We start from the raw sequence: 144,179 nt of genomic DNA on the forward strand, positions 1-144,179 counted from the left end.
CTAAACATTAGAAAAATCTATTGGGAAAAAGGCACAATTATAAACTCAAAGATATTAGCATATAATGGCTTTCTTCTAGTCAGGTGTTAATTCAGATTAAAATCAAGATGTGTTCCATTTCCTGGCTATTGTTAGCCAAATATACTTCCTTTTATCTGGGCCTTTAAAACCACTTTATAAATAACTGCATAATCCAGCTGAGAGGCCAGTCAGAGAAGATACAGAACAGTAAGCTACTCAAAGTTACTCAACAGAGAGAAGAATTGTCTCTTGATGAGAGATCAAGAGAGAGCAACCTGGCAATGTCTAAACTTGTAGCAAGCTGCTGATAGGTAGTACTCTAACAGGGAAATATTGATGAAGGAAAAAGGCAAGTTTCCCAGAAAAAGAAGAATAACATAAGCAAAGACTTACTGCAAATATGCAGATGTGTGTGTGTGTGTCTGGAAAGTTGGATATTATGGGAATGGTGTTGGAAATAAGGCTGAAAATATATTGTATAGGTCATAGGTCTCTGGATTCTAGCCTGAGAGATTTAAATTCTATTTTTCATGTAATTGGGTAGCCACTGAAATTCTTGAAGGGAATTAACAAACTTCAAGTTTAATATACCATTGATTTAAGGTACATGATTATCATGTATCAACTTGCCAATTGTAGAACACTAATTGTAAGATACATCACAATATCAGAGATTGTAAAATATGAAAAAAATGAAGTTTAGGACTGATTAAAATTGTTATCAACTGAAGAAGCCTGATGACTTTAGATATCTACTCTAAAGAAAAAAATTTGGGGCTTCCCTGGTGGTGCTGTGGTTGGGAGTCTGCCTGCTAATGCAGGGGACGCGGGTTCAAGCCCTGGTCTGGGAGGATCCCACATGCCGCGGAGCAACTGGGCCCGTGAGCCACAACTACTGAGCCTGCGCGTCTGGAGCCTGTGCTCCACAACAACAGAGGCCGCGATAGTGAGAGGCCCGCGCACTGCGATGAAGAGTGGCCCCCACTTGCCACAACTAGAGAAAGCCCTCGCACAGAAACGAAGACCCAACACAGCCAAAAATAAATTAAACAAATGTGGGGTTTAAAGAAAAAAACTTGGTAAAATCTGCCTTTCAGGTTTTAGATCCCTTTCTCTTCATAAATCAAAAGATTCTATGTCTTTGAGAAAATACAGTTATTGTAAATAAAAATATTTGTAGCAGTATTTACTGGCATTTGTAACTCAGGAGGTTAGAAGACGGGTTCAGTGAGGCCAAGGACTTCAGAATATGGGTTCAGTGAGGCCAAGGACTTCAGAATTATCTTAAGTAGGTCAGTTAGTCACCAAGAAAATCATTTTTGCTCAAGGCCACAGTATATACTCCTCACTAGAAATCCATTCTGCAAACGCACACTACCTATCACAAAAGCACCAGACCAAGCAGAGTTACAAAATTATAGAATTGAAGAGTTGGGAAGGACCACAGAAGTTAAAAAGTTAAAATGCCCCCTGTGCATGTATCCCTTCTCACAGCCTGCCATTCAACTTCTACATTCTTTCCTGCTAAACTGCAACCCCCATGAGGACAGAGACTCTCTTTCTCACCATTATAGCCTCCTGAATGCTGTGGTCAGTAAATATTTTTGAGCAAGTGAATGGGTGTTCTTGTGGGGGAATTATGCCACCTATATCCAGTAGTGCCCATTTTGTAGAAGAGCTCAAATTGATAGATATTCCTTTAAACTGCACTAAATTCACCTCTGGCACCTTCTGATAAATTCTGCCGCATCTTGCATATGTAAGCTTTGCAAATATTTGCAGGCAGCAACTTCTCCAAGCCACACTTCACCATTCCAACATTTGCCACATGTCATTGTTTCCAAGACTTTACTGTCCTCTGTGTGAGCAACATTTGGTCATTTCTTTTTCTAAAACTTGTGACACTCAGAATGAAATATAATTCCTTCCAATTTTTTTTTTTTTTTTTTTTTTGCGATACGCGGGCCTCTCACTGTTGTGGCCTCTCCCGTTGCGGAGCACAGGCTCCGGACATGCAGGCTCAGTGGCCATGGCTCACAGGCCCAGCCGCTCCGCGGCATGTGGGATCTTCCCGGACCGGGGCATGAACCCGTGTCCCCTGCATCGGCAAGCGGACTCTCAACCACTGCGCCACCAGGGAAGCCCCAATTCCTTCCAATTTTTGCCTAGCCAGCCCAGAATTCTCTGTGACTAAAACTATGCAAGTTTTTCAATCTTTGGGAAAATAATATCAGATGACAAGATGAGGCTGATGAGGTATCTTGCAGAGAACCCAAGTAGATAAAACAATGAACTCCTCCCAGAAAGCTTAATTCATCTATTAAGGACACTTCTAGGGAATTCCCTGACTGTCCAGTGGTTAGGACTCCGAGCTTGCATTGCAGGGGGCACGGGTTCCATCCCTGGTCGGGAACTAAGATCCCGCATGCTGCGACATGGCCAAAAAAAGGACACCTCTATGAGGAGCTATGATGCTAAGAGATAGTGATTTATTATATTCCACAAGCGATTGAACCCTTAGTGAAAGATTTCTGGGAGTGTTCTTTTCTGAATAGACATTAAGTAAGCATTCATTAAACCTGGGAGGTTCAGTCTTCCAATTTGCGTAGTGAATTGGAACCACAGTAGCCTTAATGTGAATGGAGATATGGGTAACTCAGTACCATGAAATGGGAAATGCATTTTAATTACCCCAGGGATATTTTTTTTTTTTGCAAACGAATTGCTTCTATTTTTATGACAATATTGGATCATGAACCCATTCACCTTAATGTTGAGTAATGAGGCCTATAAAGCAGGTCATAAAAATGCTTTGTTTGCAATGCTGTTTTTAGAAACTCCAATCTTATGGAAAAATCACTCTCATTATTAAAAGCTTGTGTAGTTCTTCAAGAATCCTAGAAATGAAGGATTCCCATGAACTTAAGAAGACCCTTCTCACCTTAATTAAGGAATCAAAGGATTTGAAGACAATAGTAAGAATTATTTCTAAATTTTCTTCAAATCTATATAAAACATACACTTCTTTGCTGCTAGCATAAAGTAGAATTTAATCTAGAAATGGCTGAAAATATTCTGAAAAGAGACATTGTAGGTACAATTAGGTAACAGTCTGAGACAATAGACCAATAATAGTTTCAAGGAAAAATATTCTCTGTTGACTGATATTTCTGCTATTATATATATATATATAATGAAAATCTCACCTTAGAAAATCAAAAGGTAACTTTTAAGAATAGTGAATGCAAATTAAGAGAAGACTAATAACATATTTTTACTCATTAGATTAGCACAAAATTTAAAGGCAATAACATTCATAGCTAATGAGGATGTCATCCTCACACTTTGCATGAGTTGCTACAAATTGGAGAAAATAGTCTGGAAATGTGTATTAAAATTTAAAGTATGCACAATTCTGAACTAGCAATACTACTTTTGGGGACTCTGTCCTACTATAATTAAAAATACACGTATTGGGAATTCCCTGGCTGTCCAATGGTTAGGACTAGGCGCTTTCACTGCAGTGATCCGGGTTCAATATCTGGTCGCCTGGTTGGGAAACTAAGATCCCTCAAGCCAAGGGCCAAAAAACAAACAAACAAACAAAAAACAACAAGAACAAAACACACTTGTATCTAAGATAAATGGATAAAGGTGTATGTTGCACTGTTGCAACATTGTCTGTCAGTAAAAAGAAGAAAAAATAAAAAAAATTTAAAAAGCTAGAAATAACCTGAATGTCTATAATTACAGTTAATCAATAAAAATATTATTTGACTATAAAAATTATGAATTAGATGTTGATGTTAATATTGGAGGGATGCCTTTGATTTAATAATAAAAAGTTACAGAGTAATATAAAGAATATAGTCTCTTTTCTGTGAAAATTAAAAAAAAACATATTTGTGTGTTTGTAAAAGCATGGAGATTTTAATATTGATTGCTCAGGGTAGTGGCAGTACTAAGAGATGATTTAAAAGGGGGCTTTAGATCTCCATAATCTACATTAGTTCCCTCAAAAGCCATTCTACATAAAAAGAAGTAAAAAGAGTGTGCTTGCTATTTGCACACAGCTCCAAGAAAATCACCTATTCCTTTCCCACCCTAAGCAAATCACCACACGTAAAAAATGTCACGTGGAAATTCTGAAGTCTTCTTAACTTCAGCAAAGTAAATTGGAAAGGAGCTGGCTTTTTCATATATATCTTTAAAATTTTTTTTCAAGCTGTCATGTAATATATTTTTTAACATCTTTATTGGAGTATAATTGCTTTACAATGTTGTATTAGTTTCTGCTGTATAACAAAGTGAATTAGCTATATGTATACATATATCCCCATATCTCCTCCCTCTTGCATCTCCCTCTCACTGTCATGTAATATTTTTGAAACTTAAAACAATACTCTAAAAAAAGTTATGGTGGGGCTTCCCTGGTGGCGCAGTGGTTGAGAGTCCACCTGCCAATGCAGGGGACATGGGTTCGTGCCCTGGTCTGGGAAGATCCCACATGCCGCGGAGCGGCTGGGCCCGTGAGCCATGGCCGCTGAGCCTACGCGTCTGGAGCTTGTGCTCCTCAACGGGAGAGGCCACTACAGTGAGAGGCCCATGTACCACAAAAAAAAAACAAACCAAAACAAACAAACAAAAAAAAACTATTTAGGAATAGTTGGAACTATTTAGGAATTTATACCACTGTGTGTTGGGTGGGAGGAGGGTGTCGGGGGTGTTCAGGAAGAAAATTAGTTGTAATTACTAAAAGTAATAGAAGTTTTAGTTGTCTTTTCATTGGTTTGTTCAATTCATGTTCCTTCATTTTTTTCCCAGCAATTTTCCTTCTCTCCGAACTGTACCCAAAGTCTAGACATTGTTAGCTGTTAGGACTAGAAAGGGTCAGAGTGCTTCCTCAGATTATTCTGTAGTCAATTCTTTCTCACCCTGTCTTTGAAGTGATAGCATTTGCTTCCAAGTTCACATACTATATTTTTTCAAACAAAGTTCCTGCTGCTAATATAGTGGCAAACTAGATTTAGGATTAGTCTTCCAGAATTCATGAGCTTGCACAAGCTATTGGTCTTTCATTCCCATGACCATTTCTCCTTGTAACCAAAAGTGCCCACTATGGAACTAAGTTTTCTCGTGCTTGTTATCTAAGAAAAGTTAGATAATTTAAACTTCAACTCTCACACATGCAGAAAAATTAGGAGGTTTATACATACATAGTAGTTTGTGCATACCTCCATCATATCTATTATGTCATGTGTATGCGTGTGACTATATCCCCATAAATCTAAACTTCAATAAGGCAGGCACCATGTTTTTTATCTCATTATTTTCCAGTGTCTAGCAGAGTGCTTGACATAATAAGTACTAATAAATGTTTATTGGATAAATAAAAGTATAAACAAATGAATATTTAATGAACGCCTATTTAGTCCAAGAATACAGTTATTTACCTTTTGTGTAAAATATTAGTAGTAGTATTGTTCTGAGGCTGCATAACAGCCTCAGAAGCTAAATGTGAGAATCATATAAAGTAACTAAAGTGAAAATAATTTGTGTACAGCAAAGTACTATGGAAGTGAGAACTCCATTGAGAAGATTATTGAAATAGGCCACAGATCCACTACTAGGTAGACTTACAGTCTCAGAAACATAGAATTGAGGGTTCTCATTCTCAATTACACATGTTAAAAAATAGAGCTTGGTGAATTCACTTTAAATCTATATTGGCTGTATTTGAATTTTCTCTTGTTCCTTAATTTTGCTTTTGTACCATTCTAATCAGACACTTAAGATACATCTTCAGTGGACCTTGAGGTTTCAAAATATTCAAAACCAAATATTTTAGAAGTATTTAAGTAAATAAATTATCTAAATATATTATTTATTGTATTAAAATACATAAAGTTTTCAGTTAGTTTTTTTCCCCCCAACTCTGATGGTAACTTCCAGTTTCTGAAAAATTTTTTAACAGGACTTGCTTGGCATAGCAAAAAGAAAAGATATGTGTGTTCCAGCCACTGAGCAGGGCCTTGGCTGAGTCATTAACTCACCTAGGTGTGAACTTGGACCAGATCCTTGGTTTCTCTTTTTTTAGTTTGCTCATTCTTTCTAAACCCAAAGGAGATAAACCATAATATCCCTAAAGATTACTTCCTTCTCCTAACATTTTATGATTTTATAGTTTAATTCTGTCACTTTCCAATTACAATTCTGCTTCAGGTTGAAAAAAAAAAAACATAATCCTGCTTTCTCATGTTGGCAAGTCTTGTTTATATAAACCATCTTAAGAAACATTCATGTGATGGTCCTCACAAGCACAAAATAGAGTAGTTATTGATATCAATATATTCCTTGTATACATTAATTAAATTAATCTAATATTTGCCAAACTTTCACCTGACTTTGTTCAAACAAATACTAATACATCTTGGAGAAATCATGCACATACACACACACAATATAAGTATCATTTATGTGGTTCTACCCATCATTAGCTTTCCTCCTCCATCTGAAAATCAAAACCTCTTCATGTACGTTGTTTTACTATAGTATTCAGGAGTAAGATACCTTTTGGACATAAGAATGTGGAGGGAAATTAGTCTGTTTTCAGCATCCAGTCTCTGAGCTAAGGATTTCCCACCACCCGCTGCTTTCTACACTTCAAAACTACTGCTCCAACTAGATTTCCTGGGAGGAGAGGAGAAAACTGGAAGGGAGGGGAAGAAGGTTGGTGCGAGCAAGAGGCGGGGTTGAGGAATGGGAGGCAAGAGGAGGCGTGGCCCGGCTCGACTGTCAAGATAAATACTGAGAACTGGGTGCCGGTTGTGGAGAGAGAACTCCGGAGGAACGCCAGAGCTTAACAGCACCGAGGACAGCGCCTGGCAGCGCCTGCGCTCTGCCCTTCTTCCTCCAGCAGCCCAGGATTTCTTCTTTACACACACACACACACACACACACACACACACACACACACACACTGAGGTTCTCACCCCACTTTCGCCCTGACATACTCACGCATATTCCACGCAGACACACACTCCGCTATACAATGGCAGAATCCCACCTGCAATCATCCGTGATCACAGCCTCACAGTTTTTCGAGATCTGGCTTCATTTCGACGCTGACGGTGATTATCTTCTCTCTTTTGAAGAACCTTGTGCATGCCTTTTCCCTCCCTTTCCCCTTCCTTGAGGCTCCTGATCTGATTATCCCTCATTTCTTTTCTTCACTTCTTCCCGCACCTCCCTAATCTTATCTCTCCATTTGGCGGCCAACCATTAACTTTAAAGTTTATGTATTGTTTCTATGTTATCCCAAAACCGTAAACTTTTATTCTCCAAGAATGGTACTCATAAAAAGGGGGCTGGGGGGATTTAGGGACCCTGCCCCCCAAAGTTTCTACGGCTACATTCAGCATCCCAACCAACCTCCTTTGCCCTTAGTGGGTCTAAATGTTGACACGCCGGGAGGGGAGCACTGCTGCGCCTGTATCCTTTGCGGGTTAATGAATATCGAGGCAAGAGAGAACCTCTCCAGTGGCCAAATAGCTGTTGTGGAAATTGAATGGGGAAGAAACTCAGAATGAGATGTCTGACACCTGGGTGCCTCTTTGTCTTTACAGGAAGTGGTTACCTGGAAGGAAAAGAGCTTCAGAACTTGATTCAGGAGCTCCAGCAAGCGCGGAAGAAGGCTGGATTGGTAGGTTGAAGTTTGCAAAGGAGTAAAAGGACCTTCGCCCTTAAATAAATAGATATTCTAGCATTCTCATAAACAGCCAGCGAAATCAAACGGTTTCCAGGAATGTAAACATTTATTTACTGAGAAGGGGAGAAAGGGCGCCTTTCCAAATTGTGGAGGGAGAGGGAGAGGGGGAAGGGGAAGGGGGAGAGGGGGAGAGAAAGGAGAGAGAGAGAGAGAGAGAGAGAGAGAGAAATTCCTTAAAGGGAAAAAACCTTACAATATGAAATCAGAGCTTTTAGAATATAAATTCTATACTTGTACTTTCTTTAATAGTGCTTAAAAGGAAAGTGTGGGTGAGATCTTTTAGCAGATCACCACCTCTTTGATTGAGTTCAGTTAGGTAATCTTTAACTTCTCTTTAACAGCCTGTAAGGGGGTAGAAATACATTTCTTCCCCTTGGTGGTCAGGAAACAGATCTGCAGATTATGGATCTCTTATTCTATTGCCAATTATTATTCTTGTAATGTTGATGTGGTTGGAGTGATGAGAAAATGTCTTGTCTTGACCTTCCTCTCTGGGAGAAAGTTGTACAACTTTGCAACATAGCAATGAGCAAGGAATTTAGCAAAAAGGGGATTCATTTCTGTTGAGAAGGAGAAAACCAAAAGTTAGAGATGTAAAAAGTAATTTTAAGACCTTCACATATTTTAAACAAGCAAAGTGATACTCTAATGAGAAGCAATTAGTGGTGTTTTGAAAATAAGCTATATTTGTAATTTAAGCCATTAGTTAATTAAACAAATGACAATTTTTACTAATTATGAATGACTTCCTTTAGGTATAAATTAACCTGTTAAGAAGAGATATTGTCAGCATAAAAATAAAATATGCCCAGCTTTAAAACACAGATGAGATGATTACATAGAGGGAAATAGGTTAAGAATCTTACTAATCTATTGAGGTTTATGTAAGACTGCATTTCAGAAGGCAATGCTGGATTTGGGCTAGAGAGATGTTACCAATCTTTCGTCTTTTTGACTATCAGAGATTTTACATTATAGACTATACATATATATATATCTTTAGAGGAAAATATAGCTGTGTGTGAATCCTTTAGCAGATCACCACGTCTAGAATTGAGTTATATATATAATAGTACACATATATTATATATATCTGTACATACAATTTACTAATAATTCCCTTTTTGTTCTATCTAAATTGAAAATTGTGTGATACACATCTCTGTACAACATATTCAAAAGAATCCCAGAGAACACTAAAATATATTATGAAGCATTAAAAAACTATCAATTGCTAAAATCCAATGATTTAAATCAAATTGATTTAAAACCAGATAACACTCTGGGAATTGTTTTACCCAGATTTAATATTACATAAATTTGAAAGTATAATAGGATGAGATCAAATAAAATTGAAAATGTTTTATATACTTTCTCCATTCCCTTCCCCCACCTTATACATTACCATGTAAATAAATTCATGCAATACTATCATTATAGCTCTATGTATCTTTGACTAATAAAACATTTTCTTCCACATTTAAAAATATAAATATTTAAAAATCTGGTTGGAAAATATTACCTGACATAAAATTTTTCATTAAAACCTTGAAAGATGCTTCCAGCAGCTAAATGATTATATTTTAATTGTTCTGGAAGTAATTTTAATATTTATTTTCATTTAGAAATTCAGATATTTAGAAACTCTATACATGTTTTCAGATACTTCTTTTCCTCTTCCCATTTTAATATTTATACTTTTTGCAAACAGTGACTTCATGTTAGAGTTTTAAAGATTTTAGATCTTAATTATTTTTTTCTACTGCCAAGGTTCCAATTTTAGAATATTGGAAACTGTAATTATTAGATTATTATACCAAATTTGAGCACAGGTACAGGATTATATCAAGTTGCTTAATACCTTGATTATTGAATATTTTGTGAATTATGTAATATAGGCTTTGAATAGTTAAAATCTAAATCAAGATATGGATTGAGAGATTCATGTAGTAGACAAATATTTCACTACCGACCCCATTGTACTAAATCTACTTTTATATTTTTTCTTCTCTTTTTTTTAGAACTTAAAGGTTGACCTTATAAACCCAGTTTCTTTGCATTTCTAGCAATAGGATAACAGAGTTTACTGTATTAATGGAAACATTGTTTGGCTTATCATATTAATAATGTGAAATTTCAAAAATTTCAATAATATTAACTATAGGTGAATATAACATTAATGAAATATAACAACCCAGTCTACTTTCAGAGCTACCATTTTTCACTAAACATAGTTTTTAAGTTTGCATTTCTTTTTTATAAAGCTTTAATTTGTTATTATTATTATCATTATCATTATGTTTACACTGTTTAAAACATAAATTTGGACTAGAGGTATACACTGTTTTAAGTTTACTTTACACTTTTTTGTTACTTTAAGGTATGTGTAAAGAACATAACTGATAGTCACACTATTGCCACTTTCACTTTCTTACAATTGTTGCTGTAATAAAATAAATAAACTTTAATAAATACAAGTTGAAATTAATCCATATTGGAAGAGATTTTTAAGTCTATATTAAATTGCTTAATTACTATTTGTTACCTCAGTTCTACTAAAGATATTTACTTTTAACCAAAGCAGGATTTTGTAACACTAGTAATAATAATATTCAGCCTCAATATAGCCATCAAATTATATCCCTAGAGCAAATGTGTGTGATAGATAATATCACTATCTTGTTAGTTATGATAAAAACTGAGACCTTAATTTACTTTTCCAAGGACACAGAATAGGACACTCATAAAGGCTGACCTATTTTACATAGGCTTCAGTTAATGCAAGAGGGCTATTTTAAATGGGCTATGTTGAAGACCCAAGGGTATAAATCCAACTTCCTGAATACTAGTTCTATGTTCAGGTTACTAGTTTACAGTTCAGAGCTCTCTAATCTGGCAATATGTGAAGAGATTATGTAAGCAATAGAATACATTGAAAAAAATAAGTCAAATGAGATGAAAGCATTCACTTTGTCACTCTTAAACATGTCTTATGTACATAACTAAATGGGAGAGAGGACATCATCTTGGAAAAAAAAAATGGAAACAAGGAAACACTGGAAAACTGCTCCCTAAATTACCCTTGGAGTCAAAGATCTTAAGCTTATACAGTCAGTGACCAAAATAAGGTCATCTGTATTGTCTGTCTCTAATGAAATTGCAAATTGGTCAAGTTATTTTTTTTAATCTGACACATATTTTTCTGATTTTTAATTTGTAAGCAAAGAATGTTTCTAACTACTTCCATGCTGGAAACATTCTTTGCTTACAAATGAGTTGCTCTTGAACATTCACATTATTTGCTTGTCTGAAAACACATATTTTTAACTTCCATGGATAAAACATGTTATAATAAATAAAATGTTATAGGGCAATTAGTGCAGCAATATAAAATAAACTTTCCTGAAGCAAGCAATGTTAAAGTACTTTCACAGTGATCATTATATTTAAATTCACTAAATGTTATGAACTGAATGATTCTGACTACATTCTCAAAGGATAACATATTCTGAAAACTAATAATAGAAGATAAATCATAGTGATTGATTCAGACATAATAATGTCATTTGAAACCAGTAAAAACTGTATATCACTTGTATCTTAATTTTCATGAAAATAGTTAATCAGTATGCATAATTCTGAATGGTTCTAATTCCAGTTTTTCTTTACAACAAGTTATTACACCATCACAAGCATACTGTTTGTTTGGTTTTTTTAAAAAAAAAAAAAACTTCTTACCTGCTTTTTTATAATTTTAGGAGTTATCACCTGAGATGAAAACTTTTGTGGATCAGTATGGGCAAAAAGATGATGGAAAAATAGGAATTGTAGAGGTAAGGAACTTATGCATTGTTCTCATATAGTTTTAATAAATGAGATTTTTGGAGTTGTATTCAACTCAAACATGATATGGCAAGACCTGTTCCAAGAGGTTTATTTTACTTAAGTAACATATTATCTTTTGTTCAGAAATATAAAATCAAAAACTGCTCAGAAATTAAAGAAACCTAAGAATTTGCATAATCCAAAACTGAAATTTAATACGTTATGAAACTAAGACCTGGAGAAGTGAAATGATTTGCCTTTGACTATGTTAACTGTTTGCTGGCACTGGTGCAGTTAGAGGCTCAAGTCCCTAACTTCTGGATGAGTACCCATCCCATTACATTACCCAGATTCAGTTCAATAAAACACCAACCAAGTACATGGTTCGTTGGTATTTCTTATTGTTTAACAGTGTAGACTTTTCTGTTAGAATATAAAATAAAGTATTTGCAGTCCCTAAATGATATCATGGCAAAAAGCTGCATGCTGGTTTCTGAAATTCCATTTTAGATTAGCAGCTGGCCTTATAAAAACATAAGAACTTAGCTAAAGTCAGTGAATATTTTATGATGTGTTATAGGTACAGATTTCTTTTGAGTCTTTAAGAGTTAAAACTCTCGGTGTCAAATCTTATCTTTTGACAATGACTTTTCCCATTGAGGACAACTTTTTTTTTGTCTATGAATCAAGGAGGCAAAACTTTGACTATACATTAATTCTTCAGCATTCTCAGATTTGTGAAACAGCTGTTGCTTCCCTTACTTCTACTTTTATAAAATCTAGTGTCTCAGCTACTTTCTTTAACTCTGCAACCCATTAGAGAAGTTGAGTGAACAACTTTGTCCAGAAAAATTAATAAGGTCATATTTTAAAATATACCAAATACAGGCATAATTATGTTATTTATATAATGTTCTTAATGTATTAGATTGTGAAGTATTCTGGCTGTCAACAACATTTAGTCATAATTTACCTTTGATTCAGAGAACTAACCTGGTTTTCAAATAATTGATCTTATAGGACACCTGTGATGTCAATGTGAAATACACTTATTTTTAAACAGCTACCACAAATAGAGTTAAGGAAGAACATACTATTATTATCTTTGTAATTAAAATATTTCCCTGGAGTATACACTTTCCCCTTTGCCCATGTGTAACTCATTACTATATAAATAGATAAATTAATAGTAATGGGACTTATAGACTGACATAGAGGCCAACTAATCAAGATATGAATCATCAAGGATAAGAAAATAACTTTGAAATGAACATAAATGAGATGACATAAATCTAATTATTCAAAACAAGTGGAAATTCTAAAATCAGTGAAATTATAGATGTGGCTATTTCAGAGTTTGGCATACTTTATAATTCTAGCAGAGGAAAGACTGTCATCTTGTATTTAAAGTATTTCACCTTTAAGAACTCCAGTGGGCTCAGCTATTTATTTTAATTTCTTCAGTGATACTGGGTTGTAACAGTAGCACAAAAAGCATGTATCTGATTCACATGGATTCTACATTTTTAAAAGGATGAGAAGGATGAATCTGTTTTGAATCTATATTTTACTGTGTATGATATGGTATAATCATTTATGAAGCATTATTTGAGGTCTAATTTGGATGGGAGACTAGGAGTCACTAGCAGATACATTTTCCTAGAGGTTTGATACAAGAAATTTCCCCAGAAGTTTGAGAAAAGAAACTGTTATAGGAAAGAAAAGATTTCTGTATGAGGAAAGATAGAGAGAAATAGGTAACAGAAGTGGATGAAGAAGTTAATGAAGACTGAAATGAAGACTTGAGGAACTTGTTATAGCAATAACAGTAAGAAAGAGAATTTTCATTTATTTGTATACATTACACAATTTATAGAGTGTTTTCAAATATGTGATCTCACTTGATCCTCATTATAACAAAATAAAATAAATACAAATATAAAATGAGCATCTAATTTATAGTTGAGGAAACCTGTGACTTCAATAGAATTTCAGCCATTTTCCTTTAAATTACTCAGTCTTTTTTTAAAATTAATAATCCATACATTTTCTGCGTTAAAAGAAAATATTTGCAAGCTTCAGTTCATTGATTACTTATGGCAAGGCTTAAATTTAGTCTGGTTGAACAGGGATGTACAAAGTATAGAGAAGTTATTTGACCAAACCGCTTGAAACATAATTTGGGAAGAACTTTCAGATCAGTGGAAGCTGAAAGAGATTAAAGGGAGAGAAGTGAGACACATAAGAATTAATTAGAAAGTTTAAGTATTCCAGGACAGGGAACTTTTTGTCATATAGGACCTGTGGGAAAAACTAGCCAAAATTTCTCATTTTAAGGATAAAGAAACTGAAGCCCAGAAAGGTTGAATGATGTGTCCAAGATCCCACTGGCAGGGAGTGACAGAACATTTATACAGGCCTATGTCTGACTCTGATTCCAGAATTCTTTTCATTAATCTGAGTTATCAGCCAAGACACAGAAGGAAGTGGGGAGGGTGAGTACTTGGAGAAGTGAGAATGAGAGAATGGGAGAACAGGGAAGAGATTGCTGCTGTAGTTCATATGCATGTTGATTGTGTACTTAGCCTGGTTAAGCAGGAGGGACAAGAAAAAGGAGAGGTTCTGAAAAAATCATTGTAAAAAAGGAATTGAAAGCTACAGATTACATGTACAAAATGGAGAAAGGGAGAGTGGGGAATGCCTGAATTTGTAATGTGCTCTCTAGTGTCACCAGAAAGTTGTATTAAATAAACTTCATCCTTTCTGTTTTCCAACTTATATATCACTTGCTAAGAAATACTATATATAACAAGAAATACAAATACACAAATCTCAGCCAGCTATGAAGGAATGTAAAAACCGAGGTTTTCCAAAATATATAATAGTCTACTTACTCCCATCAACTCCCATCAAGTACACCATCACTTCAGTGTTCAAAGGAAAAAGGGGTTAGATTTGCTTGTTTTGCCCACTTAGCAGGTGTACACATGGGCTCATCAAAATCTAATCAAAGTAAACCAAATGGTATTTAAGTGGCAGTCTACTTTCCTGGTGGAAACAGGCCAAATTGACTTGGCTGTAATTGAAATGTGTCGTTCAAAAGATTAGAAAATATAGTGGTTAATTTGCAAACTTCTGGTCTAATGAAGTTGACTGATACTTTCCAACAATATGCTTTTTCTACCTAGATATGTAAAAATATGTAAAAAGAAGGGTAATGTACAGATATGCTTTCTTGTGAACTTTTCAATTTTATGTCTACAAAGAGATTTTAAAATTCACACAAATACAGTTCGGTAATAAAGAGATTGTTGATACAAACTCAAAATAGGAGCACTGAAATTCTGAGATAATTTAACAAATACCGTGACAGTCAAAATGTTCTAAATTTATTCAGACTAATAGCTCTATTGCAGAGAAGACTGATTAAAATAGTTAAAGAGAGAGACTGAATGATTTAACAGATAATAGAAATTTCTTCTCTGGTGCTCACATTAAGTATAGATATTTCCTTTAGCGGGATGTCAAATCTGCAAACTTTTCACCTGATCCCTTGGGAACTATGTGGGAAACTACCAACCTCTCCAGTCTATTGTGTCTCTTTGTCCAGGTCAGTGCATCCACTGGAAAAATAGATCTACAAGCTATTTTAATCCTAAAACTATAATAACCCTCCCAGGGAAGCAGACACTTCTCTAGACTTTCCTTCTTTTCAGCCATAGTGGGATTTGAGCACGTGAGTTTAACCATAGTAAATGTAATTTTTTTATAGCAGACTACTTTTCTACCTCAGAATTTGGGGAAATGACTGACAATAAAGTCTGATTTAAAAGTTCATTCTGGATAGATTTTTAAAAACAGTTTATTAAGAAAACTTTTTGACTGACGATTTTAATGGAGGGTGATGGTAAAAGGACAAGGTCTCAAAATCCAAAAAGTTAGACTGTCTGATTTCAAAATAAGCTATGTGATAGCAGGCCGTTTATCTTCTCTGAGTCTCTGTTTCCTTGGCTGTGAACAGGGGTGACATATGAGTATCAACATCAAATGTGATAATACATGTCAAACAAATAGATAAACTCTGGCACACTGTAAAAACTCAATAAATGTATTTGCTATTATTATTAAAAATAAAAATATTTCATTGGAAAATCTATACCATTTTTCTGAATGTCAATCTTTTTCCCATTTTTATAACTTGTCAAATTCAAATTATTAAATTCTACCAGTCTTTAATTTGTACAAAAAGATTATTTGCCTTTCAAATTTCCAGGTTTCCTGGACTCACTTCTCATTGGCTAGAAAAATATTTCTTTGGTTCCCAAACCAAAAAAGTGAATGTTTTACTAATATGTGCTGAAGGAAGCTAACATGCACCAAGATTGTCTTCAAAAGTTATGCCTCATGTGTGCTTTAAAAGATATAGCTCAGTCACTTATATTTCTAGTAAAGTTACTTCATGTGTACTCTCCCAGCACCTAGCATGTTGCTTTGAAACTGTCTGAAAAAAACTTTTTTTGAACTTATCTGCCTTCCTGTAAAGTTCTTACTATCGGTGACTACGAATCTCCAGCATCCAGCACAGTGCCTAGTAGGTTCTGAATCATAGCCACATGAGCCATAGCAAGGGATTTCAACCTACTCCAAAACACAGGCAAGGGCTCGATTTTATGCCTAGGAATAGAAGACAGATGGTAAAGATCCCTGTCATGGGACAGGTTGAGTTCCTTGGGGAGCATATCTGAGTTGAAGAAAAGCAATGAGGAAGTTTATTAGGAAGTGCTCTTGGGATTAATACCTGTGGAAGGTAAATGAAAAGAACAGGGCTGGGCAGAGGGAGACTTTGGGCTGTGATATAGTCTCAACTTCAGTTGACCGTACAATGAGCTCTGAACTGGGATGAGCCTTCAGAGATGTCCCAAGTTTTCATGAGAGGGCTAGGTTTTATATCCCCATATGCATCAGTCATAGAATTCAGCTTCCTTGGGGAACATAGCTCTCTTCAGCCCAGGTAATCTCCCAAAGAGACCTGGCAGTTGAGACCATAGCAACACTCCTAGCACCTAAAGAGAGCTCTGGATGTCATATCACAGTGACCACCCCAACCCCTATCCACAACTCAGTAATAAGTTATTTGAATTATCTCCAAAGGAGCTTTATTTCCATTTATTGGAAGCCTATGCTGACCCTAGTCAATTGCCTTCATTCGTTGGTTGAGTAAAATATTTACTGAAATTTTTGCAGGTGCCAGGCAAAGAAACAGTAATTAAGACACAGACCCTTTCCTCAATATGTATATAGAGTGATAGGGAAGACAGGCAAGTAGAAATTTTTGCTTCCCCACTCTCAGTGACAAGCAACAAGCGACAAGCTTCATAAATGAAGCTTTGAGAGATTCTCCTGTGGCAGCCACAGTTATCTGCCTGCCACTTATTCCCTTGCTTTTCTCCACTCTCTTCTCCAACCCATAATAAAGTTTTGAGAGTTTATAAAAAAGCAGGTAGGTAGCCCAAGAGCTAAGAAATCACCAATAATCTTGGAACAGGTAGTACTGGATACTACTATGGACAACAGTGACTTAGCAAAACAGAGACAAAAGCAGCCCTACTTAACAGCTTCTATAAAAGACCTCAGGTACTTTGTCAATATGGTCTTAGAGTCAACAGCTGGAAAGTTACTGCACCAGCTCTGAAACTTGAATATTAATTCATATGCATTGTGAAACACACCTTGAAAAAGATGATTTGGGGAATTCCCTAGCCATCCAGTAGTTAGGATTAGGCACTTTCACTGACAAGGACCCAGATTCAATCCCTGGTCTGGGAACTAAGATCCCACAAACCACATGGTGTGGCCAAAAAAAACCCCACCAAAAAGCAAAAACAAAACAGAAAACACACAAACGATGATTTCTTAATGTTCACTAATAGCCACATCCTATCCACACATATTCACTGCTTCTTTCTTAGTGACTAGTTGTCTTATTACAATGTTTTATGTGTTTAAAACTCATTTCTAATGTCTGTAAAATAGGACAGCACTGTATTCAGTTTAACATTAACAGTTCAATTAAATTAAAAGGTTGACTATTTTGCATGTAGATATAATATGTATTTTCTTATAATTAAACCAACTAGAACCAAAACGGCATGGGCAAAGAGATATGTATTTATACTACATGAAGAGCAATTTTACCATCTCTATATTTGACATTCTAGAGACCTCTGAACTTTATGAAAGTTATATGAAGTTTAATTTTTGAAACAAAGATGGTTAAAATTTCCCTAATTTTACATGTGGTCATTGCTTACTAGCTCATTCTTTTATTTTTTCTGTTTTTATATATTTGGTGGATTTTGGTAAATAGAATTTTTTAAGAAAAATTATTATTTTTGTTCAAAACAACACATAATAATTAGGAAAATCCAAGCAATGTAGAAAATTGCAATGAAGATGGAAAAAAATGCTCACTACAAATCATATTAAGTAGGTATTTTTAATGAAGTAAAATTATCAACCAATTCCAAACATTTATGTCAGGCACCTAACATTGAGCACCACACTGAGTATTCAGAGGATGCAGACAAAGAATAGACTTTGCCCTCCTGAAATGGATAGTCTATGGGGAGGTCCACCAAAAACTTACAAAGTGGTATCTGACAAGTTACATACCAATAAATAGAGAGTTGGCATTGGCTATTTCCTGTTTCCTAAATAAATGCTTGCATTAATGCACAACCAAACTAGTGACCTTTGTCTCAAAATAAATAAGAAAATGTTTTCTGAGTCATACTAAACATCCTAATAAGATGTCTGGCCCTGTCTCTTAGTTTCATCCCATTATTAGTGCCTATAAACTGAATGATTCTAAATTGAGATATTATTTCAAAGATCTAAAAACAAGATAAGTTAAAGGACATATTATACAGGCATAAAGAAGCTGAGATTACTTGCCTATAAGGTAGAATGATACATTTTATATTAAGTTTTATATTTTTTAATGGACCTAAAAGGACAACATTTTTTTGAAGTGTGAGAGTATTTCCTATAATTTGGTAGAACTTTCGGCATTTATGCTGAACTTAAGGTTAATCTAGACTGCAGATTCTTGGTCTAAAATCCAGAGATGAGGGTTCATGCCCGTGCTTCAGGGGATTCATCAGCTTCTGGAAATTAGATGAAATATAGTGTTGTAGGTTCATTCTTTAACGGTGAAAATGTAGTGATTCTAACAGATTCTCAAAGTCATTTTGAACCCAATACGTTTAAGAGACACTGGTTTCTATTTCAACTCCTTATTTTAGTGACGAGGGTGCTAAGTTCCAGAAATGGCCGAGGGAGTTGCTGGGGACCACAGCTAATTAGCAGCTGAGCCAGGAATAGAACCCATACCTTCAGTGAGGCCATCAATCCAGCTCCCTTCCTCCCTGCACACAATAGATAGATTATATTCATCTTAAAATGGGATCTGGAGTCCTTCTTTCTGAAAAAAAAAAAAATGAGCATTGAAGTTACGAAATGAGATCTAAGGAGAAATGTAATAGGGTCACTAAATGGAGATCATCGAATAGAATTCAAGACCTGGACTCAAGCAGCAGACGTTCTTTTAGCAGAAACCAAAAATTTGAGAACTGATATTCACTATTACTGGTCAATTTCCACTGTTCTTTGTGAATTGTCTTTTCCATCTCTCTTTCCACTGTCTTACAATTGTCTTGAATTTCCTTTCCTTTGCATCTCTTAATAAGCTTTCTCCTCAGACTTGGGAATGCATTTTTTCCTTCTATCCTTTCCACTGCATTCATATTTCTCATAGTTTCTTTTATTCTACATGAAATGTATGTCTCCATGTGTGCCATTCTGTGTTCCCTGAGAGGAACAAGACCAGATCTGTGGCACAGAAAAGATGAAGGGGTCAAGCCACCAGGATGAGCCTGCTTCTATGTCTAGCAGATGAGAATTGGTCAAATAATCCCTATCTGAGCTTCCTATGCATGCTTGCTGTGGTCATCTCCCAGACCAGAGAACCAGTCACTCAAGGACACCCAAGCACTGGAAAACACAATGGCACTTTGTAGGGGCAAAGTATCAGAAAGGGAAAATCGATTATAATGTTTTTCCTTTCCTAGTTTTCTAGGTAATAAAACTATGTTAAGAAAACCTAAGAGCAGGAAATGTGAGAGACTTGCTTTCAAGCTCCTTACAACAACTTTTTAAATCTTTTCTAGTTGGCTCATGTATTACCCACAGAAGAGAACTTCCTGCTGCTCTTCCGATGCCAGCAGCTGAAGTCCTGTGAGGAATTCATGAAGGTATAAGAAAGCTCTGTCACTGAATGATGTTTTCAGAAAGCTACTTAAAATAGGAAAATGGCTGCCTTTTTTTTTTAATATATTTGGTTTTCCTTATCCAAAATAATTTACAGACATGGAGAAAATATGATACTGATCACAGTGGCTTCATAGAAACTGAGGAGCTTAAGGTAAGCAAGTAAAAACATGTAAGTTTTTTCCTGTCAAATATAATTATGAACTTTGTAGCTTTTTAAAAAGCCTCCCACAAAAGAAACTAATGTTGAGCAATGGCGCATTTTCACCCACTCTTCCAATTGTTAATAAAGAACCAGATCAAAAAAGAGACTTCAAGTACTTCTTGAAATTCTGTTCAGCAATGTAAAATTAGCATTCTCTGTGGTACATACAAATTGTTATATGAGGTAGCTGATAGATAGATAATGATATACTAAGCCAAATAAGTTGGTTATTTTCATTAAAATTTGGCATTTTATTTTATAAATGAAACAGCTATATAAATAGATTTCTCTTTCAAGATAAACAATTATTGGACACCTACTGTATGCCAGGTGCTTTACACACATTTAATCTTCACGTGAGTTCTTTGAGATTAGTATTACCCCAGTGAGGAAAAAGTTAAGAGAAGTTAAGTGATGTACTGAAGGCTACACAGAAATAAGACATAGAACTGTGATCTTTAAACTCGTCCGTTTCCAAGACCCCTAGCTTACTGCCTCTCAGTAACAGCAATAAAAACAAAGTCCTAATATAATCAAACTTCCGAAAAACTGCAACTTTGAAACTGAATTTATCAATTCATATCTCACAGATGTATATAAGAGCTGGTGGGGGAGGAAGAAGATATGAAGGAAAAGGCAAAGAGGTCTGAAATCAAGTCTTACCTCTGGACAAATCTCTATATCATTCTGCCTGATTTATTTCATCTTTTATGTGGGGGTAATAATACCTTCCTTTCAGATTTATTGTGAAGATCAAGTAAGATGTTGCACATGGAAGATTTTGTGAAATACAGGCACAGTATAAATTATATTATTCATGAACTCAATAATTTACTAGCCTTCAGAAATATAGAAGCATCTTTCTCTCATTTCTTTAAATTGACCTCAATACTTCTCAGTCTGGAAGACCATTTTCTCTATCTTCATGGTATAGAGTGACTAAAAGGGAAGCAAATTAATAATTACTGAGCACCTACTATGTGGCAGGCATAGTACTAGATGCCTAAAATATATTTTAACATTTAATGCTCACAGAAAAGTTACAAGGGAGGTATTATAATTCCCATTATACAAACAGAGAAACTGAAATTCAGAGAGATTAGATAATTTTTAAAGAGTACACAGCTGCCTGGGAAAAGAACCTGGTTTTGGACACAGAATATCTGATAATGATAATAATGTTTTCTTTTTTCCCCACAAGGCCAAACATTTTCAAGCTTCAGTCATCAAGAGCTACCTCTTCTGCTATTATGTAGGGAAACATGAATATCAAACACAGTTTCCTGGTCATAGTTTAACATGGTTTGAGTTACATATATTTGTACCACTGCAAAATTGCTAAAACATATTTAACTAAAAACACTTACAGGGACTTCCCTGGCCCTCCAGTGGTTAAGACTTCACGCTTCCACTGCAGGGGACATGGGTTCAATCCCTGATAGGGGAACTAAGATCCCACATGCCTCGTGGCACAGCCGAAAAACTAATATTTTTAAATTTCTTTAAAAATTTTTAAGAAAGGGAAATAATAGTAATAACATCTTAAAAAATAAAAACACTTAGAAATGTAAACATTTTTCATGTGAAATCACCAAAAACAATGTCTTTCACAAATTTGCAACTCAGCAACCCACAAGGTTACCCACAAGGTGACAGTTAAACTATTGTGTTTTTATTCTATTGGACCAAAAAAAAATCTTCCAAAAATCATTTCAAGTTCATAATGAAACTTTAGCTCATTTCCAATACTGGCCTTCTTTATTCTAAATTTTATTCTCAGAAGAGATTCTAAATAGAAGTACTCCTCTCTGGGGAATTTTGAAGATAAGTTGGCATTCTTTTTTAATGGATCTTTCAAGAAAGCTAATTTTAAGATCCGTAATAGAGTAAAACATTGCTTGCTCTCAGACACGACTTTGAATCTCAGCATCCTGAGGTTTCTCCCAGGCTATTTTTGTGACCACCATTTTAGTCTCTGATGAGGATTTTTAACCCAATTAGTCTCTGACAAAAGCCTCATATGGTTCAAAAGTAAAATTCACCCCCCAACAGATAACTTTGAATTTTCCATGCTTTACTTTGAATTTGAAGTGGAATGTTTGAAGTGAAATTAAATTTATCAAACCAAGAAAAAGGTCTCCTTCCTTGAAAATAATGAAGTTAAATCAGCCCAGCAGAGCTAGAAAATCTGGGAGGGAGATAACTGAAAAACTGAAGAAACCCAACCCTTCAATAATGTTTGGACATAATATCTGCTCAGTTTTCCATAATTGCATTAATTCATTTTCTGAACAAATAAAGAAGTTGCAAATGAACAGCACTAGACAAAATGAAAGACTTTTTATATTAAGTACTTACACTGTCATTTATATGGCAAGTTTTTGTAAAGCTTTAATTTATTTCTCTGGTAAAAAAAATTAAATTCACTCCTAAACTTCAACTGTCAAATTAATAATCATCTTTTTTCATCCTTCCCACATTAATCTCTACTTTGATGTGATTCATATATCCTTCAAAGATTAGGTAACATCTGCAGCCAACTGTTTTAGTTTGAACAGTCAGCTGAAACATTCTAACCAAGGTGATTTGTACCGCATCAAGCCTAAAAGCCCTCTGGTGAAATGTACTTCATATTGGCTATAAACTGATGTGGAAATACAGCTTGTGAGGGCAGAAAATGCACTTGAAATTAAGGGTAGGTCTCCACCTTCTTTACTGATTGTTCACATATCTTACAAAGGTTTAAGGGGGTCCCTTGTGTTTCTTGTTTCTTGGAGAAGAGTTACATGAGTATTTGTGAAGATAGCATTAGGTAGAAATGCATCCATTGGGCTGGCTGGTTTTACAAGTCTTTACTCTGATTCCTACATGGTGTACAATCCAGATACTTCTTTAATTGAAATCATAAAAGCATAGCATAGCATAGCAGACTGTGACAAATCAGTTTTCAGTCAAAGAGGACTGCTGGAACGCCAAGAGTACCTCCCTTCTAAGCTCCTCCCGTTACCCGGTTCTACCCTCAAAAAGAGACTTCCTTTGTATTCCTGGGGTGTTCCATTTCAAGGCAGGATGAAATGAAAGCAGATTGTTTGTTACTGATGAAATTTATCTGACTTTTTTGTCTTAACAGAACTTTCTAAAGGACCTGCTGGAAAAAGCAAACAAGACTGTTGATGATAAAAAACTAGCTGAGTATACAGACCTAATGGTAAGACTGATCTTGAAAAGACTACAGCCAAGAGCCTATGAAATATTACTGTGTTCTGGCTAATTCCCAAGTCTACACAGGATGAAATAAACAAGCCATGGTGTGGGCATCACATGCACATAGGTATCATTTCACTTCAAAAGTGAAATACCTAGGGATGCTTGTACCTTGTAAGGCTGAATGCTACAAGTGTATTGTAAGGCTGGCTTTAAGGCTCAGCATATGAGCATTTCCTTTCTTGTGGAGGTAGGTAATTTTCATCTATCAAAATATCACTTGTTTTTCTTACAAGCCAGTATAATTATATCACATATATATGTAAGTTACATTATAGATATATAAATTATATCACCAAAAACTCATTTATTATAGAGATTCTGAATCCATTTTTATCATGTCTTAGGAAATCATTGATTTTGTTAGAGTTTAAAGAAAACTTCTGGCTACCTTATTCATTGAGTGACTAAAAATGGATATTTCTTCCTTCTTTCTTTTGATTCTTGTTATTTTGGAATATTGTCTTGGTGCTTTGGGTGAGGAAGTCCAAATACACCCTGAGCTTGATGCTATGGTAAATAGTATAACCAAAAACTATTTTAGAATATTGATAATAGAGTGAAGAAAACTGCTTTACACATAAGCACTTAATGTTTGAAGAATGAATGAATAAATTTATAAAATTCCAGATAAAATAATACAATGTCCATGAAGTTAATTAACTTCCAAGTGGGTAAAATTTGTTCATTTTGATTCACAGCATTAGGACTATGAGGAAAAAGCCTTTGCCAAACTGATTAAGCCATGGCCCAATATTTTGGCAACATTATTTTAATTGTTTAATTCTTGAAATTCAGACAGTTTTAAATTATCCAGATCAGTACATATATTTATACACACTTTAAGTACTATAAATGTACAGTGAATTCTTACCTCATTGATATAAATAACTTGTAAAACATAAGTGCCTATTATAACAATTATGTTATTTTAGACCAATAAAGGAGTTCGAATTTTTTCCTGAGAAATAATTTTATAAAGAGTTTGATCATATTTGATGTAACTGAAGTTTACTTTCAGCCTGTCAGCCTACTTTTATGTGGGGGAAAAAAACCCATTAGAACTTTACTATTGCCCTATTCATTATACAGTGATATTTATTATAAAGTGGGACTAATCTTTAGTTTCAAAGCAATCAAAAAGTTTTCACTGTAAGGAAGTGTCCTCTTTAATTCCTCATTACATTGCCACTTACCACAGCACTAACATACACGTGTTACAATGGGCAGATCTACACTCTGAATAACTTTTGGGAAATGGACAATAACATACATTTATCAATTTTCTGTTTTGCGCCAGTCTTAAAGGATGTCTACTTAAAGACTCCTTTCCAAGTAGAAATTTGAAGCAGCCTTTTTAAAACCACTCAGATGGGAGTTTTCCCCCTGTTGAATTGGCCTGGCCTATCTGGTTAAATGTCATAAACAAGCTCAAATCCAGGAAGCAGATTAATCAAGAACTAATTAAAATTTAAATATATTTGTAGGGAAATATTTCCCTGTGGACACTAAACTGTGTGATCTGGTGTCCAGTATCTTGGCAGACACTGTGACAATTTAGAACTTTTATAGTCAATGGACTATAAAATGTTGCATTAGTAACAGATCCTGAAAAAATCTACCTCCTACAAAGGATTGTTAGAACATCTCAGACCACAGAATGCCCTTCTTTTTTTCCCTAAAGAGACCTCATCAAACCTATATCCCTGATGATCACACTCCTTTCTTTAAAAACAAAAATAATGCCACTTTCTCACATACTTTATATATTTTGTTTTATATGTAGTCCTTCTGTATAAAATATTAGAACAGTAGTTGCAACTTTCTAAAATGTGAATGCTTCCCAAATATGGGTATGAATGTGTTTATACCTGGCTGTGTCTTGGTATATGATGTGTATGTAAGTGCAATGGGGAAGTAAGGAGCTTTATTGAGTACCTAGTACCCAAGGCAAAATAAAACAATTCAAACTTACTCAAAAATTTGTTCTCTGAGGATTTATTCATATTATCTGCTTATTCTGATTGTACTCTTTGATGCTCTAAAAGAGAGAAACAAATTAAATATTAATTTTCATACTATTATTTGGAAAGTTTCAGGATGTGCTATGTACTGCCAAACACCATCTATCCCACATCTTGATACATATAAACACATATTTGCAAGAAAAATAAATGATTATGTTCCAGAAGCCTAGCCTAAGATCACTATTACTCTGACTATTCTATATTGTTCTGGTAAATTTTGGCAATTGGCACAGGTCATAGAATAGAAATTTTGCACTGAAAGTTTAATAGATGCTAGTTTCTAGAATTCTGTTGTCTATATAGGTAATTGATAACTCAAACTGCTTTATTTTGAATTTCCTTCTCCTTAATGCAATAAATAATTCTTCAATGGCTACAGTAATGCATTCTGTCTTTCAGCTGAAATTGTTTGATTCAAATAATGATGGGAAGCTGGAATTAACTGAGATGGCCAGGTGAGTTTAGGAACTATGCAAATATTATTATAAAAAGCTGATCCTTGTCAAAAATCTAATGTATTAATATAATGTTTTTCTCTCAAAAGGTTACTGCCAGTGCAGGAGAATTTTCTTCTTAAATTTCAGGTATTTCTCTTTTTCTCTACCATAAATAATATTTTTCTCAAAAGGTTAGAATGTGGGATATTTGCCAAGGGAAACATGATGGAATATAATAGTTGCATTTTAATCTTTGCTCTCTTCTCTATCATTTAGGGAGTCAAAATGTGTGGGAAAGAATTCAATAAAGCTTTTGAGTTATATGATCAGGTAAAAAATTTTTCTTATCTATAATTTAATTCTTTAGAAAAATTTGGAAAATGCTCAGGAAGGGTTAACCTCAAACTCAAGGTTATATTAAAAGAAACATGAGCTATTAAAATTACTCAGCCAATTTATTCTTGTCATGGGAAATGAGTTATGTTATATCCCGAATTAGACAAATTTGATTCAAATCCCATGCAACAATTTATCTCCTGTGAGGCTTTGAATAAGATACCAAACTCCTCTGATCCTCAGTTTCCTCATTTGTAACCAAGAGATAATAATACTCACTTTGCAGGGTAGAATGAGGATTAAGCCAATGAAAATATCCAGCAGAATCCTCCCATTAAGTGTATGGTAAGATCATGTGTGTGAGGAAAGGTTGTGTATGATGTCACTAGTTAACATGTTTTGTTTCTTCTAATTTCTCTACTCCTGGACCAAATCAGTCCTCTGCAGGCTCTAGTACAGCCTTTCCACTGCCTGATGTGACATCAAGCCAGTAATATAGGTTCCCCAAGCCTATGTCCTCACTCATATGAAAATATTTGAAATTTGAAATATTTAATGAAAATTTTTAATGAAAATATTTAATGAAAAATTTAATGAAAATATTAATTACTTCAACAGAAGGTGGTGATATTGTTAACATAAAGTGAAATATTAAATGTGAAATCACTTTGAAAATTTCAAAGCATTTTACAAATATAAGATGCTGAATGAGAGGGAATTCATATCTATTTTGGAACTTGGGAACAGTTAAAAATTTGAGTGCCTGACCTAAGAGGTTAGAATATCTGCCAAGTTTGCAGTAGGAAGATTTTCTGAGGATTTCAATTATTTCCAATTTACTACATTCTCCATTATTATGGATGAGTTTGCTTATATACTGTTTTATTACTCCTCCCTTAGGATGGCAATGGATACATAGATGAAAATGAACTGGATGCTTTACTGAAGGACCTATGTGAGAAAAATAAACAGGTAATCTAGTTACCTTGCCACACTTCTTAAGCAGACTTGATGGATCCATCTAGAAGCAACCTCACATCCATTTTGGAGAATCTACTTTAAAAATTTATAGAGGAGCAGAAGTAGATTTCAGTTCTTAACCTGATTTGGTACTAGCCTGAATCAGTGTTTAACTGTGATAAACAGATTTCAAAAACAACCTTGTGATTTATCCACATTTGTACAAGAATTTAATCCAGCTCTTTTCTTGATGGATTGATGTAACAAGCAGTTTCATCTCACATTTTATCACTTGACAGTGGTTAATTCACTTCCATGTTTAACTGGATTATAATACATTCTATGTTCTATATAGGATCTGGATATTAACAATATTCCAATGTACAAGAAAAGCATAATGGCTTTATCGGATGGAGGGAAGCTGTACCGAACGGATCTTGCTCTTATTCTCTCTGCTGGGGACAACTAGAGTTGATGCCCATGACCACTTACTAGCAGTACATTGTATCTAAAAAATAACTGTGCACTATAAGGGAGTAGGCTGTATTTTGTTTTGTATCTGTAAATTTAACTGCATATAGATAATTATCCAGGATGTGTGGCACACTCTTTTCAGTTTGTTTCTATACTCTTTGTAACGTACATTTTTTGTACATTTGAAAAGGAGAATGTCTATGCTTAGGCCAGTCAATACACCCAATTAAAATAAAATAATCTAACATATTCTTGCTTCCATAAATATAGTTGGATAAGGTTTCCCTAAAAACTCCACCAGGATTAATCTCTAAAATCCTAGTCTCTGATATGTAAATGCATTTGTCACTGAATAGAAGAATTATACATAACAAGCCAAGCATTCTTATTTCAGACAATTGTAAATCTGCCCCACAAAGTAGTTCTAAGCTGTGTTTCCAATTAGAAGAAATGTGCTTTTGCATCTAAAATACCAAAATATCAATCGTTAGTTAACTATGGCTCTATGTGGTTAACAGTCTCACTAGGCAAGATTTAGTCAATTAACCAACAACACACCTATTGCTTGAATCCACACCAATCTATTGGTTCAAGTTGATTTGATGACAAGGAAAGGCAGCACCAGACAATGCATAAATCTGTCTTCTTCTACATTTGTATTTCCGAGTCTACTGTCAGAGTATGACCTTAACCCATTTTCTAAACAGTTTTCATGTGTTGCAGACTATAATTATTCTAGTAAACTGCTGTTTTTATGTCACAGTCTATGTACTATCTGATTAAATTATATATATCAGGTATCCTGGTGTTTAGTTTGCATTCTTTCTGGATTTTCTTTTTATGTAGAACTGTTCATTTCCACCAAGGGTAACTGCTGCCTCTGAAATTTTTTTTTTTTTTCTAGCTACAACAACTCTATTTTTACTACATAATTGAATTTTAATTTAAAATTCATAGCACCCTGATTGTTGAATGTTATATCATCAATAATTTTGTGTATTCTGTGAATTTTATATTTCATGTTGAGATCAGCATTCAAAATAGTTCTATTTCTATCTGCGAATAGTTTCAAATGAGTTAAAAAGAACATCTCAGGAGAAATGCTAATGCAATCATTTATCTTATGTAGCAAGGGTGACTCTAAAACATTCTTTTGACCCACATCCAAGTCATAATTTCATATATTTGTAGCTAGAATACACTATACTGGTTATAGTTGACATGTTATGGTTGGCGATTTCTCATTTTTTGATGTGAAGCAGGGAACTATGAGAGATGTGTCTCTTTGAAATTTATAAAGTTACTGCCGAAGAGTTAATGGTTCTGGGTCACTTTGAATGTCCCCATTCTATAAATTCTGCACTGATTTTCTCAATTCATATAAATAACAAAAAAGTGAGGTCTCTCTTTCCCCAAAGAATGAACAGAAAAGAGATTGCCAAAAAATAAAATTTCTCATATGATGGCAGTAGTAGACTGGCTTTACTTCTAGTGTGTGAATGGAAGCACTGACCTTAGGCTGAATTTAACTACTAAGAATAAATAAAAAGGAAAATAACTCTAATAATCTTGTATATTTGTTTTCTTCCTCAAAAAGTCAGTGACTACGTAGCCCATGATCAATTCAGGGGAAGTGTAGGTTACTGAAATTAATACAGCCTAGGAAACCTAAATAAATGTAAACCTGCCTGACTCAGTGCATTATTGGATGCCTCATTGAATTAATATGTGTCTCTGGCATTAAGATTTACAAAGAAATCTCAAAAAATCCAAATATTTGTAGCTCTTTGCCCAACAGACATAATCAAATATTTCTGTATGAAAGATGTTCTCCAGAGGAATAGGAAGAATATATAGAATTTTCCTACATTTCATCTGTAGGAAAACAACTATCCATTATAAAGTATACTCCATAACTAGACCAGGTTTGGTACGCTTACAATAATAGCATGGAAAAAGAAAGAAAAGCAACAAGAAAAAGTCTGATAGGAGTATATCTGAGGGAACTTCCTAGAGTGCTTATAGTAGTAATGGCAACGAATCCAGCACCTGGCCTATCATGGTGGACTTTAACTCCCGAGCACTACCAGGAAAAGAAATTCTTATAACTCAGCTAAATCAGTCACAATTACATATGAGTGACAGGCCAGCCCCCTGGAGCAGAGAACAGAATGAAGAATGGAAGATGAATCTGAAAGGGCAAATGGAAGATAGCTTATATAATGCCTACCTCATATCACAAAATTCATTCCAAGTATATTATTAAACATAAATGGGAAGTATATGCAGACAAGAGAGTATCTCTAATACCTCATGCTTGGAAAAATTCCTTAACCAATTATGAAAAAACAGATTGAGAAATTGGACTCTATTAAAATTAAGAATTCTGTTCCCAAAAATATACTATTAAGAGAGTAAATTTGTTTGTAGTTTGAAAAACCAAACATCAGAGTGTGAGAAGATATTTATGTTGGCTCACAACCTTGAGAGTTCCCCAGGTGAAATCTGAAACTGGCCCCGGTACATGGAGGACAAGGAGAGACCTAAGAAAGAGTCAGACCACTCCAGATTGGTAGGTGGCAGGTTTAATAAGCAAGGAAACCTATGTACAAGGTTCGGCTTGGGTGTAAAATGAGTAGATCTCTACACCTGCCCACCAGAATTTAAAGTTTCTAGAGCCTTTAAACTGGGTTCAGTCATAGTTCAATCCAGATGGTCTCAACAGCACCTTACTCACTCAAGGCTACTTCCTTGAAATAGCTCTGGCTGTGGGAACGGTGGCTCAAATCTACATTCCAGAACGAGGGAGGGAGGAGCCTAGATTCAGCTCTTGGGTCGACCTGCAGTCACGTCCTCTCGATGACCTCCTCCAACAATTTGTAACACTGACAGAGGTACATATCCAAAATATATAAACATTATTCCTAAAAATAATGTTTATACATAACACAACAGAAAATATATAAGAAAGTTGAATGGGCATTTCACAAATAAAAGGATATCTAAATATCCAAAATAAAAACTAATCAACTTTATTAGTAATCAAGAGAAATACAAATTAAAATAAATGAAATACTACCATGCACTCATCAGAGAGGCTAAAGTTAGAGATTTTTGAATGCTAAAAGTATTGATGAGGATGTGGCACAATGGAAATTTTTACACACTGCTTGATGGGAGGTTGTGAAGACTTCGAAAAGCCATTTGGCAGTATCTACTAAATTTGAACATATGCACACTTCACAATCCCGCAATTTCACTTCTATGTTTTATCTTCACCAAAAAAAAAAAAAAAAAAAAAAAAATGCTCACAGCAGCATTGTATTTGACATAGTCCAAACTAGAAACAACCCAATGTCCAACAATAGCAGAACAAATAAATTGTGGTATATTCATACAGTGGAATGTTATGTAACAATGAGAATGCATAAGCAAGTAAGCCAGCAATAGAAGAATACATGTTGTGTAATTCTACTTATATAAACTTCAAAAGCAGCTTAGCTTAGAGGTTACAAGTCAAGATAGTGGTTAGTTTTAGGGAGAGAAATGGAGTCATGATGGGGGACATAAGCAAGGCTTCTGGATTCCTGGTGATATTTTGTTTCTCACCTGGTTAGCGGTTATAAAAGCATATTCACTTTGTGAAAATTCATGATTTGAGTACTTTTAGAAATCATAGGTCACTTTAAAGTTTTTAAAAATTAATGGTGTGCAAATAGGGATATAGGGAAGCCTCTCTGAAGAAGCCAGCCATATAAAGATAAGGAAAAGTACATTCATAGGACAAATAAGCAGCCAGTGCAAAGGCCCTAGGTTGAACAATCCTAAGGAACAGAAAGAAAGCTGCTGTGACAGAGCCTGTGTGAGGGGAGAGTGTATCAGGTAGAGAGGCAAGATCACCTATGCTAGTGTTACGGGGCTAGATTTTATACTAAGCGCCATTTTTCTGTCTCCAAATCCAAGGATTATTTTACTGTACAGTTGAGAAATGTAAGACCTTAGAAGAAAATTAAAGGGATTGAAGTTGAGAATGAATTTATGAAAGTCTAATAAATATTTTTATGTTCAATTACAACAAAATAAAATTGATCAAGAACCCTCCCTCCAAAAAATTAATGGGCTTTTTTCCTTTGAAGAAGGATTTTGCAATAGAACTATATCTCATAAAGACCCTATTATTGTCTCTTGGTTTAAATTATGATCCCAAGAAACTGGTCCAGTTGAGGAGACATGAGCTTGACTAATTATGTGACCCTGGCCAAGTCACAACTTCCTTGAGCCTCAGTTCCCTTAACTATAAAATGAAGGGGTTGAGAGTACTATCTTCTAAGACTTTTCCAGGTCTAAAATTCTATTATTCAAAGTCACTTAAATTCTCACTGCTTTAGTTTTCCTCAAGAACAAAGTAACAATAGCTGTTACTCCTTACCTGAAACATTTCCTGGGGATGTCTTCATACATTAATTCTAAGATAAGTGATATTGTTACCAATAATCCTCACTTTAATTTTCTGAGTATTAACTCTTCTGTTAACGCATTAGAAGCAGGACTCTTGGAGAAGTTACTAAGTAGTGTGAAAAAGTAATAATTCTTACGGTAAAACATTGATGCCCAAAGGTGTTGTGTCATAAAATATAGTGACTATCCATCAATAATGTTTGTTTCTCTTTCAGACTTCCTAAGAAATTTTTCTTAGGAAGAAATTTCAGTCAAATGATATTACCATGATCTCTCTTCTGGTCCTCCCTGCCATGCCTGCAAGCTTTGCTTCTTCATTCATCATTTGTAATAACATACAATAATGAAGCAAACTCTAAGAGATGATCAACGGAAGAAAAATTTGTATACAAACTCAGACAAGTCAAAATTTTTATGATACCCCATTAAGAGGTAAAAAGACAAACAGGACATTCATTAAGTATAGAAAAATATTATCACTAATGATTAAATAAATACATGTTTGAAGGAGCTATCAATTTTTACTTATGAAATTGGCAAATAGTTTGAAAGTGAAACTACCCCATGTTGGTAGGTATTTGTTGAAATTGGCACTAGCACACATAGCTCAGGGTTTTTTAAACCCATACAAATCTCAGGAATAGCAATTTGGAAATGTGTATCAAGAGTCTCTAAAAGCTTCACAACTTTGACTAATAATATTACTCCCAGGAATCTATCAGGAGAAAAAATTCCAAACTCTAAAAATGTTTTATGCATAAAGATATTCATCACAGTTTTATATACTATACCAAAATTTTTTTTAACTAATTCTAAGAATAAAAAATCAAAGTATGATACATATAAACAATGAAATATAAAAAAATCTTTTATTTATGAGAAACAGGATCTGACTTATCATATAATCTCAACTGTTAAAATGAAGTAGGTTAAAAAGAAGTAGGGAAGTTGAGAAAACATTGAGGAAAAAGCAATATTAATAAAGTTATAAAAATGTAAACACTGAATATAAATTTAACCAAAAATAGGGATATGGTTATATTTGTAGAATTAGTGGATGGGGAAGAATGTATATTCCAGAAAAAAACCCCAAAAATACAAACCAAAAAAATGGTTAAAAGAGCTGAAGATAGTTACATGGGAAGATAGCTTTGGAGCAGAGATTGCAGTAGTACTCTTCCCTATATAAATTATATAAACAAATTAGTTTCATAAAAAATAAAAATTAAATGAAAAAAGGCAAAAGGTTGAAAATAACTATACCAAAGTATTAATAGAAGTTTTCTTTAGGAAGTTAGTTTTTAAATTTTTTATTCTTTTGTATTCTCACATTTTCTATGATAATCATGTCTTAAAAATCAAAGAGTAGAAAAACAGGAGGGCCTTGTCTTTCATTTGTGTGCTTTACATTTACATGGTGTTTTTAATTGTTTCATCTCACTTAATCCTCATAACAACCCTGTGAAGCAGATATTATAATCCTGAATTTTATCATGAAGAAAATAAGAAGTGATGAAACTTACAAAAGGTAATTTATATAACTACTGGCACTTTTTATTCCTATACCACAGAGTATTGATAATTTAAAAATAAAGAAGAAAGATGTAGATAGAAGAGAGGAAAACTATGGTTAGTGTTAAAGGTAAAATGGAGACTGGGTATGGTACCCCAGTGAAAGGCAAAATTATTGGAAATGTCAAGGCCACTCATTCTAAACCATTTATGTACACAATTTAATGTAACTTATGCACAAAATTAACTGTCAATATAATAAGGATTTGCATATCAGGCTTACAGCATATAAATTCAAACAGGAAAACTAGATTCCTTTTCAGATCTATTCAGAGGAGATAAGATAGAAGCTGGTCCCCTCTCTTGGTAATTCAGGCAATTGGGAAAGTCAGTCTAGTGAGCATGTAATGAATGATTCCTATGAAAGCAAAATACTTTTTTTAATATAAACTCAAAATTATAGCTATATACACTTGAGACTGTGGTTTTCTTATTATTTGATTCTTAGGATGACAAATTAGTCAAACCAAATATGGAATGAAATGAAATTATACATAAAAATATTTTATGAGCTTTGTTCATCTTCTCTACATGAGAATATATACTTTATCTTTTTTAGCACTTCCTATTCCAGTACACTTTATTTTTTTATAACAATAATTTATTAAAAAAAAATTTTTTTCTATTCTTTTTCAAAGTCTTTTCCCATTTAGGTTATTACAGAATATTGAGCAGAGCTTCCTGTGCTATACAGAAGGTCCCTGCTGGCTATCTATCCTAAATATCACAATGTGTACATGTCAATCTGAAACTCCCAGTCTATCCCTCCCCACCTCCCCACCCCCTGGTGACCATAAATTCATAGAGAATATATACTTTAAAAGCTGAGATGGAATGCTGTCTCCTAGGTGTCACTTTCTCTAAACTCTGGAGACAGATTGAATTACTTCCCCCTCCACACTTTAACATTGCTGGAATATTTATCACAATGAATCATAAATAATTATTTACAGGTCTATCTATCCTGCTAGATAATGAGTTTTAAGAGGGCAAAGGCTATAGATTATTCATGTTTTATTCTCAGTACCAAATAAAATGTCTGGCTACAAAATAGGTCCTGGCAAGAACTTATCTGAATTAATACTGAGTTATCCAAAGAAGACAATTCATAAGTCCAATGAAAAGGAAATACACTGAAAAGACAGAGTCCATTAGATTTACTGTAAATCCTCTACTTTCTTTTAGGCACCATCACCAAAGACATAGTTTTAATATATAATTCAAATACTACTTTCACCATTAAGTTTCTCCTGATTTTTCCAGGTTACAAATATCTGTTCCTTTCTCTGCACTTCCAGTCTCGTTTCACCTCTATCAAAAGCCTTCACTCACTTTCCTCTTTTTATTTTTAAAAAATTCTTTAAAGGAACAACAGCCCATCTTATTTATCTTTTAATATACAAGATCTACCTACCATTGGCCTAGCACATAATACACGCTCAATGTTTGCTAAATAACAATTTATTAGACTTGAAAATATTCAAAAGATTATAGACAGTTTGTATAATTTCCATTATAACCAAGATGAAGGCCAGAGTAGTCTTAGGAGCCTTTCGTCTTCCTGATGAGTCCTTCTATTGTGTCCCACTGCTCCCTGGTGACCTACCACAAAAAGAAAAAGTCAATTTAATGAGGTTCTTGTGTGTTTTTAAAGCTTAGTATCCTCACTGCCAATATTATATTATACTCACAAAATGGCATTACCTTCCTCAGACTGTTGAATTCCCCTGAAATAAGTACTTCCTCACCACCATCAAATCGAATTACCTGAAAAATAATAATAAAAGCTGTGAAACTAACTTCTTTTAAAAAGTTTCTGAACCATTAGCCATTTCTCCCTCCTAACTGGATAGAATATCTCCTTGGCACTTTCAATCAAAGCCTAAATTTTAAGGACAAAACTGATGCTTAAACCTAAATTGATTTACTCTCTTTAAAATCCTCTCTCCATCATTTCTACAATTTCAAATTATACCCAATCTTAAAGTTCATCTTAGAGGCATGTCTACCAGAGTGATTTACATTTAATAAAATTAATTTATCAATGAATCAACTCCATAAGCTAAACAATATATATTAATATTTCTATATTATAAATAATATACTAAATACAGCTAATTAAATACTTTAAATCATATTTACATTCAACATCGTCAGGATTGGTTCTACAATCCACCTCCCCACGCCAAATCCACCTCCCAAAAAAGTTGAGAGACAACAATGCTTACAGCTCCATTAATCCAAGAAGCATAATCACTACAAAGGAAAGCAGCAAGATTTGCAAGTTCTTCCACAGTTCCTAGCCGACCACAGGGAATTCTGTCAATCACTTCTTTTTCAAAAGCTCCAGTTGGGTCAAGACGGCTAAAGGCACCCTTAGGAATTAAGAAAATAATTAGGTTGCTTTTTTTTTTTTTTTTTAATACAACCTCTTTCCTATTTAAGAAACAAATTTGCAGTAAATGGAATGTTACTATGGCAACCTGTTCATACCTTAGTACTTGTAAGCAACAGAGAGTTTTGCCAAATTCTTCCATATTCATTTTACCCAATATTGACCTTTAAAAAACCACTAGAAAGGACAGAAGGAAAAAGGAAAACCAGATTGGAGGGACTCCATGATTCTTCTCCAAGGTATTTCTAAATGGGCTTAGGAGAATAGCATGCTTCATTTCCAGAATGTTTCTGCAGTGATTCAGCCATGTGGAGGACAGGCTCTTAGTCCTCCAGCCAGGAGTAAGGGCTGTGCCACTGAGGTGGGAGAGCCACATTCAGGACACTGGTACACAAGACACCTCCTAGCTCCATGTAATATCAAACGGCAAAAAATCTCCCACAGATCTCCATCTCAACGCCAAGACCCAGCTCCACTCAATGATCGGCAAGCTACAGTGCTGGACATGCTATGCCAAACAACTAGCAAGACAGTAACAGAGCCCCATCCATTAGCACAGAGGCTGCCGAAAATCATAAGGCCACAGACACCCCAAAACACACCAACAGACGTGGACCTGCCCACCAGAAAGACAAGATGCAGCCTCATCCACCAGAACACAGGCACCACTCCCATCCACCAGGAAGCCTACACAACCCACTGAACCAAACATAGCCACTGAGGACAGACACCAAAAACAACTGAAACTAAGAAAATTATAAGACACTGATGAAAGAAATTAAAGATGATACACATAGATGGAGAGATATACCATGTTCTTCGACTGGAAGAATCAACAATGTGAAAATGGTTCTACTACCCAAAGCAATCTACAGATTCAATGCAATCCCTATCAAACTACCAATGGCATTTTTCACAGAACTAGAACAAAAAATTTCACAATTTTCATGGAAACACGAAAGACCCCGAATAGCCAAAGCAATCTTGAGAAATAAAAACGGAGCTGGAGGAATCAGGCTCCCTGATTTCAGACTATACTACAAAGCTACAGTAATCAAGACAGCATGGTACTGGCACAAAAACAGAATGGAACAGGATAGAAAGCCCAGAGATAAACACCATACACAAAAATAAACTCTAAATGGATGAAAGACCTAAATGTAAGGCCAGTCACCATCATATTTAGAGGAAAATATGGGCAGAACACTCTATGACATAAATCACAGCAAGATCCTTTTTGACCCACCTCCTAGAGAAATGGAAATAAAAACAAAGATAAACAAATGGGACCTAATGAAACTTAAAAGCTTTTGCACAGCAAGGAAACCATAAACAAGATGAAAAGACAACCCTCAGAATGGGAGAAAATATTTGCAAATGAAGCAACTGACAAATGATTAATCTCCAAAACATACAAGCGACTCATGTAGCTCAATATCAAAAAAACAAATAACCCAATCCAAAAAATGGGCAGAAGACCTAAATAGACATTTCTCCAAAGAAGATATGCAGATTGCCAACAAACACAAGAAAGAATGCTCAACATCATTAATCATTAGAGAAATACCAATCAAAACTACAATGAGATATCATCTCACACCAGTCAGAATGGCCATCATCAAAAAATCTACAAACAGGGCTCCCCTGGTGGTGCAGTGGTTGAGAATCTGCCTGCTAATGCAGGGGACACGGGTTCGAGCCCTGGTCTGGGAGGATCCAACATGCCGCGGAGTAACTAGGCCTGTGAGCCAGAACTACTGAGCCTGCGCATCTGGAGCCTGTGCTCCACAACAAGAGAGGCCGTTATATTGAGAGGCTCGCGCTCCGCGATGAAGAGTGGCCCCCTCTTGCCACAACTAAAGAAAGCCCTCGCACAGAAATGAAGACCCAACACAGCAAAAATAAATAAATTAATTAATAAAGTCCTACCCCCAACATCTTAAAAAAAAATGGGAAGCATCTTTAAACTCTCCTTAAAAAAAAAAAATCTACAAACAATAAATGCTGGAGAGGGTGTGGAGAAAAGGGAACCCTCTTGCACTGTTGGTGGGAATGTAAATTGATACAGCCACTATGGAGAACAGTATGAAGGTTCCTTAATAAACTAAAAATAGAACTACCATATGACCCAGCAATCCCACTACTGGGCATATACCCTGAGAAAACCATAATTCGAAAAGAGTCATGTAGCAAAATGTTCATTGCAGCTCTATTTACAATAGCCAGGGCATGAAAGCAACCTAAGTGTCCATCAACTGATGAATGGATAAAGAAGATGTGGCACATATATACAATGGAATACTACTCAGCCATAAAAAGGAACGAAACTGAGTTATTAGTAGTGAGGTGGATGGACCTAGAGTTTGACATACAGAGTGAAGTAAGTCAGAAAGAGAAAAACAAATACCTCATGCTAACACATATATATGGAATCAAAAAAAAAAATGGTCTGAAGAACCTAGGGGCAAGATGGGAATAAAGATGCAGACCTACTAGAGAATGGACTTGAGGATACAGGGAGGGGGACGGGTAAGCTGGGACAAAGTGACAGAGTGGCATAGACATATATACACTACCAAACGTAAAATAGATAGCTAGTGGGAAGCAGCCGCATAGCACAGGGAGATCAGCTCAGTGCTTTGTGACCACCTAGAGGGGTGGGATAGGGAGGGTGGGAGGGAAGGAGATGCAAGAGAGAAGAGATATGGGGACATATGTATAACTGATTCACTTTGTTATAAAGCAGAAACTGACACACCATTGTAAAGCAATTATACTCTAATAAAGATGTTAAAAAAAACACTAGAAAATATAACTTTTACCTTAGTTTCTTCATATGTAAAATGAGGATGCCTGTTTTAGCTATCTCACAAAATTGTTGTCTGAGAAATGAGAAAATGCATATGCAAGTACTCTGAAATATGTACAAATTTAGTGTGGTGGAGGTAGGGCTGCTACTGTCATTTGATTTAGTAAACACAGGAAAATGATTCAAATAGGAAATATTTAAGAGGAAATTCCTTTGCTTCTCCTTACTTCTCAAAATAATAGAAAAGGAAGAAAACAAGTATGTAGGAATATTAAATTCAAGTAGATTCCAGAGAGAGAAAAACATTAACTAAATTTGCCAAACAATTTCTGCCTTCTGTTAATGATAAAAAGGAGCAGACCCTAACACACCACTGTATTGCAATTATACTCCAATAAAAAAAAAAAGGAGCAGACCAAGATAAAGTATGCATGCGTGTTGATTAATAAAAATAATTGGCTTTTTCTCTACCAGTGCCTGTAAGTCTAGGTGACAACTCTCTTCAATAACACAGACATGAGACATAGCAAGCACACACAGGCTCCTTGAGAGCACTTCAGCTCTCCCTAGGCAGGTATAAAGCATCAAAGAAAAAGGGTAGACAAAGGTCCCAATTCTGGTTCTATCAGTGCTTGCTAGAGAGTTTCTATACTTCAATTTTCTTAAATCTCTTTAAAACTATATGCATGTTATTTGCATAAAACTTACACCTATACTGCTAGACTAAAAGTTGATGGCAAGCATCTGTCACAAATGTTTTTGTATCTTTCTTATTAGCACCTTTGCATACAGAAGGCACTCAGTAAGTACGTTAAATATATAATAAAATGCAGATGATCTTTCCTAGATACTGAGGTCCTAGAAAGAAGTTTCTATGACTATATATAAGATAGTGCTTAGCACAATGCTATTCTGAATCATGTGTTTTAATATGTGCCTTTGAATTATTTTTCCATTAATTTTATTATTTTTTATTACATAAGTGCCAAACAAATAAGATATTCAGTCAAGTTTCACTCACTCAGGTAGTTGTTCTTTCCATTTTCCACCCTTCAAACTGCTAAAAAAATTAATACAACCATCTCCATGTTAATATTTAATACCCCAGAACCATCTACAAGCCAAATACTCCTTTGCATTATTTTCAGTTTATACAACAGAAACAACTTAGCAAATTTCACCTGGGCCTTCAAAGAAACATCCCAGTTGGGATTATAAATTCTTGCTTTACACGGAAACAAAAAGAAGTATGAGAGTGAAGTCATTTGGGGTAACGTGAGAGAACAGAGAACCTGTGAACCTTTCACGCAACATCTGTAACAGCATTAGTGATAATTATGAGTTGCAATATCTGATTTCAGGTGAAATGCATGCCATCAGAAGGATTTTTAATCAGAGAGACATGGGAATTAGATGATGTGCATAACAGTGTTTGAAAGTGAAAAGGCACAGACATGTGTCAAAGAAAATGTTGCCTATAACAAGACCAAGCTTATATGATAAATTTCTAAAGCATCTCTTAAATTTAAAATATAGTTACATTTCCTTTTTTTTAAAAAAAAAACATTTTTATTGGGGTATAATTGCTTTACAATGGTGTGTTAGTTTCTGCTTTATAACAAAGTGAATCAGTTATACATATACATATGTTCCCATGTCTTCCCTCTTGCGTCTCCCTCCCTCCCACCCTCCCTATCCCACCCCTCCAGGCTGTCACAAAGCACAGAGACAATATCCCTGTGCCATGCGGCTGCTTCTCACTAGCTATCTACCTTACTACGTTTGTTAGTGTGTATATGTCCATGACTCTCTCTCGCCCTGTCACAGCTCACCCTTCCCCCTCCCCATAACCTCAAGTCCGTTCTCTAGTAGGTCTGCGTCTTTATTCCTGCCTTACCCCTAGGTTCTTCATGACATTTTTTTTTTCTTAAATTCCATATATATGTGTTAGCATACGGTATTTGTCTTTTTCTTTCTGACTTACTTCACTCTGTATGACAGACTCTAGGTCTATCCACCTCATTACATTTCCATTTTAAAAAAGGATGTCAAAGAACCTTTAAAATATAGTAAAAATTAAGAAATATAACACAATAACAGATTAAAGCAAATCAGACAAAATGCCAAAATTGATGGCATAAAAGATCCCAGAAAGATTACGACACTGAAATAGACCTTATCAAGGAGTTGTATAGCTGCTGTATTCTTGCCCACCTCCTTATTTCTTATGTTGGATAATGGCAAAACCCTCTTCCCTTCCACCAGGGCTCCAAACTAAGGTATCGCTGGAAAATCCTGCACACATGAGAATCTATCTATCTATCTTTCACTCCTTAATCCCTCAAAATGTGATCATAAGCAAACCAAAACTTACTTTGGTTTTTATAGGCCCCGGTTGAATCACGTTGAATCTCATTCCATATTTACCCCATTCAGCTGCAAGAGACCTAAAAATTAAACAACACAGATTCTAAAATATTATACTATATATTAAAAATACTATTAACCAAGACTGCATGCTTATTAAATGCCAGAGACTATAACTCCAATAGGTAGGTACTATTATTATTCCCCCTGTTACAGACAAGGAAACTGAGGCACAGAGAAGTTAAATCATTTGCTCTGGGTCATATGGCTAGTGAGTCAACCTGTAGCAGTCTAGCTCTGGAGTTTGTGCCCTTAGTCACACTCTGCTGTACTATCTACCATTTACACTTTAGTGTCCTTAAGCACTATGCTAGATGACCTACTATTCACATTTTGAACGAAGTCCAATATCAATACACATTTTTAAAAAGGGTATCATTATTTAGCACAAAGAAGGAAGAGATTCATGTCTCTCCCCCACATTTTCTGGAGTTCAGTCCTGCACTTATAAAGTTCAATGTAACTTTACTCATAGTACATTAGATTACAATGTTTGCAACATTACAAGTGCCTTAATTGAGTAAGAGACGGATTACATAGATTTAAAATATTAACCATATCATGTCTAACTAGGCTTTAATACAATTGTTGAACTGAGCTAAAAAGGAAATAAGAATCTAAAAGAATCTTGCTAAATGCCCTGAAGCAAAATAGAACACTAATAGCAAACATGAAACCTTGAAGAAGCAACCTGTTTTAAAAGCCTACTTGGGACTTCCCTGGTGGTGCAGTGGTTAAGAATCTGCCTGCCAATGCAGGGGACACGGGTTCGAGCTCTGCTCCGGGAAGATCCCACATGCCATGGAGCAACTAAGCCCATGTGCCACAACTACTGAGCCTGAGCTCTAGACCCCGAGAGCCACAACTACTGAGCCTGAGTGCCACAACTACTGAAGCCCGTGCACCTAGAGCCCGTGCTCCGCAACAAGAGAAGCCACTGCAATGAGAAGCCCGTGCACCACAACAAAGAGTAGCCCCCACTCGCTGCAACAAGAGAAAGCCCATGCGCAGCAATGAAGACCCAATGCAGCCAAAAATACATTTAAAAAAAAAAAGCTTACTTGATAGATATGTCTTTTTATTACCTAAACTTATTTTAGAAATTTAAATTCATATGTACATTTGTGTGCATATACTTAATCTACTTTAAAAAAATGATTTAACGTAACTTAAGAAATACATGTAATGCAAATGAAGAAGATAGAATTACTTGAAAAGAAAGAAAACAAACAAAACAAGGATAAGGAAATATAAAGAAGTCAAGAATGAAACTTATAACTAAATGTATTGTGATATTCCATATAATTATAATAGGCAGGTGAAAAACTTGTATCTACTCCTTCCATGATGCTATGCAAAAGGTAAGCCTAATCAGTTACACAATTCACACTGCCCATAACGAAAAAAGCAAGCTAATCTCTCAGGAAAAACACAATTGTTTCTGACAAAAAAATTTAATAAAACATTTCTTCCAAGAAAACGTATAAAAGGAAAATTGTGTAGTATAGTAATGTCCTTAAGACACTGTATCCTTGCAATAGATACAAAGGGATAAGTTTTGTATAATTATAAGATATCTATTAACATAAGCTTTATGTAATTATAAGATACTAAGATAAGCATTAACATTAACAATGCTTTATAAAGCATTGTGTTCCAAGTACAGTCTGTTAATCTGATTAATCCACTGGTACATTTTAGAGAAATGGGCTGCATCTCTTTCAGGCAAATCATACATTAAAAACTGCTTTTCTGAGTGATACCTTTAACAGAGTCCAAGACCATACCTACCCTGGGTATGTACTTGTAGTGCACCTACTAGATTGCTAGGGAAGTAGTAGCTGTGTGTCTTAACAGAATTACTGAGCTGAGCAGAGTTTACAGCATTCTGTGAAAAACTGGGCAAGCTATTAAGGAAACTGGCTTAAGAGGAAAAGCCATGCTATCTCTATTCATAGGTGCAACAGATAAATTTGTTCTAGTGCTAGCTCTTATAACCTAGTTTATATTCTCAAGATCTACTGTAACATGAGGAATCCACCTCACTGGCTCACTCTGCATGTTAAGATGCTAAGTACAATATACTCAATAATGTTAACCATTATTGTTTTTCAATCAACAGGTGTTTATTGTGAGCTTACTATATGCCAATATCCTCAAACAAAGAAAGGCAGCCCTGCTTTCAGGAGATAGTCCCTCTCTCAAGAGAGGTCGCTTTAGTTGTATAAAGAACTAGATACTACTATCCTGGAAACTGTGTAATATGTGCCAAGGCTACGTAAAGGAAGAAGTATCTATGCCTTCCTGAAGTACATGGAAGGCTTCCCTCAGGAGGTGATAATTGAGCTGACACTTGAAGAAGGATTAGGAGTTTTTTGTGGGAGTAAGGGGGAAAGAAGAGGATGGGAGATATTAGAAGGTAGGCTGGAAAAAAGAAGACAGCCCAGGCACATGGGCCAGTGTGAGTAAAGGACAAAGGCATAAACAACATGCAGTATTCAGGGACCTACAAGACCTTATCTGGTATGATTGTGTACTATAAAATATGAAAGAGGGCTGATGGGAACACGGGCTGGGGAGGAAGGTACACATTTATTGAGCATCTGCTATGTGCAATTCACTATGCAGTAATACAAAAAAAGCAGCACAGAATCATAGTCCTTAAAAGACATGAAATTGAAACCTCTAACAAGAGTCAAAGATCTCAACAAAACAAATATTGTACAAATGGTGCCAAAATAGTCAAGTTCAAATCCCTTATTTCCAATACCATTTGACCTTAAAAAAAAAACCCCAAAATGGTAATTATCTCTATTCAAACTAAACTGCTGAGTAAAGTATGACTTCTTTGTATCTCAAACAAATGTGTATCACTGGTTTAAATGTTAAAAAGAACCTTGAGACTACTCGAAAAAGAGAACAATTATGTAGTTCTACAAGCACTGAGCACCAGCTATGTACCCGATCTTGCTGAGCAATGAGTACACAAAGATGAATAAGATATGCTTTCTTCTCTCACAGACACACATTCTAGTGGGGAAGTCATATAGCTTTAATGATATGTTAAAAATAGTCTACAGTGCCCTTCTCTGTGCCCCTTCATTTTAGAATCTACAACACCGGATGGCATTTATTAATGTGTTAGTCTTCTCACCAGACTGGAATAAACAAAGTTTTAAGGGTGCAAAGAGTAGAGGATGGTTAATTCTCTTCTAGAGAAATGAAAGTAAATATCCCAGAGGAGGTGATACAAGCGCCCTGAAGGGAGGCAAAATATCACAGCAAATTCCAACAACAGCATAACCCAGGCATAGAGATATGAAAATGCGTGGTGTGTTTAAGAAAATATAGAGCGCAGGAATGATGGTAATTAAAAGCACAGGAATAACAGTAAAAGAATGCAAGTTCAGGTGAGAATGAGGACTGCTCTATTTCCATCACTATCATATCCCTGTATCCCATGTAAACAAAAGATACACAATAAATATTTATCAAATAAGTCAATGAATAAAGAAAGGCCAGGGACAAGTCTGTTTAGAATACCATATTGAGTTTTGGCTTTTATTCCAAAGAGTAATAGAAAAATGATATAAGGTTTTTAACTAGGCATTATAATAAGCAGATATACATTTGTAGAAAGATGAGTCTGGTGGGAATGTGAATAAAAAATAAAGAGAAAAGAAACTGGTAGCAGAGAAACATATTATGGGGTTATTACAGTAAGCAAGACAAGCAATGATAAGACCTTACATTACAACTAAGACAGTAGAAAAGGCCAATGGGGAACAGATTCAAAAAGCAATCATATGCTGCTGAGAAAAGGCCAAAAGAGCTGACAAGTGGTCACTGTCTATATTAGTTCTATTAATCGTGTATAGTAGGTACAATAAAAGGATGAAGGTATGTTTAAGAGAGGTCAGAGGGGGCACTAGTAAAGATACATGGATACACTAGTCTGAGTTCCTATAAGCCTTTTTCTCATACTTTATAATACACAGTCATACTGGATAAGTAATTAAAATTAAATAAAATTTAGTTTCTCAGTCACAGTAGCCAGAATGCAAGGGTTCAATGGCCACATATAGCTATTGGATACTGCAGATTTACAGAACAGTTCGATCATTGCAGAAAATTCTATTGGACAGTGCTGCTGTAGACAAATAGGACCTATTCATGAAATAGAATGTCTCCTGGTGAATCCAAATTAGTCTTTGTTTTATTTTTCTCTGGAAAGAGACTAGAAAGCAGGAATTTAGTTACACAAGCTACCAAAGCACATTATTTATCTTCAGTGACAGGATTAACACAGTAGTACTCACTTGTTCATGGCCTCCACTCCTGCTTTGGCAGAAGCACTTGGTACTACAAAACCTGACCCAGTCTCAGCATAGATGGTTGTAATAGCAAGAAACGATGCTCCTGACATTTTAAAATGATACAGTAATTAACAATACAGCTAAATCAATTCATATCAGGAAAACATTATTTATAATAATGGGATCTAATTCAAGAGGGTATAACAAAAACTGAAGAAATTTTCAAAACTTCACTAAGCCTAAATTAATGAAAGAGTAATCTAATAAAATTGCTACATCTTTGCTAGTAATCTTGCTGCCATTCAGGATGGTCCAGTCTGTGCTTAATTAAAATTCTATACCAGGTGAGTCAATACCAAGGCTCAAATCTCAAAGATATAGCCCTATTATACCCTGCATAATCAGCTGGACAGGATTTCCATTAACCCATTTATAAGAATAAATCGGAACCAAAACTAAATTAGCAGGGACTTCTGCCTCCAGCATCATGGATTTGTCCTCCTCCTGTAAACACAAAGAAACTGTATCAAATATATGATACCACTATTTTCAGATACTGTTTAGCAGGCAGGGAAAGATGGCAATTCCTGAGAGAAGAAAAACAAATGAAATGAGCCCTAAGATCAGATTTTGCCTAAAGGTACTGTACGTATACCATAGTATGTACTATATACTACATATATATGCATACTATATATTCTATATTACATACTCTATATTATACTATATACATATGTCATATAGACTGTGGCATAAGGAGTAGGAAAATAGCCAAATAAGGCATTATCACTGAGTTGAGGAGACAGATCAGATTTTAGAGAGACTGAGGAAGTTGCAATTTGTGAGGAGAGTTCCCCAAAGAGAAAAGTATGTAAAGATAGAGCCCCATAAATCTGCATAGTGTATCCTTGAGTCTCTGGCCAAATATCAAGCTGTACATGTTTAGGGTAAGATTCCATAAGGCCAGGCAAAGAACAACTGCCTGGGAACCATAAACTGAACAATTCCCAGAGTACACAGAGGGCTGGGAGATAAGTGAGTCTGAGCAGCTTTGTTGAATATCCAGCGCTTTCAGTGGAAAAGTTCAGAAGGGCTGTGCATTAATAGGAGGGTTAAATTAGCCCAAAAGTAAAGTCTACTCTAGACTCACCCAAATAAAGCTTAAAAATGAACACTGAACTGATCAAGCTGGTCCACAAGTTTTTAATTCAAAGGGAAATTAAAACGCATACACATATGTGGACACCACACACACACACACACACACACACACACACACCACCACCACCACCACCACCACCACCACCACCACCACCACCACCACCACCACCACCACCACCACCACCAACAACAACAACAACAACAACAACAACAACAACAACAACAACATAAAATTCATAGCATGCAACCAAAAATTACTACACATAAAAAGACACAGAAACAACCAGGAGAAAAATCAAATAATAGAGAGACTCTCATAAATGACACAGGAGATAGAATCAGCAGATGAAGACCTTTCAATGATATTGTACACTGGACAGCTACATGTAAAAGAATAAGATTAGAACGTTTCCTTACACCATATACAAAAATAAACTCAAAATGAATTAAAGATCTAAAAAGACCTAAAACCATAAAATTCCTAGGAGAGAATATAGGCAGAACACACTTTGACATAAACCACAGCAATATTTTTTTGGATGTGTCTCCTAAGACAAAAGAATAAAAGCAAAAATTAACAAATGGGAACTAATTAAACTTAAAAGCTTTTGTACAGTGAAGAAAACCATGGATGAAATGTAAAAACCTACTGAATGGGAGAAAATACTGGCAAATAAGATGGCCAATAAGGGGTTAATATCCAAAATATGTAAACAGCTCATACAACTCAATATCAAAAAAAAAAACAGCCCAATTAAAAAATGGGCAAAGACATATTTCCAAAGAAGATATACAGATGGCCAGCAGACACACGAAAAAATGCTCAACAATGATAACCATCAGAGACATGTAAATCAAAACCACAATGAGATATCACCTCACACATGTCAGAATGGCTATCACCAAAACGTTTACAAATAACAAATGTTGGTGAGGATGTGCAGAAAAGGGAACCCTAGTACACTGTTGATGGGATTGTAAATTGAGGCAGCCACTACGGAAAACAGTATGGAGAGTCCTCAAAAAACTAAAAATAGAACGACCATATGATCCAGCAATTCCATTGCTGGGTATGTGTCTGAAGAAAAAGAATATATTCAAAAAGATACATGCACCACAATGTTCATAGCAGCATTACTTACAATTGCCAAGATATGGAAGCAATCTAAGCGCCCATCAACAGATGAATGGATAAAGAAAATGTGGTATATATATATATATATACACACACATATATACACAATGGAATATTACTCAGCCATAAAAAAGAATGGAATGTTGACAGCTGCAACATGTGCATGGACCTAAAGAGTATTATGCTTAAGGAAATAAGTCAAAGAAAAACATATGCTGTGTTATCACTTATACGTGGAATCTAAAAAATAAAATAAATGAATGTATACAACAAAACAAACAGACTCACGGATATAGAGAACAAACTAGTGGTTACCACTGAGAAGAGGAAAGGGGAAAGGGGTGAGATAGGGGTATCGGACTAAGAGACACAAACTACTATGTATAAAATAAGCAACAAGGATATATTGTACAGCACAGGAAAATACAGCCAGTAATCAACATTGCCTGGGACATAGTGGGTTCTCAGTAAATTGACTGTATGAAAGTTTAAAATAATAATCTTTAGCTCCTGAAAAATCACTGATTTTCTACTTCCTACTTAGCCACAACACTGAAAATACTGTAAGTTAATATTAGCAAATGAATCAAACTATATAAATATATATATATATATATATATAGATATATATAGATATATATAGATATATATATATAGATATATATATACAGCCCAATTAAATATATATACTGTATATATATATACAGTAGATACTTTAAAAAATTTAAGACTACAAGTTTGAAGGACTACAAGGAAAATAATTTAAAGAATATTCAGATAAGTTTTTTTTCTCCTTGACATATTTTGTTTCTCTTTCCCTCCACACACTCCAGAGTAGAAACAAAACTTAGCACAACCCGGAAAACATTGGGAGTGGAAGAGGGGACAGGAGTACCATTTTAAGGACATGAGAAATAAGAATAGTTATGTTAGGCATTATGGTAACTTTTCCTAATATATCAAGCTCAATCTCTCAGATCTCTGAAAATTACTTTGTTTCCAAATTCACCCTGTGAAAGAAGAGGATGTAGAACTTTAGTGTACACCATTACAGTACACTGACAACAGATGCTAACTGCATCATCTTACAACAAAATTATAAAAACTACTTTTAAAAGTGACAATTACTTATGTAATGCCAATGTTCCAATAGAATGTGCTCTATCTTCCCATTCAGATTTAACAGCAATTTTTCATGAGGTGTGGGAAAGGAGGAGTTAAGTCATTATTATGTAATTGAGATACTGGAAATGAAAGTTATCATCCTCTTCTCTTTCTCTCTAGATTTTATTTAAGATGTGGGTAGCCCACTGCTTAGAATGAGATACTGCTGCTTTTAATTACCCCTGAGTGTAAAAAAGAGGCAAACATTTGAAATTGCACTGTTCCAATAGGATGAATGCTGCATAAACAATTAACAGCTGGATTTCAAAAAATGAACAGTGGTGCTAATAGCTCAAAGTAAAGAATTCCCAGACTCCCAGGGTCAGTCACAGATATATTTTTTTCTTTTCATAGGAAGGCTAATCATTTAAATTAGAATTACCTATGGAAGAGGCTTGTAAATGGCAAGTTTCTAACATCCCAGTGCTGACAACAAAAATAGAACCTATGTTAGTGAAGTTAAGAAAACAGAGAAAGGGAGCAATAAATAAAATAAATATTATGCTTGCCCATCCTTAACTATTTCAAAATGGAAAAAAATAGTAACAAAGAAACACTAAAAATCACACTATTAAAAAGGATAAAACGTGTAAGATTACGTGCCAGTTTCAAAAAGACTCAAAAGCTCTAAAATCTGGTTTAAATACAAATTTTGAAAATTAAAATAAAAAATTTTAGTTCCAATGTCCAGTAGAGATGGAATACTGCAGTTTAAAGACACCTGACTCAAACATTAATTCTACTATTTACTAGCTCTATAACTGTGTGACCTTGGGCAAATCACTTCCCTGTTCTGGGCCCCAGATTTATCACTGTAAAGTAGGAAAATAGAGAGTTTCCAGCAAATGTCATTACATTCTACAGATTACTCACTAATTGATCATTGCAATCGATTCTACCTATTACTCTTTTACCCTCATGCAAAAAGTCCCATTTGAAAATGATAATATCCAGCTCTTTAACCACCATTTGTAACTTCAATTGCTGTTAACTTTGACTTCCCAACCTACTCTGCCATTTTAATTAAAATTTGACTCCTGGACTTAAACCTACAAAAATATCTGTAACCACATCTCAAAGCCAACTTCTCTCAACAATCTGGAAGATTTCAACATTCAGGTGGACAAGATCATAAATCTTACAGTTCCATGACCTTCGGTGCTACCCCAATTTAGCCACAACCTGAACTTTGTCATCATTCCAAAATACTGAACGCAATGTGTTACTCTCTGTATTCTGTCCTTCCAGATCTTTCACATCCTCATATTACATGTGCTCTTTGAGACCTCATTATAAATTCTGGGTGCTTTATCTCCCATATTCTTTAGGCTCATAGTTCCCTCCTAGTCTAACTTTTCTATTTACAGCCTAGACTATTACATGAATCAGGCACTCAATTCCTAGCCACACATTCTCTCAAACATCCATCCTGCGGTTCTCAGTACCAGAACGGCCTTCTCCACTCTTATAAGGAGGGAGTTTTAAAACTGTTCCAAGCTGTAGGTAAATGCCATTGGAAAGATGCATCTACAATTTCACCAGGGCTCTCAACATCATTTATCAACTCTTTCAGTATCCAGAGTAAGCTCCTCCACCTATGTTTCTGATTCACATCTCCTGAGACTACAACACTCCTTCATTGGTTCTCTCTTCTTTCTTTCTCAACACTTCTCATTGGGCCCTCCCCTCAGTCATTAATCATGCTTCAGTCTCCACTCTGAATATATCTCTTGTTAAGATCCTTCAGTTTATCTTTACCCAATTCCAGAAGGTAAAGTCCACACCCCTTAGCCTCATCTTTGCCTCTCCAGGCATTATATACTACACGTAAGTAGGCCTGAACTCCTTGTACTATCTAAGCACACAGGTGAGCTATTGCTTGCAGGTTTAACTCTTCTACTGTTATTGCCAGCAATTAATCTTCCTGACAATCATAACATGAAGAGAAAACTCTTCACTTCTCTTTTTGATGAAGGCACAGAGGACACTAACTCTTAGCCACTTTTTTTTTTTTTCTTAGCCACTTTTTGATAAGAGACTCAACTGAATTTAAATCTAAAAGTCATCAACACTCTAAAAGTTATTCACAGGATGATCATATAACTTAAAAACAAATAGCATAACTCTTTTTAAAAGAATATTATCTACTAAGTGAAGACACCTCATTTGAACATTTAACATAAATACATCCTTCATGTAGGTTGAAACTTAAAAGTTTAATTACAATAACTGGTATCAGATCTCCGGTTTTTCTAGTCTATTTTAACTATGGGACATAGGAACATAGCCTCACATTCAGATACTTTATGGTCCCCTTGTAAAACAGGTGGTAAAAATACACTTATCTTGGAGGAATCTAACATTTTCTTTAATAGCTAATACTGAGCAGTAGTCTGAGCCAGGCACTATTCTTAACACTTTACAGGCACTAGCTCACTTAATCATCACAGCAATCCTAGGAGGAAGGTTCTATCTTTATCTTCCTATTTACAAGAGACTGAGGCACAGAGAGGTAGTTTTCCCAAGTTCACACTACTAATAAGTGGTATCATCAGGACTAGAACCAGGCAGTTTGATCCAGAGCCTGCACTCATAAAATTTCCTCTCGAAGAAATTTTCAGTTATATAGTTAAAAAGAAAAAATAAGATTCCTTTCCAAAATTTCCAAATCACCTTACCTTTACATTATCTTCACAAAACATCAAAGTAAGGTACACAGTTGCTATAAGAAAATTTAATAAATGAGGTAGAAATGTTGTATCAAATTAGTAACTCTGGCAAAAAGTGATTTTAAAAGGATATTAACACTGCCTTAATAAATGCCAACTCATTACTAAGAAAGTGTTTTTAAACATTCTTAAAATGCACCCACTGTTCTAAGGAAGGCCTAGTCGCAATACACAGAAATGTACCCATATGGTCCTTCTATACTTTAAAATCTAAACAGCATACAACTTGCACTCACACTGACAAATAAGAAAAGCCTCATCCTATGCCTGCTCTACTCTTCCTTCTTCTGAAACAAGGTGCATTTGCCTCCTTATCAGTTGATTTTGTCAAATGGCTCATCATCTTCTTTTCCCCAATAGTAAAGCTGAAGGACATAATTGAAAGTAGTGTTAAACATGCCCTCAATTCGCCTTTTTTTTGTGAGTCTCAAAAATGTTTCATTCCATAAACAAAGCATCACCTTTGTGCTTAGTGATGAGTTAGGAACTGGTGGGGAGAAGAATGGAGTAAGGGTGGAAAGAGTTTTCAGGTGGGGCAGAAGTATTGTATACTGATGGGTAATAGCATTTCCAATTTTGATGGATGAGAAAAGAAGACTTGCAACATGGAACAATAACAATATGCAGCATGTTTTTAAATGCTAAAGTGTGTATTAGAGCTTTTGAATAGGACATGATTCATTAACGTGCGGAACTAAAGCTGGGCATGACAATTCTATATGGCTTAAGGGAAAATGATTCTGTCAGAGTCTATGTAAAAGAGCAGTCAAACAAAGGGTGATTACAGAAGGATGTGAGATTGGACAGGCTGAAGTTCACTGAATGATGTAATGATGAAGGAAAAGTAACTGGCGAGTTCAATATCAATGGATTGAAAATAAGAATGCTTTAAAATTTATTTCTGTGTTTACAGTTCACACATTATGTATCTAGAACAGCAAGATGGTTAAAAACTTTGTGTTTTCTGATAATTTGTTTTAACTCAATTGCAAGAATGGCATAAAGTATTTTACTTAGTTCAAAGCCTTCAACTGATTCTTCATAACTATTGATTAAAAGGATCTTTTCTTTTTTAGTTTCTTCGGTTGGTGCATTATTTGCATTTACTCTTCTCTTCCTCTAGCACAAGGCTGCTGGTAAGATATTCTCAGGCTGCTGGTAAGATCATCTCAGGCATACTTCCAATGACACTGATCCTATCCATGATTTCCTTTACAGACACTTCTTAACTACTTTCTATTTCCCCTTCATTGTTCATGATTAATCTGACTAGACAATAACCATTCACTCCTTGCCTTTCCCTGACACAGTCCATATGATTCAAGCTTCCTTGGGCTGCTTCTGACTATTCCATACTCTTAGATTCCCTGAATATCTGAAAATTAATTCTACCTAATTCTTTAAATTATCTAAGCTACCATATGTTCATTCACATACATGAAGAAGCACATGAATATTTTTGAAGCAATTTATGTTTTTCACAAAACTTTTGTATCTAATACCTTGTTTGTTATCCAATCTTTTTTACAGATGAGAAAGCTGAGTAGTGGTCAAAATATCAAGACTCACCATCTAAGTATCAGGTATAAACTAGGTGACAATGACTTTAATTAAACTACTGCTCCTTTTTTCCTATTGGACCACTTCTTTGGTTTTTTGTTAAATGAACTTATTTATTTTATTTATTTATTTTTGGCTGTGTTGGGTCTTCGTTGCGGTGAGTGGGCTTCTCATTGTGGTGGCTTCTCTTGTTGCAGAGCACGGGCTCTAGGCATGTGGGCTTCAGTAGTTGTGTCATGCGGGCTCAGTAGTTGTGGCCCCATGGCTCTAGAGCACAGACTCAGTAATTGTGGCACACGGGCTTAGTTGCTCTGCGGCATGTGGGATCTTCCTGGACCAGGGATCGAACCCGTGTCTCCTGCACTGGCAGGAGGATTCTCAACCACTGCACCCCCAGGGAAGCCCTGGACTACTTCTGACAATAAAAAAAAAACTGTCAATCATCAGTTTTAACAGTGATAATTAACACTTCTTAGTTATTTAATAAACGAGATTTTCTCATCTGTAAAAGTGAGAATTAAAAACATCTAGCAATATATTAAAAAAGACTAACTCTGCGCCTCAGTTTCTACTCATAACTATAAACAGCACTTACCTTCCAGAGTCATTACAAGTATTAAATGAGTTCATAAATATTTAACACTTAGAACAAAAGCTGATATAGAATAAGCACTTGATAAATGTTAGGTGTTTTAAAAAAGTAAGAGGAAAGGAAGTAAGGAAGGAGGGGAGAGGGAGGGAAGGAGAGGGAGTAAGGGAGACAAAAAGGAAGAAAATTTAGTTAAAATTAGAGCATTTACTTATAAATAATACTGTTCAGTATTCTAACATCTATTGCATCTTATATCTGTATTTAATAATTATACAAGTTGCAGTAATCACTACAGATTTCTCATATGTGGTCTTACGTGGAAGAAATTCTAGCTTCCTGGTATAAAGTAATCTATGTGACTCAATGATCAAAGATAGTCCAAAATCAAGTAAAATATCTGGGTAGGCTGTCACATATTTTGTCAATTAATACACTCACACAGACAAAAAAAGTAAAATTTAAGAAAAATTGTTCTCTTTAAATAGAATCCAAACAAATATATTTTTTAAAAAAACAATAGTGGATATGTGGTCAATATTCTTACTCAAATGTTAAGTAATTTAAGATTCTGAAAAACAACCAAGTATGAAGAGCATCATACTATGTTGAACACTTATTTAATATGTCTTTCACAGTGGCACAAAAGGCATTGGTTGAATTTAGTTTAAATATAATATCAATTTCAAAAGACAGGGCTGTAAACAACATATCATCTATTGGCAAAGTAGAGCTGAAGACTGACAGAGTAGTAAGTAAGGCCTTAAGAAAACAAATCTGGGAGACCTTCAAGATGGTGGAGGAGTAAGAAGTGGAGATCCCCTTCCTCCCCACAAATACATCAGATATACATCAACATGTGGAACAACTCCTACAAAATACCTACTGAACACTGGCAGAAGACCTCAGACTTCCCAAAAGGCAAAAACTCCCCATGTACCTGTTTTTTTTTTTCTTTCTTTCTTTTTTTCTCCCATTTCTTCTGAGCCATGTGGCTGACACAGTGTTGGTGCTCTGAGCGGGTGTCAGGCCTGTGCCTCTGAGGTAGGAGAGCCAAGTTCAGGACACTGGTCCAACAGACACCTCCCGGCTCCATGTAATATCAAAAGGCAAAAGCTCTCCCAGAGATCTCCATCTGAACACTAAGACCCAGCTCCACTCAACAACCAGCAAGCTCCAGTGCTGGACTCCCTATGCCAGAAAACTAGCAAGACAGGAACACAACCCCACCCACTAGCAGAGAGGCTGCGTAAAATCCTAATAAGGTCACAGACACCCCAAAACACACCATCAGACATGGTCTTGCCCATCCAGCTTCATCCACCAGAACACAGGCACTAGTGTCCCCTCCACCAGGAAGCCTACATAATCCACTGAACCAACCTCACCCACTGGGGGCAGACACCAAAGACAATGGGAACTATGAACCTGCAGCCTGTGAAAAGGAGACCCCAAGCACAGTAAGTTAAACAAAATGAGAAGACACAGAAACACACAGCAGATGAAGGAGTAAGGTAAAAACCCACCAGACCTAACAAATGAAGAGGAAATAGGCAGTCTACCTGAAAACAAATTCAGAATAATGATAGTAAAGATGATCTAAAATCTTGGAAATAGAATGGAGAAAATACAAGAAATGTTTAACAAGGACCTAGAAGAACTAAAGAGCAAATAAACAAGGATGAACAACACAATAAATGAAAATAAAAATTCTCTAGAAGGAATCAATAGCAGCATAACTGAGGTAGACGAACGGATAAGTGACCTGGAAGATAAAATAGTGGAAATAACTCCTGAAGAGCAGAATAAAGAAAAAAGAATGAAAAGAATTGAGGACAGTCATAGAGATTTCTGGGAAAACAAAAAACGTATGAACATTTGAATTACAGGGGTCCCAGATGAAGAAGAGAAAAAGAAAGGGACTGAGAAAATATTTGAAGAGATTATAGATGAAAACTTCCCTAAAATAGGAAAGGAAATAAACAAGTCCAGGAAGCGCAGAGAGTCCCATACAGGATAAATCTAAGGAGAAACACACCAAGACACATATTAATCAAACTATCAAAAATTAAATAAAAAGAAAAAATATTAAAAGCAGCCAGGGAAAAACAACAAATAACATACAAGGGAATCCCCATAAGGTTAACAGCTGATCTTTCAGCAGAAACTCTGCAAGACAGAGGGACTAGCAGGACATATTTAAAGTGATGAAAGAGAAAAACCTACAACCAAGATTACTCTACCCAGCAAGGTTCTCATTTAGATTCGGAATGAGAAATTAAAACTTTTACAGATAAGCAAAAGCTAAGAGAATTCAGCACCACCAAACCAGCTTTGTAACAAATGTTAAAGGAACTTCTCTAGGCAGGAAACACAAGAGAAGGAAAAGACCTACAATAACAAACCCAAAACAATTCATCAAATGTTAATAGGAAAATACATATTGATAACTACCTTAAATATAAATGGATTACATGCTCCAACCAAAAGACATAGACTGGCTGAATGGATACAAAAACAAGACCTGTATATATGTTGTCTACAGGAGACCCACTTCAGACCTAGGGACACATACAGACTGAAAGTGAGGGGATGGAAAAAGATATTCCATGCAAATGGAAATCAAAAGAAAGCTGAGGAGCAATTCTCATATCAGACAAAACAGACATTAAAATAAAGACTACTAAAAGAGACAAAGAAGGACATTACATAATGATCAAGAGATCAATCCAAGAGAAGATATAACAATTGTAAATATTTATGCACCCAACATATGATGCATAATGCAAATGCTAACAACCATAAAAGGGGAAATCGACAAAAACAGAAACATAGCAGGGGACTTTAACACCCCACTTTCACAAATGGACAGATCATCCAAAATGAAAATAAGGAGACACAAGCTTTAAATGATACATTAAACAAGATGGACTTAATTGATACTTATAGGACTTAATTGATTTATTATAGGACATTCCATCCAAAAACAACAGAATACACATTCTTCTCAAGTGCTTATGGAACATTCTCCAGGATGGACAATATCTTGGGTCACAAATCAGGCCATGATAAATTAAAGAAAACTGAAATTGTATCACGTATCTTTTCCGACCACAACACAGTAAGTCTATATATCAATTAAGGGAAATAAACTGTAAAAAATACAAACACATGGAGGCAAAACAATACACTACTTAATAACCAAGACATCACTGAAGAAATCAAAAATTACCTAGAAACAAATGACAATGAAAACGTGACCCAAAACCTATGGGATGTAGCAAAAGCAGTTCTAAGAGGGAACTTTATAGCAGTACAATCCTACCTCAAGAAACAAGAGAAATCTAAAATAAACAACCTAACCTTGCACCTAAAGTAATTAGAGAAAGAAAAACAAAAAAACCCAAATTAGAAGGAAATAAATCATACAGATCAGATCAGAAATAAATGAAAAAGAAATGAAGGAAACAATAGCAAAGATCAATAAAACTAAAAGCTGGTTCTTTGAGAAGATAAACAAAATTGATAAACCATTAGCCAGACTCATCAAGGAAAAAAAGACTCAAATCAATAGAAATAGAAATGAAAAAGGAGAGGTAACAACTGACACCTCAGAAATACAAAGGATCGGGCTTCCCTGGTGGCGCAGTGGTTGAGAGTCCGCCTGCCAATGCAGGGGACATGGGTTCGTACCCCGGTCCGGGAAGATCCCACATGCCACGGAGCAGCTGGACCCGTGAGCCATGGCTGTTGAGCCTGCGCGTCCGTAGCCTGTGCTCCGCAACGGGAGAGGCCACAACAGTGAGAGGCCCACATACCGCAAAAAAAAAAAAAAAAAGAAATACAAAGGATCATGAGACATTAGTACAAGCAAGTATATGCCAATAAAATGGACAATCTGGAACAAATGAACAAATTCTTAGAAATGCACAACCTTCCGAGACTGAACCAGGAAAAAATAGAAAATATAAACAGACCAATCACAAGCACTGAAATTGAGACTGTGATTAAAAATCTTCCAACAAACAAAAGCCCAGGACCGGATGGCTTCCCAGGCAAATTCTATCAAACATTTAGAGAAGAGCTAACACCTATCCTTCTCAAACTCTTCCAAAATATAGCAGAGGGAGGAACACTCTCAAACTCATTCCATGAGGCCACCATCACCCTGATATCAAAACCAGACAAAAGATGTCACAAGGAAAGGAAACTACAGGCCAATATCACTGATGAACATAGATGCAAAAATCCTCAACAAAATACTAGCAAACAGAATCCAACAACACATTAAAAGGATCATACACCATGATCAAGTGGGGGTATATCCCAGGAATTTAAGGACTCTTCCATAAAGGTAAATCAATCAATGTGATACACCATATTAACAAATTGAAGGAGAAAAACCCTATGATCATCTCAATAGATGCAGAAAAAGGTTTCAACAGAATTCAACACCCATTTATGATAAAAACCCTCCATAAAGTAGGCACAGAGGGAACTTAACTCAACATAATAAAGGTCATATATGACAAACTCACAGCCAACATTATTCTCAGTGATGAAAAACTGAAACCATTTCCACTAAGATCAGGAACAAGACAAGGTTGTCCACTCTCACCACTATTATTACATAGTTTTGGAAGTATTAGCCACAGCAATCAGAGAAGGAAAAGAAATAAAGGGAATCGAAATTGGAAAAGAAGTAAAGCTGTCACTGTTTGCAGATGACATGATACTATACATACAGAATCCTAAAGATGCTACCAAAAATCTACTAGAGCTAATCAATGAATTTGGTAAAGTAGCAAGATACAAAATTAATGCACAGAAATCTCTGGCATTCCTATACACTAATAATGAAAAATCTGAAAGAGAAATTAAGGAAACATCCCCATTTACCACTGCAACAAAAAGAATAAAATGCCTAGGAATAAACCCACCTAAGGAGACAAAGGATCTATATGCAGAAAACTATAAGACATTGATGAAAGAAATTAAAGATGTTACAAATAGATGGAGAGATATACCATGTTCTTGGATTGGAAGAATCAACATTGTGAAAATGACTCTACTACCCAAAGCAATCTACAGATTCAATGCAATTCCTATCCAACTACCAATGGCATTTTTCACAGAACTAGAACAAAAAGTTTCACAATTTGCATGGAAACACAAAAGACCCCAAATAGCCAAAGCAATCTTGAGAAAGAAAAACAGAGCTGGAGGAATCAGGTTCCTGGACTTCAGACTATACTACAAAGCTACAGTAATCAAGACAGTATGTTACTGGCACAAAAACAGAAATATATATCAATGGAACACCACAGAAAGCCCAGAGATACACCCACACACATATGGTCACCTTATTTTTGATAAAGGAGGCAAGACTATACAATGGAAAAAAGAGAGCCTCTTCAATTAGTGGTGCTGGGAAAACTGGACAGCTACATGTAAAAGAATGAAATTAGAACACTCCCAAACACCATACACAAAAATAAACTCAAAATAGATTAACGACCTAAATGTAAGGCCAGACACCATCAAACTCTTAGAGGAAAACATAGGCAGAACACTCTATGACATAAATCACAGCAAGATCCTTTTTGATCCACCTCCTAGAGAAATTGCAATAAAAACAAACAAATGGGACCTAATGAAACTTAAAAGCTTTTGCACAGCAATGAAAACCATAAACAAGATGAAAAGACAACCCTCAGAATGGGAGAAAATATTTGCAAATGAAGCAACTGACAAAGGATTAATCTCCAAAATATACAAGCAGCTCATGCAGCTCAATTTCAAATAAACAAACAAACCAATCCAAAAATGGGTAGAAGACCTAAATAGACATTTCCTCAAAGAAGACATAAAAATTGCCAACAAACACATGAAAGGATGCTCAACATCACTAATCATTAGAGAAATGCAAATCAAAACTACAATGAGGTATCACCTCACACGAGTCAGCATGGCTATAATCAAAAAATCTATAAACCATACATGTTGGAGAGGGTGTGGAGAAAAGGGAACCCTCTTGCACTGTTGGTGGGAATGTAAATTGATACAGCCACTATGGAGAACAGTATGGACGTTCCTTATAAAACTAAAAATAGAACTACCATACAACCCAGCAATCCCACTACTGTGTATATACCATGAGAAAACCAAAATTCAAGAAGAGTCATGTACTGTAATGTTCATTGCAGCTCTATTTACTATAGCCAGGACATGGAAGCAACCTAACTGTCCATCGACAGATGAATAGATAAAGAAGATGTGGCACATATATACAATGGAATATTACTAAGCCATTAAAAGAAACCAAATTTAGTTATTTGTAGTGAGGTGGATGGACCTAGGGTCTGTCATACAGAGTGAAGTAAGTTAGAAAGAGAAAAAGAAATACCATATGCTAACACATATATATGGATCTAAAAAAAAAAAAAAAAGGTTTTGAATAAACTAAGGGCACAACAGGAATAATGATGCAGAGGTATACAATGGACTTGAGGACCCAGCGAGGGGGAAGGGTAAGCTGGGACGTAGTGAGAGAGTGGCACAGACATATATACACAACCAAATGTAAAATAGATAGCTAGTGGGAAGCAGCTGCATAGCATAGGGAGATCAGCTCGGTGCTTTGTGACCACCTAGAGGGTGGGATAGGGAGGGTGGGAGGGAGACACAAGAGGGAGGAGATATGGGGATACATGTATATGTATAGCTTATTCACTTTGTTATAAAGCAGAAACTAACACACCATTGTAAAGCAATTATACTCCAATAAAGATGTTAAAAAAAAAGTCACCAAAGAATATTCTATCCTGAAAAGTCATCATTAAGATATGAAGGAGAAATAAGGACTTTCTCAGACAAACAAAAGCTGATGGGGTTCATCAACACTAGACCTGCCTTACAAAAAATGTTGAAAGCATCACTTCTACTAGAAACAAAAAGGCAAAAGTACACAAAACGTTGAGTAAGATGTTAAATAGAAAAGACGTAATCAGAAAATTGCAACTCTTTATCAGAATAGGTTTTTTTCTTTCAGTTTTATTGAGATCAAGTTGACATACAGCAAGCACTATATAAGTTTAAGGTGTACAACATAACAATCTTACATACATCATGAAATGATTACCACAATAAGTGAACAATGATCACCTCATACAGATACAAAATAAAAGAAAGAAAGTTTTTTCCTTGTGATGAGAACACTTAGGATTTACTCTCTTAACTTTCATATATGGCATACATATAGCATGTTAATTATATTAATCATGTTGTACATAAACAAACTTACAGAACAGGTCTTTCAAACACTTTATTATTGCATAAAAGTTAAAAAGGGGACTTCCATGGTGGCGCAGTGGTTAAGAATCCGCCTGTCAATGCAGGGGACACAGGTTCAAACCCTGGTCCGGGAAGATCCCACATGCCGCAGAGCAACTAAGCCCGCGAGCCACAACTCCTGAAGTCTGCATGCCTAGAACTTGTGCTCCACAACAAGAGAAGCCACCACAATGAGAAGCCTGCACACCACAACCAAGAGTAGCCCCCACTCACCACAACTAGAGAAAGCCCACGTGCATCAACAAAGACCCAACGCAGCCAAAAATAAATAAATAAAATTTTAAAAAAGTTAAAAGGGAACAAAAGCAGAAAAATATAGCTACTTCAATTTGTTAACAAACTCACAACGTAAAAAGGGGTAAGTTGAGACAACAAAAACACAAAAGTGAAGAGGTAAGGGATGGAACCCATATAGGTAAATAAAGGTCTGATGCTATCGTCAGAAAAAGGACAATTTTCTCTATGAGACATTTTATACAAACCCCATGGAACCACAATACATAAATCTAGAGCAGAGACACAAAACATAAAAAAGAGGAAACTGAGTAAAATGTCTAGAAAACCACCAAACCAAAACAGCAGACAGAAACACAAAGAAAATGAAACAATGGAGATACAAAACAAGCAGAAAACAGGAGATAAAATGGCAGTCCTCATTTAACAATAATCACCCTAAATATAAATGGATTGAATTCACTAATCAAAAGACACAGAATTAGATGAATTAAAAAACAAGACCCAAATATATGCTACCTCCAGGAGACTCATCTCAGCTCTAAAGACAAATGTAGGCTAAAAGTGAAGCAACAGAAGATAATACTCCAAGCAAATAGTAGCCAAAAGGAAGTGGGTATAGGGGAGCGATCAAGATGGCTCCGCCATCTTGTTTGGGAACAAACAAACAAAAAAAGATAGCAGAGGAGTAGGATTTGAAGCTCTACTCCTCCCACAAAAACATCAAAAACACATGTACAAGTGGAACGATTCACACAGAACATCTACTCAACGCTAGTAGAAAGTGGCTATAGCTATACTTATATCAGACAAAATAGACATCAAATAGAAAAGGTAACAAGAGACAAAAATGGAGAGTATATAATGATTAAGAGGACAATTTAATCAAAAAGACATAGTGATTAATATATGTGCACCTAACATAGGAGTATCAAAATATATGAAACAATTATTAACAGACCTAAAGGAAGAAATTGACAGCAACACAATAATAGTAAGGGACTTTAACACTCCACTTACATTGACGGATAGATCATCCAGACAGAAAGTCAACAAGGAAATAGTGGCCTTAAATGTGAGATTATACCATATGAATTTGATAGATTTGTAAAGAACGTTCCATCTAAATGTAGCAGAAAACACATTCTTCTCAAGTGCACATGGAATTTTCTTAAGGATAGACCATATGTTGGGACACGAAACAAGTCTCAAAAAATTTAAGAAATCTGAAATCATATCAAGCATCTTTTTCAACCACAATGGTGTAAAACTAGAAATCAACTACAAGAAGAAAGCTGGAAAAATCATGAATATGTGCAGAATGAACAACATGCTACTGAACAACTATTGGTTCAACAAAGAAACCAAAGGAGAAATCAAAAATTACCTGAAGACAAATGAAAATGAAAACACAACATACCAAAATTTATGGGATGCAGCAAAAGCAATACTAAGATGGAAGTTTATGCTAATACAGGCCTACCACAGAAACAAGAAAAATCTCAAATAAATAAACTTATACCTAAAGGAATTAGAAAGAAAAGAACAAAGCCCAAAGTCTGTAAAATAAAGAATACAGTAAAGATTAGAGCAGAAATAAATGAAATAGAGACTAAAAAGACAAAAGAACATATCAATGAAACTAAAAGCTGTTTCTTCAAAAGGACAAACAAAATTGACAAAGCTTTAGCTAGACTCACAAGAAAAAGAGAGGGCTCTAATAAATAAAATCAGCAACAAAAGAGGAGAAATAACAAGAGACACACAGAAATACAAAGAATTATAAAAACATATTATGAACAGCTATATGCTACCAAATCAGACAGCTGAGAAGAAACCGATAAATTCATAGACTCATACAACCTTCCAAGACTGAATCATGAAGAAACAGAACATCTGAGTAGACTGATCACTAGTACAGAGATTGAAACAGTATTCAAAAACCTCCCAAAAAACAAAAGCAGAGGACCAGATGTCTTCACAGGTGAATTCTACCAAACATTTAATATCTATTAACACCTATTTTTCTAAAAAGCTTTCAAAAATTTGAAGAAGAGGGAACACTTCCTAACTCATTTCTATGAAGCCATCATCATCCTGACAACAACAAAAAAGAAAATTACAGGGGCATCCCTGGTGGTGCAGTGGTTAAGAACCCGCCTGCCAATGCAGGGGACACAGGTTCGAGCCCCGGTCTGGAAAGATCCCACATGCTACAGAACAGCTAAGCTCATGCACAACAACTACTGAGCCTGTGCTCTAGGGCCTGCGAGCCACAAGTACTGAAGCCCGTGTGGCTAGGGCCCATGCTCTTCAACGAGAAGCCACTGCAATGAGAAGCCCGTGCACCACAACGAAGAGTAGCCCCCACTCACCACAACTAGAGAAAGCCTGTGCACAGCAACGAAGACCCAACACAGCCAAAAATAAATAAATAAATAAATAAAATTAAAAGAAAAATAAGAAAATTACAGGTCAATATTCCTGATGAAAACAGATCCAAAAATCCTCAATAAAATATTAGCAAACCAAATACAACAATACATTAAAAGGATCATACACCATGATCAAGTGCAATTTATCCCAGGGATGCAAGGATGGTTCAAGATCACAAAGCAATGTAATATACCATATTAACAAAATGAAGGATAAAAAACATGATCATCTCAATCAGGTGCAGAAAAAGCTTTTGACAAAATTCAACATCCATTTATGATAAAAAAAAAAAAACTCTCCAGAAAGTGGACATAGAGGGAACATACCTCAGCATAATAAAGACCCAATATGACACACCCACAACTAACATCACACTCAATGGTGAAAAGCTGAAAGCATTTCCTCTAAGGTCAGGAAGAAGACAAGGATGCCCACTCTTGCCACTTTTATTCAGCATAATACTGGAAGTCCTAGCCACAGCAATCAGAGAAGAAAAAGAAAAGGAATCCAAATTGGAAAGGAAGAAGCAAAACACTCACTGCTTGCAGATGACAAGATAAATAGAAAATCCTAAGAACACACCAAAAAATAACTCATCAATGAATTTGGTAAAGTTGCAGGATACAAAATTAATATACAGAAATCTGTTGCATCTCTGTACACTAACAACAAACTATCAAAAAGAGAAACTAAGGAAACAATCCTGTTTACCAGCACATCAGAAAGAGTATATACCTAGGAATAAACCTATCTAAGGAAGTAAAAGACATGTACTCAGAAAACTGTGACACTAATGAAAGAAACTGAAGATGAGACAAACAGATGGAAAGATATACCACGTTCTTGGATTGGAATGAATAATATTGTTAAAATGACCATACCACTCAACATCAAAAAAACAAAGAACCTGATTTAAAAATGGACAGAAGACCTGAACAGACATTTTTCCAAAGTGGACATGCAGACAGCCAACAGGCATGTGAAAAGATGCTCAACATCACTAATCATCAGGAAAATTCAAATCAAAACCACAATAACATAGTACCTCACACCTGTCAGGATGGCCACCATGAAGAACACAAATAACACACGTTGACGAGGATGTGGAGAAAAGGGAACCCTTGTACACTGTTGGTGGGAATGTAAATTGGTGCAGTCACTGTGGAAAACAGTACAGAGGTTTCTCAAAAAAATAAAAACAGAACTACCATATGACCCAGCAACTTCACTCCTGGGTATACATCCAAAAAATACTAATTTGCAAAGATACATGCACTGCAATGTTCATTGTACTGGGCTGGCCAAAAAGTTCATTCTGGTTTTCCCCTAACATCTTACATTTATTTGTAAGTAGTATTATCTACAATTGTCAAGATGCAGAAGCAACCTAAATATCCATCAACAGATGAGTGGACCAAGATGTGATATAAACAGGGTGGAGTCAAGATGGCAGAGTAGGAGGACACAGTTCACATGTCCTCACAACTAGGGCACCTACCAGATGCTGGTGGGGGACCTCAATACCCAAAGGGACGGGAGGAACCCCCAAGCGACCGGGTAGGATGTGGTGGGGAACGAGGGGGGAGAAGTGGAGGCCGGACGGGACTGGCACGCCTGACGGGTGGCTGGGGAAGGGGAGGGATTCCCACTCCTGGAGAGGCCCACTCACCATGAGCAAACCAACGGGGACCGGGAGTCGGAGGAGACCCTCAGGGGTTCAGAGGCCAGCATTTCCCCCACCCACTCAGGCCCTGGGGAGCCTGCTGAGGTCCAGGGCCTGGTCCTCTGCCCTCCAGGGCCCCCTCCAGCATGGGTCATGGGAACATGGGAGGGAGGGGGGAGGAAGAGTAGAGGTGAGCCGGGAGGGACCCCCGGGGTTGGAGGATCCGGGGGGAACACAGCTAGCATTTCCCCTACCCACTCAAGCCCCTGGGAGCCAGCTGGGGTCCTGGGCCTCCAGCCACGTGGGTCCTGTGGGTGTGGAAGACGGGGGAGGAAGAGTAGACACGAACAGGGAGGGACTCTCGGGATAGGAGAATCGGAGGGAACACAGCTAGCATTTCCCTGCCCACTCCGGCCTCATTGAAACTGCTGGGGTGCTGGGCCTGGCACTCCACCCTCCGAGGCTGGAGGCACCCCAAGGGCCCCTCGAGCCCCGCTGAGCCTACCCCCCACCCCCAATCCCCAGGGCCTTTTCCAGCAGCATAGGTCCTGAACACAGGCTCTTCCCCAGCCTAAAGCCCACCCCCAGCCTAGACCCGCCCCAGTTAAGCTCCGCCCCCCACAGCCAAGGCCTTTTCTGGCTTTTTTTTTTTTTTTTTTTTTTGCTACTGGGGTTATGTTTTACCTTCTGGTTGCTGTTTCATTTATATTTTTAATTCTTCTAATATACCTGTTAGTTTTTTATTTTCTTTTTTACTCCTTGTCATTGTTCTGCTCCTTTTTTTTTTTTCTTGTCACACCACATCACTTGCAGAATCAGTTCATGGGCCAGGGGTCAGGACTGAGCTCCTGTGGAGGGAGTGCTGAGTCTGAACCTCTGGACTAACAAAGAACCTCAGACCCCAGTGAATATTAATTGGAGTGAGGTCTCCCAGAGGTCCTCATCTCGGCACCAAAACCTGGCTCTACCCAACTGCCCGCAACCTCCAGTGCTGGAAGCGTCAGGCCAAACAACCATTAAGACAGGAACACGCTCCCACCCAACAAAAAATTAAGACAACAAAAAAATATGCAACAGACGAAGGAGCAAGGTAAAAACCTACAAGACCAAATAAATGAAGAGGAAATATGTAACCTACCTAAAAAGTAATTCAGAGTAATGATAGTAAAGATGATCCATGATCTTGGAAATAGAAGGGAGGCACAGATAGAGAAAATACAAGAAATGTTTAACAAGGACCTGGAAGAAATAAGGAACAAACAAACAGTGATGTACAGCAAAATAAATAAAATGAAAACTACACTAGAAGGAATCAATAGCAGAATAACTGAGACAGAAGAATGAATAAGTGAGCTGGAAGATAAAATGGTGGAAATAACTGCCGAGAGGCAGAATAAAAAAAAAAAAAAGCATTTGAGAAGATTAAACACCCATTTATGATAAAACTCTCAATAAAGTTGGTATAGAAGGAACATACTGCAACATAATAAAGGCCATACATGACAAGCCCATATCTAACATCATACTCAATGGGGAAAAACTGAAAACTATCCCTCTAAAATCAGGAACAAGGAAAGAATATCCACTCTTGTCACTCTTATTCAACATAGTATTGGAAGCCCCAGCCAGAGCAATTAGGCAAGAAAAAGAAATCAAAGGCATTTAAATTGGAAAGGAAGAAAAAAAATTGTCACTATTTGTGAATGATAAGATTTCATATATAGAAAACCCTAAAGACTCCCCCAAATAGTATTAGAAATAGTAAAGAAATACAGTAAAGTTGAAAGGTACAAAATCAACATACAAAAAATTGGCTGTGTTTCTATACACCAACACTGAGCTAGCAGAAAGACAAATTTAAAAAACAATCCCATTTACAATCACAAAAAAAAGAATAAAATACCTAGGAATAAATTTAACCAAGGAGGTAAAAGACTCATACACTGAAAACTATAAGACATTGTTGAAAGAATGAAGACACAAATAAGTGAAAAGATATTCTGGGCTCGTGGGTTGGAAGAATTAACTTTGTTAAAATGACCTTATTACCTAAAGCAATCTATAGATTCAATGCAATCCTTATCAAACTCCCAGGGACTTTTTTCATGAAAATAGAACAAAAGAATTCTAAAATTTATATTGAACCACAAAATACAGCAAATAGCCAACACACTCCTGAGAAAAGAGAACAAAGCTGGAGGTATCACACTCCCTGATTTCAAACTAAATTACAAAGCTATAGTAATCAAAACAGCATGGTAATGAAAGAAAAAGAGATACACAGATCAAAGGAAAAGAAAGTAGAGCCCAGAAATAATACCATGTATATACAGACAATTAATATATGACAAAGAAGCAAAGAACATACAATGGAGAGAGGATAATCTCTCCAGTACTTGGTGTTGGGAAAACTGGACAGTCACTGACAGAAAATGAAACTAGACCACTATCTCACACCATACATAAAAATCAACTCAAAATAGATTAAAGATTGAATCTAAGACCTGAAACCACAAAATTCCTAGAAGAAAATAGGCAGTAAGCTCTTTAACATCAGTCTTAGCAATCTTTCTAGATATGTCTCCTCAGGCAAGGGAAACTAAAGCAAAAATAAACAAATGGGACTACATCAAACTAAAACGCTTCTGCACAGCAAAGGAAACAATCAACAAAATGAAAATACAAACTATTGAATGGAAGAAGATACGTGCAAATGATATATCCGATAAGAGGTTAACATCCAAAATATGTAAAGAGCTCATACAACTCAACAACAACAACAAAAAACATTTAAAAAATGGGCAGAGGAGCTGAATAAACATTTTTCCAAAGAAGACTTATAGATGGTCAACAGGCACGTGAAAAGATGCTCAACATTGCTAATCATCAGGGAAATGTAAATCAAAACCACAATGAGATAGCACCTCACACCTGTCAGAATGGCTATCATCAAAAAGACCATAAATAACAGATGTTGGTGAGGATACAGAATAAAGGGAACCCTAGTAAACTGTTAGTGGGAATATACACTGGTGTAGCCACTATGGAAAACAGTATAGAGGGTCCTGAAAAAATTAAGAATAGAACTACCATATTTTCCAGCTATCCCACTTCTGGGTATTTATCCAAAGAATACAGAAACACTAATTTGAAAAGATATATGAACCCCTGTGTTCATCATGGCATTATTTACAATAGCCAAGATATTAAAATAGCTAAGTGCCCATCAACAGTTGAATGGATAAAGATGTGATACACACACACACACACAAACACACACAGAAATACTACTCAGCCATAAAAAGATAAAATTTTCCCATTTGTGACAACACAGATGGACCTTGAGGGTATCATGCTAAGTGAAATAAGTCAGATGGAAAAAGACAAATACATATGATATCACTCATATGTGGACTATAAAAAACAAACACATGCACACACACACACAAACAAATGAAAAAACCAAACAAAAACAAACACATAAATACAGAGAACAGAGTAGTGGTTACCAGGGGAAGGGGCAGGGAGGAATGGGTAAAGGGGATCAACTGTATGGTGATAGATGGAAACAAAATTTTTAGTGGTAAACACACTGTAGTGTAAGTAGAAGTAGAAATACTGCACACTTGAAACATTTATATATGTTATAAACCAATGTTACTTCAATAAAAAATAAATCTAGAATTTTTAAAATAATAAAGAGAAATAACTCAATAAAAAATGGATTAAAAACATAGATAGTAAGGATTAAGTAGAAATCGGCAAGAGGGAACATTTGGAGGCAACAGAAATGTTCTATGTCTTGGTTTGGTAATGGTTACCTAAGTGTATAAATTTACAAAACAATCAAAATTCTGTATCAATTTATATATAGAAAATCTGTGGATTTTACTATACATAAATGTTTCTTCCCATTTAGCAAACTAAAAATAATACATACATTAGAGCTACATTATGCATTGATTTACTCTTTCTTTAATCTATCTGTATTTCAGCATACAATAATCCTGCATTTCATACCGATTCTATACTGATATATGAAAATACTTTGTAAATTACAAAGCACTATTGTGGTATAAAGTATTATTAATGCTACTTAAATAATAATGCTACTTTAAGTGGTTAAAATAACCTCTTAAGAGTTTCAAGAGGTATCTCTTGCTTCTAGTGATCTCTAGGGTTTGATGGAAAAATTCAATATTTATCCTATCCATGTCCTTCATGACTAGTCTCTTAAATAAAACTCTGTATTATTCTTTTAGTCTTTCCTCATTTCAAGTTCTCTCAATTCTTTAATAAATTTAGGTACTCTTTTCCACACTATTTACTAAAAATTTTAAATTTATATATGACATCTTAGTGATGAATGAACCTCAGCATGATAATTTCAAATCCTCCCCAGAAAGGATCAGCCATGTATTTACTGACCTTTGTGGCTATAAGAGCACATTGGGCTAAGGTCTTTAGGAGTTTCCTAAATCCTTTATTTGTTCAAAATTGTTAGTTTTGCATCAGTGCTGCCTAGAAACATACTTTAATAGTGTCCCTCTAATTTTAGCTTCTCTGCCCCTGCTAAGGCCACAGTTCTCCTGATCTTCAGTCATCTGCTAGTCCCTCTCTGAGTGCACCTCATCACCAATTCCTGTCCCCAGCAAGTGAGTATCTGGCTTCTAGTTGCTGGTGCCCTTATATTTTCTAGTCTGACTTCCCGGATACCTTACCTTGACCACCTTCCTAGATATCAGACCACCTAACATACTTCTGATCACAGATTATTACAGATTGCCTGCTCCCTGAACTGACTTCCGTATTTACCACTTTGACACACCTCAGAGGTCATTAGCACCTGAGTTCCTTGACTATCGCTCCAATACCAGAAAAGACCCTGTGCATTGTACTCTCCACAGCTCACTAATACAAGTCCTTAAAACCCTGTCAGGTTACAGCATCTATAACCGACAGGAATTTTGGAAGAATGAAAACTGGCTCCATCTTTTAAGAAGACTTAGCTAATGTATTTTTAATGAAGCCCATAGAATTTTAACCAATGTGATGAATAAAAATAGATCAAAGTCTACGTTAAAATGAATGACAATAATGAGAAAAGAAGGGAGAGTCAGACAGAAATCAAGAGTAACACAGATGGGCAGGGGATGAAATAAAAGAGAAAAGGCAGAGAAACACCAAGTGATGAGAGAGACCGAAGAAAGAAACAGAAGCAAAAGTGAAGAGTTGACAGAGAGAGAGAAAGAGAGAGACAGACATACATAGAGAAACAAATAGAGAAATGAGTAAGAGGTATGGAGAGAGGAAATCAGACAGAGGCAGAGTGAGAAGAGATAGAAGGATCCTAGAACAGAGAAGAGAGAGAAGTCAGCCCACACTTCTCTGTCTCCCTTCCCAATCATCCACCCCTTTAAAAAAAAATCAAAAAAAAATATGTAAATTCCAAATTTCAATCATATCCACTTTGTTGTAATGGGAATGAGTGACCTGGGGTTTCAATTTCAATGAGTGCATGGAGAAAAGATGGAAGTTATTAGCACATGTGTAGAAAAAACGCTAGTGCCTCTCTAGCATCCTTCTGTCTGTTCCTACATCCTTTCTCAAGCTGATTTGAGAATTATCCACACTGTAAAGAAGAAGAAACTGAACCTAAAGAGGCAAAGGCTTTGAACCAACAGAAGGAAACTGGTCGGCTCATGCCATTCCCCTCAAGCCCCAGAGGACATCCTTCAAGGAACACAAGGATTCTTCCTCCTTGTCCTCGTTCAGAATACTCTCCAACCTCTCTGAGAAAATGCCCCCATCCTTCAAGTCCCAACCACAACCTGCTCAGGGACAGTGTCTTAGTCACCTGTCATGTGGGCATGTAGCACAGGGCCTGGTACACAAAAGTCATCAGTAAGTTTCTGTTAAATGAATAAATGTACACTGGTTCTAGACATATATGTATATACCCACCTAAATACATTACAAATATATTCACTATTTATATTGTATGAACTTTTCTAAAGAAGTCTGTTCCTATAGTACTAAACAAAAATGTTTTAGTACATTCTAAATCTACTCTCCTTCCAGTTTTCTCATTGATGTCATCATCATCTAAACTATCCACTCCAGCTAAAAACTCTGTCACCTTATCAGTAAGGCCTATTGATCTTATCTTCTAAATATCTCCTAATTTATCCTCCATGCCATCTATCCTAACAAAAGGAAAATAAGACCCTCCTAAATGATCTCTCTAATCTTTTCTAGCCCTTACATTGTTCCCAGTAACCTTTCTAATCAAGTCACATTCTTTATGAGACACCTTCAAGAAAAAGCCATACGGAAATAATTCCCCATTTCCTCAAAATTAACATCAAATTCCCCATTTTGGTATTGGGAACTTTCCCAATTACATCCAACCCACCTCCCATAATCATCTCCCACTGATCTCCCTCCCCATCTGTAACCAGTCCCTAAACCCTTCTGCTTTTCCCACACCAAGCTTCTTCCCATGGACATTTACATTTCCTTTCCTTCCCCCTTCTCCATGTCTAGATCTTTGAAAATTCAGCTAAAATTGCATTCTGTTCCTCAATGATAATGAGGAACATGATAATCATCCCTAGGGAGAGTTATTTCTTTCTTTCTCTGGATTTCCAATGCACTTGAAACATAACATTTAATATAGCTTAGATCACAGCATATGGTAACTATTTAAGTGCATATGGTAACTATTTAAGTATCTTTCTTCCCCAATAGCTTATGAGTTGTACAAGAATAGACACTGTCATTGACGTTTTTACGTATCCCAGGGCTTAGCACAGAAACTGCACAAGTAGGAATCCAATAAACATGTAAAGAATAAATATACATACCTTTCTGTGCTTTGATTAGTTGCTTTCCAATTTCTAGTGTCACAAAGGCTGTGCCATTTAGAACTATGTCAGTTATGGTCTTCCAAGCATTAGGAGACAGTCTTTCAGTGGGAGAAATAAAATTCCCTGCTGCATTGTTTATCACAATCTAATAAATGATTAAGGCAAGTTACAGAAACTTAGATGAGGAAGAATATTTTCCCTAAAGGGCTTTTATTTTTGAAACTTATAAATCCAAATAATATAATAAAGCTAAAGTTCACAGTCTGCTATGAAAAAATACCATGAGATTTGGTTCAGTTTTACCATTTTTGAGCCTGTGAAAATTCCCTATTATTATTTACCAAATTTTAGAGTTCTAATCCCCATCTCAAAATTAGGGTACAGTCTATTATTAAAAATATAAATATAGATTAAGCATATCTACCATGTGACTATACTTTATTTCAAGAAATCTTAATTAAAATGCCTTTAATTTCTGGTATCATTTTGGCTTAATTTAGCTAATGAAATTCTTGGTTGATGACCTGCTTCTTCAGTATCAATAAAGATTCCAATATTATTATTCCACCAATAATGTAATACATTATCGGTTTGTCTGAAAACATCTTTAACATAGAAAAGTGCTCTCTTTGAGACTACTGGAAGAAATGGTTTCTTTCCAATATGTGAACCAAACAAAAGCAAAATACCCATGCATATCTCAGGTCTTACAAATCTGGAGGTTTTTTTGTAGGTTTCCTTGTTTGTATTATTCTCCTCCACTGACAGAGATAATCAAGTTATTTAAAAAAAGCAAAGAGCATGAATCATTTAAATTAGATATTGTGCTCTTGGATAACAGCTCTTATTTCATAATCTTATTAAATAAAGTAAAATCGTTTTTTCTATATGATTGTAAATGTATTTTTTAAGTACTCCTGAAAGGAAATGGTGTAGCAGTCCACCTAATCTATTCCGTGGTTTAAACAGAGCTAGCTTTCTGCTAGCAATGGAAAATAGCTGCTTCTTAACACAGCATTTGCTCACATCAATATTTTATTTCCTTAATACATCTTGGTAGGTGATATCAACATCAAAGGCCTCATACTTTCGCCTCATCACCATTACACTTACATCAGGATGTCCTACGACTTTGATCAGCTCTGACACAGTGCTTTGCACCATACCAGGATCCCTCACATCACACTGAATTGCATGAACCTGCAAAATAACAAAGAGAAAAAAAGAACCCTATATTTTTTCAGACTTCCTAATCCATGAGTATGAGTAAATTACTTAAGCATGCTATAATTCCTAAATCTGATTTAAGTAACTGTTTTTAATGTACCTTATTTCCAGTTTGAGAAGAAATTTGTTCTGCAGTTGCTTTCAGAACATCAATTTTTCTAGAAAAAAACACATGGTACTTTGCATGAGTTCTGAAATAACTTCATGTTATATTTTTCTTTTTAATTTCATAAATTAAAAAAGAGAATCTACAGCTTAATGACATGAATTTTTGAGACAATAGAAAAGCTATATCTACAAGCAAGGTAGTTTGAATGCATTTATTTTCTAGAAGTTAAATTTAAGCAATTTCATATATGTGACACTAATTTATTAAATTACTTCTAAGCCAGTTATTTTATATCTACTCATAGATTTTAAATTATTTCCTTAATTATATTCATTTCTATGTATTTCCTTGCCCAAGCCTGCTTGAGAAGGAAAATGCATTCCTGGAATGATGTAAGCTTACGCTAAACTATAAAAAAACTATGTTATGTATAAAATCGACATTAGTAGATTTTAGATCAAATTGATGGGTCTGGACAACTATATATAGTCAAAATCTTATGCTCTTGAGAGAAACACAAAAAAATACACAATGTAAATTATGTAGTGTTATAAAAAAATAATATTTTAACACTCTTAAACACATTACAACATGAAAAAAAATGTTCTGGCCAATTTGCATTAGAAACAACATCTGAGGGCTTCCCTGGTGGCGCAGTGGTTGAGAGTCCGCCTGCCGATGCCGGGGACACGGGTTCGTGCCCCGGTCCGGGAAGATCCCACATGCCGCAGAGCGGCTGGGCCCGTGAGCCATGGCCACTGAGCCTGCGTGTCCAGAGCCTGTGCTCCGCAACGGGAGAGGCCACAACAGTGAGAGGCCCGCGTACTGGAAAAAAAAAAAAAACAACAACAACATCTGAAAGAAATTCCTTTTGCCCCCTGTAAATTACATAGTGACTTGTCATTCAGGTTACTACTTAGCCTACCTAAGAATTGTACACTATTCAAAATTGGAAGAAGGGGTAGATTTTTTTGACCAGTCTCTAAACCTCTATACTTACATCGTTATAAGGTACTGGGACATGCCTAAATAAGAAATTCTTTCCACATGGTCTCACCCTCCCTACATTCATCACAACAGCTGTTTTGAAATATCTGCCCATCTTATAGAAAATGGAAGCATTATATCCATTATCCTGGTACAAGGTTAACTATCCACTGAATCAGTAATTATAATCAATCTCACTGAAAACAAAGCAGCCTCAATATAGTACTTTTTAACTTCATATAGAGAAAAAATTCTATCACTGAATTTGTGAAATATATATATCATCAGTTCCATAATCAATCATTATTTCTATCACAAATTATTTTTTTTAATTATTCTATTTATTTTTGGATGCTTTGGGTCTTCACTTCTGTGTGTGGACTTTCTCTAGTTGCAGCAAGCCGGGGCTACTTTTCGTTGCGGTGCACGGGCTTCTCATTGCTGTGGCTTCTCTTGTTGCAGAGCATGGGCTCTAGGTGCATGGGCTTCAGTAGTTGTGACACACAGGCTTCCGTAGCTGTGGCTCGTGGGCTCTAGCACACAGGCTCAGTAGTGTGGCGCTCGGGCTTCTTTGCTCTGCGGCATGTGGGACCTTCCCAGACCAGGGCTCGAACCCGTGTCCCCTGCATTGGCAGGTGGATTCTTAACCACTGTGCCACAAGGGAAGCCCTATCATCACAAATTATAACTGACTTTTTCCAAGGAGATTTAGTTAAGTAATCTAAAGGATATTTCATAGAAGATTACGACGCAAATCAAACAACTCTGGCAAATAGTGTTTTCAATATTGTGGCACGGAATTATTCACCAATAGACTCTTGCCAGGCAACTTGCTGAGACTGACTTACCGGCTGGCTATCACACACTGTGCACCTAGGCTGGACAGATGAGTTGTCATTCCTTTACCAAGGCCAGTACCTCCCCCAGTAATGAATGCTACTTTTCCTTGAAAACTATTTGGTGGTAGCATCACTTTTTGAAAGGGTGGAAAGAATTTAGACTGAAAACCTTCATTGTTTTGATATAATATTTTTGTTCCATACCTAAAAAACTAAAAGAAAAAAAATGAATTGAAATTTGCATACTTATATTCCCACAAAAGATATGAATTTTTTTAAACATACTCTTTAATATTAATCAAATTCTTAGATTAACACAAACTTACTGTAAACATATTGGTACTGTATTTAATCAATTTTTATCCTTTTTCTGTTGGAATGTTAAGTAACATAGTAGAGTGGTTAAAAGCATGGGTTTTGGAGCTAGACTACAGAGGGCAGAATTTTCTCCCTAGTCATGTAACCTTCAGCAAGTTATTTAACCTCTTTTTGCCTCAGTTTCTTCTATAATTGGAGATAATAACAGAACCTTCCTCATAGGACATTATAAGGATTTCATAAGCTAATATGAATAATAAACCTAGAAAATTGTGTAGCACACAGAAAGCACTCTATAAATGCTAGCATTATTAGTTTATGTATTTAGCTTAAATTTTACTTCAAAAAAACTTACATAAAGCATTTTTGTCTTTTAACAAGAATAATTTGGATAAAAATCACATTCCATCTTTGAATCACTGAAGAAAATTATAAAAAGTCCTTTATAAGATTTAGTAAACCAAATGCCTCTTCCCATGTTGTCTTCTGGATAATAAATTTAGAACAGATAAAAATATTTGTTATATTTAAAATGGGGGGATAAAATCAAACCACTTTCAACTGAAAACTATTTATACTGCCCTATCTTATATTTTACAGCTTACTCTCATATTACTTGTCAAAAGTAATTTGAAACTATTCTCTCACTTTTAATTATGAAAACAAACTTTTAAGTGTTAACCATAATAACAAACAATAAAGAGCTAATATTCATTAAGTGTTTACCATTTATCAGGACTAGAAACTAATCTTCACCACTCCATGAGATAGGCATTATTTTTACCCCATTGTTCAGGAGGGGCCCAGAAAAGTTAAGTACGTTGCCCAACTTGCAAAACCAAGATTATAACGACCTTGTATACTGCCTCCCTCTACTCACTGAGCTCCTACTGAGTTCAATGATCACACCAGTCGGGTATCTGATATTCCCCATCAGGTTATGGTTATAAGATTAAAACTCCAGAATCGATAATTTCCTGCTAGAGCATTCTTATAAGTTAAATGGGCTGCCATTAGTTATTCTGAGATATCTATAATTTACCCTAAGGAAATAGAAATGTTGTCACTGATTTAGGATAAGGCTATTCATCAACTAGAAATTTAACAAGAAAATGCTTATAATATGATGTTAAGTAAAAAAAGAAATATACAGGATGTTCTTAACTATAAATAAAAATATATACTTAGAAAAAAGACTAGAAGAAAATAACAACAGTTAGTAGTAGATTCAATATTAACCATGTGCCAGGTCTATGAAGGACTTTCAACAACCCTATAAGGTAAATTCTATTGTTACTCCCATTTTATAGATGAGAAAACTGAAGCACAGAAAGGTCAAGTAACTAACTTTTAAAGACAAATAATAATAAGTAGTAAAGATTCAAATCGAAGATGTGTCTGACTTCAGAGTCCATTCATTACCTTTCACAGTTACTATGTATGTCTAGGTGATGGGATAATGGAAGATTATTTGTTCTTTTTGTTAGTTTGATTGGTTCTTAGTAATTTCAAAATCTATTCAATAAATATGATTTGATTTTTTAACCAGGGAAAAAAGTTAGTGAAAGATAAAATTTGAAAACATGTATAAAATAATTGTGAAAGATAAATTTGCAAATCTGGTAATCCTCCATGCCAGTCATTATATTTCATTTACCTTCGTGTTGACAAAGCATTTTTTGGTACCCTTTAGCCAAAGCATGATAATCCAAGCAACTTACAATAATCTTTCTCTGCATAAATGGCAGTTTTACTTAAGGCTGCCACCAACTCCAGAACTATTACATTAAGATGATGAATCAGGAAATTTGCACAAGTAGGCTGGTGAGTTTATCGTTACCTAGTAATAAAGAAAAAATGTGTCCTAATTTCCCAAAAGCACTAAGATGAATTTTTATTTATTTAGTATTGATTTGTATAGGGAATTTTATCTGGTACTTTATGAAAGATAAATTAAGCAAGATATTTGCATATAAACTTTCTTTTCTTATTATTTTAAAACATTTTCTCAACCTCATAGAGGAAAGGTTATAAAGGTAAAAATAATCACATTTGAAATAAAAATTCCTAATAAGTGTCTACAATGTAACAGGTTACAACATAGCATAACAAACCCTTGTAAAGGGTTTGTTCTGATTTGGGAATTTGCTTGTATGAAAAAGTATTAGAGATAAACATGATATTATGATTATTGTGTTAACTCATTTTATTTATCTTTAGCATGTTTTTACTGAGCATTTGCTATGCTCCAGACACTGTTCTAGGCAATGGCAATACAGCAGTGAGCAAAACAGGTACAATATTCTACCCTAAGAGAGATTATCTTTGGGGGGGAGGGAAGATAAATTAAGTGAAATATAGAGTATATTAAAAGCTAGTATGTTGCTGTGGGAAAGATAAGGCATAGAATATGGGTAGAGTGTTGCTATTTTAAATAGAGTGGTCAGCAAAGGTCTCACCGAGGTGACATCTGAGCAAAGACCTAAAGGGAGTGAGGGGATGAGTTGCACGGTCCTTTCAGGCAGAGGGAAAACTAAAAGCAAAGGCCCTGAGAAGGAAGCATGCCTAGCACATTAGAAAGAATCAGAGGGCGAGTGTGGCTGAAGTAGAAGGAGGGAAGAGAAAGAGGGACAGGAGGTGAAGTCAATGAGGTAAAGGGGACTGGATCACACAGGCTGAGTCAACCACTTACAATTATACTCAAGTCAAGTGGGAAACTCTCCAAAGTTTTGAGCAGTGGATTGACATGAGCTGCCTTAAGTTTTTAGAGAATTGTTCTGGCTACTAAGTTGAGAATGGAATGTAGGAGGCAAGACTGGAAGCAGGGAGAGTAAGTATAATGTTTTTATGCCAGGCCAGGCAAGAGATGATGATTTAGACTGGATGCCATCATAGAAGGGGTAAGAAGTTAGCAAATAAAATTACTTGCAGATGGGAAGGTCCCAGAAAATGAGGATATAGTGAATTACTATTGTACCTAATATTGCCTAATCCAATTATTTCTTCTTGCCTCAAAGTCCAACCTCAGCAACACACTGACCTATTTCACTAAAAGCAGACAAAGAGGTCTCTCCCTTTGATCAAGGCCATTTGGCAGATAGAGCCTTTTCCACTTCTCTCACCTTCACCTCAATACCTCTGCTACTTTTTGCATTGCCTTTGTGTTTTGGAAAGAATAAGATTTAACTGTGAGCTAGAAGGAAATAGATATGAGTCAGACAAAAGGCATTAGTCTAAGTGAGAAATAATGAGGACAGCAGAAATCAAGACAACATTTACCACACATATTTAACATGTTGATTAGCCTGAACTCAGAAGCCAACCAACTGGAAATGGTGAGCAAGGGAAGAGATGAAGATGACAGAGTTTTCTAGTTTAAATAGCTACATGTGGAGTGATGCTGTTACTGAAATGACTGGGCTGACACGAAAAGATTCAAGGTGGAGAACTGAAGATAACCAGTTCTGTATTAGAAATGCTCCACCTGGGATGCCTGTGGACTATTCCGGTGGAGATATCTAATCTGCAGTTGGAAATAAAATTTTGAAGCACAGAGAATAAAATAAATCAGGGCTAAAGCTAAACAGCAACATCATTTCACAAACTGTGAAAGCCTACAGTTCTATCACTGTTTTAGATGCAATGCAATGTGAGAGTTTCCCCATGCTGGAAGGGATCAAAGTATAGCTGTCCCCTTACTCTTAACTTACTTATACTTACGCAGGCATTTCTAATCTTAAAGTAAGTTATCATCTTAGGAAGAGACTATAGGACAGCTAAGATTGATTATTTTCTACCTGGAATTTTCTTTAAGAAGTAAGGGTTGCCAAACACCAATGAAATGCCTTCTAATATGAGCTCTAGGAAACCCTGGCTAACTTTAGAATTCCCCTCCTTTTTTTGATGTGCTTTATAATGACCTGTGGGGAATAATCTGAGATCTAGATTTTTTTTAACATTACAAAGTTAGCGTTATAGTTTTGGAAGGGAGTTTGTTTTGAAATTTCTTCACATTAATATTTGAGCTCTGAGGCTACCATTCATCGATGTGATTCCCTCTAGTGACTCCTTCACATCCTCTTTCTCTTCACCTAATATATTCCATCCCTCTCCAAGTCCCATGTATTTTACCTCCCCAGTCAGTATCTTTACTCTCCGTCCACTGCCTGAGTTCAAAGGTCCCTATCTTCCATCATTCACAAATACTAAGGGCCTATGCTACATCATCCATTATGTGGTCTCTGTCCTCCAGTCTCCCTTTACTCCAACATATCTGCAATGCTGTGCTCCAGAGTACTGCAAACCTGCTCATGGTACTTCTACCCTTAAGATCCTTGTATAAGGATCTTATATGACTCCCTGTATAAAGTCCAGATTCCTTAGCTTCACCCAGCACAGCAAGTCATTACGACCTGGCTCTTGTCCATCTCTCCAGCCTCATCTCCCTCTGCTTTTCCACCTTGAAATTTATACTCAAAAAAACAAAATATGCAGGGTTCCCCAAACACAAATTGTTTCCACCTCTCTACCTTTATACAAATTGATCCCCACCAAAAAAAAAAAAAACAAAAACAAATTGATCCCCACCATCACTCAACATTCATCGTTCAAGGCTGAGGCTTCCCTAACACTCCCAACAGAATTATCATTCTCACCGCCATCTCTGTAACTTAATCAAATTATCTGTATACCAGCTTGGAAGTCCTAGAGGCGCTTTAACATGTTCAAGATATATCACTTACCCCTCTCTTCCCTCTGGCTCCTTCTCATAAATGCTCTCTCTCAGAGAGTAACATTTCCCTTAGCTCAGGGGTCAAAAATAGAAATCTGGGCTTCATCTCACATCACATACCCAAACCACTAAGTTCGGTTCATTTTAGTCCTAAATAGCTCCAACAACCGCCCTTAGTTCTGACCCTTACCACTTATACTTGCACTCTAGTATCCCCATCTCAAGCCTCACCTGATGATAATACTTTCCTGCTCACAATTCTGATGGTGCCATTCACTTCCTCAGCATGGCCCAATCTTCCTTCCTCACCCGCTACCACCAATCACCAAGACCTCTCAATATATCTCTTAAATATCACCAGACTTCAAGTCTCTCATGTACTGCCATTCCTTAGTTGAAGCCACCATGGCCTCTCATCTGGAGAGATTACCCAGGTTGCCTCCATTCTCACCCCTATTTCCAGGCCTTCAGAACAAAGCTCTCACTCCTTAATATGGCTCACAGGCTGCTCCCTAGCCTGTCTCTCACCACGTGCCTCTTTACTTGCTACCTATAATCTAGTCTGGGCCTTCACATAGGCCACTCTCCTGCCTAGAACTTTCTTACTCTTACTTCTCCCCCTGACTAACTTCTACTAATCCTTCAGGTCCCAGCTTATATGTAAAACCCAAAAATTATACTCCTTAAAGTGATTTTTTAAATTTATTTATTTTATTTATTTTATTTTTGGCTGCATTGGGTCTTCATTGCTGCACACAGGCTTTCTCTAGTTGCGGCAAGCGGGGTCTACTCTTTGGTGCAGTGCATGGGCTTCTCGTTGCGGTAGCTTCTCTTGATGCAGAGCACGGGCTCTAGGTGCGTGGGCTTCAGTAGTTGTGGCTCACGGGCTCTAGAGCACAGGCTCAGTAGTTGTGGCGCACGGGCTTAGCTGCTGGGCTTAGTTGCTCTGTGGCATGTGCAATTTTCCCAGACCAGGGCTCAAACCTGTGTTCCCTGCATTGGCAGGTGGATTCTTAACCACTGCGCCACCAGGGAAGCCCCTACACTCCTTAAAACTGTACACTTCTCCCACTGTGGATGGGAAATGTTTCTTCCCTAATCCTGATGTTTCATTTCCCTCCAGGAGGGGAGCTGAGTTAAACTCCAGGCTTCTTTTTGCCCCCTTAGTCACCCTGTCCCCCTGGAAATGGTTTATCTGACCAGCAAATTTTGAGAGAATAATTGGGCATGAGTAGTCCTTCTTAAACCTTCTCCCTCTTGGGAGCTAGCTGCCCTCAGAAAGCAAATGTTCCTCCTCAGATGATAAGTCTGTCTAATTCAGGAAATCCAGTTAGCACTGGCTCTAAAATCAAACTGTAACAAGTGGTACTTTGGCCTCCATCTTTACTCTGGCTTTTCAGATGGGAGAAGAGGGATGCTATTTATTTGTACCCCCTCTAAGATCAAGAACACTCATCATGGGCTTCCCTGGTGGCGCAGTGGTTGAGAATCCGCCTGCCAATGCGGGGGACACGGGTTCGTGCCCCGGTCCGGGAAGATCCCACATGCCGCGGAGCGGCTGGGCCCGTGAGCCATGGCCGCTGAGCCTGCGCGTCCGGAGCCTGTGCTGCGCAACGGGAGAGGCCACAACAGTGAGAGGCCCGCATACAGCAAAAAAATAACACATACCATAATAAACTATAATGTTACTAGATTCTTAAGCTTCCTGAGAGCAGGAATCAGCTCTTTTTCTCATGCTCATATCCCTAGTACAGTGCCTAACATATAGTAAATGCTCAATTTGCCACATAAATAAGTGAAGCCCACCATGCCCTGGTCCCCCAGCAACCTGTCCCGTCTCATCTCCATGAACTTCTCTCTGACTCCAATACTTTGCAAAGTCCACAATGCCAAAACACTTGAATTTTTAAAAATAGGTCATGCTCCTTCACTTCTTGATACATGCTATTCCTTACATCTAGATTACCTTTGGGATCCTGTACACTGCAACTCCTTCAAAAGTGAGCTCTAGGAGCCCACCTCCTCCATGAAGCCTTCCCTGCCTCCTCTAGGCACACACTGCTTTGTTCATATATGCATTCTAATAAACATCTGCATTTTCAGTCTGTTGATGTCTGGTGATGACCCACTAGAATATCATTTTTCAGACATATTCTGAATGAGGATCTAGTAAGAAATATGCCCTATACAAAACACAGTACATGCATTCAGTCGTGTGACAGATATTCCATATTTACTCTGTGCTATGAACTACTCTAGACCTGGGCATACAGCCCAGGTGAACAAATCACATGAAAACCCTTGCCTCCAGGAAGCTTATATTCTGAAATTCTGAGATGGGTAAAGAAAGATTTCTTAGGCTTTCTGGATAGAAAAATGAAAGAGAGAAAAAAAGAAAAGGAAAGGAAAGGAAAGAAAGGGGGAGAGAGGGAGGGAGGGAGGAAAGAAAGAAAACTCAAAACACAAACAGGAGGAAAAAAAAAACAGCTGGCCTTACACTTCTTCTTGACAATAATCAGCATCAGAAAACAATGAAACAATGTTGATGAAGTTCAATGGGAAAAATAAATGTGATACATCCAAGCAAAATTATGCCTATCTACCCATCCTTTTACCAGCACAAACAAGATGCCTGGAATGATGTTAGCCAAATGTTAACCCCAGTTATTTCTGGGTGGCCAGTTTGGGAACATGTGTTACTTTGCTTGTTTTAATTTAACTATATTTATTACTTGAATTCATATTGGCCAGGTATCATTTTTATAAAAATAGTAGTTATTACTCTTGATTAAAAAAAGGAAAAAGAAAAAGAAAAAGCAATGTGCACCACAGATACAAAGAATGAATTTATGAAAGGAAGAACAGTAAATTTAAAAAAAAAAGTTTCACAAAGTAAACTTAACCTTACTACCTTAGGTTTTCTACTCTATTCCACTTTATTTTCTACTCCATTCCACTTTATTTTTCTTAAACTCATTTTGTTCCACTAAATTATTTCAAGGTCCATTCATGAGTTATTATCCATAACTTGAAAAATACACATGAGGCTATTAGCTCAAGGACAGTAGAGATACTTTTCAAGTAAGGATCGCCAAAGAACGCCCAACACTTTGTAGGCACTTAATTAGCATTTCTTGATAAACTACTGAATGAGTGAATGTTTTCCTCATTAAAACTGAAAGCGGGACTTCCCTGGTGGCGCAGTGGTTAAGAATCGCCTGCCAAGGCAGGGGACACGGGTTTGAGCCCTGATCCGGGAAGATGCCACGTGCCATGGAGCAACTAAGCCCGTGTGCCACAACTACTGAGCCTGCACTCCAGAGTCCACGAGCCACAACTACTGAGCCCATGTGCCACAATTACCGAAGCCCGTGTGCCTAGAGCCTGTGCTCCGCAAAAAGAGAAGCCAGTGCAATGCGAAGCCCTCACACCGCAACAAAGACCCAACGCAGTCATAAATAAATAAATAAATAAATAAATTTATTTTAAAAAAAACTGAGAGCAAGTTTCATACTTTTTTTTTAACCTTTGCATCCCCAGGGCAGGCACAGAGCCAGTTCTCATTAAACGCTGCACTGAACTGAACCCTACTAGCTACCAGCACAATACAGCACTTCATAAATAGGATGTATGACAAATGAAACACTTCTCAGTTTCTTGGTAACTAAAATATTCAAATCAGGGGCTTTAACTGAAAAAACTTGTATTTGCTCACAGAAACATTATGCTGCCTGGAACAATCTCCCACTTAACAGATGTGAAGACTTTTCCTTTCCCAGTAATTCACACCCAAGCCTGCATGTGCCAGGAAGGAGAGAAACACCACCTATAAGGGCCTCCCTTGCCTTCAAACCCCCATCCTCAAAACTTCCATTTTTCTTAAGCAAAGGAATTTCACAACTGTCAGATTACAGTTAATTTTTAAATGAGTTCATTTTCTCCCTCTCATGCTGTATTGTCTAATGGTGTCAGAAGAGCTGGGATACAGTCTGTGTGACCTTATTACTACAAGCCTAATGATTTGTGTTTTTTAAAAAAAATTCTCTGAAGACTTTTCTTCTTCACAGAGTCTTTGTAGGATTCAAATGAGAGAGTTAAGAAGGGATCTGAAAATGTAGCTTTCTTTTACAATAACCTAGAACCTAAATCTTTATAAGAGAAAACAGTATCAACAAAACCCTAGCCTTGAACAAATTTCACTTTTTAAAAGGTAGTTCTTTCTTACTTCAGAGACTCATTATACCATTTCCTTGTGTTCAACATTTGCAATTTGTCCATGTTTTTCAAAAAAGAAAACCATGGCTGCCCATTCTAACTGAAAAAAAAGTTTTTTCACAGTTGGCAGATTAATTTTTCTACCTGGCTAAGGAAATTGTGAACTCTGGTTTCGTTTAGTTTAGCTCACTAAGATTTTTTTTTTAATTTAGTTGGGGGAAGGGGCTGTCTTGGATATGACTTTTTTATTTTCCTTTCTCTTTCTTCCCCCCTCCAGCTGTCTTCTCTTGCACACTTTATTCTGATTATTGGTCTAGTGGAAAGATGTTGACAAAACAAAACAAAATTATGAGGGTTAAAGTGGTGGAAGCCAGCCTGAGATGCAGCTCGCCCAGCATTATCTCTAGGAAGGGAAGTTTTTTATGTGAATATGTTTGTATTAATGTTTAACTGGACTAACAATTGAAAGAATTCCTTCATTAAAAAATAAAAAACTACAGATAAGGCCAATGCTCCCGCTGGGCCCCACTCCCCACCCCGTCCCTCTCCCACTCAGAGCTCTAAAGGCCGGTGTGTACAGCGTCCTCTCTTTCTACTTACACACAACTTTGAAACTACTAGGAATGGGAACCAGTGAGAACCACGGCGTGCCCTCCCCACCCCCATCCCCACCCCAAACACAAACATACACCAGGACTTCCTCCGACAGCAACCCAAGGCGACCTTCCCACTTCATCCCAGTCCCCGGGTTCCCGCTCCTCGCGAGATTCCCCAGAAACCCCAGTCCTCTGTCCTCTCTCCGCGAGATACCCTGTCCTCGCTCCTAGCGCCCCGGTAACGCGAGTCCACGCTCTGCGCTTCGCTCCGCTAGTTCCCCGGACAGGGCGTCTGCGGGGAGAGCGCAGGACCCTCGGCCCTTCCAGCACCGCCTTACCCGCCGAGGACCGCGGCCCCAAACAAAGAGGACGCGGCTTAGCAGCGCCATGTAGAGCCTCCCAACTTCTGGCCGGAAATGCAGGGGGCGGGCCAGAAATACTAGAGCTATGGGGGCTGGGCTGGGAGCGGGCGGGCCCTGGAGGCCGAGGCGCCTGGCGCCTTTCCACCCGGGTCTGAACCCCAGGGCGCTGCCTCGCTTTGCCTCTCTCACGCTTTTCCTTGCTGTCTTTCCCTTTGTTGTCCCGATTGTTTTTTATAGGGCTGGTAATGGCGGTTTATATGTCCTTGTGTTGGTGGACGAATTACTGTGCCAGAAAAGTTTTAAAGACTGCAGAAACAAAAGGCATGTATACACTGCCGGAGTGCTAATGCCTTTTCAGTAATTTATGTCTACTCCTGAAGTGCATGTTTAAGTCCAAGCTGAACCACACATCATCAGAATAATAATATATTTAAGACAGCCTCCATATTCCTAAGGGGAAGTGGCTGAAATCTAATAAAAGTTGCAGATTCCGGGCAGCTTTGATGTTTCCAAGGACACATCGACTTTTATCTTATCGCCGAGAGACAGCGGGGCTCTGACCCTCCTGCTTTTGCTTTTTCTCTCTAAGGGATTAATAATATTCACTTCAGAATTAAGGGCAGATCTCTGGTTTATCATTCTTCATCTTAATGTAATGTACCTGTTGACATCCTGCATAAGCACAGATCACATTTCTTCCTCACTTCTAAAATGTGAATATAATTCATACCTAACTCAAGATTATTGTTAAGATTAAAAGAGGTTGCTTGTGAAGCCCTAACTTCAGACTGGTGACTGGTATGTGACATTGAGAGTTTACTAAGTGCCTTGCATTTTCTAAGTGCTGAGAAATTTAAAAAGCAGACCAGGACTGGACTTTCGGAACCTGGCCTGGCATTCACAGGTAGACCATGCTAATCTGTTAGACATAAACCATCTCACAGAATACCAACCTCAGACAAGTTTACTCTGAGATCAGAAGGTGAGACAAAGCAAGTCCACTTCACAATTTTGTGTAAGCACAGACAAAAACAAGTTTCCGGTTGTCACCCACAAGTACCTGACAACCCAGCTCTTGGCCCAGATGAGTGGCTATTTCTTTACCAGTTACAACTTTAACTTCATTTTAGTCTCCCCTCACTATAGGTAAGATTTACTGAGATCCTCCTTCGTAGAATGGCCTGTGCTTTCTGACAGTATCCAATCCCAGTTCCTTAGACCATCTCCCAAACCATCCAAGTCCAAATACTATAATAGGTCCTTTCTGACACACTTTTTCAGAGACACCCCATGATATCCCATGGTGTGTGTCCTACCTTGATGCAAAAAAATAAATAAACCCAACTGGTTCAACTGTAGATGTGTCCCTGGTGGTCTTTGGCTGGAGGGCATTGACAGTGCGCTTACAGTATTAACTCATTGTCTCAGTTTGGGTTCCTCCAAAGCAGATCCTGAGAAGAAGATCCACTACAAGTGACTCACTGGGGAACTTTGGAATACCAGTAAGAAAGGGAGGCAGACAATACAGGGTGAGTTATCCAGTTAACTAACAATGTGGGCAGTTAGACCAATGCCACAGGGAAACTCTGGGAGAAGATGGAGAGCACATGCTGCTATGAAGTGAATATCTGTGTTCCCCCAAAATTCATATGTTGAAATCATGACCCCCAAAGCGATGGTATTACAATGAGAAGTCAGCAGTTGCAAACCAGAAGGGGACTCTCTGTTGGCACACTGATCTGGGACTTCCAGCCTCCAGAGCTGCGAGCAATACATTTCTGTTGCTTATAAACCACCCAGTCAATGGTATTTTGTTATAGCAGCATGAACGGACTAACACACATACCTCAGAGAAAGCCCACCTTCTCATGATCTTGAGAGTGAAGGAAAAGAACAGGACTCTAAGGATGACTAAGGTTGAATTTCCCACAATCATGGATGGATGGATGAGGACTAAGAATGGGACTTAAATAAAATAAAATGATATTACTTTCACTCCTGAATGTGGGGTTGAAAATTCATATACACTGCACCTGTCTTGAATGTGACACAAAAGAAATGATCATATTAAATTTTTTTAATTTTTCTTGAAATTGCAGGGCCTAAAAACACACCATGACTTCTGCCATCCTTCCTCATTGTTCAGCCTTAGCGTCTGCACCCCAGTTCCTCACACTTTCTCCCTCCCATCCACATCCCACATACACACACATAAATACACTACCATCTTAGTGTGGCTGCCTCTGACCCCCAACATCAAAAGTCAGCTTCAAAGTCATTTTCTCAGAAAGTTACCTTGACTCTGGACTAGTGTAGGTCTCCCTGCTAGAGCTGCATCCAAGTTTGGTGATATCTGATACTTACACACTTTTGGGAGCCTTCTTTAAGAAAAAAGAATACCAAATTAGGTACAAAAATGAATATTAATTTAGAATGTAAGAAGAAATCATAACAAATTACAAATGTCAAAAAAATCTGTAATATCACACATTTCATACAATCCAGAAAAGTAAGGTAGTATGTTTAATTACTTAAATGCTTAATTACCATACCACTATTTACACTTTTCCCCTACATTTTTTTGGCTGCATTATCTTTGATCGCCTCCTCATATATCAAAGATTTTGTAAGCACATTTTCTATAGAGGGAGTAGAAAGTTTGGGTGCTAAATCATGTGACTGCACACATATACAGACTTGCTGTTTATAGGACTGCTACAGATTTGTATCCTGCATAGACAGAAATTCTGATAAATTCTATTGTGTCCAATTCCCATCATACACACACAAAAAGTATGGTGCATCATAATAGTAAATACTGTATTGCTGAATATTTCTGACAAAGGAAAACTTCCGTTATGACTGCATCCATGAAACCATATCCTCTGCTTACAATTTTACACAGTTGATACTAACTTCTTATTCCATACACTTCAAACATTTCAAACTTTGCTTCTCCTTCAATCCTCATATTCTTCCAGGACTGGACACCATGGGATACATCTATATCTCAATACCACCTCTGGCCTAGACATGGATGTCACAAGGTACAGAGAAAGTATATTTCTGGAAGATAGTCCTATAGCAGTACAACTAAAATTTACTTACACCTATACAGAAGAGACAACTAATCACAAAATATTTCTCATTTAGTCCAAGTCTAAGCTATCCCCAATTCAACTTCCTCTTAGCAAATCCCCCAACTACTGGTGGTCACCCCAACATCATCCAACAGGAGAGGAGTTTTGACAAATAGAAGTGGAATGAAAAGTTATTTTAACCACAAATGTTAAGATATCTTGCAACTTTTACTAAAACATAAATGCCTCTGTGTCCTTGGAAGGATTGTGCAAGTGAGGGGACCTGAAGTTTACTTGTTCCACCTTGTTCTACATTTTCACAGAGCCCTGAATTTCCCTTTTGTAGCTCTTGTCACAGTTGCAGTTGCATCTCTCTTTTATGTATTAGAGGGGAGGTGTGGGGGTGAGTGTCTTTTTTATTTACTATCTTTCTATCTCCCATATCTAGCAAATGACTGGTAACATAGCCCTCAAGAAACATTTGTTGCATGAATTTGTAAGCACTGAGACTGTTGCCATTTCTAAAGCCAGTACCATAAATATAATTTAGAGAACTTGTAGCATTGACAGTCACTACCAAGGAATAGACTGGGGGCTCAAAGAGACCTTTCCAAATTCAGTGAGTTATTTCAATTAGGCTGGAGCCATGGGGTTTGACTTCAATGACTGAGGATATATTATTAATGAAAGCTAATATATCTCAACGTTTTTCTCTTTGTCAAACTCTTCAGCATCCTGTGCACACATATCAGTAATCCTCATGAGCTTTCATGAGGTTGTCGACTGAAAAAAACAAAACACAAAACCTAAAAGTTGAGAATTATGTTTTATTTGGCAGACAAAACTGAGGACTTAAGCCAGGACACAGCCTCTCAGATAGCTCTGAGAGACTGCTCCAAAGGGGTAAGGGAGGAGCCAGGGTATATAGGAGTTTTTGCAACAAAGACCAGGTAGTAGGAACTTCAGAAGATTGCTGTTAATTAAAGAAAACCAGACATCTCAAGTTAAGGAATTTAGCACTTTTCTATGTATGGGAAGATGCAAGAGTCTGGGCTCACTGAAATCATTCCTTTGATATGCGCCCTAACCAACCAGGATCAGTATGCTGTTCTTTCCCATCCTGAGTCCTCTCAGGATGCACCGTCGGTGGCTACAGCAGCTGAGGGCTGGGCAGTGGGCAGCCTGTTTCCATCCTGAGTTCCCTCAGGGCTCACTGTAAGGGGTGGCTGTAATGTGATGGCTTTATGGCTGTAACATCCTTTGTTTACTGATATGGCAGGCAACATTTTTCATTCACAGGTTTGTACTATTATTATCCCCATTTGAAAAACTGAGGCACAGAACAATTAGGCAAACTTCCCAGCTAACAGTGATAGTATGTGAGCCCAGACCTGTCTGGCTCTGGGGCCCAGCTCGCAGCCATTGCTAGTAGGGTGTAAATATGGGAGTCAGGCTGCTGAGGTTCAAGCCAAGCTACAGGTCTCACTAGATGCCTAATGTGTAGCAAGTTATGAATTCTGTTTGATTTTCTTATCCGTAAAGTACAGATAAGAAGAGTGTTTATTTTGTAAGGTTCTATACAGGTTTAAATGAAATAACATATTTAAAGCACTTAGAATAGGGCCTGGCATATAGAAAAGAGCCAGTAAACACTCACTGTTATCATGCACATCGACAAAGGCAATTGTTAACCCAGGATTAGGGGGAAACCCCTGGCATCATTATATAATGATTTTTTCTTTTCCCATGCAATCACAGTCTCTTACTGTTAAGCAGGTTCAACAAGATTATTACCCAGAAGATAAACTACTCCAAGGGAGGGAAAAAAACTTACAAAATTCCTGCTCAAGAATTATTGTCTAGAAATTACATTCAATGCTTTTTAAACTTTTGTTAGAGAGTTTTACAAAAACCTAACATATAGTGTCCAAAATAAGTTTACCAAGTTCTGTTTGTACAAAATTATGCCTCACAGCTTCTGCTCAAGGGGAAGAGGTTGAAGAGGGTGATCAGTCCCACTTAGTTTGGTACTGTAATGGGGATACAAATTAAAAATAATAGACAATTCTCCCTGTTGAAAATAAGGGGAAAAACTCTGTTATCTCCCTTTTTTTAGAGCATTTACTTTAGAAAACTTATAATTGTAAATTCTTTCTCTTTCTCTTTGCAATGTATGTAAATATTTTTTATAAAGCTAAATAAACTTCTTGATAGCTTTACAATCCAGCAATGTCTTTCTCAGAGACCTGGGGGCCATTTCTTAGAAACGTAATTACCAAGAAAGAGAGTACCCCATCTCCTAGTTTCTGTGGGAAGGTTTAATATTTTATGGAAAGGCAGGAAAAATTTAAACATAAAATTTTTATCTGCCTATATAAGCCTCCTCCCTCCCCTTTAATGTGTATTGTGTATCTGCATTAACCAGACGTCCTTAGGAGATAACATTCCGTCTTTTTTTTTTTTTAACCATATATATATTTTAAAGTATTTGTTTATTTTTAGCTGCATTGGGTCTTAGTTGCAGCTGGCAGACTCTTCGTTGCAGTACACAGGCTTCTCTCTAGTTGTGGTGCGTGGGCTCCACAGCACACAGGCTCCAGAGCATGTGAGCTCTCTAGTTGTGGCACGTGGGCTCAGTAGTTGCATCACATGGTCTCTCTAGTTGTGGTGCACGGGCCCTAGAGCAGCGGTCCCCAATTTTTTTGGCACCAGGGACTGGTTTCATAGAAGGCAATTTTTCCACAGATTTGGGGGGGATGGATCAGGCAGTAACGGGAGCAATGGGGGGGAATGGTTCAGGCAGTAAGGCAAGCAATGCGGAGCGACACATGAAGCAATGAAGCTTTGCTCGCTTGCCCACTGCTCATCTCCTGCTGTGCAGCCCGCTTCCTATTAGGCTACGGACTGGTAGCAGTCCACAGTCCGGGGGTTGGGGACCCCTGCTCTAGAGTAAGCGGGCTTAGTTGCCCCACGGCATGTAGAATCCTAGTTCCCCAATCAGGGATCAAACACATGTCCCCTACATTGGAAGGCAGGTTCTTAACCACTGGACCACCAGGGAATCCCCAACATTCCTTCTCAATCTTGTAAAGGGTCAGGATGATCTACTACTCAATAGCTCCTCAGGAGATAACCTTTCTTCTTAATCTTATAAGGGGTTATGATGGCCTACTACTTGTTTTGTACATTTAGATCTGGATTGTATAAATGGTCAATATGTAATTTGACATGTAACCCTTTGTCTCAAAAACTAATATAACCGTGCTTTGATCTCTAATGGGTAAAATAGTCCTCGGAGCTATTTGAAAGACTGTCTCCTGGGTTATAATCCTCAAGTTGGCTCAAATAAAATTTTCCTTTTCTGTCTTAGATCAACTATTGATTAATTTTTTCATTGACATATGCATGGTATGGTTGGCAGGATATCAGAGATACCCACCTGAGGACACCTGGAGTCTACCCCAGACTGTCACTTGGTACCAGCATAGGCCCATTGAGCCCCACCAGCTTCTCAGTACTCCTCAGGTGTTCTGGTGAGTTCTCCTGATATCTGGATCTCATTGATTTTAAGTGATGATTCTAAATTTTTATTTGAGCTGTTTTTACTTAAGACTTGGAATCTTAAGGGGCACCAGTGCATTTCTTAGGCAGGAACCTAGGGGGATCTGGGCAGGAGATTCAGGGACACATAGGTGGCTGGGTTTTTTAAATTTGACTTAAATTGACAAAACAATTTGATATATGTTCAGAACAAAACTTTTGTTAGTGGTATGAAAGATTGAATCATTCAGCTCTGAAGAACAAGGGGAATTTGCTCCTTCCAGCCACAAGGTGTTCTTAGGTGACTAAGAACATAGTGGAAGATCAATCCTCACGATGTGCAGTGAGGTCCCCACAGAGAACCCCACTATAATCATTAAGTAAATACTGCTCTTCCAGAGATGCACGAGATAAGGACTGATCATCCAGTGCTCCAAGCACCCACAGTGGTTTCAGACTGTCAGAGGGAGAAACTGAGACACATAAAAGAGTTGAACCAACCCAAAGGCAACTCCTTGGGGAGCTAGACTCAGAGGAAGCACACATCCAATCTACCACACTGTCCTCAGAAAGTTGTTCAGATCAGATCTAATATCTGAATTAGATTACCAAATTATTAATGTAAAATTGTTTCTCAAAGGCCAAACAGTTCCTGGGAAGATAGCCACCCAGGGGAATACCAGCTGGGTTTATGTATACTTGCAAGTACTTACTTATTTGGGTATTAAAGGAAATCCCACCCTGAAATGGCCAAGATAGGGTTCTTTAAGCACTCCAAAACTGAACTTTGTGTTCACAGTTAAAGAAAGCCAGTGGAAGGTAAGTTCTTACCATGGCAACCAGTCTGCTGGATCTCTGTCTGCAGGATCTACTGGAAACAAGAGTGGTAATAGTTTTTCTCTTTTCTAAAATTAGAATAGTAGGAGAAAATACGTGTAGGGCTAGCTTCTTGGATTCTTTGAATTAGAAAGACTTCTAAACTGTTAAAATTTTAGAGACCTCTCATCTTAAAACATTGTATTTATTTTAATTGGTGTGCAGAAGCCCCCACAGGTTTCAAAATTCCAAAGTGGCCTCATTGAAGGATTTGTTGTAGAAGGCTAATGAAAGATTGATATAAAAGGTACTTAAAACAAAAGACTTCAAGACTGATGTAATTACTGTTCCCCTCTGTCCCCCTTTATTTGAGTACTCATTCTAGTAATCCTCTGAATTGCCTTTCCACTATGAAGAGACTATTGAATGGTTACCTTTAAGAATGGGACCACCTGAGGCTCTAGGTGAGCCTCTTCAGATCAAAGGCCAAACTGAGGGCCATAGTTAAAGAATTTTTTAAACCCAGGGAGAATCCGTGAATGTTTTTGTAAATGGATTACCAAGAGGGGAAGCTACCAGTCTAACAGAACCATAGCTAATATTGAGGGCCTGATTGGATTTCTTTTTTTCCTTTGGCCTTCTCCCCTAAGCTAAAGGAGGGAAATGAAAACAATCCAACATAACTGAAAAAGTATGTCAGCCCATCAATATAATTTAAGTGGCCACTCAATCCTTTGAGGAATTAAAAACAGCTGTCCTTGTTTTATAAGTCTAGTCTTTACGGGACCATATGTGTGTCTCCAGAAACAATCCAAAGCCCACCAATCCTTTTACCACTCCACAAACCTCCCCTACTTATCCCCTCAGTGGGGATAAACCTCCCCTTAAGTGGCTTGTAAGTATTGAAAAAATAAATTCTGGCTTTAAGGGAACAAAATTTCCTCCCAAGGGGAACTTGCATTTCCTCTCTTATGCCTTTGAGATATAAAGTCATATATCTGGTCTTCTCTAGGAACTCTTATGTAGGCCATCTTTTTAAAATGCAAATTTCAGGACGGTAACTCTTAGGGAAAGAAAAAAACAAAAGAGAGATAGTTAATTTGGAACTTGACTTGTCAAGAACAAATACACATCTTAAGTGTCTTCTCAATAAATAATAGTAAAAAGGATTTAGCCATCTAAACAAATGACCTTGATTTTTTCCATCTGCCAGAAACCCAATTTGAATCCAATCTCTTTTGTAACTGGTGGGTTTTATATTATTGTACCTGATTCATGGCTGAAATTTTGTTATAGGAACTATGGGGTCTCTGTGTCTGTGTGTTTGTATGTATCTACATAGGTGTGTTTTAGATATATGGTACTGCTAAAATTAATTTATAAAAGAACTCTATTTACTTGGCTGAAAGGAAATTAAGTGCTTATATAAAAACTCAGAAATATAAAAGAAACTAATCCAAATGAATTTCAGTGTCACATGATCTAAGATTAACTTTAATGAATGAAAACAAGTTTAAGTGTGTTGTTTTAATTAATATAGATGTGTCTTTAGAGTCATCAACATTAAGTGTAATATCAGTACTTTTATGGTACCTAGGTTTACTACAAGTCAAATAAGTTCTTATCATTCCTGTTGCAAAATTTGTCAGCAAGAACATTAACTTGATGTGATGAAACTTTAAAGTACATTAAATATAAATGAGGTAAGAGATTTTTAAGTGAACTCTAGGAATAATGATGTTTTAGGACTGTCTACTTAAAATAGTTTCTCCAGATTTTTTGGTAACTTGAAACTGCTAAATTAATTTAAATGATGGGACTCTCTAATTAAAATAGAACTGTCTACTTAAAATAGTTTCTGTATACTTAAAATAGTTTCTCTTTTAAGGACTGTCTACTTAAAATAATTTCTGCAGATTTTTTGGTAACTTAAAACTGCTAAATTAAGTTAAATGATGGGAATTCATTGAATATCCAGATCATTCCAAATAATGTACTGGAACTTTAATTGCTAAACAAGTCTAAGTTTACATACCTTTGTCTTCTTATTAGAGAAAAACTAAAGATATTTGGGTTCTTTAGATATATTGTGCCTCACTGAGGAAAGAAATTAGGTTATAGAATATATTCCTAAGTTTGCCAATCAGGAAGTGCTTGTATGACAAATAAACAGTTCATAATTACTTGCCTGTTAGTTTGAGACAATAAGGTTTTAAAGTTAAGAATTCTAATTAAAATATGTAATTAAAACTACTAAAAATTAACAAGGAAAACATCTTTGTATGCAAGGAAAAAGAAGGTATAAGGATTGGAAATGAGTTTTCTTAAGGGAAAAGAAAGTAATTTTTGTCCTAAAGCTGGTTATTTCTAAATGGGAAAGGAAATAAGGGACAAATTAATATGGATATAGAAAGTTGTAGAAGGTGTGTGAGAAAGAAAATGAAAGAATCTTTAGAAAAGAATTCTATGTCAGGATTTGCTAAGATTAGAATAAATTTAATTGAGTAAATTAATTTTAATATTAAAGGTTAGATGGTGTAAAATCTGAACTTGGTGTTTTCTCTGTTAAGAGGGCAAAGTTTTCTTAGGATGCTAATCTGCTTTTGATAACAGATTGTAAAGTTTCTTAACCTTTTAAGTAATCTGTTAAAACTTTCTGTATTTTAGAGAGAAAAGATTATGTTTCGGTGGACATTAAGTTCTAGTGTGGTTTAAAAAGAAGTTCTAGTGTTGTTGTCTTTGAAGTTATTTGTATTTACTGCATAAGACTCAGTTCTCAAATGGCTCCTTATTGCTATGTTACATTATTGTAAAGTTTGTTTCTGAAGCTTATCACAGTAATCTATATTTGGATGAAGATCAGATGCCCCATGACCAGGAGATTATGCATACTGAAAAAAACATCAGATAAAGGATTCTTTACAGCCCTGATGGAAGGGACCATATCAGGCCTCTTATTCTCCTGAATGAAGTGCAACTCCTGTTTCTGACACCTGACTAACTTAAGACCAGCACTATCAGACCAGAACAAGAAGATGACATCTGAAGTAGACAGCTGACTCAAGATGCTAAGCCAGGCCTGTATTACTTTAGTAAACTTTTGTTTATGAACCAAATGTATTTCCTCCTTGGGCTCAAGGTCACCTACAGGTAGGTGGAAACAGCTCCTGCCAATCTGCCTTGAATGTGAGCATTCTGTATTCAATCAGTTTTCCAACAGTATGACCATTTGGTTACAATATTTGTTCCATCACTTGGAATAGAAGATGGCATTAATCACATAGAGGCTTTAACAAAATTTACTCAGCAAGCTTTGAATAATAGTAATCAAGTCATTATCTTGCTCAATTCAGAAGTCTCCATGAAGATCAGAATCACATGGTCCTCAATATTCTAACTGCTTCCCAAGGAGGAACTTGTGCTATAATAGATACTGAATGTTGTGCTTTTATACCTGATGAGTCTTTTATTGTAACTCATCTTATGACACATATGAAAAATCATATTGCCACTCTGAATGATCCTCTTCCCAGTTTAGGGGTAATACTAAGGAAATGGTTTGGTTTAGGAGGGTCTTGGCTTAAACCTTTACTAAATGACATTGTTACTTATACCGTCAATTTGATTACAGTTTGTGTAACTCATAAAGCGATAATTTTTTTGCCTTTCACACTATGCATCACCTACTCCTACTAAGAATGATATATAAACAACTTGAAATTATTGATTACATCTATAGTTCTCTATAAATTAATGAACATGCACAATGCACATGCAAGATAAAATTGGTGTAAATCCTATTGGACAACTTGGAATTGACATTAGTTCTTACTAGTACAACCCCTAAAAGGAAAAAAAGAACCAGGCTATTAAGACCTGACATCAAGGGACATGATGGACCCAGGGCAGATAAGCAATCACCCTATCATCAAGGGACCAAATATTTGATCACTCAGTGCTTTCTCTCAAAAGATTAGTGATCAAAAGGGGGAAACTGATGAAATAAAATTCATTTTATGGCAGGACAAAAATTTGATCATAAATTTTTTTCCACCTATTTGGGCCTTCTCCATTCCCCTTAGTGTGTATTGTGCATCTGCATTAACCAGACCTCCTTAGGAGACAACCATCCTTCTTAATCCTGTAAAGGGTCATAATGACCAACTACTTGCTTTGTACATGCAGTCTGGATTGTGTAAACAGTCAATACATCATTTGATGTGTAACCCTTTGTCTCAAAAATTTATATAACTGTGCTTTGACCTCTAATGTGTGGAAAGTCCTCAGAGCTTACTGAAAGACTGTCTCCCAGGTTATAATTCTCAGGTTGGCTCAAATAAAATTTCCCATTTCTTTCTTAGCTCAACTATTGATTAAATTTTTGTCAACATTATATAGAAGGATGACATTTCTTTCTGTCTTTGCAATCTCTTTAACAGATCACCTGTAATTCCAGTTTATGCTTATTCAATAATAAAGCTGTTCCCTTTCTCTTCTATCTTTGTGGAGAGGTTTTCTGGGGTAGCAGGAGATTTTGTTTTTAGTCATGCCCTGCCCCCCAGCAACAAACCACTCAGTGAGCAAAGCCAACAATGCCCAGTACTAAAGCCATATAGTCACACCAGGCTTGGGCCTGGACTGTGGGGTACTAAAGAACCATGACTTCCAGAAATGGCCAGAGGGTTGTTTAGTATTGTCTTGAAGAAGGATTAGAGTGACTAAGAAGTCCTGGCTTCTATCTCACTACTAGAGAATAGCAGATGTCCTGCTTATTTTAGGTGAGAGGTACTGAACATGTGACCTGTAACATCCTTAAAGGTATGTGTCTGAGTCTGAGAAAAAGAAGAAACAGTTAATAATGTTCCTCCTTCTAGTTTCTGATCCGGTGTTCACTTCCCAGGCTGCACTACACAGGGATTGCTCAAGGGTAGGGCTCCAAGGATTTGGTCCAGGTTGCAGCTGAAGGGATCCAAAGAGAGCTGCACTGAGAAGCAGAAGTTTGTTCTTGTCAGGACTCTACTGCACAATGGCTTTCTGCTACTGTGCAAATAAATTTTTATCAGCTTTATTTTCCTCATCCATGAAACTGGGGTGTTGGTATAAATTATCTCTAAAATCACTTGTAGTCTAAAAATCTGTGATTTTACAAATAAATGAGATTTGGTAGAATTATTATAGACCATCTGGTATGGTACTACGAAAGTCATTGTTAAGTGCTGTTAACATAAAGTAATTGATAAGATATGACTTTCTTTAGAATAGTAGCTCTTATGTATTCTAATATTTACATACTTCATCTAATTTACACTTTTAGATGATTATTAAGCTTCAGATTTTTAAAGTGCTTTGCAATCATTTAGGGTGACTTGAGTGACTTCTGGAAGTAAAGCTAACCCATGCTTCCATTACGTAGACTTATTTGTTCTCATTCTGTAAAGTCAAGTCATACATTTTGCAACTTGGGGTCTTGCATTCTTTTAACTTCCAATTTTTTAACAAATAAATTCTGGTCAAACAGCCAATTTGATAATTATAATCCAGTAGATTAATTCATTAAGTTACTAATAATGCATAGATTAACATATATACTATTATACTCCCATGTAAAGACAAAGCAAGTTAGTCACATAGAAATTAAATTGTTTATTCTCAAAAAATATAAAATCATTATAGTAGAATAATTCTAGTAAAATAGAATTAGGATTGGGCTACAAAAAATATAACTCATTGTTCTTTATTATCAGATAATCCTCAGAATCATAAAGATACACCTTGAGTCAACACTGTTTCTCCACATGCTTCTTATTCCCCCACACCCCATCTATCTTCACAGTTCCAATATAAGTAAAGGTTGGAAAGAGGGATATTCAATGAGATATTCAAAAGACATCAATGAGCAGTTAAGTTCAACAAACACTTATGTGCCTGTTTGTGACCATCACTATGGTAAATATTAGAAATATAAAAATGATTTATACAGTAGGGACTCAGAAATGACTTAGACACAGCCCCTACCCTTAAGGAACTAGAAAGGAAGGAAAGAAAAGGAACTAATATTTGTTTAACATCTACCATGCATAGTACAGTATCTCATTTAATGCTAACAATAATACTTCAACGTAGCTATTATTTAATCCCACTTATATGTCAGAGGAGACTGAGCTACCTTAGTTAGTTTGTGATCTTGAGACAATTAAATCCTAGCTCTATTAAACCTATGCTTTAGCTTAACATTTGTTATAAAATAATGGCAGAGTTAATGGAATTTGGGGGGAAGACAAGATAGTTTTTTAAATGTTTTTATGATAATGGGAAGAAAACAAACAAAGAAATTGAAGATATGTAGTATAAAGAGGTAACTCATAAAGCAAAACCTTAGTGGAAATGAGAGGAGATGGGTTTAAGTTAAGTACAAATGGAGAATTTGATCCCAAACTGAAAGGTCAAATCACACCCTGAAATAAGAGATAAGAAGGCAAGAATGAGGGACTTCCCTGGTGGTCTAATGGTTAAGACTCTGACCTTCTAATGCAGGGGCCATGGGTTCGATCCCTGGTTGGGGAACTAAGATCCCACACACTGTGAAGCATGGCCAAAAAATAAAAGAAGGCAAGAATGAGATGTAGGTATAGCTTTTAAAAGAAAAGAAGTTTGTCTTATGATGGGGATAGAGGCAGAGTAGGAACAGAAATTGCAGGGAAGTTCTTGCATCAATTTCCTCAGTAAGGTATGATACCATATTCTTAGAAGGGGGCTAGGAGATGATCAGATTTGAGGAGATTTGCGAAGCTGTGGAATAGCTCTTTAGGTTTATAGGGAATAAATTTAAAAAAAAAACAGGAAATGGGACTGATGAATAATGCTCTGTAGTTCAACTGATATTAGAGCTTATGAATTTGCATTCATTTCATGTTTTCAAAGATAGGCAGATTTTATCCAGAAGCTTCAGTCTAGAATGTTACTGTATGATTGACTCATGACTGAGGGGTTGTTAGGGTTCATAGAAAAGTGAGCTATAGAGCTGAAAGTGAGAGTTGAAAGCTCGGAGAGTAAAAGTTATTCTGAGAGCTATTCTCAGTACTGAGAGATGAGCTAAGAGTAAAAGTAGTTCAAGCTCAGATCCTGGTGTCTATCCTGCATATGATGGAGGATAGAAGGATACAGATAACCTGGGTAAAGTAGAGGGCTCAAGTGGCTGGATACCTGGAAGAAGCTAAACAGCAGGTGTAATGCGAGTGAACATATAAGAAAGCGAGAAGGCCAAGCAGCTCCAGTCAGAAAGTTGGATATTAAAGCTGGAGAAGATTCTGGTGATATAAAGAGCTAAAACTGACCATCAAAGGGGTAGTATGTTTGAAGCAGAAATGAAAGTCACAGGAGCTGAAAGTCAAAGAAATGTGAGCCTAGTTGGTAGAATATGTTGTCCAGCTGTGTCTTACAATTACTTGAGAATGATGGCAGGAGTTGGGATGGAGAAGAAAACTCTCACATAGATGGCAATGTCCTCAATGAATATGGGCAAATGACATGGACATACCTGCAGTTAGTAACAATAAAAGGGGTATAGAGGGTGGGTAGTCATATGAAATAATCCTGACCTAGAAGAGATTTTGCAAGGCAGGGAAGATGAATATCTTAAAATGGAAATGAAAGTTTAGGGGGAAATAGTAATTCTATTGGCCAATAAATATGGTGCATGTCAGTGGGAGAGGTATTGGAATGACTATCCTAGAACTCATGGAAGGAAGCTGTGACCTAGGGAGAGAGCCATGTTTCATTTAAGGCAAGATGTAGAGGGAATTTTCCATGAAGACTTTAAAGATCTAAGAGAGTTTGTTTATAACAGAACAGAGGTAAGAGGAGATGCCAGCAAACTACACGAAGCAAGGAGCATGGAACAATGAGCAGACCAATTTGCTACCAATCTTAAATTCTACCCGCATTGTGTCCCATCTGTTTAATATTTCTCAACTCTGATTAACAGACATATATTGTTGCCAAGCAACAGTTAAGTTTTCCTTAATCACTCTGAGACTACTCAATCTGTCCTTCTGGTAATCAGACATAAACAGGAAAAAGTTATAGCAAAAGCCAGCTAGGGAAGGACTTGCTCTGAAAAGGGAAAAAGTGACTTTATAGTGATGGAGCTGCAGGACCTCACCAACATGTACCAGCAGGAACAAGAAGAGTGCTTATGAGACTGTATTCTGAAATTGCTAAACAGGGAGCAGATGGAAAATAAATTTGCACAAGGGAGAGTTTATTGATTTGGCAGCACTCTCCAGGGAGAGAGGATTTAATACTATCAAGGACCCTAGGAAATATGACTATCATTCTTCCATGATGGCTCTTAGAAGCTTGAAGAAAGTGGTGGCCCACACGAAGAGAAGTAGAAATGGAAGAATTGTCATGGCAGATGGAAGATGTAAGGAGCAAAATGCTCAGAGAAGTAGGCATGCCAGTATTCCAATACAGATGCTCTATTTATCAAAGTGACTAGGAATTCTCTGGTGAGAGGGGCACCAGCATCACTGAGAAGCTCAGTGGTGGCTCTCCTCGTAGGTCATGGGGAGTGATAAAAGATGTTGTTACAGAACTGGGTTCACATATAAACAACAAGGCTAACAGAATCCTGAAACAGTAGAAGCCAGGTGGCAGCACTTCACCATCAGAAAGGTACCACTACACGTATCCAAATGAGTGGCAAAATAGGAGTGACAGTCAGAGATCCTGACCTCTGAAGATGATTAATAGAATACGGCATCCCTAGGGGGAAAGATAGAGGTTAGCTAACAAGGGCATGCTCAATCTATACAACGACAAGAAATCAAGGATGGGTGACATAAGGCTGAAAGCAGCCGTCTCAATAAAAAGTCAGTCTCTTACCCAGTTTTCTAACTTGAGCCAGTTTACCAATCCAGAACCCATTTACTGAAGGAGAGGCAGGATTGCCAGGAGGAAGCACCCTGTAACACTTTGGTGAGAATATATGGTAATGATTTCCCCGTCCATGCCCACCCCACCCTCAGTCCTTCCTCAAAAGGACCTATGGCCATTCCCTCGGGAAACCATACACTGAGGAAGAGGGAATGCTCAAACATTTTGAGGATTGTTGGACACAATCATTATTGACACCCAGGAACACAAAGAATTATTATGGCCCGCAGTTAGAGGTAGATAGGAGCCAGATAATAAATGAAATTTTTGCCCAGGTGTGGAAGAAGTACATCCACTGAGCACAGGGACCTATCTGGTGGTCATTTCCACAGTTCCCAAATATATAATTGAAAAGGACATATTTGGTAGTTAGTAAAGCATCCACATTAGTACAGTTCTTTGGCCTACGGAATAAGAGCTATCAAAGCGGGAAAGGCCAATGGGGAGCCTCTGAAATTGCACAGGCAAGATAGTAAATAAAAAACAATATAGAAATTTCCAGTTGTGATGTACAACATGACTATAAGCTAACAATACTGTTTTGTATATTTGAAAGTTTGTATGTGTGTGAAGTATGGGGTCAGTCTTCATTTCTTTTGTAGTGTTAACTAATAACCCTAGGACCATTTACTGAAAAAGGAAGAACTTTCTTCCATTGATCTGTAATATCACTTTTGAAAAATCAAATTACATATGCAGATCAACATGGTTGACCTAACATGGGTTAGGTCTATTTTGACACAGTTGCCTATTTTTTATCCTCGTGTCAACAGAACACTGACAATATAACTTTATAAATACATCCTGATACTTGGTAGTTGTAAGCACTCCAGCTTTATTCTTCTTCAAAATTTCCTTGACTATTCTCAGCCTTTGCATTTCCATATAGATTTAAAAAACTGCTTATCAATTTCCACTCAAAAAATTGGGACTTTTTAAATTCATTTTTCATTGTATAGAAAGATCAATTTTGTGAGAAATGGCATCTTAATCCACGAACATGGTATACTATACTGAATTTATTTAGAACTTATTTTCATTTCTGTCAGTAGTTTTTTGCAGTCAATAATGTTTTGTGTCACATCTTTTGATAGATTTCTTATAAGGTATTTGATGACTGTTGGTGCTACTATAATTAGCTATTTAAATGTCACATTCTATTTATTTTCTGGAATAAAGGTATACAACTGAATTTTTTAGACATTGTGTTCAGTGACCTTATTAAATATACTTTTCAGTTCTTTTAGATTTTCAATGTACATGATCATGTTATTTGTGAATAATGACTGTTATTTCTTCCTTTCCAATCCATATGCCTTTTCTTTCTCCCTTTTACATTGCTTAGAACATCCGAAACCATGTTTAAAATAAATGGTAAGAGCAAATATGTCCTTATTTCATTCCTGATGTCAGGGGGAAACATGAAATAATTTACCTTAAGTATAATGTAAGCAGCAGTTATTTGGTAGATGCCTTTTATCTGATCAAGAATGTTCCCTTCATTCCAATTTTGCTGAGAATAAATGGATGAATGTGGAATTTTATCGAAGGATTTTACTGCAGCTACCAAGATGATCATTATTTTGCTCCCTTTTTCCTGTTATTCTGGTGAATTACATTTATTTTTTTCCCCCGGTTAACACCCACCCTTCTATTTCTGGAATAAGCCCCACTTAGTCATGATTATCCTTTTTATATACCACCTGATTCAATTCACTAATTTTGTGTATAAGATTTTTGCATCTATGTTCATAACAGAGCCTTTCATAAACCAGCCTTTTGAAGTGACATCTTTCTTCCTTCTCATTTCAGAATGCTTTTGAAAACCAAAAATTATGTGAATTATTACACATCAGAAGTGTACTCTAGGGTGTTTACTTTGTAGTGTGTAGACTGTAGGATGGATTAGTGCAGGAGGTGGATGGTGAAGGATTAGGAAGCTACTATAGCATTAAGAGAAGAGCTTGCACCAGCTTGGTACAAGTAGAAATGGAAAGGACGGATAGACTCCCCAGTACTTAGCTACTGATTAGATGAAAGTGCAACATTATGAAACAGAGAAATTAGGAGAACTTTATCTGAGCTTGGAGAAGAGTAAAAATAATTGGAGTGAAATACTTATCTTCACCATAATTATCACAATCATTAGGATCCATACGAAGGAATGACCGCAATTTAAGCAATTGCAAATGCATGGAAATACGTAACTGGTCACTACGTTAATATCTTTAATTAGAAAGTTTCCTTACGTTGCTTTGAAGCTGATTTTTAAAATCATTTCCATTCACAATCAGAAAAGAAATCGATAATCTTGTATTCATTGAACACCTTAAAATGGGATCCTTTTAAGACAGCACATTTCAATACACATTACGCTATTCCTTTCCTAACCCCAGGGTGGCGACTAGGCGCCAACGCCGCACTTCTGTCTATCCCTCCTCTTCTTAGGCAGGTGTGGCTTCCAGGAGCGCGCACGTCCCGGAGTCTGCGCCAATCGCAGGCGCTGCGGCCGCGCACGTCGGGCAGCCGCGGTTACGCTGTCGCGCATCGGCCAGACCCTTGTGTTCCAGGCCATGTGGAAGTTGCTCCCAGCTGCGGGCCCTGCCCGAGGTAAGGGCGGTAGGGAGATGTCCGGGGACCGATTTCCCGGGAGCAGATGCGGTGGGCAGAGGGTTTGCGGATGGTTACTTTCGGACCGTTCTCGCCCAGGGAGACTGCGAAAGCTGGTGCGAAAGCCGCGCATTTGTTGTGTGGGGACTGCGTAGTCTTTCTCGGCGGGTGCGCAGTGCTTGCGAACCAGGCTTTGGTCTGACGGGGGGAGGAGGCATGCGACGCTGGGCCGTTTAGTGACCGCCGGGTCCTTTCCTCCCGGTCTACCGCCAGGTTCTCCGTGGTTGGGACCAACTTCTCTGGCGGGACTAGCTCTGACCTGGGCTTAAATGGTCTTCCGGATTGAGTCTTGGCCGGGTATATGTTACGACATCTAGCGTTTTAAGCTTTTGAGGAAACATCCAGAATAAGTTAACAGTCTGGAAGACTCTATGACTCTGTCTTGAGCGCATTGTGAGGAGCCACGGAGATGACTTGTGTAAATGGCAGCTACAGGAAAGCATAATTTTGGTTTCGTTTCGGAGCCTTTTACCGTTTTGTCATCACAACAACTGAAAAAATTTTTTTCTGCATTTCTAGCAGCGGAAAATGGTAATTGCATGTAAATTGGTTGCCTAATATATGTAAGCACTTATTAGTTGATAGATAAGCAGTTGTAGCCTATGATTGGCCTTGCCCTCCGGAAGTTTACATTATGAGTGAAGAAAAGATCTACGTAGAGGCTAAATGGACTGACAGTGTAAGGAAGTATGGAGAGGGCAAACTAATGGTAAGGAAAATAAATACTGTAATAATACTGTAGATACTAAAAAGTATAGAGACTCAAAGATCAAGTTTCACTGTGGACTTGGAGCATTGTGAGGTGTAACACAGTAGGAACAGTTTCCAGAAACAGTTGTAGCCTGTGGCTGGCTCTTTGAGTTCCTTTAAGGAGGCAGCAGAAGAAAAATGCCCCTAGTGCCAGTGGGTGGCATTCTTAACTTTTGGGGGATCTTGAACTCTTTTCGGAATCAGATGGAGGCTATGGGGTTCCATCCTTCTAAGAAAAATGTAGGGAAACCAACACAAAAGATTTTTGTTGAAAGAGTCCACTCTAGGTTAAGAATCTGATTAATAAAATATAATCCAGGTCTCGTCAAGGTTTACCTGGACTCCTTTCTACTTGTCTAGTTTATTTGCCCTAATCACTCTACCACTCCAGTGGTACCAGACTAAACTCTACAAGTCTTCAACGTACATGCTGTTCTTCCAACAATTTGTGATTTCCAAATTTTTTTTAAACTAATAACCTTTTCACGTTGTTCTAAAAGCTACCTTTAACATAAAAAAAAAAAATCCCCAAATTATGCACTTGAATCTGGTCTGGACTTTTCTTGCATTGATCTATATTTTTTACTCTTGATCCAATACCATACTTTTTAACTGCTTTCACTTTGGCATATTTTACCACCTGGTAGAGGAAGTTCCCAAAATATTCACATTTTTCTGGACAGTTTTTCACATTATATTTTCCTGATGGAATTTTGAATTTGCTTATCAAGCTCCAAACATAGTGTTGTGATTTTATTTGGTAATGCATTAAATTATAAGTTAATTTGGGCAAGCATTGACAAAATTGTTTTCCTGTTAGAAAAATGGTAGAGCTTTCTATCTATTTAGATTTGCCTCCTTCAGTGAGGCTTTACTGGAAAACACAAGTTTGATTTATGTAAAGTTGATTATTAGCCTTTAAATAGCAAAATAAAAATGTTTAAATATTTGCCATATGTATATCTTAAATACATGTTTATGTATGTGTGTACCTGTTAATTTACTTTTTAAAAAAATTCTCTTAGAACCATACAGACTTTTGGCTGGTGTTGAGTACATTGTTGGAAGGAAAAACTGTGGCATTCTAATTGAAGATGATCGGTCAATCAGCCGAAATCATGCTGTATTAACTGTTAACTTTTCTGTAACTAACCTGGTAAGTTACTAATTTTATTTCACTAGCTGACAGTAAGAGGATTGAAATCACAAAAGTTTACCTTGGTGTATATGTAAGAGAGTTTGGGAGACTTTTTTATAAAGCTGTTAGTTTTCTTTAAATGTTAACAAAATTAAGGACGTTTGGGCAGTGGTACTGGTGATATTTGTTTATTTAAGATTTGAAGTTTCTGTTTCAGTATTTTACTATTTGTTTTAGTGATTTAGAAACTCAGGGGAAGTAGAACATATTTCTATTTATTTACTTGAACATTTATTGAGTGCTTACTGTGTGTCAGTCACTGTGCCAAAGCCTGGGAATAGAACAGTGAATAGACCATCGTGACTCCTGCTTTAATGAGTTAATGCAGCCATATGAACACTGGTGTTTCCTGTATATCTTAGGTTTTCACAAGGGAAATTGATTGCTTTACTAGGGAAAACAGCTGTTGTATATGCCCCACAGCTCCTTTGAATGGCTTTGAGTTTGTTTTGGTGTGTTGGTTGTTTTAATAATAAAGGTAGATTGTAAAAGTAATATAAATATATACAAATAGCTGTGCTCATGGTAATGCTGGTGGTAATTAAGGAAGAAAAGCCATTATTTTGAGCAAAGACTGCATGTTGGCAAATACTGGATCTGTTCAGTAATATTTAGGTTTTGTGTCTGTATTCTTTTAGGTATAGAAAAACATTGTTGAAAATACTAAAGAAAAAAATTGTTACTGCAAGTCAGACACTCTAGCCTTTTTGCATTGGACTGATTTTTACTATGTGATTTTGATAATTTAAAAAAAAACAAAAACCTTAGGAATGAAGCTGTCATGTTATACATGAAACAGCCTGTACAAAAGCAAACAATTCTCAAATTATGAGGGGTCAGGAAAATCTCCCCTGACTTACAAAAATAAAGAAAATGTATGTTCTAAGAGGAGTGATTCTGGAATTGACATTTTTCTCTTAATTGCTAGTTGAGTGATCATTCTTTGCTTGCAACCAAAACAATAACTCTATTGCCTACTGTGTTGGGAGGTTAGCCACCTATCACCTATTCCAGAAGTTATCAACCTTTTGTTTTGAAACCTTTCCCCTTAGGAATAGTATTTACTGAGCAGTAAGAGACTTTAAATTATGTATTGATTTTTTTTTCAGAGTCAAACAGATGAAATCCCTATATTGACAATAAAAGATAATTCTAAGTATGGTACCTTTGTTAATGAGGAAAAAATGCAGAATGGCCTTTCCCGAATTTTGAAGACAGGGGATAGAGTTACCTTTGGAGTGTTTGAAAGTAAATTTAGGTAAGAATTTTTAAATTGATATTAAAATGGACAGCTTTATTTTGTACCAATCAGATTCTAAAGGAAAAGGATATTTATGGATAATGAATTGGGACCAGTCTATTTAGTTCCTACTTAGGACAGTGGTGAACTTTGCACCACACGTGGTTAGTGCATTTTATTAATCATAGATAGTGAAAAGAGTGAATGAGAGTTTGAGTGGGCCCTAAGAACCTTGATGGGAGCTACTTTTGTTTGATTCTGCATAGGTCAAAGTATAATGTTAAACTTTGATCACTGTTTTTTTCTTAATTGCGACTTAAGACTTAGGAAGTGATAATTTCATAAGTTAGAAAGTTTAGTAACTAATTTAATAAAAATTAAAATAACAGCATATGATGTGAGCTTAAAGTTTAAAGTACCATAAGTTGCCATCTCTATAACTATGATAACTTTGTGTAACTTATTCTCATTTACAGAGTAGAGTATGAACCTTTGGTTGCGTGCTCTTCTTGTTTAGATGTCTCTGGGCAAACTGCTTTAAGTCAAGCTGTATTGCAACTTGGAGGACTTACTGTAAACAATTGGACAGAGGAATGTACTCACCTTGTCATGACATCAGTTAAAGTTACCATTAAAGTAAGTTGAATGTTAAAGTAAGTTCTTGTTGTTATGTTAAAGTAAGTTCTCTGAATTTAAGTTTATTCCTTTACCCACTATACACGGATGTTTTAAAAGTCACTTGCTTTAAAACTATCAGAACTGTTAGTTGTAGATGTATATATGCCAATGAATCCCATATCTACCGTATAGGCTAGAATGGGGCAAGCAAAAGCACATTAAATTATATTTCAGATATTGATTTAGCATTTAAATGATTTATATTATCCTTTCACCAAGAAGTTATTACAGCCTATAGTTTGTGTTTTCAGTCTAAAAGCAAAGCAATTAGAGATCAACTGCCAATCTTCAAAGTTAGCAGTTCATGTCTTTCCTTCCTCCAGTCTCTGATACCATCTCATATTTTCATGCTCTTTTCTTTAGTTCTTATTTGGCTTTAGACCCTAATCACAAAGACTTTACGTTCTTACAATATTACCTTAATGTATTGTCACAATCTAGAGATATGTAGATATATGTTATTTGTCAAAGCAGTGATATATTTTGGGATGTTTCAGACTTTGCATCATCTTCAGATTTGGTTAATCCAAAACTAATTGAAGAATGATTTTGGGAGGTGATTCGTCTCCTTCAGCAGGTTGACTATAGATATGTGAGATTGTTTTAGGTTAATATCTATAGTGAAAAGCAACAGTAGATTCCTTTATTCAATGATACAAAAATCCTTTAATATATAATTAATTAAATTAGAATATGTGTCTTATACCTAAATAGGTGTCATAGAGAAAGGCTTGCTGTTCAAATTGAACCTCATGTTAAACTTGGATCAAAAATTGTTTCATCTTTGTAAGTTTATGAAATTGATTTATAAATTCAACAGAGTGATTAGCCTCCTGAATAGTAATTTATGCTAATAAACCCAAATAATAGATTCATAATTCAAAATGTCCATTTATTAGTTTATAGTAGGGATGTATCTTTATAGTGACCAGAATATTTACATGTAGACTCCAACATGGTCCTCTTGAAGATACCAAGGTACCTGAGAAATGGAATAGGTAATCATGCCATTGCTTGGTGGGTATGAAATAAGAGCAAAGGCAGTTAGATTGTCTTGAAAGATATTTTACTGAGTCTGTGACAGACCTGGAAACTAGGATCCATTTACCATAGTACACAGTATTCCAGTGACTAGGATGCTAATGGCCACCCAGTCCCTGGATATTAGAGAGTACTGTATATATACCAACAAAGGCTTGCAGAGCAATACTCCTTTTTCAATATTTATGATCAATCGTGTGCAAAAAATATTTGTCATTATATTATTTTTTTAGTAAATTTTCCAAAAATACAGGTTAGTTTATGTTTTTAAAATTGTTGAATGTTAGAACCAAAAGGTAACCTAAAGAGCATTCAGTTCAGTTTTTATTTTCTGAAGAGGAAACTGAGGCATGGAGCAATTGAATCCTTTGCCCAGGATCACATGTATTGGAGTTTACTCAGTCCAGTGTTGAATTGCACATTACTGCTTCATGCAAGAAGTCAATTATTTCATTCATATTTGAGGTTCATAACTTTCAGATTTCATTCTTGAGAGATACCCTAAATTGCTTGCTCACATTTAGGTAATTTCCCATGTTTATTAGAAGCATTCTTACCAATTCTTTAGTTGTATTATTTCCTGGAATTATGCTGAATCTTATTTTCATTGCCAGTGATGGTATATTTTAATCTGTCTCAAATTTTGTGGATACATCTTATTTGAGGCTTATAGTTTAATTCACTTGCTAGTTGAAGTTTCTTCCCCCACTCCATCTGTATATACTTATTTTCAGCTTTTGTCCAACACTAAAGAGTTATTCCTTTATTTACTTTCTTAAAAAGACTTTATTCCATAATTAAAATCAGTTTGAAAGGCAATTAAGGTGAAAGAAGTCTCTCATGTTTATCTCTTGTTACTGTCTTCTCTAGGGCAGACATTACATTTCCTTAATTCTAAGATGTACATTTTAATGTTTTTAAAATGGTATACATTTTTAAATTGACTTGTATTTTATGTTATGTTGTTCTGCCCTCCCCAGGCAGTTTTTAAATTAATATTGTAATTGGTAACTTCTTTTTTTTCACCTTTAATAATGATTGTTTATTGTTTATTGCTACTTGCCTGTATGTTACATTTATTTGTTATTTCAACAGTCTTATTGCTATTTTAGCATATAGGCCTTTGCTTTGCAGGATTCTGACTTACATGAGTTGTAGTTACCACAGTTTGTTTATTTTTAATTTTTATTTTATATTGGAGTATAGCTGATTAACAACCTTGTTAGTTTCAGGTGTACAGCAAAGTGATTCAGTTATACATACACATGTATCTATTCTTTTTCAAATTCTTTTCCCATTTAGGTTATTACAGAATATCAAGCAGAGTCCCCTGTGCTATACAGTAGGTCCTCATTGGTTATCTATTTTAAATATAGCATTGTGTATATGTCAATCCCAAACTCCCAATCTGTCCCCCCCTGTATTGTAATTGGTAGCTTCTAATAATCAAGTGATTATACAGGGATTTTTATACTAAAACTAGGCAGTGACCAGTACTGACTTCTGTTTTATAGATTGTGTCTCCTTTATAAATTTAGAGAGACAGGAGGAAAAACAGAATAGAACAGCCTCTTTGTAGTCTATAACTTACATCTTTAAAAAAACTAGGGTGTGAGTATATGTATTCACATGTTTTCTTCTTTTTAGACAATATGTGCACTCATTTGTGGGCGTCCGATTGTAAAACCAGAATATTTTACTGAATTTCTTAAAACAGTTCAGTCCAAGAAACAGCCTCCAGAAATTGAAAGGTATATTGCTTATTTTAAATATAATAAAATATGACATACAAAATATGATAGCACTGGTTTTATTTAGGTTAATTCCCTCTTTATTGACTATTTCAGGATGTAATGTTACAGTTCAGTATTATTAATGAAGTTTTCTTGTTAGTATGTGAAGAAAGTTTCCCAGTTCTTTGTTGATTGTTCTTATCTCTGTGAAACACATGTTACATATGTGCCAATATTAAAAGGAAAATATTGAAGGACAGTAATAGCATAGAGGTGAAATCAGTAGAGCACACATGCCAATGCTGGGCATCATGCATGCAGGACACCAGGAATTGTGTGGTGCAGCATCCCTGTTGTGGAGCCTCAGAGTCCTGGGCCAGAATATTAACAGCGCTGTGGCCTTGGGAATTGAGCTGATTTCTTCTAAGTGTCAGTTACCTCCTTTGAAAAATGAGACTAATACCTGTCCTGCTGAGTGTCTAAGTATTCAGTATTATTAGTATTAGTATAAGTATTATTTATCTTAACTAGTGGCATACATAAAGTCTGAGCATATTGCCTGGCATCATAATAGGTGCTTATTAAAAGAAGTGTAGCTAATTGCAATATCTGGGAAGATTCATAGTAGCTTGATTATTTAATTTTTTGGATGCTCTGCTAAATTTGTGAACCACCAGACTAAAGGATCTATCCACTGTATGTATTGTATTAGTAATGTTTGCAGTAATATAAGCTATGGTTGAGGAGGAAGATATTTGTGATTTTTCTTTTTAGATTGCATGGTTAAAATACTGGTGACTGTAAAACGGTGGGTGTTTTTAGTCAACATAAGAACATGCTTGCTTAAAATGTATGTCAGTAGCTTATAGTCTATATGGCATAACAGATTTGAGAACGTTTTAAAAATCTAAAATTCTATGCAAATTAAGTATTTTATTACCCAATTTAAGTTAAGTATTACCTATTCAAGCTAAGTATTTTATTACCAATTTAAAAATATTACTAGCTATTATAAGCTAATTTGCCCAGTACATATATTTTTAGGAACTATTTATACCTGATAATATGTATTTGCTTTTAAAAGTAACTGAATATCAGATTTTTCTCTTTGTTTTTCATTTTCATTTGGGAGGTTTCGTGTATTTTATAATCTGGTTAACGGAAAATATGCTTTCCTCTGGAAAGAGATCTTCAGATTTTATTTTATTTATTTTTTGGCCACACCAAGTGGCTTGTGGGATCTGCGTTCCCTGACCAGGGATTGAACCTGGGCCCTTGGCAGTGAAAATGCAGAGTCCTAACCACTGGACCACCAGGGAATTCTCGAGATTTTAAAATAGATGATTCTTAACCTTTTTTGAGTCCTAGACCCGCTGTGAGAAAATGAAAGCACTGGTCTCTCCTCTAGAAACTTCACTTACTACCAACTTACATAGTATTTCAACAGAATTACATTTTTCCCTGAAGCCTATTTATGACCCTCCCTAGAAAAGTTGATAAATCCTATAAATAATGACTCTTGTTACAGATAATAAACCATTGTTAATTCTAGATTACTTAAGAGTGGAGGGGTCTGAATTTTTACTACTGGTGATATGTTTTATGGTCTTAGAGTTTTTAGAATTAGTCATTGATTCTTGCTTATTTGTTCAGATTCTCAGGTGTATTTAACCTTGGTTTTTTGGTTTTTTGTTGTTTTTACTTTAGGTTAGGCATAGTTTTTTTCTGGCTTCAATTTGCGATTGTATTAACTTAGATGACTATAATAAAACATCCCTACTCTAAGATTGTTCACTAACTCCTAATTCAGTGTTAACCAGGAAAGACTATTACATTAGTTCATGTTTGATGATGGCAACTGATAATCAAGTTTTTAATACTATTTTAAAATACGTAGTTTTTTGCCTAAATAGATTGCTATACTTATTGGGATCCATTTTGATATGTTTGTTGAAGACTAATTTGACTCCGTACTCAATTAAATGATTAAATTTAAGATATTAAATAGTAGTAGGATGGGTTATAAAAGGGATATGAGATAAATTGTGGTGGCTCTTCTATTACGTAACTACCTGTTCTTTTAGTTCTGTAAAAGCATTATCACTAGTCCTGAATTTAAATTAGGAGGCATACTATATTTTTACCTAACAAAATGTGTAGTCCTTTTTGGTACAGTTATGTCTGCATCTTTGCACTGTTACCACGAAACAGAGTAAGTGAAGGATTAAGATAGAGTACCTGATGTGGTTTGTGATACCTAATTTTCCTATACTGTTATCAAAGTACCAATGTAGATGAAGTCATTTTTAGATTACATTTAAAAGAAGTATTTAATTTTGATACTCTGTGCTCTAATAAAGGAAGTTCATTAAAATATTATATATGTCTGAATGTTAAAAAAAATGATCCTCAAGAGAAAAAGGGAGTTTCCCTTTCTCAGTTTATTTTAAACAACAAGCAGCATTGTTTTCAGAAAACACTGTTGGGAGAGAGAGTCCTTACATCATACAAAACTTGCTGGTTATGCCAAGAATGAAAGGCCCTGACTACCCTATACCCAGGCCATTTCTCAGGGTTATGTTTGCAGTGAGAAACCTGGAGGGATGAGATAATATCTCCTTCCCAGGACAGAGAGCAGGCCTGCTTATAGCTTGTTATAAAATGGGTGGATTCCCAAGTTCAGTGTAACACTACCCATGGTATATACCTCTCTTGTAACACAACCCATGGTATGTACCTTCTGTGTCATCCCCAGGGGACTTGGCATGGAAGGAGACCTGCTGCAAACACACTGAGGCTTGCTGCTTGCTTTGTCTCTGACCCAGGAGTCTTGTGTCTTCTGTCAGCATCCATGAAAGAGGAATAGGTTAACTTGTTAGCTTGTAATAAAATCTCAGACCCAAGAGACACATTAGCATGAAACAATCTTGGTAAATGAAAGTTTAGGAAGCTTATAGAGTTGACCTTAAATAATCAATTAAAATTTAAAGCAAAGAAATTTAACACACACTAGAGATTTTTTTCCTGGAGATACAAGCTCAGATTTACAAGGTGTGGATGCCAATGTAATTCAAACCTTTTGGAGATCACCAAAAAAAATCATGAAATCATGAACAGGTACCTTTGGAACTAATGAAATAAACAGCTATCCAGATGTTGGGCAAAGAAATATTGTGGCTTGGAATAGTTTCCATGGCCAGAATTATACATGAATTCAGAAAAATTCTGTATTTGGAAAATCTTGGGACAGAAGTGAAAATGATGTGCTCTGAGTTAGATGAAATTTATTGAACATCATGTGAAGAATTTATATAAAGTTATAAAATGTACATAGGAAAAAGTCAATATTTCTAGATTAATATTTTATAGAATTTGTGAATAATATGTACCAGTTACTACATAATAAAGCATAATTATTTTATTTGTAGCTCTTGAAGTTTCTGTGTAAGTATGCCAAAAAATGTTTTAATTTTTTCATTATAGAAGTTAGAGGTCACTTTATATTTGTGGTATTCTTGTATTCAGGCAGTGTGCCTCTAACCTAGGTCTCTGCCAAGTTAATTTACTGTTTTCCAATTTTATTACTAGCTGTCAAATCACTATAGCCTCAGTGATGCTTTAAAACTTCTAGAATGTAATTTTTCAGAAATATTGACTTTTTAATGATGTTTTCTTCACATTTATCACTAGTCTCTCCTTTCTTGTTTTCATCCTTAATACTACTAAAGAGAGAAAGATTTTTCTGCGTATATGAAGTTCCAGAACATGGTCTATTATTTGTCACTGTATTATATATATCATATATGTATATATATATCATATATATATATATATATCATATATATGTATATGTATGTATGACTCCAACATTTGATTCGATTCTTGATAATATGGTGGGTTTTTTTCCTTTCGAGATCAGTCTTATTGAGTATTGGGGCTCAAATTTACCAATATTTTTAAAAGAAAACCAAAATACATTTTTCTAGTCCCAGAATTTTAATACTCACATTTGTATTGAGGGATGTTTTTACTTTCTGTCTACTTCTAATTTATTAGGTGAAATTTTTATTTCTGTTTTATACCGCCGGTTTATTAAATATTTATTGAACCAGGCAAGATAGACCTGAGGATATAATGATGAGCCAAAAAGCATTACAGTTTCTGCCATCTTGGCACTTAGTAGAGGAACCAAACATCAAAGAATCACACAAATAAAAGTTAGAACTCTGGAAAGCTAATTGCATATCATTCTCGTGGAATGTGACTTGGTATAACAAATGTTCACTCTTCATTGAACTAAACTGTAGTTAACTGTTATCTGTTATCTGTGGCAAAATTAAGAATGACAATGTGAAAAACACAAAGCTGCAGATAATTTTAAAATGCTATTTTAGTCATTAGCAGTAGGAATCTCACATTTACTCAGTCATATGTATGTATTAAACATTTACATTCTATTTTTGTCTGAGACTGGCCCAATAATCTAGTGTTGTTACATTACTATGTAGACTAATTTGTAAACACCCATTTGTATATATATGAAGCCTTTTACACTAAAAGAAGTATAAGCTACGGAAGAATTTTCTTGAAAGGGATGTAAGGTGTTTGATGAAGAGATATTAAAATTTTTCCTATTTATGAATTAGAATGCCTGTTAACTTTTTAGTGCTACCTATTTTCTCATTGTAGATTTAATTAATAGTTAAAATAGTTTCCACTATTTTCTGTATGTGTTTAAAAGTAGAATAAACAGAATTTTAAAGTCAGTTATTTAGAAAACTGCAATAACTCCCCGGGTTTGCATTCCATCCTACCAACTAAATCTGCTCTTACCTGCAGATAACTCAGTCATTTGACATTGCAGATTCTAGGAATCACTACTTTAAAATAGCCTTAAAACATCCATTAGTAATCTAGCAGATTAAAACCCATGCATTTGTGGTTTAGTCAGTTATAAAAGTTTTTTTTAATTAATAAAATTTTAGTCATGACAGCTTACTGTATGAGATAATGTATGTTTCCAAGGAGAAATCTGGGGGGTGGGAGGAGGGAAATGTAAGGAAATTAGTTCTAAAATGCTGGATGGTGACTCTTATGACCAAAACATTTTTGTCATATTGGATGTTGCTCTCTGTGGATAGTTAACTCTAGTGACTGTCCAGATTCCCCCCCATCCTACATTGTCCCCTCATCATCACCATTATGCTTTAGTAATTTTTTTAAAATCTTTTTTAAAGACTTAATTTTTAGAGCAGTTTTAGGTTCACAGCAAAATGGAGAGGAAAGTACAGGCTTCCTGTATTCCCACTGCTCCCACACATGCATAGCCTACCCCATTATTGATATCCCCCACCAGAGTAGCACATTTATTACAATCGGTGAGCCTACATTGACACATCATAATCACCCAAAGTCCATAGTTTACATTAGGATTCAGTCTTTGTATTGTACATTCTTTGGGTTTGAACAAATGTAGAATGACATATATCCATCATTATAGTATCATATGGAGTATTTTCACTGTCTAAAAACCCTCTGTACTCTACCTATTCATCCCTCCACTTCCCCAACTCCCAGCAACCACTGATCTTTTACTGTCTTCATAGCTCTGCCTTTTCCAGAATGTCATATAGTTGGAATCATACAATATGTAGCCTTTCCAAATTGGCCTTTTTCACTTAGTAATATGCATTTAAGTTTCCTCCATGTCTTCTCATGGCTTGATAGCTCATTTCTTTTTAGCACTGAATAATATTCCGTGTTTGAATGTACCACAGTTAATTTATTCATTAACTACTGAAGGACATCTTGGTTGCTTCCAAGTTATGGCATGAGTTCATCTCCTATGGGTAAATGCCAAGAAGCATGACTGCTGGATCATATGGTTAAGAATGTGCTTAGTTTTGTGGGAAAGTGCCAAAGTGTCCTCTAAAGTGGCTGTACCATTTTGCATTCCCACCAGCAATGAATAAAAGTACCTGTTCTTCTACATCTTCACCAGCATTTGGTGGTATCAGTGTTCTAGATTTTAGCCATTCTAGTAGGTGTGTAGTGGTATCTCTTTGTTTTAATTTGCATTTCCTTGATGATATATAATATTGAGCAACTTTTCATATGCTTATTTGCTCTCTCTATTTCTTGGGAGAGGTATCTATTAAAGTCTTTGGCCCTTTTTAAAAATCAGGTTGTTTGTGTTCTTGTTGAATTTTAAGAGTTCTTTGTATATTTTTTATAACAGTCAGATGTGTCTTTTGCAAGTGTTTTCTCCTGGTCTGTGGTTTGTCTTCTCATTCTCTTGATGTTATCTTTTACAGAGTGGAACTTTTTAATTTTAATGAAGTCTAGCTTATCATTTATTTATTTCATGGATGAAGCCATTGGTGTTATATTTAAAGAGTCATCTCCATATCCAAGGTCATCTAGATTTTCTCCTGTGTTATCTTGCAGGAGTTTTATAGTTTTGCATTTTATGTTTAGGTCTATGATCCATTTTGAGTTAATTTTTGTGAAGAGTGTAAGATCTGGGTCTAGATTCATTTTTTTTGCATGTGAATGTCCAGTTCCATCACCAATTGTTGAAAAGACTAAGCTCCATTGTACTGCCTTTGCTCTGTTGTAAAAGATCAGAATTGATTCTATGTGAGTTTATTTCTGGGCTCTTCATTCTCCTCCACTGATCTATTTGTCTATCTTTTTGCCAGTACCATGCTTTTTTTTTTAATTAAAAATTTTTTTTTAATTTTTAAAATTTTTTGGCTGCGTTGGGTCTTTGTTGCTGTGAGCAGGCTTTCTCTAGTTGCGGCGAATAGGGGCTACTCTTCGTTGCGGTGTGAGGGCTTCTCATTGCAGTGGCTTCTCTTGTTGCGGAGCACGGGCTCTAGGCACGTGGGCTTCAGTAGTCGTGGCATGTGGGCTCAGTAGTTGTGGCGCACGGCCTTAGTTGTTCCGTGGCATGTGAGATCTTCCCGGACCAGGGCTCGAACCCATGTCCCCTGCGTTGGCCGGCGGATTTTTTTTTTTAATCTTTTATTTATTTATTTATTTTAATTTATTTATTTTTGGCTGCTTTGGGTCTTCGTTGCTGTGCGCGGGCTTTCTCTAGTTGCAGCGAGCGAGGGCTACTCTTCGTTGCCGTGTGCGGGCTTCTCATCATGGTGGCTTCTCTTGTTGCGGAGCACGAGCTGTAGGGGCGCGGGCCTCAGTAGTTGTGGCGCACGGGCTTAGTTGCTCTGCGGCATGTGGGATCTTCCCGGACCAAGGCTCAAACCTGTGTCCCCTGCAATGGCAGGGAGATTCTTAACCACTGCGCCACCAGGGAAGTCCCACACTCTCTTGATTACTGCCGCTTTACATTAAGTCTTGGATTCTGTAGTGTTAGTACTCCAACCTCGTTCTTCTTCCTTAATATTGTGTTGGCTGTTCTGGGTCTTTTGCCTCTCCATGTAAACTTTAGAATGTTTGTTAACATTCACAAAATAACTTGCTGGGAGTTACTGGGATTGTGTTTAATCTATAGATGAAGTTGGGAAGAACTGACATGTTGACAATATCGAGCCTTTCTATCCATGAACATTAATAGTTTTTACTAGAAGGTAGAGAGAAACTAAAAGTCTGCTCAGTTATGAATAGCTGTAACAAAAGATCTGATTATATAGAAAGTTATATGAACTGAATTATCTGTTGATTTTACTTCTCTATTTTCTTCTTTTCCCTAATCTCTATGGATGATTAAGATGTGTTTATAGTGTTACATTAAAGAGCTAAAAGATTGTATTTTTAAATCTTTGGGAATTTTATTTAAACTCACAAAATGTAGGTTTTAAAATTCCCTGAGCTTCTCCAAAGAGAGTTGTAACAAAACACAGCAGTAGTTCATAGAATTACAATATGAACATTATTACTAATACTTACTGGTTCCTAAGCAAGCACAGCATGCTAATAGAATTTGATCTTTAATGGATGATGTTTCAACCATTTGGTTTTGGGGTTTTTTTTTGGTTTGTTTTTACTTTTTTAAAAAACTTTTTAAGTACTTTTTTCTCTCTTAACTATTTGTAATTTACATAAGTTGTTTGATTCATATATATTTAATTGTATCTCATTATGAGTCCTTAAGTCCCAGATAAAACTCTTAATTTTTTAATAATATAATGGTATTATGGAAATTAAGCCTTTCTAGTGTCTAGATTGCCATTCCATTTAAAAATCTAATGTTATACATTAGATTATACATACATACAGTGTAGGGTATAATTAGAATGTACTTTATTTTATTTTTTATAGTTTTTACCCACCTATTGATGAACCAGTTATTGGAAGTAAAAATATTGATCTGTCAGAACGACAGGAAAGAAAACAAATCTTCAAAGGGAAAACATTTGTCTTTCTAAATGCCGAACAGGTAATGTTATAAGCTAAATTTTTGTAAAGAAAATGTTATAAACTAGGATAAATTATTACTGTTGTCAATAGTTGTTAATACACTTCCTTTTGAGATTTTGTGTAGAAGTGTGAAGTGAAATAAAAAACTGCCCAGGCACCAGAACTTGCCCAGCGTTCATGTATATGACTATGGCATTTCTTAATATCTCTTAATTGGCTTATTAATTGTTTATATAAATACGTACAGGGAGGAGACCAAAAACTTTGGTTTAAGTTCTAACTTGTTCGGTTAGTAAGCAGCTGTTGAATGTCTTCTGTGTGCTGAAATGACAGTTCCAGGAGTTAATGTTGCAAGTGGAAAAATCATGCAAGTAAGCCCACAGTTACAGTGCTGTGTGAAGAGGAGCTGTAGATGATGTAAGGATTCCAGGGTGCAGTGGTACCTGGTGAACTAGGGATTTTCTCAGAGTGGAAGCTCAGATTGTCCTCTCAGGAAGTATTATAAAATCAATTTTTCTTCAATTCTGCTTATATTTTATTTCCCAAATCAAATGCTTATAATTTTAAGAATGTATTCAAGACATTAATTATGGCTATTTCATTACTTTTTTTCTTTTTCTTTCCATTTTTAGCATAAAAAATTAAGTGCAGCAGTTGTATTTGGAGGAGGAGATGCTAGGTTGATAACAGAAGACAATGAAGAAGATAGTTTCTTTTCAGCTCCTGGAACTTGTGTTGTTGATGTAGGAATAACAGATTCACAGACCTTAATTCCTGACTCTCAGAAAAAACGGATTCATTCAATTATGGATATACTCCAGAGGTACAGAATTATCTTTATTAGTTAAAAAAAAGGGCAAGTAGGTGATTTTATAGGTAACTTTTTTTGCACTCCACATAATAATGTAAAGGTATATACAAGAATTATTGTAAAGATTTTATTGTGTATGGTACTTGGAAATTTATTGTGACTTAGTATGCTAGAAATAGAATATATTTATCCATGTCAGTTTTATCTCAATATTTATTTTCTGCTGCTTTTTTGTTACTTTAATAGAATTTGCAGAATATACCTCTCTTAATAAAGCAGTATTTGTTTTTCTCTAGAATATGTAGTTGAGGAAGTTAAAACTCAAATGTAAAATTGTTCTGAAATAGCCTCAAGCTGGAATGTATTTTTCCTTTGTTTATTACCCATCGAAAATTTGTATGAAAATTAGGCTATTATGGCTATATAGGCTGTTATGGGAAAGCAGGAAAAAAAGTATCAAGTATCCTAGAATAGTGTGGAGGGGAGGCAGTTTGAAAGCACTAAAGCAAGGATTTTTTTCCTGGACTCTTTACTGGTGTTAATAATCTTAGCATTTTTGAAGCACAAAGTAAAAAAATCAGCCTTGGCAGTCCGTTGACTGAATTTCTATTCACCTAGTAAAAAATAGTTAGGGCTGGGACTTCGCTGATGGTCCAGTGGCTAAGACTCCACGCTCCCAATGCAGGGGGCCTGGGTTCGATCCCTGTTGAGGGAACTAGATCCCACATGTTGCAACTAAAAGACCCTGCATGCTGCAACTAAAGATCCTGCATGCTGCGACTAGAAGATCCTGCACACCACAACTAAGACCCAGCATGGCAAAATAAATAAATAAATATTTTAAAAAAATAGTTAGGGCCCAGGGTATTTATATGTCTAAAAAGTCCATAAAATAAGCTCTCCACAGTATTCATTTTTCCTGACCCAGGAGTCTTTCCGACCATGAAGACTGCTTTTTTTAAAAATGGGTTTGCCGAGGTAAAAAGTAAAATTTCAGTCATGTGTCCCATAAATATTTTGCTTAATGGAGATGTGTTAACTGCTGTGAAAAAGAAAATATTTGTGTAACAAAAATACCATCTTACTACTACAACCAAAATATACTGTGATTCTATTGTGTTTTAGTCACTGGGAATATAATGGTTAACAAGATAGCTATGGACCCTGCCACCACTGGAGCTTACAAGTAAACAGATAATTACAACTGTGTATAAGAAAGCAGAATAACAGGGCAGAGGGGAGAAGTTTATTTTAAATAGAGAAGGCTTCTTTCAGGCAGTATTTTACTTATGACCAGTTTACCAATCTTTAAAAGCCATGCTGAACAATAGCAATAATAGCTTACTTACATAATACTATATACTGTAGCAGGTCCTGTTCTAAGAGTTCTACATATATTAAGACATTTAATCCTCATACAATCATGTGTATTTTTACTGCTATGTTCCCCGTTGTGCAGAGAGGGCAAAAGGGGATTTGAGTAGAACACAGGGAGCGAGCAGAGGAGCCAGGATGTGAATACATGCAGTCTGGTTCCAGAGTCCATGCTCTTTACCATTACATCTTGCTGCCTTGCTGGAGTGGAGGTTGCTCAGAGGCTGGTGACTTGATCATGAGATGACATTTTGTTCTGTACTCTCTGGATCCTGTTTCAATTTGGTCATAGAGAGAGGACAATTTTACAGTTTGAGAAAGACTATCACTTAAAATAACACCTGTCCATTTAGTCCAAGCCGTTGATAGCAATTGAAGGTACAGTTATATCAAACCAGTAAAGTCAGCTATTGACTGAATTTCAGACAATAGGGCAACATTGGGATGGGTTAGTGCCATGGTGCTATTGATTAGTTGTCAGAAGTGGGTATAGGAAATCAGTGATTAAAATTAAATATCTCTGAAAAAGATTAGAAGTCTAGGGGAACAATATAACCCTGATTTTTGTTCTTGCTGAGATATTTTCCCAATGTCTTAGCCCATATTTGGGAACTCTTCCTGTTACTAATTTAATTATTTTCTCTTTATCCTCTCCTCCTTTGCCTTATCCTCTTCTCACCTGTTCCATAGCTTTGCATAAAATTGAATGAATCATAATCTTTGGATCATGATACACCGTCATCACTGAACTATAAATAATACACATTCATTTTGTTCACTAATTATTTACTTAGTTATTTTAAATAAATTTTTATTATTGTAAACTGCTACTGAGATTATCTTTGTATGTTTCCTATTGGTACTTGTGCAGGATTTTCTTTGGGATATATTACTACATTACTAGGGTTAGAACACTCAACAGTATCAAACTGTTTTCCGCTTTATACTCCCACCCACGGTATATAAGAGATTAAGTTAGATGCACGTCATTTTCAATACTCGGTATTTTCAGACTATCATTTTTGCCAATTTAATGGATATATAATCATATCTTGTGATTTGGATTTGTATTTCCCTGATCACCAGTGATGGTTAATGTTTCTTCAAAAGTTTATTAGATGTTAATTTTTCCATCTTTGTGAAATACATGTCTCTTGCCCAGTTTTCTATTGGGATAATTGTATTCTTTTTTTGTTTTAAATACAGATTTCCCCAGTTTTATGTGTTCTTGTGTGTGTAGTGTATGTGTGTGTATTTAGTTCTATATAATTTTATTACATGTGTAGGTTCATGTATTCACCATAGTTAAGATACAGAACAGTTCCATCACCACAAGAATCCCTTGTGTTGTTCTTTTATAACCACACACCCCTCCCTACCTCCCCCTCCATGTCCCTAAACTTTGGCAACCACTAATTTCTTCTTCATTTCTAAAATTTATTATTTAGAAAATGATATATAAATGAAATCATACAGCATGTAACCTTTTAGAATTTTTATTTTCACTCACCATAATTCCTCAGAGATTCATCTAGGTTTTGTGTATCAGTAGTTCATCCTTTTTTTATTGCTGAGTAGTGTTTCATGGTATGGATAACCATGGTATGGATATTGTCTCTTTAATTACATTTTCTAGTTTACTGTTGATGTATAGAAATTCAGCTGACATTGATATTAATCTCATATCCCACCACCTCGTTGGACTCCCCTTTTATTTCTAATACTTTATAGTCTTTTTTTATATAAACCATATCATCTATAAATAATATTTCTCTCCTCCTTTTTAATCCTTTTTGCCTCTGGTACTGCTCTCTCTCTTTTATTCTCTTGGTTTTGGACCAACTGGGACATCCAAAGCTGTTGGATAGAAGTGGTGATAGTAGCCACCACATTTATCTCACTATTGACTTTAAAAGTAATGCTTCCAGTATTTCCCCATTTAAGATGATGTATGTCTTATAACATCATTAAATGTGTATTTTGTTTTACATAGCCAATCTTTTATAACTAATTTTCATGATATGACGTATGTATAGTTGCAAAAGTATTAGTAGGGTAGTAAAATACCAATTTTGAATTGCCTGAAATACAAGTAGGTGTATGTGATCACTTGATGATAATACTTTTTAAAATCTTTTTTTGTGTGTTATTATAAATTCACTTAGAGTTCAAGTCTAAGTTAAACTAATACATATAAAACAATGAATGTTAAGCATTTGAAAAATAACTTTTAGACTACTACAGCCACTTAAAATACATATACATATGTATATTTTACGTATTCTGTAGTATGGATATACTGTGGTTTGTTGAGTCATCCATCCATCGAAGGACATCTGCATTTTTCCAGCTTTTGTTACAAATAAAGCTGATATGAACATTCATATACAGGTTTCTTTGTGAACATAAGTGTTTATTTCTCTGGAATAAACTCCCAAGAGTGCAGTTTCTGGATTATATGGTAATTGCATATTTGTGTGCCTTTTTTTTTAATTTGTAGGAGTTTTTTATATATTCTTGGCATTAATCCTTTTTTCACTTGTATGTGATTACATAAAAGATTGCAGAATCTGTTACCACTTTGTAAATTAACTTTTTATTGTGTTGATGAATGAAAGCCCTTAATTTTAATATCCTAAAAATTAACAATCTTTCATAGTCAGTGCTTTTTGTATAAGAAATCTTTTTCTACTCATAGATCAAAAAGATATTCACCTATATTTTTAACTAATTTTTACTAGTATTTTGATATTTTGTTTTTGAAATTTATTTTTGATCTATCTGGAATTGATTCTGTTTTATACCAAGGGACCTTACATGCATGGGAATGTTTTTGGCCGTCTTTTCCATTGAGCAATATGTCTCTTAAACTAATACCACGTTTACTACATTGTCTTAATTACTATAACAGTTTAAGTCCTCATATCTAGTAGGACAAATATTTTCTTTCTGCTCTTCTTCAGAAGCATCCTGGCTATTCTTGGCTTTTTATTTTTCCATATACATTTTAGAATCACCTTTTTAAAAACTTAACAAAAAAACGAATGTTAAGCATTTGAAAATGACTTGTTAAGCTACTACAACCACTTAAAATATCTCTACAATAAGTATTAAAAGGAGTTTTAAAGCTCTTAAAATTTGAGGTTTAGTTTCTATGTAGCATTATTAAGTTATATTAAATTATGTTTTATAAAATCAGTCATTATTCACATTACAGAATAACAGAAGATAGGTTCACCATAAGATTCCTTTAATAAGAAGATTCATTAATACATGTAAATTTGGTAAAATGATTTGATTTACTAACATACGTATAGATGTAGCTTATTTATAGTTCTTTGTACTTTTCTCCCTCCTTATCCTTCTCCCCTCTTTTTCTCTCTTTTAAGTTTTATCTTAGGATTCTAGTAACCATAGATTTGCTTTAAAAAATATTTTTTATTGCTTCATCTGGGTATTACTATTATTCTGAAAATTACAGAGTTTTAGAACTGGAAGGATCTGTATCCTTTACTCTAGACCTTTGTTTTACAGATGAAATAATTGAATTACTAAAAGGTGGTGAACTTGCCCAATGTAACATTGCTCCAGTGAATAAGCTAGTACTATAGGTATTTGCAGTTCTCTCTGTACCATAAAATAGTGATGTCACTTTGCGGGGGGGTGGAAGATAGATTCAGTTTGACATCATCTTAATAAAAGTTGTTAGTTTTAATATATCATCATACTTAAACTATTTTATTCCAACAGGCAAGGTCTTAGACCTATTCCTGAAGCAGAAATTGGATTGGCAGTTATTTTCATTACTACAGAGAATTACTGTGATCCTCAGGGCCAGCCCAGTACAGGTAATTAAAATACTATTTTATTGATTCTTTAGCAACTTTATTTTATAAATTGCTGATTGGCTGTATCTCCATTATTTTTTTAAATATTTATTTATTTATTTGGCTGCATCGGGTCTTAGTTGTGGCACGCAGGATCTTTGTTGCAGCACGCGGGCTTCTCTCTAGTTGTAACGTATGGGCTCTAGAGCGCACGGGCTTTGTTGCCGCGCAGCATGTGGGATCTTAGTTCCCCAACCAGGTATCGAACCCACGTCCCCTGCATTGGAAGGCAGATTCTTAACTACTGGACCACGAAGGAAGTCCCTGTATGTATGTACTATACTTGCCACAGGTGACCATCTTCACCGTCTTTTAAAAGCCATATGTTTATCTGTTCATTTATTCATTCGATAAGTATTTGTGGCTGCCAAGTACTAGGCACAGTTGTAAGTACTGAAGATACAGTGGTGAATAAAGTAAACAAGATACTTGTTACTGTGAACTTTATATTCTAAAAGTCAGGATTCAGACAGTTAACAAGCAAACAAACACATCTGATAAGTTCTGTTAAGGACAAGTACAAAGAGAAAGCTAAAACAAGATGATGTGATAGTGACTGGGAGTATTTTAGATTGGTAGTCAGGGACAGTCTCACTTAAGATGTCATATTTGAGCCTCACACGTCCTGAATGATGAGAAAAGGCAGCCATGGGAGGATATGGATAGGAGAATTCCAGGTAGAAGGAACAGATCACAATCGTGTCTGCGTGGAGAATGGATTCCAGGGGTCCAAAATGGAAGTGGGGATATGAGTAGAAGCTTTTGTGGAGGTCCAGGTGAGAGAGAGCCTGGTGCCTTGGACCATGGTGGTAGTAGTAGAGATGCAGAAAAGCAAATAAATTCAGGCCAAATTTTGGAACTAGACCCAGCACATGTTGCCTGTGGAGGATTTAGAAACAACTCCTAATCTTTTGGCATGAGTAGCTGGTTGGGTGGTGATGCCATTTTACAGAGATGAAGAATACATATTATAATTATCTCAGTGTTGGCTATCACAAAAGCCAGTTTACTCAGGGCAGCTATTACCCCTTGGTTTGTTTTTTGTTTTTTGTTTTTTTGGTACACGGGCCTCTCCCGTTGCGGAGCACAGGCTCCGGACGCGCAGGCTCAGCGGCCATGGCTCACGGGCCCAGCCGCTCCACGACATGTGGGATCTTCCCAGATCGGGGCACGAACCTATGTCCCCGGCATCAGCTGGCGGACTCTCAACCACTGCGCCACCAGGGAAGCCCTACCCCTTGGTTTTTTAAAACTCATTCCCCTACTTTTCTTGATAAGGTGATGTTGCCATCAAGAAGATGGTTCATTTATTCTTTTCTTCTCGCTTTTTTACCTTAGATATTTTTACGTTTATTCTTCCTCATAACTTTTCTTTGTCTAGTTATGTGTGCATCCATTTGGTATTTCTTTATACATTTATTTGCCTCCTAAGTTCTTTTTATAGCTATTTGTCAGCAGTTATTGGACTTTGGCTAAAAGACAAGTAAGGGCAGCACTATGTAATAATACACTCCAGGGGATATCATTTACATTGTAGCCCACTGAATGGCACCTATAGAATTGGACAGTGTACCTCCTGATTAGTAATAATAGCTGCTGTCTCTTGAGTCTGCAGAGACTGAAGTATGTGCTTTACACAAGGCATTACAATTTAATCTGCAAAACAATCCTTTTAAGATAGATGACATTGTTTGCATTTTATAGATGAGGGAACTGATGTACAGAGAGGTTAAGAAATTAGCCAGAGGTCACATAGCAAATAATTTGATTCAAACTGACTCTTGAAGTCAAAGCTTTTATGATGTTATTACACTGCTATTATGATTGATGGTGTAGGGGTTACTGGGAGCAGATATAAAAGGATAAACAGACTAGTACTTGGATTTTATGATTTGGTTAAGAATGTTTATTCGCCTGATATCTGTACCCTTTCCCATGAGTACACTAGATATGTTTCTGTCTATACGTGGGTAACCTTCAAATACAGTTTTAAGAGCTTGTGAAGTTTCCATAATAATTGTGATATGGTGAATGTTTCCTCAAAATTCAGGACTAACATTCTTAGAATTTATCCTTAGAGTCAGAAGTCAAGACCAGCTCTTCAACCTCTCTTAGAGAGAAAACTACTTTGATGTGGATACCAAAATGAGCCATATTCTTATAGAAGCTGTCCATTAGAAAGCTCCACAGCCCTTTAGAAATAGCATGTACTGTAAATACTATTTTGTTGATTGTGCATTTCTGTTCTGTTACAGAAAAAAATAAAATGCTATGTGTAATTTCAGACTTTAACAACACAACAAAAAATATGTAAAAATAAACAATCATTGGGTCTATGTGAGTATCTCCTCTTGTCCCAGGTCCCTGTTTGGAACAACTGTCCTCTGTTCTCTTTTAGAAAACTAATCTCAACTAGCTATATGCTTCAGAAACATTTTTTTAAAATTCAAATTCACATTCTCTGTATTCCAGGATATTCTGGGATGCAGCCAAGGCATCAGATTTTTTTGGTTTCTTTTGCTTGATTTTAACCTCCTGTTTGTCATATAAACTCCAAGAAACTAGGGAAGGACTGAACTAGAGAGGAACCTTCTTTTATATAAATGGAGGAGGCACTCAGACTATAAATTTAAGTCATTTTTTTACTCATACAAGACTTGAAATTGTTCCTCTGTAGCTTCTGCTCAAGAGGTCTGCTACCATCGCTTCCCACAGCCACTGCCCTATTTAACCCTCCATGTCTTTATTTCCTGAGGGCTGTTCTAACCGCCCTCAGTAAGGTCCTGCCTCCATATTCATCTCTACAGTTAATATTTCACTTTGCCACTAGAATCACCTTCCCTTCTCCTAAAAACTTTTACTAGTTCTTATTATCTATAGAATAAATCCCTGAGCCCTTTGTCTAGACTTTCGAGCCTTCAACAGTTTAGCTGTAGCCTATCTCTTCCCATCCTCATCTTTTTTTAATATACTTCCCTACAGAATACATACGCCATATTTTTTTATGTGCCATACTCCTTGACCTTGCTCATCATGGTCCTTGTTCGTAGAATGCTAGCACTGCTCTTCAAAATCTGACTCCTTCCACAAATGCTCACCTCTTTCGTGAAGTTTTTCTAGGTTTTTTCCTCTCCCATAACTCTTCTCCAAGTCAGGTTAATTAATTTGGTTTTTTATACCCCAGTAACTTTTTTTTTTGCATTCCAGTTAGAACTTTTTCCTACTTTGAAGCATAGCCAGTTGTTTCCATGCGTCTTTCAGCCACTAGACTGATTATAAACTCTTACTAATTTTGGTTTCTCTGACATCACCAAGCCCAATACTTGTTTATAGTTGGTATAAATATTTGCTTAATTGAACTAAGTTATTGGTACACAAGATTATCTTTGCTAGGGTGGAGCAACAAAATTTTATCATCCACTCTTAGAAATGTATTTATGGCCAGAAGGTCCTTAAAGATCATCTAATCTTTCTATTAAAAGGTAAGAGACCTCAAGGCTGAGAAAAGTTAAGGTCCCATAAATAAAAGAGCCAAGACAATCCTAAAATTGGGGTTTTGTGACTGCTAGACCAGCATCTTTTCTATTGTGTTATTTCATATGGGAACAAGGTCATAAGGAATTGATAAAAAATCTACATTATAATTAGTAGTATTATTTCTTGCACATATTCATAGGTAGGTCTGTGTGGGTTCCAAGTCGTAGACATCAGACTTACAAACAATTTTAGAACACGGCTAGTTTTGGGGGGAACAGAGTGAATGCATGTCTTCTTTCCTCCCTTTTTCTCCTTTGTTTCCTCCTTTCCTTCCATATTCATTCATTTATCTTTCAACAAGTATTTATTGAACCTTGTTATATGCCTTTAATTACTCTAAACACTTGGAATAAAGAGGTGAGCAGAGTAGAGCAAATCCCTACCCTCCTGGTATTTTAGCAAGGAGAATATTATAAATAATCTTATTGGCAGACATTAGTTATTCTGGGTCATTAGATTCAGCTTATGAATATTTCTTTTAATGGTTATATACACATTTATAATTATTATTTTTTGCAAACTGTGCAAGCTAAGAAGAATTTTAGGGATATGTATGTATAAGGAAATGCCAGTGAGCTAAGGTGGTCATATAAGGAGAGTGGCAGAAGTAAGTTAAATACCTGAATTTGGAATCAGTTATAAACATTTTATTAAACACATCCTGTGTCAGGAGCTAACAGAGTGGTAATTTAGCTTTGATACTTAATAAATGTCAACTTAAAATTTTTTTTTCAGTTAATTTAATTCTGTTAACTTATTTATATCCATTATATACCAAACATTGCTCAGAGATGAGATACAGAAATGAGCAAGACTCAGTCCCTGTTCTCAAGGAGGTTCCAAGTCTAATAAGAGAAAGTAACAAGTAAACAAGTGCGGTATACAGTGATGATAACAGCTAACACTTCATAGTCCTTACTATGTTCCAAGCATTTTTCTAAGTGCTGTCCATATATTAGTTCACTTTGCCCTTAAAACAATATGTGAGGAAGAAACAGCATGTAATTATCCTCATTTCATAGATGAGGAAACTAAGGCATAGAGAGGTTAAGTAATACAGGTCACACAGCTAGTGTTAAAAAGTTAGTAAGAGTGTGTTAACAGTTAGTAGAGTGATGTAAAGGGTGGTATGGGATTTAAAATGAGGGGCATCTAATTCAATGTGGGAGGTTCAAGAGAAGTATTCCAGAAGAGTGGCACTTGAATTAAATTGCTATTTTGGTATATAAAATGATGAAGTAATCATTATGGTTTTCTGGAGTAGCCAAAAAATTTATGTCTAAAACTGTTCATCTCTTCTTTTCAAATAGTATATTCCTTCTAAAAATTAAATTCACATTGATTTTGATTTGTGTAGACAGTAGATATACTTTCTGTGGGGGAGAAATTTTAATTTTTGGTCTCCTGACTAAAGCATAATTTGAATTAGAATTTAAGTTGAGTTTGTTTTTATTTAAGTTGATAATAGTTTAACCTGAAGGATTTGATGTGTCTTTAAAATGATTTATTTCAGATAAGCCCATCCCAGATGCCAACAGGCTGCTGCTCATAGGCTGTTTTGTTAAGTATTTGACTGGAGACAACTGTGTGCTATAGTTAATTCTCTCAACATGGCACAGTCCTAACAATTCTAAGTGACCAAATGTCTATCTTGTGTCTAGCAATTGTGATTCTTTCTTTCACTTCTGTGATTTACAGGATTGAAGACAACAACTCCAGGTCCAAGCCTTTCCCAAGTCTTACCAGCCAATGAAAACTTAATGCCAGGTGCCCCAGTGAATACTACAACATACGTAGCTGATACACAATCAGAGCAAGGAAATAAATGGTAAAGCTTCATTGTTAACGAACTATTGTTATTATTCTATCAATAAATTAATAGTATATTCAAGAAGTAAAGTCAATGCCTGTATCAAGTCATCTCTTGGGAGATAAAGAATTGGGAGTGTGGGATGCCAGGGAAAATAATATTTTGGGACAGGGTTTAGCAGACTTTATAAAGCACTTTATAAAGACTTCCCTGGTGGCGCAGTGGTTAAGAATCTGCCTGCCAATGCAGGGGACATGGGTTCGATCCCTGGTCCGGGAAGATCCCACATGCCGCAGAGCAACTAAACCCGGGTGCCGCAACTACTGGGCCTGCGCTCTAGAGCCTGCAAGCCACAACTACTGAGGCCATGTGCCACAACTACTGAAGCCCGCACACCTAGTGCCCATGCTCTGAAACGAGAAGCCACCGCAGTGAGAAGCCTGCACACTGCAAGAAGAGTAGCCCCTGCTCACTGCAACTAAAGAAAGCCCATGTGCAGCAACGAAGACCCAACACAGCCAAAAATAAATATAAAAATTAAAATGAAGCACTAGAGAGTAAATATTTTTGGCTCTGTGGGTCACTGATCTCTGTCACAGCTACTCAACTCTGCCATTGTAGGATTAAAGCAGCCATAGACAACGTGTAAATGAATGAGTGTGGCTGTGTTCCAATAAAACTTAATTTACAAAAACAAGTGGCAGGCCAGATGTGTCCTGCAAGCTGTAGTTTGCCAACTCCTGAAAATGATAGTTTTTTTTTTAATTCCGTGTAAATGTATATGGAAGACTACAAAGAATTATACTGTTTTATTTGTGACTGGTGAAATAAGTTTGAGATCAATTTGTTTCTATTATATGATGTTGCCTGTATGTGAACATTACACAGTTTTGAGGTACTTTATATGTGTGTACCTGGCTATCTAAATAATCAATATTTGTTCATAAAGGTAGTTTTTTTAGTGGTTCTCTATTTTTTTAAATTAATTTATTTATTTGTTTATTTTTGGCTGCACTGGGTCTTTGCTGCTGTGCGCGGGCCCCCTCCAGTTGTGGCGAGCGGGGGCTACCCTTCGCCGCGGTGCACGGGCCTCTCACTGCGGTGGCCTCTCCTGTTGAGGAGCACAGGCTCCAGGCGCACGGGCCTCAGTAGTTGTGGCACGCGGGCTCAGTAGCCGTGGCTCGCGGGCTCTAGAGCGCAAGCTCAGTAGTTGTGGCACACGGGCTCAGTTGCTCCGCGGCATGTGGGATCTTCCCGGACCAGGGATCAAACCCGTGTCCCCTGCATTGGCAGGCGGATTCCCAACCACTGAGCCACCAGGGAAGCCCAGTGGTTCTCTATTTGAAGAGGGTTTTTTAAAATAGTTTTTTGGAATTTTTTTTTTTTTTCGGAGAGCAAGGGTAGCTCATATGTATCCTATGGCATTTTTCACTTAAGACAGTGTATTTTAAATACTCCATAATGAATTATTCGTATTGGAAGATACTTCTGATTGCACTATATTAGACCATACTTAAATTTTCACTATACCTATGTTTTATATTGAGATCAAAACTTTTAAAAGAGAAACTACAAATTTTTTTAAAACAGAACTTTTAATATAACTTTTAAAAGAGAAACTTAATTTTTTAGAAGTCAGTTGAATGACAAGTTTGGGGGTTTTGGTGAAGTAAGAATAGCAAAAGTAGTATATATTCAACCATACATTGTAGAACTGTGTGTTTGTGTGTGTGTGTTTAAAATATTTTTCTGATGATCTAGAGTTCTACTCTAGAGTTATGTTCTAGAGACTGCCATCTGGTTGGAATATAACCGTATCAGTTCATCAAAAGTGATCTAAATACCCCATTATATTTGAAATTGGAATGATAGCTTATTCTTTTTATAAATTTCCAGTTTTTATTAATTTTTTTACATGGAAATAATTTTACAATTTTAAACAAAGCAAACATCACTTCAGTATATGACCTGGTATAATTTATAATAGGATACTAGGTTGTTATTCCATGTGTGTTTGGCAGTTTTTTATAGAGCATTCCTGACAGTATGTGCTATAGGGGATGAAGAAGAGAAAGGTATCTTGTCTTCAGGGAGCTTTGATGACAAAGGAGCTACTGTCTTGGGATAGTAAAATATATTCACTAAACTACTGTCTCAAGATAACTATGTTCTAAAGCTGTATTACGTTAGTACTACTTAAAGGACTTTGTTTCTGGATAAAAATTGCTGTAAGTGTGATTGTTTACCTTGCATTCCTTTCTTTTGCTGCAGTATGAATTTGAGTGAAAGGCCAAAAGAAATCAAAATCTTCGGAATGGAACAAAAGTTCAGAATACCTTCACAAGAAACATCCACTGTGAAGGAACCCCACAAAGTAAACTCTAGTAATAATAATATAGTATCAAATACTCTTGTTAGTATGAAAATCCCAAAATGTCAGCTTTCACCAACTAAATTCCCAGGTGTAAATAAAAGTGGAGATTGGGCTTCTCAGCATCAGCAAACCAACTCCATCAAAAACTACTTTCAGCCATCTACCAAAAAAAGGTATAATTTTTAATAATACTGCTCTGTGTGTCTAAAAATATTAATATTTGTTATACGATTGTAGAATGGTACTGAGTCCATGTTCTGCTTAAGTATGCTTCTGTGGAAAGCTGTGGCCCTTTGAGCTTATTCCCTCTCAGAAATGTCCAAGTCTCCTTCTTCACTAAGGTCATTAGATACATTTTCCCTCAATTTTTTCCTTCTGTTGTTTCATTTGCTCTACTTCTGTTGAAGAAGAGGTTTCCCACACCTCAGTTTTTTTGACCTACCTATTTCCCTTGGTCATGTCTCTCATTTCCTCTAGGACCATGCTTCATCAATTATTCTTAATTTCTAGCATGTTTAATATCTTCTTCTAGGTCCTTTTCGTCTGTGTTCAAAGACTCTATCTCATTTTTAGTTTTTAGAACCTTCCCTTGACTTGATTTGTTCCTCTAGCTACTGCCCTTTATCTTTTACAATCACTGTTAAACTTCTCATAAAGAGGAGATTATTGTTATTGTTCCCATTTCTATGTGAAATATTTCTTAACTCGCAATATTTCATCTTGACATGACATCCTTGAAAGTAATCATTGACACAAGTTGCCACCTCTTGTGGCCTTTTGGTAACACTCAACTCTTGAACTTTTGTTCTCCTTCTGGTCTCTTCTTGGCTTTTGTGGTAGTGTCCTATCCTGGGTTTTTTTTGCCTCTCTGACTTTCTCCTTTGCTCCCTTTGAGGACTTCTTTTCGTCCTGCTATGTATATTGTACTTCAGGTTACAGATGATCAGTATATTTGGTCCTGACTTATTCTTTAAGCATCATTTCTACTTTCCCACAGAAATCTCCTGCTTTTTCCCCTAATCATAGGCCTAAAACTTTCTCCCCTATCACTGCCTTGTATATATATTTTTGTTTGTAATTTACTTTGTCAAAATCTTTGACTGTTTCTCCTCTGCCTCCCCAAACCAGTATTGCTGATTCTTATTTTCCTTGTCTTATAAATTCCTCTGTTTCCATCTGTTTGTGTTGCTAGCTCTCTGGTTCAAACGCTGATCATGTAAATTATTACAAAAAACTTCTTGATTGGTTTATTTAGGACCCTGACATTAGATTAGTATTATTAAAATATCACTCTAACTGTTCCAGTTCAACATGAATCCAGTAAACTAGAGAGCAGAGACCCAAGTTTTTGTGGGCCTCAGTACAGTTTAAGTGAGTCAGGTATTCAGTACTCATTGAATGAATGATACAGTATTGTATAGAATACCCTTAGTCATATATTCACATATTACTTGCATTATATAGTTTATACTGTATTCTGGATTTAGCCACTTTAACTTACTATCTTGAATCTAGCTCTCATTAACCCATCAGGATTTAGTCCCAGGGTAATTTTTCCATGTCCACAGGTTCCCTACATTATAAAATAAGCTGTTGTTTTCTGACAAGTCTTTTTTTTTTTTTTTTTTTTTAACGGTACGCAGGCCTCTCACTGTTGTGGCCTCCCCCGTTGCCGAGCACAGGCTCTGGACACGCAGGCTTAGCGGCCATGGCTCACTGGCCCAGCCCGTCCGCGGCACGTGGGATCTTCCTGGACCGGGGCACGAACCCGTGTCCCCTGCATCAGCAGGTGGACTCTCAACCACTGTGCCACCAGGGAAGCCCCAAGTCTTTTATATTTTATATTTTTCTACCTTTTCCTCCACACTGATTCATCAACTACTGCAACTTCCAGAAAAGAAGATAGACATTTCCCTATTTTTTAAGCCATGGAATTGACCAGTCCTATCAAAACAGTAGGGTGTGTATGAATTATGTACTGTTTTCAGATGTGTTTTTTTATTTCTGGTGAGATTGTTAATCAGTAAAACCAAGAATATTGTTAATTAAATGAAGAAGGGGCTGAATACTGCCAAACTAAAAAAATTACTTAGTTGTGTTCATTTCCTGTTTTTGTTTTCTTCTCTCCTTTTTTGAACCTAAGGGAAAGGGATGAAGAAAATCAAGAAATGTCTTTATCTAAATCAGCAAGAATAGAAATGTCTTGTTCTCTTTTAGAACAAACACAGCCTACTACATCCTCAGTATGGAACAATAAGGAGCAGCAGAATGAGCCTGTGGAAAGAAACCCAGATAACTCGTATGCAGATATAGATTTAAAATCCACTGTGAAAAATTCTGCCAATAAATCTCTCTCTACAGAAAAACTAAGATCAGAAAAAAGAAAAGAAATTGATGATTTAGCCATAGAAAATGAAGTATTGGAACAGTTATTGAAGAACGCAAAACCAGAGTTAGAAATTGAAGTGAAAGTTCAAAAACAAGAGGAAGATGTCAATATTAGAAAAAGGCCAAGATTGGATATAGAAACAAATGGCCCTTGTAATGATGAAGCAATACCAGAAAGTAACAAAATCTCTGTAAGTAACATTTTTTAATAAGAAGTATTGCAAATAGGAACTTAGAATGTTAAAAAGTACTTGAGGTATTTGTATTGACAGTATGAGCAGTCATGATGTTTATTTGGGGGAAAAAATTAGTATCTTCTACACCTAGTATTAAGTATAAGAATTTGTTGGTTGATAGGGTGAATGTTAAAAATACAATGATTCCTTGACTATATATAATAAATGACAACAAATAAAACTTATTCATGATTTTTTTTTTTAAAGAATCAATTTTATTTATTTATTTTTGGTTGCACTGTGTCTTCGTTGCTGCACGGGAGCTTTCTCTAGTTGCAGCGAGCAGGGGCTACTCTTCGTTGTGGTTGTGGTGCACGGGGGCTGCTCTTCATTGCAGTGCGTGGGCTTCTCCGGTGACTTCTCTTGTTGCAGAGCATGGGCTCTAGGCGGGTGGACTTCAGTAGTTGTGGCATGCCGGCTCAGTAGTTGTGGCTCGTGGGCTCTAGAGCGCAGGCTTAGTAGTTGTGGTGCACGGGCTTAGTTGCTCCGTGGCATGTGAGACCTTCCTGGAGCAGGGCTCGAACCCGTGTCCCCTGCATTGGCAGACGGATTCTTAACCACTGCGCCACCAGGGAAGTCCCCATGATTGTTTTAATAGATTTCCAGGCTGTACTATTTTATTATATCAGACATTTGGCCATGATGGTAAGTATAGGAGGAACTTTAATAGAGTAAACAGGCACAGAGAGATGAAGAAAGTTAGTAAAAACAAAGTATCTGCTAAATGAATTTTTAGGATAGAACATGTATAACATCACTCGGGATTTTTAATTTTCATTTTTATCTTTAATGTTCTGTCCTCTTTTCATGAAGTTGGTATATTTGTCTTACCCACTTTGGTCTAAGAAAACTCTTTATTTTGTATTTTATGCATCATTAAGTTGCCTACTGTTGGTAGACTGGTTACCTCATTAGGTGAGAGCACAGGTACAATGATTTGATAAGCATTTGTTGAGAACCTAGTGTGTATCAAGCACGATATAAATCTATAACTACTATTGAAAAATCAAAATATATGTCCTGTTTAGCCTATATACTGGCATCTTCATATGAGGTAGAAAATCCTCAATGTTTGTTATTCCTTATGAGTGAATACTTAATGCCATTTTGTGGACCAGCTGCATCAGAATCACCTATTGAGCTTTTTAAAAATAGGGATTCCCAGACCAAAGCCCCAGAGATCCTGATTCAGCACATCCAGTTTTCTTCCCAGAATAAGTTCCCTCGCTGTATTAGTTAAGAATTCCTTTTGCTGTCTTTAAAAAATTCTAAAATCAGTGGCTTGAATAAGATAGGGCCAAGATTTACATGCTGTATAATGATATCAGGGAATATAATTATTTTATTTTGCTCTACGATTCTGCAGCATAATTTCCTTTGTCCTTATTTTACTATTTTAGAATTCATGACATTCTGAATAAAAATATGGTACAACATAAATATGTTGTAGCAGACGTTTGGAGAGTGAATAGCAACTCAGTTGTGACACACTTCTGGATATACTAAAGTTAAATCACTGTATTTTAGCACTGTACTTTTTTAGTAAGAACATTGTTAACAAAAGTAATTTTGCTTTCAATGTAAGATAATTTTTTAAAACTTTTTATTTTGAAATAATTGCTGATTCACATGCAGTTGTAAGAAATTATATAGAAAGATTCCATATACCTTTCACCCTGTTTCCCCTACTAGTAACATCTTGCAGAACTTAAGTATAATATCAAAACCAGGAAATTGATATTGATATAATTCATCAACCTTACTCAGACAGTGTGAAATTATTTTTAATTCTTTCATTTTTACTGTTTTAAGAATTTGTTGTCTGAAGGTCCTTGTGGATACTCGTGAATTGATAGAATTACACTTAAATTTTCTAGCTACAGAAGTGATGATCAGAAAAAATATTTTTTAATCCTTTCATTTAAAAAACTTTTTGCACTTTTAAGAAGGCAAAAATGTCATACTTCTCTGGCATTGGATTCCTTAGCTGTATGTCAGAAGGGCATTTTCTAAAATATATTGATGATAGAACTACCATTTTTCTGTTTTGGGATTAAATATGGATTCTAGCATGTCTGTAAGATTTACTATAAGCTGAAATAGAGGGCTATTGGCTAGATAACCCTGCTAGGCATTTATCCTTGTGTAAATGACAACTGTGTCGGGGTCTTGGCCTTACTTTCAATTTCCCAGTCTCCATAAAATGCAAACATGTCTCCATATCCTTGTTAACATTCCTCCTCTTAACAGCAACCTCTGTCTACAGAATATCTCTTCTTCACCTCTTTCCATCCTTCTATTCTAAATTAAGGTTTCCTCTTCTCTTACCATATAGCATCTTTGAAAGCCTCACAATTATACCTACCACCTCCTGGATACCATCATGCTATTTATAGCAGCCTGCAGTGAAGTAGTACTATACACATTGAACAGATGTGGAAACTGCAGTGGGAGTTAAGTAACTTGCCAAAGTGACTTAGCTAGGTTTTGACAACTGAGACAAAAATGCAAGGTCCACTCTGTTCTTTTGGCTGTTTCTTTTGTCAGGTTTCTCAGAATGTCATTCATTCACTTATTTATTCTAGGCATTGGGCATGCTAACATGAAAGGCAGTCTGAGAGAATAAGTTTGATAGGCCTTTAGGAGGTAGAATCTCTAAGACTTGGTGATTGACTCAATATGATAAATGAGGAGAGAGGAAAGAGTGTAGAAGTCCCAAGCTTGCAGTCGAAGGGTCTGGGTAGGCTGTAGTATGATTCTCAGAGATAGGAAATAAAAACTTGCTCAAGAGGTTAAGCAAGTTTGAGGGAGTAGGACAGGATGGGGAAAATGTACGGGGGAGTAAAATGTTCTGATTGTAGTAACAACTTCCAGTGGGTAATGTATGTGAAAATACTCAGTAAAAGGGTACATGGTAGGCTTGGAATCGAAATTTTTAATCTTACAACTGACAAATAGCATTAATTTTCTTTAGTCTCTAAGCAAGCACAGAGTACATCTTGCTTTTTCTTTCCAACTTTCTACTTATTAAAATTTTTCTGAATTTTTATTACTGAATCATTGAAAATTTGATGTAAAATGATATGCCCCCCTATTGTATACAAAGGAATTGTAGTTTTTATTGGAAGTATTAGAAAGCTATCTGTGTAATATACTTTTGTCTAGTACGTGGTCTGGATATATGAATATGAAGGATAGTATGATTTTATACAAAGCAGTCTCCATAAATATCTTGAACAATTAAAATAACTCTTTTGGATTAAGGATGACTTAACATTCAATTCTAAATAAATTTAGATAGACTTCTTTAAAAATTTGTTTTTATTTTTGACTGTAAAAGTAATACACGATCATGTAGAAATATGAAAAATAAAGAAAAACATTACAGTTTGTTGATAATCCTGCCATCTGCAGATAACCATAGTCAATATTTTGGCATTTTTTTTTTAAATCTTATTTTTCAAATTGGACTCAAATGTTAATGCAATTTTATAGCCATTTTAAATTCATTTGTATTATTATCATTTCTCTTATTACATTCTTTAGATGTATAACTTGTATGAACTTAAATTGCTTCTTGTTCTTTACTCTTATACGACAGTCTTTTTATATGTATATTTCTATTCTCACGTCATAGTTTCTCTAGGAAAGATGCTTGAAAGTGAAATAACTGGGTCAAGGGCATGAGTATCTCTAAGGTTTTCAGAAAGGTACCATCTTAATAACTCTTATGAGCAATATTTTTTATTTCTTTAGCAAGAAAATGAAATTGCGAAGAATTGTGAGCTCAAGAATCACTCTGGTCAACTAAAGAACTATCTGTGAGGGATTTGTATTTTATTTTTATAAAGATTTGACTTGTATGGACCATATGGACCATCATTGCATCAATTTCTGTCAGTCTATATATTCTTAGGATTAATTGATTCTCTTTCTATAATTTTGATCTATTTCATAATTATGCCTCCTCTGGAAATGGATAGATCGTATTATAACCATGGTATAGCAAAAAGAGTATGGACAAAGCCTGAGTGTAATTCCCTGCCCTCTATGGAGTCATAGATAGTGACCTTGAAAACAACAGTTTCACATTTATGAACCTCAAGTCTTTTGTTTATAAAATCAGGTTAACACTTTTACAACAGGGTTGTTGTTTATATCCAAAAGAGTAATGAAATATTTGTAAACTCTAAAACAAAATACAAAAGTATTAGGCTATTGTTATTTTGAGTTCCTGATTACGTTCTGTCACTGTCGCATGAACCTTTTCTTTTGACTTTTCCCTTTTTTCTTCTCTCCCTGACTGTTTTTATCTTAGTCCTGTTAGCAGCTTCCAAATGGATATATAGTAAAGCAGTTTTAAAAACTAAGATAGCCTTGAGCAGCTGTAAGAATGTGGATATGTAACTAACTAGTTAGTTAATAGTAAGTGACATAAAGAATCTCTTCCAGCAACAGGAAGGAATCTTCAAGCTGATTTAATAATTATTAATCTGGAATAAAAAAGTGGCTTTCAGTTAATGAGGTAGTGTGCCCAGAATTAATGATTGACTTTTTTTGAGGTGTCCAAAATAATAAAAAATATAAATTATTGAAAATCCAAGAAACCTTAAACATTGTATAGAGAACTTCTAGGATGGATTGTATAATAATTGTGGTGTATGGTTTTAATGAAAAGAAGCAGACTATTTCTTGCCAAGAAAATGTATACAAGAAGATAAATTGTTTATTGGGATGATTTTTATTAGAATATGCTACTAAATTTCAAACACTATGGTTTTTTAGCCTTCTCTCATAGATAATGTGTTATAAATGTTTCTAAAGTTGTAGAGTAATTGAGTAATTTTCTGGTTTTGAAATAGATATGATTTGATTTCAAGTACAAAGCAGGTGCCAGAAATAAACCTTTCTTTTTTTTTTTTTTTTTTTTTTTTACTGTTTTTGTGGGTATTTGAACTTTTTTCTGTAAACTCCTGAATGACAAGTAATTTTCCTTTTCCTTCTAATTTCTTCTCTCCATCTTAACACCATTTAAGAACAATGATGAACTTCAGGGTGATGGTGAGATGCTTCCAAAGACGGTGTTACTGACTGAATTTAGGTCACTGGTGGTTCGTAACTCTACTTCCAGAAATGCATCCAGTGTAAATAATGATTATGGTGAACTAAAGAATTTCAAGAAATTCAAAAAGGTATGTATTCCTTTAACTAAAATATCACAAGAGGCCAGTGTTTGAAATGTTTTTAGAAATATGCTAACTAGTAATAAAAGCAGTTTATGTTGAAAAGTGATGCTATTTCTTCTGCTTAAAACAGTTAAAAACTACTAAGGACATAAACTGACACTTAAATGAATATATAAAACAAATTTTATTAAGGTTGAATTCTTTAAAGGTTGCTGTTTACCTGGTTTTTTCTACCTTAAGCAGCAGGCTTTTGGCTGTATCGACAGTGTCCTCCTAGTTCTTTTTTTTTTTTTAATGTCTTTTGGCCGCACAGCATGGCTTGCGGGATCCTAGTTCCCCAACCCGGAATCAGACCTGTGTCCTCAGCGGTGAACGCGTGGGGTGCTAACCACTGAACTGCCAGGGAATTCCCAGGTCCTCCTATTTTCTAATATTGATCTATGACTACCTGAAGACGTTCTTTAACTTAGGACTTTGTGACAATAACAGATTTGTTCAAACTAACTGAGCACATTCAATAATGAAAACTAGGCATTTTATTATTACGTGTGTATATTAAACAAAATATAAATAAGTATACTGAATATCAGATCTGAGTTCCTCCTCCTTTAGGAACTGACAAGATATTTAAGAGAATTTTTTTCCCTTTTTTTTTGAATTTTATTTATTTTTTATACAGCAGGTTCTTATTAGTTATCCATTTTATACATATTAGTGTATATATGTCAATCAGAATCTCCCAGTTCATCCCACCACTACCACCACCCCCTGCCACTTTCCCCCGTTGGTGACCATAACGTTTGTTCTCTACATCTGTGTCTCTATTTCTGCCCTGCAAACTGGTTCATCTGTACCATTTTTCTAGGTTCCACATATATGCATTAATATACAATATTTGTTGTTCTAAGAGAATATTTCTGATCCAGTCTGTATTAATGCATGCTTACTTCATGTTCAGTATCGTGTTGCAAAATCTCATTGTTAAATCAAAATTCAAAAGGCATACTAATTTTTAAAATTAAGTTACCAAACAACAATCAATAATACTCAATAAAAAGAAGCTTAACTGGATTGCCTCTAGTGAAAGAATTTGACTTTTTCTGTATATACTCAAATCAATGAAACAGCTCTATTTCCTCTCACACTCATTTTCATTTATAATATATAAACATCTTTAGTACTTATATGTGATTTACAGTCTTTGTTTTTTTAAGCTTTTTTAAAAAAAAGATTGTCAATTTTTTAGTGCATTTACCAAGGTTTACTATTTAACAGGTCAAATTTCCTGGAGCAGGAAAACTTCCACACATCATTGGAGGATCAGATCTAATAGCTCATCATACCCGAAAGACTACAGAATTAGAGGAGTGGTTGAGGCAGGAAATGGAGGTTAGTAGGAAGTAAGACCCAGTAACTTGTTTGATTTGTATTTTGATCCCTTGTGATTTCCTTAGAGCAAATTCTTCTTAAAACCAAACTTAAGATGAGTGACCTAAGGTTATTCTTTCAGAAAAATTCGTGAGTTACAGAGCATTAAGATTAATTTGTACCTTTCCATAACACTTCATTAAGGGACTTCTAGATTTATTGATCATATCCTATCTAATATGCCATCTAAGCCTCAGGAAACCAAACCTCAGTTACAGTGCTCTTTTGGGAAAATATGAACTGCTTTACAGCTCTCCATGTTAGAATGTGGTTTCCAAAAACTCACTGTTTTACAGCTATTGGCTGCAAGTAAATATTTATAAACTACTATAATGAGAACTCACAGGGAAGAATACAAAAATATGCTTCTTTTACTTTCTCCCTGGGTGTTTTGAGTACTAGTGTATGTTATATAACAAGACTGTCCACGTGATCCATAATTCTTTCAACCCCTTTTTTTAAACTGGTGAATTTGAAAAAAATTCATTAAAGTTGGGAGCTTTTTAATATAGAAGTACTACGTGGAAGTTAAGAATTCAGAAACACATGACCATTGAATTGAGAGGTAATCAGAGTCCATATCCAAAGGTAGAAAGTCTTCTTCTTAGTCTTTGTATTGCGTGATTATCCGGTGCTACTGAAACCCAAAGGTGGGCTCCATTGGTCATCTTAATGGGCTGTTTGAAGTAGGGCTGTTTGGTAATTAGGGGGTAGGGACAATATCTCTTTCTTGGACTCTGATGTGACATAAGTTAAATCCCACTTTCTTCTCAATGTATCTTAGCTCCTTTCTGTATATTTCACTGCTTGTTTCTTTGGATTGTACTTTGGTAATTTCTTTAGATTGTCTTCCAGTTTAGTACTTCTCTCTTGAGCTCTGTCTGGTTGGTATTTCATTCATCCACTGAGTTTTCATTCAACCTATTGGATTTTTTCATTTCTGGAAATCTTTGTCATTTATTTCTAAATCTTGTTCCCTGCTGACATTTTAAAGTTCCTCTCTTGTATTCTTTTCCCAATGATACCAATACCTAAAGTGTTGATCTGTTTAATGTAGTTCTCTCTTACGGTGCCTTGTTTCCAAGTATGTATTTTGTGATCTTTGAATGTGAACTGCTCATTTTCCTTGGAACTTGATCTATGGGAATTCCTTAAGTCCTAATTTGAGGTTTATTTCCTCCAG

The 144,179-nt window shown here is 36.1% G+C and overlaps 3 protein-coding genes and 1 non-coding gene across 4 annotated transcripts in view; 2 read left to right on the plus strand and 2 right to left on the minus strand.

Moving 5' to 3' along the window:
* Window positions 1-6,857: 6,857 nt before the first annotated feature.
* On the plus strand, window positions 6,858-28,544 carry CALB1 (calbindin 1). The gene is made up of 11 exons (XM_067711810.1): window positions 6,858-7,151; window positions 7,647-7,723; window positions 11,548-11,622; window positions 19,843-19,926; window positions 20,040-20,096; window positions 23,278-23,355; window positions 25,838-25,893; window positions 25,983-26,022; window positions 26,152-26,205; window positions 27,112-27,183; window positions 27,527-28,544. Exons 1-11 carry the CDS (start codon window positions 7,073-7,075, stop codon window positions 27,638-27,640), a joined length of 786 nt encoding a protein of 261 aa, XP_067567911.1. The 5' UTR covers window positions 6,858-7,072; the 3' UTR covers window positions 27,641-28,544.
* A 6,576-nt stretch (window positions 28,545-35,120) lies between these two features.
* DECR1 (2,4-dienoyl-CoA reductase 1) lies at window positions 35,121-85,963 on the minus strand. Its single transcript, XM_067711817.1, has 10 exons — window positions 85,877-85,963; window positions 75,687-75,889; window positions 73,843-73,900; window positions 73,629-73,715; window positions 72,513-72,660; window positions 45,626-45,725; window positions 41,254-41,326; window positions 35,904-36,050; window positions 35,380-35,442; window positions 35,121-35,277 (listed from the first exon to the last, which is right to left on the minus strand). The coding sequence occupies exons 1-10, from the start codon at window positions 85,925-85,927 to the stop codon at window positions 35,218-35,220; spliced, it is 990 nt and encodes a 329-aa protein (XP_067567918.1). The 5' UTR covers window positions 85,928-85,963; the 3' UTR covers window positions 35,121-35,217.
* Window positions 85,964-104,775: 18,812 nt separating this feature from the next.
* NBN (nibrin) overlaps window positions 104,776-144,179 on the plus strand; it is a 45,467-nt gene continuing 6,063 nt past the window's right edge. The window contains 15 exon segments of the mRNA XM_067711811.1: window positions 104,776-104,883; window positions 106,719-106,849; window positions 108,001-108,149; window positions 108,608-108,767; window positions 111,498-111,601; window positions 119,867-119,984; window positions 120,598-120,788; window positions 125,901-125,998; window positions 131,273-131,402; window positions 133,656-133,931; window positions 135,902-136,337; window positions 140,139-140,172; window positions 140,175-140,203; window positions 141,419-141,574; window positions 142,844-142,957. Coding sequence (XP_067567912.1) covers window positions 104,847-104,883; window positions 106,719-106,849; window positions 108,001-108,149; window positions 108,608-108,767; window positions 111,498-111,601; window positions 119,867-119,984; window positions 120,598-120,788; window positions 125,901-125,998; window positions 131,273-131,402; window positions 133,656-133,931; window positions 135,902-136,337; window positions 140,139-140,172; window positions 140,175-140,203; window positions 141,419-141,574; window positions 142,844-142,957 — 2,163 coding nt within the window. The 5' untranslated portion in view covers window positions 104,776-104,846.
* On the minus strand, window positions 112,830-112,902 carry TRNAE-UUC (transfer RNA glutamic acid (anticodon UUC)). Its single transcript has one exon. It is a non-coding gene; the product is annotated as a tRNA-Glu (tRNA).

This window comes from Pseudorca crassidens, chromosome 17, assembly GCF_039906515.1.
Source record: "Pseudorca crassidens isolate mPseCra1 chromosome 17, mPseCra1.hap1, whole genome shotgun sequence".
NCBI classification, from domain to species: Eukaryota; Metazoa; Chordata; class Mammalia; order Artiodactyla; family Delphinidae; genus Pseudorca; species Pseudorca crassidens.

What these genes read in the sequence shown, in the direction of transcription:
- CALB1 (XM_067711810.1), top strand. Translation starts at nt 7,073, where the DNA reads ATGGCAGAATCCCACCTGCAATCATCCGTGATCACAGCCTCACAGTTT. An exon ending in CTGAGTATACAGACCTAATG is followed by an intron (nt 23,356 to 25,837) that starts GTAAGACTGATC and finishes TCTGTCTTTCAG; the next exon opens with CTGAAATTGTTTGATTCAAA. An exon ending in TATGTGAGAAAAATAAACAG is followed by an intron (nt 27,184 to 27,526) that starts GTAATCTAGTTA and finishes TGTTCTATATAG; the next exon opens with GATCTGGATATTAACAATAT.
- DECR1 (XM_067711817.1), bottom strand. Translation starts at nt 85,927, where the DNA reads ATGGCGCTGCTAAGCCGCGTCCTCTTTGTTTGGGGCCGCGGTCCTCGG. An exon ending in CAGTGTGTGATAGCCAGCCG is followed by an intron (nt 73,901 to 75,686) that starts GTAAGTCAGTCT and finishes GTTTTTTTCTAG; the next exon opens with AAAAATTGATGTTCTGAAAG. An exon ending in CGGGGCCTATAAAAACCAAA is followed by an intron (nt 36,051 to 41,253) that starts GTAAGTTTTGGT and finishes TTAATTCCTAAG; the next exon opens with GGTGCCTTTAGCCGTCTTGA.